This window comes from Pseudorca crassidens, chromosome 15 (assembly GCF_039906515.1).
Source record: "Pseudorca crassidens isolate mPseCra1 chromosome 15, mPseCra1.hap1, whole genome shotgun sequence".
NCBI lineage: Eukaryota > Metazoa > Chordata > Mammalia > Artiodactyla > Delphinidae > Pseudorca > Pseudorca crassidens.
Window position 1 is genome coordinate 76,915,195 of NC_090310.1, and position 112,044 is coordinate 77,027,238.

At 42.8% G+C, this 112,044-nt stretch overlaps 1 protein-coding gene and 1 non-coding gene across 2 annotated transcripts; both read left to right on the forward strand.

Annotated features, from left to right (window-relative positions):
* Positions 1–778: 778 nt before the first annotated feature.
* On the forward strand, positions 779–100,131 carry ARFGEF2 (ADP ribosylation factor guanine nucleotide exchange factor 2). Its single transcript, XM_067708380.1, has 39 exons — positions 779–1,061; positions 15,411–15,441; positions 16,104–16,227; positions 23,459–23,605; positions 24,546–24,725; positions 25,084–25,318; positions 36,779–36,847; positions 38,478–38,629; positions 42,291–42,421; positions 43,611–43,845; positions 44,475–44,574; positions 45,292–45,431; positions 46,712–46,820; positions 47,529–47,712; positions 49,452–49,563; positions 50,136–50,341; positions 52,733–52,817; positions 52,921–53,092; positions 54,067–54,218; positions 55,283–55,411; positions 56,429–56,587; positions 60,260–60,407; positions 61,545–61,644; positions 63,538–63,578; positions 63,681–63,850; positions 66,418–66,569; positions 74,613–74,785; positions 76,992–77,152; positions 79,062–79,192; positions 79,343–79,472; positions 82,555–82,690; positions 83,544–83,682; positions 83,791–83,845; positions 85,020–85,134; positions 88,026–88,156; positions 91,964–92,132; positions 93,748–93,886; positions 95,757–95,874; positions 96,430–100,131. The coding sequence occupies exons 1-39, from the start codon at positions 941–943 to the stop codon at positions 96,604–96,606; spliced, it is 5,358 nt and encodes a 1,785-aa protein (XP_067564481.1). The 5' UTR covers positions 779–940; the 3' UTR covers positions 96,607–100,131.
* On the forward strand, positions 92,984–93,056 carry TRNAR-UCU (transfer RNA arginine (anticodon UCU)). Its single transcript has one exon. It is a non-coding gene; the product is annotated as a tRNA-Arg (tRNA).
* Positions 100,132–112,044: the final 11,913 nt, after the last annotated feature.

Below are 112,044 nucleotides of genomic sequence, written 5' to 3' on the forward strand. Positions count from 1 at the left end.
TTCCTTGCCTTTCTCGCCTCCTCCCCCTTCACCTCCCTCCCGCACCATTTCTTTTTCCATTCTGCCTCCCTCTCCTCCTAATTCCCCCCTTTCCCTTTCTTTCCCTCCCTCTCCTCCTCTTTGTTCCCCCTCTCCTCTGCTCTGCTCCCCAACTCTCCTCTTCCTCCCTGCTCTCTCCCTATCTCCCCCTCCCTTTCCCCTCACTTCTCCTCTTACCTTCCCGCCTCCCCTCCTCTCACGCCCGCCCCCTCTCCAATCCTCTAGCTTCCTCTCTTTTCTCCTCACCTCCCCTGACTCCCTAATCACCTCTCTCTCACTCACCAACTTTCTTTCCATCTTCTCTCTCTCCTTCACCTCCTCTCTTTCCTCCTCTTACTCCTTTAGCATCTCTCACTCTCTTTTTTTCCAGTCCTCTTGTTCCCTTTCCTTTCTTCCTCTCCTCCGATCTCCTCCACCTCTATCTCTCCTTCTTCATCTCTTCTCTGACCCTGTCATCCCCACTCTCACGTTCCTCATGGCCTTTCTCCTCACCTTCTCTCCTCACACCCCCATCACCACCCCTCCTGCCTGCCACCACCTTTCTTCCGTCCTTCACATGCCCTCCAACCTCCACCCACTTCTACTCACCTCCCAACTTTGCCCCTTCCTTCCTCCACCCTCGCCCCTCCCCTCCTCGTCCACCTGGCCCCGCCCCGCCCCAAGCCTAGGCCACGCCCCCCAGGGTCACGGAGTCGACGGACGCCGTAGCGCTCCCTCCAGTCACGTGGTCACGTGACGCGCTCCAACATGGCGGCGCCGTGGGGCCGCGGCGTCGCTTCCTGACTGGGCGGCGCGGACGGACGCGGCTGGTGCCGGCGTGGACGCCGGGCCCTCAGCTTCGCTCGCCCGCCTGCTAGCGCCATTCGCCCGCGGGGCTTTTAGCCCCCGCTGGGCCGGGGCCATGCAGGAGAGCCAGACCAAGAGCATGTTCGTGTCCCGGGCCCTGGAGAAGATCCTAGCCGACAAGGAGGTGAAGCGGCCCCAGCACTCCCAGCTGCGCAGGGCCTGCCAGGTGGCGCTCGGTGGGTGAGCCGCCCCGGCCCGGCCCCGCGCCGGCCTCCCCACGCCTGCTGTTACCCCACGGGGCCTCAGCCCGGCCTCCTGGGCGCCACTTCCCCACGACCCCGAGTCCCACCCTCCCGCCCTCCTTATTATACCCCGGGAGAAACTGATGCCCTGCCAGCTTGGGACTGGCCCAAGGTCACCTAGCAAGTTGGTGACAGCCAGGGCTGGCTCTCCAGCCTCCCAGCCCAGGGCTCTTGCCACGGCCCCTTGCCGTCCTATTTCCTGGTTCCTTCTCTCGTCACCTTCAGAAGCAGCAGCCCTTGCTCTGAGTTTTTTCTTTACCTTCGTTCTGCTGGTTGGAGTTACCCCATGTGAGCAGAGCTGCCCAACTGGTTTAGGGAAACTCCTGAGGCCTGCTTTGGAAGTGCCCAACTGGTGTATGTTTTCCTTTCATTTGGGGATCGCCCATAACTCCCTCCAGGAGGGAACGTAGAGGGTTATCCTGCACCTTCAGATATTGTAGTGTTAAAGAGATCTGCTCTTTCCTTGCGGTCCACTCAAATAGAGGGTCTGTGAGGGCAGAGACACTTGTTTGTTTTATTCACCGCTGGATCCCCTGCATCTGCAACAGGGCCTAACACGCAGTAGATGCTGACTGAATGGACCCACAGATGATTGAAAGAGGGGAGAAGTCTGATTAATCTCTAGTTAAAACCTTGGTAGTTGATTCCATCATCAACATCCTATCTTTTAGTTTGTCACTCAACAAATATTTATCAAATGCCCACTGGGTGGCAGGCACTGAGGATACAATGGGGAATGAGACAGACAAGGTATTTGCCCTTACAGAGCTACTCTAATAGGGGAGGCAGGATAAGTAAATTTTAAAATGAATGAGACATTTTTTTGAATGCTAATAAATACTTTAGTAAAAGCAGTTTTAAAAAAATTATTTATTTTGTTTATTTATTTTTGGCTGTGTTGGGTTTTCCTTTCTGCGCACGGGCTTTCTCTAATTGCAGCGAGCGGGGGCTACTCTTTGTTGCGGTGCTCAGGCTTTTCATTGTGGTGACTTCTCGTTGTGGAGCACGGGCTCTAGGCTTGCAGGCTTCAGTAGTTGTGGCATGCGGGGTCAGTAGTTGTGGCTGGCGGGCTCTAGAGCGCAGGCTCAGTAGTTGTGACACACGGGCTTAGTTGCTCTGCGGCATGTGGGATCTTCCCAGACCAGGGCTCGAACCTGTGTCCCCTTCATTGGCAGGTGGATTCTTAACCACTGCGCCACCAGGGGAGCCCTAAAAGTAATTTTTTCATAATTACCTTACTTCTGTAAAATTTTTTGTAAAAGTAGATGTGATAAAAAGGGCCTGAGGACTGCTTTCCGTAGGGTGGTCAAGAAAGTAATCCTTTTTGAGGAGGTGACATTTGAGCCGAGTACTGAAAGGCAGGAAGTATTCACCATGTGGAATTTCAGGAGAAGAGAGTTCTAGGCCGTGAGGATCAATACATTTGACCAGAGTTGGCATCAAGTTAATTCATCACCCCAATGCCTTTGGTTTGGAATCTGTAAAAAGACCTGTTTTCCCTAACAAGTGACCACGTAAATGGAAAGTTTGCTTTTCTGTCACAGAGTTTGAGATTACCATCACCTTTCTCCTTTCATTTGGTTCAGGGTACTCTGGGAGTCTTCTCTTGGGGCCTAGGAATGGGTTTGTGAACTTTGCATTTATTTCTCTGGGAAGAAGGCAGTGCCTCTCATCAGCTTCTCAGAAGGGTCTGAGACTCCCTCAAGGATCAAGAACTATTGATACAAAGGTTGTTGTTGCTGAGAAAATCTGGAAACATACTAGTCCTGTGAAATTCAGGATCAATTAGAGGAATTTACTGAGATTTAGATTTGTAAAGCTTTTTTATTCAGGAAACCAAGGCTAACTGTTGGATATTGTTTTATCAGGAATGCAGGATAAGCACTACAAAGCAGTAGTTAGGCAAAAGCCTGGTACTTACAACTCTGCTTGGAAATCTGCCTGCATTCTATCCTCTCAGTGTTACTTTAAGTGAATTGTTGCAGAAGTTTCAAAATAGTTATTTGGCAGAGAAGTTTTCATTCCCCCTTCAGAACACTTAACATCAGATTTTCAGCAAATTGTATATCACTTTGTTGGAACCTACGTATAAAATCGTCACATGGATCATAGAGGGCCTTAACATTGAGAGCTTTTTATATATTTTTGGATCATGCCTTGTTGAGAAATTCAGATTTTTCCAACCCAAGTTGTGGAATGCACATTCAGTGTTTTGGTAGTGAATTGTAAGAAATAGCCTATACTGAAAATATAAATTCTCCGTTAAAAATATTTTTCATGTCAAACAATATAGACGAGTTAAATAAAATATTCCATATGATGTTATTTAAGAAAAAAAAGAAATAGCCTATAAAGGAAGTAATGTGACCACAGGTTAATTGAATAGCAAACTGTCATGGTGGCTCATCATCATCAAATTGAGTAATTATTACAAGGGAACCTATGTAAAGAGTTAGACTGGCCATCTTTTTTTTTTTTTTAAGACAGTACTTGTGTGTCATTGCTGTTAAATAAAAATGACTGCAGAAGAAAGCATATAGCAAAGTATCTGGTGATATTTCACTCTGCATCTCAAGGCCCAGTTTTGTGTCCAGTAAAAGTAGCTGAAACAAGCCTGTGTACGAAGCATTGCAATGTGGCGAGTATTTTAGAGATTGCCGTGTATAGATTATTACTCACTTTGATAAGAGGAGCTGTAAGTGACTGCTCGAAGTTGAAGTGTTTGAACGATAGGAGCACTTCCAGGAAACAGCTTCTGTGACCTTCCACCAGTTGTAGCATATTAGAGGGCGGGGATCACGGATGCAGGGGCTGTGTAGTGTAGGGATTTGGAGTGTGTTCTGTGGACTCAAGACTGCCCGGGTTCAGATCCCTTGCCTTCTACTTGCTATCTTTGTGACCTTGGACAGATCTTATAGCTTCCTGATGGGGTTATTATAAAGATAAAGTTAGGGGGCTTCCCTGGTGACGTGGTGGCTAAGAATCTGCCTGCCAATGCAGGGGACACGGGTTCGAGCCCTGGTCTGGGAAGATGCCACATGCCGCAGAGCAACTAAGCCCGTGAGCCACAGCTACTGAAGCCCGTGCGCCTAGAGCCTGTGCTCCGCAACAAGAGAAGCCACCGCAATGAGAAGCCCGCTCACCGCAATAAAGAGTAGCCCCTGCTCGCTGCAACTACAGAAAGCTTGCGCGCAGCAATGAATAAATAAATAAAACAAATAAATTTATTTTTAAAAAAAGATAGTTGGCGTGTGCAAAAAACTTGACATGTAGTAGGTGCTCTGTAAAGGCTTGCTCTGTTATTTATTATTTTAAGCTGTGAGAAACCACAAGACACTCTAAGCACCCTGGCTTGATGTTAACTTAGGTTGGTTCCTCGTTCAAGAATGACTTATTGCTCTATTTGGTTTGTAGATGCAATAAATAGGAATGTAATTACACAACTGAAAGGCTGTGTTTATTAGAGTGTTAACTTGCTAAGCTCAATGAAGACAAGGGTTGTTCCTTGTAAAAACAGTGATGATCAGGATGGAATAGGTTTGGAGTAATCTCCGGGATTCATCTTCACTAAATGCCAAATGCATAGGTAGTGTCTGCCCGATTAGAGGATCATGGCCTTCCAGCCTTTATTGAGAAATCAAAAGAGCCTGTGAAAGTATTCATCACCCCAAGGACATTGTTGCTCTTTACTTTCTTAATGAAGTTTTTATATATATTAATAGTCTTGAACCTTTCAGCCCTCCAGTTGGGGTACATAATTACATTTTTAAACCTCCCTTTCACAGCGGTTTTATTTAAGAGCCATTCTCTCACATGGTCTCTTTAAATTATATTTCTGTCCTTAAACTCTATCAAGTTTAGAGACTTGAGAAAATAAGCTGAGTGGTTTCGAATGGTGTGGAAAAATCTGGAAATCTCGAAAACTTTAACTGAATTGTTTTCACAGTAGTCTTCATATATGGTAGGAGATTCGGTATCTTATTTAATAATTTAATACCCACAAAGTGCCAAGTAGGGGCTGAGTGCTCTGTAATTGCCAGTTGTCATTAAACATACCTATGTTTTTCATATGAAATTGAGTGACTTTAATTTTTAGAGCAGTTTTAGGTTCACAGCAAAATTGCCTGGGAGGTGCAGAGACTTCCCATATTCCCCTCCCTGCCCACCCTCGTGCATGGTCTCCGCATTACCAACATCCCTCACCAGAGTGGGGCGATTATATAGTGACGAACCTAACTCTGACGCATCATTATCACCCAGTTGAGTGAGTGACTTTTTTTTTTATAAATTTATTTATTTTATTTATTTATCTTTGGCTGCATTGGGTCTTCGTTGCTGTGTGCGGGCTTTCTCTAGTTGTGGCGAGCAGGGGCTACTCTTCCTTGTGGTGCATGGGCTTTGCGTTGCAGCGGCTTCTCTTGTTGCAGAGCACGGGCTCCAGGCGTACAGGTTTCAGTAGTTGTGGCTCGTGGGCTCTAGAGCGTAGGCTCAGTAGTTGTGGCCCACGGGCATAGTTGCTCCGCGGCACGTGGGATCTTCCCGGACCAGGACTCGAACCTGTGTCCCCTGCATTAGCAGGTGGATTCTTAACCACTGCACCACCAGGGAAGCCCGAGTGAGTGACTTTTTTAAATCACATGTTATATAATAGCTATATGATATCAACCATGTACTAAGCACTTCTGTGTTTCAGGCACCGTGCCATACGCTTCACATGCAGTTTAGTTCTTACTATTATTATCCTCATCGAAGGCCTTAAGAACTTGGCTGACGTGACTTAACCAGAAGCAGTGGAGCCAGGCTGTGAACACTGGCGGTCTGGCTCCAGAGCCCAAGATCTTAACTATTACTACCATTGCTCCTCCATACAAAAGTTCTTATGTTGTATAAAATACTCATTGGAGTCTTAAACAATCATTATATTGGCAGTGAAGTTTCTATGCAGTGAACTTTTGGTGATGTTTCAGTAAGTAGAGCATTCAATAAGTAAAGAGACCGTATTTTTTGTAGTTGAATTTTGAGATGTAGTATTTGAAAGCCTCTAATCAAAAAGATCACAGCTTTTTCTCTGCAGCTTTTTACTGCTTATGTCTTTGGTTTAATTTACGGACTAACAGGAAGAAAGAAATGAAGTTAAAGAGCTGGTTTCCCATGAGTTTCATTTGAGGTATTATATCTTGCTGATTTATGACCTCTCTCTACATCAGCAGTAAACTCTTTTATTCATTCTGGAGTTGTGACGTGTGATTGATGTCCGTCTTTGGGTGCAGCAGGCAAAGGGAAACCAAAGCTCAGAGGGCAACTTGCCTACATCTGGACATCCAGGTGGGCAACAACTACAACGGGTAGCTGACATATAAATCATAAAATCCACCTTTAGATTTGCTACTCTGTTTAATATACGGGATTTAGAGACATGTGGGTCATTGGTGATCTTAGCTTGAGCTGTTTTGGTGGCACGCTGAAGGTGAAAACCAGTCTGGAGTGGGTTGAGGTGTGAGTGGGAGGTGAGGAAATAGACCGTGAGCGCACGCAACTCTTTCCCAAGGTTTGGCTATGCTGTGAAGGGGAGGAGGGAGATGTGGCTCATGGCGGTTCTTTGGTTTTTTCTTTTTCTTTTTTTAAAGGTAGAAAAGACTCAAACTTGTTTAAATGTCATTAGGATGAAGCCAATTAAGGGAGTATATTCATAAATTTTAGTTGCATGTTAATATACAAAAAGCATTCACATGTCCGTATAATATATGGTAAATGGCTTTTTCCTGCATACGGTGTTGTTGTTCTTCTAACTTTGATGTGTTTGAAATAACTGTTCTCATTATTAGGAGGAATGTAAGTGCAAAATTTGAAAAATACCAAAAATATCCCTAAATTGTCATAAAGTAAGGGTTTCAATTGAAACACAAAATAAAACCTTTAATGTTAGCAAAGTCGGGTGTTTTGATTAGACATCTTGTTTATATGTGCTGTAGATTATAAAAATTTTGAGAAATAATAGGACTTGGGACCCTGACATTACTTTTTGTTGAAAAGCTTTATAGTGATTCTGCAGGAGGAGGTTCTCTGTCTAGAAGCAGCACTAAAAATTGAATTTTGATTATTGAAAAGCATTTATTTGTTGGATTGGCAGAAAATTCATTGGGAGCTGTGTTTGAAACTTTGCTTATTGATTGGTCTTGTGATCCTGGACTAATCATTTAGCTTCTCGGAGCCTTGGTTTCCTGGGATGAGAAAGGTGATAATGCCTGTGTCACAGGATTGTTGTAAAGGTTATATGAACTAACGCAATAAATAACTGACACCGTATCTGGCACCTAACAAATGACCTACTAAAATTCAGAGGCATTGGTGTTACCATATTTAAAGGAGAAGGAACTGAATACTTGTTCTTCCTGCCTCCCTTATTGGTTGGTTTATGGACATCTTTGCTGGTCTCTGACATTTCGACACTGGTGAGGCAAGTGGTTGGAAAAATTTAGAGCTCTGTCCTGTACTTGTAAATCTCAGGGGAAACCGTAAGCAGTGCTGGGGAAAACAGTGAGACCATTCTTTATGGAAAAGAGCAAACTTGTGAAAACGTGTGCTTAATCAGCAAGTACATGGAGTCTCCTATATAAATAGCTCAGAACTGTATTGAGTTCTTTTTCACCAGGCTGAGGGGGCCTGCCTGGAAAATACTTGACTTTCTTTCCAGCAAGGTTATCTTAGAAAATCCTTAACTGTTTGCGAATTCATTCCTGGAGTCTTCCTATAAGAAGCTTCTTTGGGTTTACCGTCTTGGTTGTAAATGAGTCTTTTAGCTTTTTTATTAGGTATTTCATTAGGTTTTATAGACTTGTGGGGAGAACAGCCTTCTTGTGCTAGGACCTAGAATTCTTAAATTTTCCCTCTGTCCTAAGGAGTAGTCAGTGCATACTTGTTCTCTATATAGTCCTTCTGACTAAACCAGGGTGACATTCATTCAGAAGATATTTATTTGGGTGTCATACCAGGTGTCATGATGCAAGGAAAACAAAACAAACAAAGACCCTGTTCTCATGATGTTTGCAGTTAATGGGGAAGAAGGGGACTGTTCAGATGATCATGTCCTCTGAGTCATACTAATAACCTGACAACTCCTATGAAGGAGAGGAACCTGGTCCCACAAGGGGAGTGGACAAAGGGATGAAGGAAAGCTTCCCTGAGGAAGTCTTGAGAGCTGAATGATAAATAAAAATTAAATAGGTTAGGGTGAGAGGCATTATGGCAGCAGGAGGGGGAACAGCATATGCAAAGGCCCTGTGTCAGAGAGGAATATGACGGTTAAGGAAACTAAAAGATACAACAGCCTGTGAATCTGTAGTTACCTCAAAATTTTTAAAAAGCTTTAATAATAATTTTTTTAAAAGAAACTAAAAGAGGCCACTGTGTGGTTGCAGCATGGCAAATGAAGGGGGAGAGGTTTTGGGGATAAGGTGGGAGAGGTAGTCCAGGGTCCTACCATGCAAGACCTTGGAGGTTATGTTGAGGAGTTTGATTTTAGACCAAAAGCAGTGAGATAACACTGCAGAGTTCTAAACAGGGAAGAAGGTGATGGGATAAACAGGTTTGTATTTTGGAAAGATCACTTTAGCCATTATGTTCAGAACATCTTCGAGGAAAACCAGAGGGACTGCCCAGGGACCAGTGAGAAGGCAGTTACCATCATCCAAGGGAGAGATGCTGGTGGCCTGGACTTAAGTAGTGACAGTAGTAACAGAGTAAAGTGAATGTATCCCCACTTGTTTAGAAGGTAAAACTAAGAAAACCTGGTGATGGATTGGGTAAGAACACGAGAAAGTGGATCAGTAAAGCTGACTCTTAAGTTTCTGACTCACGCAACTGGATGGATAGTGGTGCGGTTCTTTTAGATGGGAGTGGGAAGACCATCTAGGGAGAGGTGGGTGGAGGAGCTTGATCTGAGTTGGGACTTGGATGTGTTGAGTTTCACCTGCCTTTGAGCATCCAGTTGGACAGGTGGAATAGGAAGTGGATGGATGTACGAGCCTTGTGTTCATAAGGCAGGCCGGCACCGGAAATCAAGATTTGGGGGTCATCCGAGCCCAGGTGGGAATTGAAGATGCAGTTGAGGCTGCGAAGGCCTGTGGGGGAGAGTGTACAGAAAAGGAGAGGCAGGAGAGCCTGGGCCCGAGGAACCCTGGCCTACCTGGCTGGGCAGAGGAGGCTGAGTCTACCAAGGAAATGGAGAAGAGATGGGACAAGAAGCAGAGGGCAGATGAAAACGGGTGCTTATGAAGCCGGAAGTCGAGAAAATTTCCGAGAAAATTTCAAGGAGGGGGAGGTCAGGTCAAATGCTGCAAGGAGGTCAGGTCAGATGGCAACTGGAAAATTGCCCATCAGATTTAGAGACATGCGGGTCATGGGTGACCTTAGCTTGAGCTGTTTTGCTGATGCAGTGAAGGTGAAAACCAGACTGGAATGGGTTGGGGCATGCATGGGAGGTGAGGAAACAGACACAGCTCTTTCCAGGGCTTTGCCTGGGGTGTGAAGGAGAGGATGGAGATGTGGATCGTGGGAGTTTTTGGTTTTATATTTTTCTTTGTTTAAAGGTAGAAGAGGCTTGAACTTGTTTAAATGTCATTGGGAAGGGAGCCAGTTAAAGGAGAGGTTAAATAATGCAAGAAAGAGAAAGGACAGTTTATTCATTCAGCAAATACTGAGTGCCTGCTCTGTGTCTAGGAATTCCTAGATAATGGGGATTCAGCAGTGAACAAAACAGACGGAAGTCTATGTTATCACAGAGTTTATATTCTACTGGGGAAGATGGAGAATAAGTGAACTGATACAAAGTATGTCAAGGGTGATAAATACTGTGATGAAAAACTAGGAAAAATCGGTGTAAAGTGAAAAAATAAAGCAGGTAAGGTGGTCCAGAATCACAAGGAGGGCAGTTTTAGGTGGAGAGGGAAGGCCTCTCTGAAGAGGTGACATTTGAACAGCCATCTGAAGGAAGGGAAGAGTGAGTCTTGTGGATATCTGGGGGAGGGAGGGCATTCCAGGTGGCAGGAAGAGCAAGTGCAAAGGCCCTGAACAGGACAGGCAACAAGTAAGCTGGGGGTGGGGTGGTAGGAGGTGAGATCAGAGGGATAGCAGGGGGCCAGATGTTTTAGAGGCTTGGAGGCCAAGTTCAAGATTGTGAGTTTTTACTCTGTGAGATGAGAAGCCATTTTGGCATTTTGTGCAAAGGAGCAGATGTTAATCAGATTTACGTTATGGTTAATCTATTTTGAGCAGATGTAATCTGATTTACATTTTAAGGGAATCCCTCTGGCTGCTGTGTAAACAAAGATGTGGGCCGGGAGGAAGGGTGAGAGCTGAAACTGTGAGACCAGTTAAGAAAGAGGCTCTTAGTCTAGGTGGGAGATGATGGTGGCTTGGTCTGGGGTAATGGGGGTGGTCCAGCATATGAGAAGTGATCAGATTCTAGGTAGTTCCTCAGGAGGCAGTAGGGATGGGAGACTGCGGAGTTGGAGGGGCTTGACACTGTTTTCTAGCAGGAGAGAGTGCAGGCTGGGTACAGAAGTAGGTGAGTTTGTAGATTGGCCAACAGGAAGTTGAGGGAGTCTCCTCGTGTTGGCTTCTAATTTCTGCATGAAATAGGCTGCTCCATCGGTTGTGAGTAAAGATGAATGGTGATGACTAGGAGGGAGAGAAGGGGTATTTGAAGAGAGTAGAGAAATGTGCAGTAGTCTTTGTGGAGAGTTGGAGGTGGTGAGCTTAACTGGCAGTATTTAGGGTTCCATTGTGGTTGGTGATTAGGGCCTTTATAGACCTACCAACTTGCCCTGTAGTCAGAGGTCTAGTCATTAGATGGAGACAGGTCAGGGGAGAGGGTCATATAATCTAAGTTTGGGATTTTGCCAGAAGTTAAGACTAAAAGTCAGAGAGAGTCAAGCCTATTGTTTGGCTGTCATTCAGATAACAATCCTGTAATGGGACCCATCCTGGAAAATGAAAAGAGGGGAAAGCTGACAAGTTCTTGGCCTTGTCAGGTCTGACAGGCCAAAGAAGGGTCCTACTGGGAGCAGTTAGTGGGTCATCTGGAAGGAAAGGAGGTTGTGGGCGGAGAACAGGCAGCAGCTAGAAGTAGCACAGTTCCAAACAGGGACAAGATTCAGAGTGTGGCCAGCCACGCCAGGCTGACTTGGGGTGGAGGAGGAACTGAGGGTAGTGTTGGTTTGCATAGTAGAGAGGGGTATGCAGATCAGATGTGTGAGGGGAGGTGAAGGTTCCACGGGATGTCGTGGGGCTTTGGAGGGTTGACCGGGGATGGCGTTGTTGAGCTTGGTCGTGGTCATTGTTGTACTTAGCTTGGGAGTGGAGCAGAGAATGTGAGCTGGTGCCAAAGTCATTGATGAATGGGGAGTTGTGACCCGAGGTTCCTAACTGACAGCGATGGCCAGGAAGGATTTCCCAGGAAGACAGCATGGCTTTTCAGGTGCAGCTGCCCCACCCGACTCAGGTCTGGCCCCTTTCCAGCCTGCTTATTTATTGCTGCTAATTGCCCAGTTGGCTGTTGGGAGAGCAGTGCATGTTAAAAGGCAGGGCAATACACTGGAGCAAGTGTGCCCACTCCTCCTCCCTCACCCATCCTCCTCCTCTTTGGCTCTGGAGCAGACAGCCTGGGTGTGAATCCTGTAGTGGCACTTCCTACTGTGACTGTGGGCAGGTGACTTCACCTCTCTGTGTCCAGATTCCTCACTGTATATGGTTAGGAGATGAGTCTCTTGTCTTCCTGAGTTGTAAGGAGGACCAAATGGGCACCTGCCCCTAGCGAATGTCAGCAGTTATTATGATGATTTATGTTCCACTGATTTTCTTCTTTCCCTTGGCTTTCCGTCGTTCCACCGATGGCGCTAAAGATTTTGTACTATTACTGACTCCTGTTTTAAGATAAGAGCAAGAGAACGGACATTTATTGACCACCTGTGTATGCCTGACACTGCCTTAGCCATCAATACTTCGGGTTTGTTAAAAGAATTACCTACACCCAACTGCCTAGTTACAGTCTCTGGAGCATATGGGGCTGCTTTTTATCATCCTCATTTTTTTTAGAGTAAGACATCAAGATTCAGGGAGGTTTAATAACCTACCTGGCATCATTCAGCTAATAGATGTCCATTTTCTTTCGGAACTTCCAACCCATTTCTTGTCTTTCACCACACCAGGCTATGTCAAGTGTTCTGTGGGACCCCATGCCACACACCTTTTCCCTGTTTGTTTTTTTTTTCCTTGCCTCTTTTTTTTTTTTTTTGGCCACGCTGCATGCAGCATGTGGGATATGGGATCATAATTCCCTAACCAGGGATCGAGCCTGTGCCCCCCGCAGTGGAAGCACGGAGTCTCAACCACTGGACCGCCAGGGAAGTCCCCTGCCTCTTTTCAATGGAAAAAAATATTGTATTATCCAAATATATCTAGAAGCCACCTGTTGGGTCAGACTATATGGAACTACTACCCTCAAGCCGTTTCCAGCTTTCCTGTGGCTCATGCTCATCCGTCTCTGCCCCCGCCCTGGCCCCAGCCCCCGCCCCCACTAATGCTTGCCTGGGCTATTAGCAGCAGCCTCTTGATTGGCTTCCCTGCTTCTGTGCTGTCCACCCTCCTCCTTATACTCAAAACTGCAGCCAGAGGGATCTGTCCAAACATAGGTCCGCTCAGGCCCCTCCTCCACTGCCCTCCAGGGGCTTCTCCTTATCTGGACCCCTACTGGGCCTTGTGGAGAGGATTTTTCAATTTTTTTTTCTTTAACAAAGAATGTTCTAGAGAGTGCAACAATTCCTCATACTTGTGGGAATACTTAAGTATAGATTAAGAAGACTAAAGGAAATCTGTGATCACGTGTTTTGTGAAGATCACAGTTTCTTGGTCTTCTGCAGTAGGTACTGCTCACTGTGGAGGGCTATGCCCTGCCCTGCTCAAGTCACACTGGCCCTTGTTCATTCCCATCGGAAAACCAGGGTGCACCTTCCTGTGGTCCTGTCCCATCAGGCCAGAAAAAGAGGTGGGGGGATTCCAGAGCCTGGGTTGTAAATAGGCTCCCCGAGGCTGGATGAGGGATGTTCGTACTACAGAGCAGTAGGAACATCACAGCATTCACGCTTTGAATTAATGATGCAAAACGAGTGTTTATATTGTTTCGCACTTATAGGTTACGGAGTAATTCGACATGCTTGTTTGAGAGCCAAGTTACCCAAGAGGTACGAACACAGGCTTGGGAGCCTAATTTTCTGGGTTCAAGTCACAGCTCCACCTCTCACTGACTTGTAACCTTTCTGGATCTTGTCTCTTCGTCTGTAAGATATAGCAGAGTTTGGCCTCGAACCCTGGTCCTCTGGCTCCTTAGTTGCTCTTTGTTCTTTGGCAACGTTTTGCTTGTATAAAACGGGGATGTTTTGTTTTCCTTGTGCTGGTCATAGTCCTTTATGCCCTGCAGTTAGTTTTCCGCTGCCAGTGAATTTCTTTCTCCTTGATTCTTCCCTCTCCCTTAAGACAAAGGTTGCAAACTGGTAGTGTAAGGTCAGGGCAGCCTGCAAACAAGTTTCATTTGAGCATAATTTTTTTTTTGGGGGCCATGCCTCGCGGCTTGCAGGATCTTAGTTCCCTGGCCAGGAATGGAACCAGCACCCCCTGCACTGGAAGTGTGGTGTCTTAACCACTGGATTGCCAGGGAAGTCCCTGAGCATAACTTTTTTAAGCAGTTGAAATTACTTCCAATTACAGTTGGAGTTTTCACTTAAAATCCAGATTTTGACTTCTGGAAAAATCAGAACAACGGGCATCTCTGGGCTCAATCAGCTGGGACTGAGACTCTGCTGCACTCCATGCCCTGTTGGGTGGGGAGGGGGTCCTCCCTGCCCCTGATGTCTTACACCCACCTGTGTCTCTCCAGGAGGTTTCCTGCCTGGCCTCCATAGGTCTTTGATTTGATTACCCTTAGTGCCTCAGTGAGTAAGTAGCAATCCTGGTGATTGATTTGTCAACTGGTGGGTTGACACCAGTGGCATTCTAGAACAGACTATTTTAGAGCTCAGAGGTCAGCACAGACTCTAACAAATGCCTAATTGCTTCAGATACACTTAACAGCTAAACTTAACTCTAATAAGGTAACCATGACTGGAAGGAACCCTTGCATTTGAGTTCCGGCATCAGTGCCCCTCTGACACGTCACACGGTGACAGACAATATTACCACCAAGCAGAGTCTTGACATGATTTCTGCAAGCTGAAAGCTTGGCCACCAGCCTCCTGGGCTGGATTTCCCGGGCCACTCCCACAGCCTGGGGCCTCAGCTAGAGGAGGCCAGAGCTACTTCCTGAGTGGATTCTTGTCCCAGAGGAGCAGGAACCATGCCACAGAGCTCTCTTTAGCAGAACCTGTGTGTCACAGGCCTTGTGGTCCATGAGCGAAATGTTTGATATTAGTCATCTGGTGTTCCTCTTCTGTTTTCTTATGTGTGTAGTAAGAGGACATTGAAAGAGTGGCTTGAAGGTTAAAATTGCCACCTCTAGTGAGTCCAGTTACTCGGTTTTCACTTCCTAAAGGTCAGTCTAGAATAGAGTTGTCCAGGAAAAGGAAACTTGTCACTTCCAGAACTGTGTTCTGGGGTTGCTAGGATAACTAATGCCATATCCAAACCACTGGCTCTCAAGAGATTGTGTGAAGAAGGCTGGCCTTTTGGAGGTTATCTGAATACATGGCATTCAGGTAGACATGTTTCACTGGCCTGCTTTGATAATACCGCGAGCCTGCCAAGCCTGACACGTAGGAATGCATTCGACTAAGTGGCTGTGGGGGAGTCCGGCGTGTTTAGATATAGGATGTTCTTGTCTCAATGGCACAAAATCTTGTTCTCCTGGAAATAAGATGATCTCTCTTTGAGACTGTGACTTCTGAGTGTTGGCACTATTCCATAACCGTAACCATGTAGTTGTTGTACCCTCCATGGTAAAGGTTTATAAATTAACTTTAATTCATAAAAATTATATATGACTTAGCACAATATAAATGTACTTAATGCCACCGAACTGTACACTTAAAAATAGTTAATGTGGTAAATTTTGTGTTACACATATTTACCACAATTTTTTTAAGTGCTAAAGAAAAAGTATGTATACTTACAGAAAATGTGGGAAAGAGAAAAAGATCATCATCCTCCTACTTAGATAGCTTTCAGTATTTTGTTATGTTTTTTTTAATATACATATTGCATGCTCCTAACATGCCTTTCTTTCTTTCCCACCAGATGAAATTAAAGCAGAAATAGAAAAGCAAAGGTAAGCCTGGGCATGTTCTCCTTGCTGAAGTGCAGTATGAAGGGAGTAGTAGGTGGTGGCCGTGGGAACCCCTTTCTCTGTATGTTTTCCCATATTTCTGATCCTCAGGTGGCACACACTCTCCTAGCACAGCGCTGGGCATGTGGCAAGACTTTGTATGTGTTTGAACTGATACCGAGTTAACAGGTTACTGGCTCAACAACTGCATATTTGGAGGAAAGGATAAGGAAGGTCAAGTTAATGCTGTTGTACCTTCTCTTGACAGAAGAGGCAAAGCCCTTGTCTCTTGTATGTCATGCTTCCTCAGGCGGGAGGGCAGCTTGTTCTGTTAAGGGGCTGCTCCTCATCTTCATAGTAATGAAGCCAGTGAGTCCCATTTCAGAAATACAGCTCTGACGTGGCAGGTGCCAGGATTCAGTCCAGGCCGCTGTCGATACAGCTTGCTCATCAGAGACCTTGTTCTCTGCCTGTGGCCCCTTGGTGTTTTTTCCTAATGCATGTGTTTAAACTTTTCATTGTCTAGCCCCACAGATGCAGTTTGCAGGCACTTTTAATTAAATGATTGCAAGTGGGATGGGAAGTTAGAGTGGGGGCTAGGAAAAGCAAGCTCTTTTTTTTTTTTTTCATTTCCCCTCTCCGGCCCTCTCCTGCTTTTTTCCTAGGCTTGGTGCTACCGCACCACCAAAGGCAAACTTCATTGAAGCTGACAAGTATTTCCTTCCATTTGAGCTGGCTTGCCAGTCCAAGTCCCCACGGGTGGTCAGCACATCCCTCGACTGCTTGCAGGTACCATGTTTCAACTTGGTTGTATAAAGGATGTTCTCTCAAGCCACAGGTAGTCCTTTGCACAGGAGCTGTGCCCGTAACCCCCTGGTACTCAGAATGCTTCCGGAGGTGATGGAGAAAGGAGCATTTCAGCTCATTCTTTTTTTTTTTTTTTTTTCCCGGTACGTGGGCCTCTCACTGTTGTGGCCTCTCCCGTCGCGGAGCACAGGCTCCAGACGTGCAGGCTCAGCGGCCATGGCTCACGGGCCCAGCCGCTCCACGGCATGTGGGATCTTCCCAGACTGGGGCACGAACCCGTGTCCCCTGCATCGGCAGGCAGACTCTCAACCACTGCACCACCAGGGAAGCCCTTCAGCTCATTCTTTATGGAGGTCTTGTGAGGGAGGGAAGAATGAGAGGTCTGACCTCTTTACCTAAAAAAGAATTCGTTTCTCTTGAAGTATTTTGTTGATCTCTCTTATGTATGTTTTCCTAAATGAAACCTTTAGCATTGATTGGAATATTTGTACATATGCGGGTACATAAGATATTTAATGCTACTTCTTTATTGATGGCATTAATATTCATAATGCCAAGTAGAGAAATAGATATCATCGACTCTCATTATTTGTGGTGATGGTCTATAAAGTTGCTGTGAACACGGAATTAGCAAACCCTGAAGCATTGTTCCTGGAGGGAATACAGGGCTAGGTTCCTGTGAGCCTCTCTGGTCACGTGTTCATCAGCTGATCAGTACATAACTTTATTCTTTGTGTGTTTCTGTTTAAAGACACCTTATTTAATATATATTGTTGATTTGTTAGCATTGAACTTATGGTCAACAGCACTATGACACATGCCTGAACAAAGCTGATCACACGTCATTTCTCTGTAGGGCGCATCCTACAGAGACAGCACTAGACAGCACGTAGCACTGTGCATGGGGGCCATTTTAAATGGCGAAAACACCAACGAAAAGGACACTTAGCACTGTGCATGGGGGCCATTTTAAATGGCGAAAACACCAACGGAAAGGACAAAAATGTGAAAACTATGGCAATAAATAGATCACAAGAAAGACACTGTTTACGGTATGAGAGGTGAAACAAGAAGGCAGAGCGTCTCCTTGTTTGACCTTAGCCAGGAACTTGTGCATCAAGTGATTCAAATTTTTCACTGCGCTGCAGGTGTCCGCAAGTGACCACAAAAGCGTCCCAAATATTGATTGGGGACTTACAAATTTTAGTGAGCGGGCAGTCACAAGTACAAACCTGTGAATAATGAGGATCGACTGTACTTAGGGCCATAAGTAACCTTGTTATAAGTTACTTTTTACTGGTGAAAAAGCAGCAGTGGAGAAATTAGGGTGACTTGTCCAATGACGTGCAGATAGTGAGGGACAGAAACAGGACTGCAACTTGGGCTTCTTAATTCCCAGTCCAGCATTCTTGTATTTTTCATAAGATCTACTCATGCAGCTTCTGGTTACCTCAGAAACATTTGTTTTTAACCCCAGTGGGCAACCTACAGCAATGAAAAGAGCTTGATAAATTTTTAAAAATACAGTGGAGAGAGCCACAATTTATCAGTACTTTCTAGAACAGGAATAGTGAATAGGTTCTATATTTTATTGCTTGGAAGCTGTGTTGAACAAATACCTGGAACCTCATCTGGGTTTCTTGAGAAAGTGCCATGATTGATTGGTCGCGTCTGCTGAGGAACAGGACCGCCAAGTGGCGGTGGGCATGCCACATCTTTGGCATCTCTAGTCTGATATTTACTCTATTAATTTCTCTTGTTTGATATATCTATACTTGAAAATTGGTGAGAGTTTCTTCACAGAAGCAGCTCTTCTAAATGAAAAGCCATTTTCTCATTCAGTATAATTCTGTACAGATTGTCCTATGTGGAACATGTAATGAGCCAAGCATTTTAAAGTGGCAGGCTCAGATCCTACTTCTATCCTGAAATATTTGTTGCCGTGAACATTTTCAGAGGAAATTTGGCATAATTAGCTGTTTTGTCCTCATGTTAAGGTTTAGTTTGGAAGCTGGTGCTGATAGTTAACATGATTGGTGTCCTAAACAATGCCAGTGTGTTAAGCACTCAGCCTGTGCTGGGCCCTGTGCTGGGCCCTGTGCTAAGTGCTTTATCCCCAGCATCATGTTTAATCTTCCCAACAACCACCTGAGGTTCCTACTCTCATCCTCATTTTAGAATCAATGAAACTGAGGCTTGGAGAATAAAATGACCAGCCCTGCCAAGTTCCCCTGGCCAGGCAGTGATGGGATTGGGTGGGTGTCTAGGACTTGTTTACCCCAAGCCTGTGTTTAATCAGGGGTCCTTAAACTATGCCATGAGCCAAATCTGGCCTGCAGCCTGCTTTGGTAAATAAAGTTTTATTGGAACATAGCTGCCTTAATCTCTTCAGACTGATATAGCAGAATACCACAGACTGGGTGGCTTAAACACGGGACATTTATTTCCTACAGTTCTGGAGGCTGGGGAGTCCAAGATAAAGTACCAGCTGATTAAGTTCCTGGTGAGCCGTCTTCCTGATTTGTAAATGGCCAAGTTCTCACTGTGTCCTCACATGGCAGACAGAGCAAGCTAGGTGTCTGGTCTCTTCTTATAGGGCATTAATCCCATCATGAGGACCCCACCCTCATGGCCTCATGTAAACTTAATCACCTCCCAAAGGCCCCACCTCCTAATACCATCATATTGAGGGTTAGGACTTCAACATAGGAATTGCGGAAACAGAAACATTCAGTCCATAACACCAGCCATGCCCTTTCGTTGATGTATTATCTATATGGCTGCTTTCCAGCTACTACAGCTGAGTTGAAGAGTTGGAACAGAGACCATGTGACTTCACAGCCTAAATATTTAGCATGTGGTCCTCTACAGAAAAAGGCTGCTGACCTCTGCTCTTAACTATTACCCTGTAGTCTGGCCTCTTTAATTAAAAATATGCTGTGTTTTCCTGGAAGTAGTCTGTTTCTGGAACTCTGTGTACGTGTGAGTATGGTTTCTGATGGAAACATCGACGTCCTGCTGTACTTCAGCGACTTGAGTGCAGTACCTGTCTTGAGGCTTTTGGCATGTGGTTCACTCTCTTTTTCAGAATGGAAGTTCTCTGTAATTTGATAGGTACACTAAGATTTCTTTGGTTAGTATACAAAATGCAAAATGTATCGTCCTTTTTATGACAGTAGAAAGTGGCTGGGTGCTCCCTGGAATACTGAATGAAAAAATTCATTTCCTCTTGGGGTTTGTCCTTGCAAACCTGTTTGACTGGCTTTTCCCAGTGTGGGTGATGTGACTTCTGCCTTGGAAATGGAGGGCCAGTGTCTAGAAGTAAAGATTGGTTTCGGCAGGGTTGAAGCCAGCTGCAGAGGCTGTGCCCTGGGCATTTTAAGGAGTCCCTTTTTGAGCATGGAGAGATGATGGGGTAGCAAAGGTGCTTCTGGGTTTGGTTTGCTGTGAGTACAGAGCTCAGCATTCCCTCCCCCACAGGGAGAAGCCCAGAGCCTTCCCTTCTCACTTCTCCCAAGTGACAAAGATTCTCCTTATTCCTTTTCTCCAGCACCTGGTCGCCACACGCTCCCCCAAGGCCAGGACTGGAGGAAGGAGGGTTAGTTCAGGCTTGCCTAAACTAGTGAGTGATCTTCAAGTTTTTCTGGGCACATACCAACCACAGAAATTATTTTTCAGAATATTCTCTCAGAATATTCGTATTTCTTCAATTATAAGACTATATACAGGTACTACTGTTATTAAATTATGTACATTATAAACAATACAAAAACAGACCTTTTGAAAGGGTAGGACAAAAAAGTAGATAGAAACAGACTTCTAATATTTTCTTTCTACGTAAGGCTGTAGGAAACCACTGGTCTGAGCCATCTGGTTCATACCACAAGCATTATCTTTTTTTTTTTTTAATAAATTTATTTATTTTTGGCTGTGTTGGGTCATCATTGCTGTGCACAGGCTTTCTCTAGTTGCGGTGAGCGGGGGCTACTCTTTGTTGCGGTGCGTGGGCTTCTCATTGCAGTGGCTTCTCTTGTTGCGGAGCATGGGCTGTAGCCCTGCAGGTTTCAGTAGTTGTGGCTCGCGGGCTCTAGAGCGCAGGCTCAGTAGTTGTGGTGCACGGGCTTAGTTGCTCCGCGGCCTATGGGATCTTCCCGGACCAGGGCTCGAACCCGTGTCCCCTGCATTGGCAGGCAGATTCTTAACCACTGCGCCACCAGGGAAGCCCACAAGCATTATCCTTTATCTCTTATTTCTAAAAGACTTTGGATTTTTTAATGCACATTTTAAAATCTATTGTAATAATATAAATTGTACCTGACTATATTCTCTGTTAGAAATTTCTTTTGGAACTTTACAGATTAAGGCTGAAGGCCCTTGGACTGCTAACCCCAAACCCAGTTGCCTATTTAGGTGTATAATTTTCTCTCTCTTTTCTTTTCTTTTCTTTTTTTCTTTTTCTTTCTTTCTTTTTTTTTAAACATAAGTGATATCATTTATGATATCATTTTTCTGTGGAGGACCACATGCTAAATATTTAGGCTTTGTAGGTCGTATGGTCTCCATTTCAGCTCTTCAACTCAGCTGTAGTAGCTGGAAATTATATCATATATCACTTATACTTGTACAGATTTTTCTGTGGCTTGCTTTTTACACCAGTGTTTTTAATGCCAGAACACTACATGCAAATTGAGGGCATTCCTGTGGACTGATAAATGATGTGTTATGCAACCATCTTACTTATCCCTCCCCGTCTAGAGGGGCATTGACAAGTAGCATCCCTGTGCAAGCAGCCTCCTTGGACACAAGTATCAGTGAACCAGCTGCCCAGAGGCCTCCCTCCTCTGCCCTTCTTCCCATCCCTGCTTCGCATCAGCAAAGAATAAGACAGGAACTTCTACTCTCCATCTCTGTCAGTCCCTCATGGTCCAAGCCACCAGCATCTCCCCCCTAGACAGCTGAGGTGGCCTCATCATGGGTGCCCAGCTTCCACTGCTGTTGCCCTCCAGCCTGTTCTGTACTCAGGAGCCGGGCGGAGCCTTTAGAAACGTATCCCATCATGTCCATCCTTTGCTTACACCTGCTAGTACTTTCTACCTCACTCACTGTGCAGAGCACCTTCCTCAAGTGAGCCTGCCAAGCACGCTTCTGCCCCTGTGAGAAAAAGGACTGTCTTATCACTGTTGTACCCCCAGTGCCAAAACAACATCCGGTACAAGGAAGGGTGAGAAGGCAGAACTAGGAAGACCCACAGGCTGCAGGAACTCTGCTTTCTTCCGGCCCTGCCTCACAAGGGAGTAAAATTATACTTAAAACCCTTTTCCATTGGAACGGTAACGTGCCCTTTAAGGAGGGCACAGAGGGGCGAATACTTCCAATCTTTTTTTATATTTGATTTAAACATCTGTAATTCACCTCCATCTTTGCTTTGCACCATCAGTGTTGGGTTCTGTGGGGCCTGCTTTTCAGCATTCACATTTTAGGAGCTCATAGACCATCCCACTCATAACCCAGTACTCAAAACGGACTTGAGTCCATTAGGAGTAAGGAGTCAGCAGTGTCCAAAAGCAGAGCTCATTTACCAGGTGGCCGGCACCAGAGCTTATTTACCAGGCGGCTGGCGCTGCCCTCACTGGAAGCCCGCATGGGGAGCAGTGATGAGAGCAGATGAGGTAAAAGGCATCTGGACTTGTTCTTCAAAAACACACTTGAGCACCTCCCCGCCTCCGTCTGGAGCTCTCTGGGGTTGGTCTTGAGCAGCAGAGTGTGTGCAGGCCTCTCTTTTGCTCACTCGGTCACTTGATCCAGCAATGTCGTATTTGTGCTCTCAGTCACTGTCTTTCCATCTGTTTTTCTTCCTGCTTATTGAATGGCGGCGCTTTCGAGGCTAATGATGGGGAAGAGCCATTGAGAAACGGCATCTGGCCTCCGCAGGGCGGCGCATCTTCCTGTTGCAGTGGTGGCGGCACTGTGGATCGCCTCAGGAGCTGTGTCTCTCTGGGCAGGTAGATCAAGAATGTGACACGCCAGAAACCAAAAAGATAAAGAACAGAACAGCATTTGTCAGAGTCTTTACTAAGTCACTGGAAGCACAGGGTGCCTTAGAATTCACAGATCCCAGAGGGCATGTAGCAGATGAGTGGTTCTTTTTATGTGGTCAGCCATCAGGATAACCTGGAAGACTTGGAGAAAAACCGATTCCTGGGCTCCACCCAACAAGTTCTGTTAGAGGAAGTTTGTGTTGAGGTCCAGGAATCTGTATTTGTAACGAGCTCCCTCAGGTGACCATGAATCTCAGCCAGGCTTTGAAACCATCCTGACCTTTGAGTTCCCTTCCAGCTCTCAGATTGTCCCTGACAAAATCCAGGTCAGGCGTGAGGTGGCCCAGGCAGGCAGGCGGCCCCTGTCCAAACTGATCTGTCACCTGACCGAGAGGGCACAGCTCAAGCAGCCTCATCTGAAGAGGCTGCCGCACGGGTGACATGCAGTTTGATAACGTAGGTGCAGAAGTCAGTTAGTTTTTTTACTTTAATTTTTGGAATAGAAAATACACCAACATGGTTTGATTCAACATTCAAAAAGAATGAAAGCCTGCTCTACAAAATGTGTTAGTCCCACCCCTGCCTACAGCTGCTTAGTTCTCCCTGCGCTCAAGCAAACCATGTTATCATTAGTTTTTTATGTATCTTACTGTTAGAAAAAAAAAAAAGTTTTTTAGCAGCTTGAGATATAATTCACATGCGTACAATTCACCCATCTGAGGTACACAGTTCAGTGACTTTCGTACATTGACAGAGTTGTGGAGCCCTCACCACAATCTAATTAGAGACCATCTTATCCTCAGAAAGAAGCCCCGTTTTTGCTCATCAGCAGTCCCTCCCTGTTTCCCTGGGATCCCCCCAGGTCTAGGCAGCCGCTGACTACTTTCTGTCTCTATTATGTATAGTTTTTAATCGCTCCATTTTTTACACAAGTGATTTTGCGCTGGGGGCTGTTCTACACGTGCTTTTCCACCATTGTGGGCTCTTCTGCCATCGGGAGTCAGGCTGGATGCTACGCTCTCAGGGTGGCTGTGCCTCCTGCGCCCAGGAGAGCAGAGAGATCTGTGTGGGAACCGGAAGTTAAAGGCTGAGCCCACTGCCTGCCTCTTACTGCTGTGGGCGGCGTCAGCCCTGGCCTGGCAGAAACTTCTCATGTCTATGATTTCTGTGTTTAGAAACTCATCGCATATGGGCACATCACCGGCAATGCCCCCGACAGTGGAGCCCCCGGGAAGCGGCTGATTGACAGGATTGTTGAAACCATTTGCAATTGTTTTCAAGGCCCTCAGACCGATGAAGGAGTTCAGTTACAAATAATTAAGGTATTTCTGTCTGTCTGCCTGGTCTGGATTTTACATGAGAAAGCTCATCGCCCTTGGGAATTTGGCTTTCTAATTTACCATGTGTTAGTTGTCTCAGGAGGTGCTGAGCTGGAACAGAAAAATGTAAGCATCACTTAGATCTTTTGTTAAGTGTCAGAACTGATTAGCATGGACTGAGACAAGAAGAGTGGAACCAGGTGTGTTTTCAAAGTAAACAGTTCCGCTGATAACTACATAAATTGCTTGTGAATTAAATTGACTTCAAATCCTCTGCTCTTTCCCCTCGAAATTCTGGATTCCCAGACTGCCATTTCTCAGCAGGTCCTCGTGTTGATACTTTTATCACCAATTTGCCCCTGTCCTCTTACCCTCCCTTTCCTTCGCCCTGTTCCATTTCTGCTGCCAGGAATGGTTTGGCATGGGGTGGTCCCTTCTGCTTGTCAGAGAACCGATCAGGATGGGTGCGGTCAGTGTTTCAAATCTTAAATCCTGGATGTATTAGCTTTGTGAGGGAGCTCCTTGTTAGCCACACCTTTCCTGAAGCTCCCTTGAAAACCCACCAGGGAACTCCGAAACTGACCCTCCCCCCCATCAAAACATGTATATTTTGTGATTGGCGTAGGTGAGATCAAGTTGGAGCACTTTCCCTCCTGAGACAAGTCTGTATTTTTGGCTTTTTAAAAAGTAAGCTGATAGAAAGCCCACTTCAGCGCTACTTACGTACTTTAAATGACTTGTATTCTATGGAGTTAATAATTGTGTTTAAACTCAAAGCAGTAGGGGGTTGGTTTTTGGTACTAATCATCCAGTTTAGTTTGCAGAGCCATCTTCTTAAACCAAACCAAATTTAAAACAAAGCCAAACCGTGTAGAAAAGTTTGGCTGTGAGGGGATGGGAGGTGGGTGCTTGTGAAGGTGAAGGTTGCGGATTTCTGTTTTAGGCTCTTCTGACTGCAGTGACGTCCCCGCACATTGAAATTCACGAGGGTACTATCCTGCAGACGGTCAGGACATGTTACAATATCTATTTGGCCAGCAAAAATCTCATCAATCAAACTACTGCCAAGGCTACTCTTACTCAGATGCTGAACGTCATTTTCACCCGCATGGAAAACCAAGTGGTGAGCGGTAGCAGTTATCAGCTGCTGGGGGGCGGGACACCATCCCATGCTGTGAACTGTTTCATGTGTGGCCTCGGTGCTTGGTGAAGATTCATAGCATTTTAAAATCAATCCCTTCCTCCTCTGAGTTCTCTGCACTCTGTTTTTATCCTTGCTTTAAAAAGCAGAGAGAGAATCTAGCATGGGTTTTGAAATTTGCATTCAGAATTTGCTTTGAGTTTGCTGCAGGAATTTATTTCCTTTTTAAAATTCTATCCTTCTGTTTGGAAATTTTTTATGCAACAGGCTGGCGTATTTTCTGTTCCTTATCAAAATGCTGGATCCACTTAGATTGAATCCCTTTTTCGTTGCCTTTCAGTTGCAGGAGGCCAGAGAATTGGAAAAACCAATCCATTCGAAACCCCAGTCCCCTGTGATCCAAGCTGCAGCAGTGTCCCCAAAGTTCAATCGTTTGAAACAGAGCCAGGCACACAGCAAACCAACAACTCCTGAGAAGACAGATTTAACCAATGGTGAACATGGCAGGAGTGGTTCTGGAAAAGTGAGCGCAGAGAATGGAGATGTGCCCAGAGAGAGAGACCCGTCGCTATCAGGTACGGCCCATGCGCTTCCCTGTCCATCCTGTATCCGAGGGGCAGGTGAAAGAGTTGTCTGGTGTCATCGCAGGAAACCTCTGATAGCAGCTCTTCTATTTCTGGGCCTCCCCCTTGACTTCCCTTTCGCTTTTCTCTTACGAAACACAGCCAGTGAGGCATGGTGTCTCAGATCACGTTGTCAGTTGTGCACTTTTCTTTGGATAGTTCCTGGAATGTATTGATATCTAGCCACTGCTACTTGATGTCAACTTCAGTGCCGTGAGTTCACTTTGGAGCATTTGTCTCCCAGGAGTTAATCGTTTGGGTAGTTGATCGTTCAGTGTCTGTTTTATCTCCCAGAGGAGGACAAGGACCTCCTCTGTCACGTATCCACAGGATCTCCGTGCTTTGCCCACTGCCGGACAGTTAGTTGCTATTTATGGACATCTGTGAAGGGAGCCAGAAGGTGGGTGGGTGGGTGGATTCATAGAGAAACAGATAAACAGGTAGCTTTGTTTTCTTCTTCTGAGACCAAGTACACTATTTGGTTGTGTTTGCTTTTTTAATTGAAAGAGATATTCCACACCTGGTGATAGTCTTAAAGTAAGTAAAACATTAGGCATGAAATTTTGGACTGGGTTGTCATATATTTCTGAATGTTTGCATCTCTCTCTGGGCAATTTGTACAAACCAGATCCTAAGTTCGTATATTTTTCAAGAATGTACCTTCTTGCCAAGTGATTCTGCCAAATAATTCTTCGCTCTAGCTGACGGCTCTACAGTGAAGTATCTGACCCATCTTTTTTTTTTTAATGTTTTTTTATTGTGGTAAAATTCACATAATATAAAACATACTATTTCAACCATATTTAACTGTACAATTCAGTGACACTAAGTACATTTCACATTGTTGTGCCACTCTCACCATCATCCATCTCCCGAAATTTTCACCTTCCTGAACTGAAACTCTGTCCCCATTAAACACTGACTCCCCATTCCCCCTCCTACCCCCTGGCCCCTGGCATCCATCAGTGTACTTTCTGACTATGAATTTGACTATTCTAGGTATTTCGTATAAGTGGAATCAAACAGTATTTTTCTGCACCTACTGTATATTGGAACGCATTTTTTTTTTTTTTTTTTTGCGGTACGTGGGCCTCTCACTGTTGCAGTCTCTCCCGTTGCAGAGCACAGGCTCCGGACGCGCAGGCTCAGCGGCCATGGCTCACGGGCCCAGCCGCTCCGCGGCATGTGGGATCCCCCCGGACCGGGGCACGAACCCGTGTCCCCTGCATCGGCAGGCGGACCCTCAACCACTGTGCCACCAGGGAAGCCCCTGGAACGCATTTTTAAGGTTAACTTAATATATGTCTACAAACAGATTGTGTTTTTTTTCTCCCCGTGCTATACAGTAGGTTCTCATTAGTTATCTGGTTTATACATGGTAGCGTATATATGTCTGACCTGCCTTTATAATTGGTCTCATATCTTTTTCTGCCCCATTATTGGTAATGACGTCTGTTGGTGGTATGTTCGCTACCAGAGAGACCATACTTGAGCAGTTTTTGTTCATCTGTAATTTACCAGTGCTTGGCACAGGTAGGAACAGACCAAGTGTTGTTGCTGGCATGTTGCTCTGTATCAGTTTACCCAAGGCAAGGATCAAAGAAAAAGTTGCCACAAAGAACTACATGTGTGTCTCGTGTGAACACTGTTGCAGGCTACTCAGTCCCACTGTCATGTGTCTTGGAAGGTGCTCAGGAAGTCCTGGCCCACCCTCTGTATGTGTCATCGTCTTTGCCTTATTAACTCTCAGGGCAAGGACCAGGCAGGTTTTTACTGTAACCTTTATCAGACTCTGCTCAATCAATCAATATTAATATTTAAACAGACTGTAGTAAGCATAGCTGTGCAGATGTAAAAGCAAGTCTCTCTGAGCTGTAAGAACGTCCTTCCACTACAGCCCATTTTCCATATGGCAGCCAAAGTGATCTCTTAAAAGCATGAATTAGATCACCACCACCCCTCTGCTTAAACCCCTCTGATAATTTCCCATCCCGTCCCATTCAGAGTGAAGTCTATGCCTGCCCCATCCCCACAGCTTCCAAGGCCCTGTGTGGCCTGGCCCCACCCACCTCCCTATACCCTTCTTTTACTTCCTTTCCCCTTGTTTGCGATAGTGGTTCTGGTTCTTGAAAGTGTGGTGCTTGCTCTTGGTGCCTTCGCACTTACTGTCCCTGCCTTGTCCCCCCCTTTGTCTTCAGGTCTCTCAGTTCTAACTGATCCGTCTCTCTGAAGCTCCCCATCACTCTGTCCCATCATCCTCTTTTATTTTCCTCATAGCATTTTTTTTTCATCCTTTGTAAGGTTGCTTTATTTTCCTTTTAGTCCAGCGGCAGATTTTTTAAATATATATAATTTTATTTATTTATTGGCTGCATTGGGTCTTTTTTTTTTTTAACATCTTTATTGGAGTATAATTGCTTTACAATGGTGTGTTAATTTCTGCTTTATAATAAGGTGAATCCGTTATACATATACATATGTCCCCATATCTCTTCCCTCTTGTGTCTCCCTCTATCCCACCCCTCTAGATGGTCACAAAGCACCGAGCTGATCTCCCTGTGCTATACGGCTGCTTCCCACTAGCTATCTATTTTACGTTTGGTAGTGTATATATGTCCATGCCACTCTCTCACTTTCTCCCAGCTTACCCTTCCCCCTCCCCGTATCCTCAAGTCCATTCTCTAGTAGGTCTGCGTCTTTATTACCATCTTGCCCCTAGGTTCTTCATGAACATTTTTTTTTTTTTTTAGATTCCATATATATGTGTTAGCATACGGTATTTGTCTTTCTCTTTCTGACTCACTTCACTCTGTATGACAGACTCTAAATCCATCCACCTCACTACAAATAACTCAATTTCATTTCTTTTTATGGCTGAGTAATATTCCATTGTATATATGTGCCACATCTTTATCCATGCATCTGTTGATGGACACTTCGGTTGCTTCCATGTCCTGGCTATTGTAAATAGAGCTGCAATGAACATTTTGGTACATGACTCTTTTCAAATTATGGTTTTCTCAAGGTATGTGCCCAGTAGTGGGATTGCTGGGTCGTATGGTAGTTCTATTTTTAGTTTTTTAAGGAACCTCCATACTGTTCTCCATAGTGGCTGTATCAATTTACATTCCCACCAACAGTGCAAGAGGGTTCCCTTTTCTCCACACCCTCTCCAGCATTTATTGTTTGTAGATTTTTTGATGATGGCCATTCTGACCGGTGTGAGATGATAGCTTGTAGTTTTGATTTGCATTTCTCTAATGATTAATGATGTTGAGCATCCTTTCATGTGTTTGTTGGCAATCTGTATATCTTCTTTGGAGAAATGCCTATTTAGGTCTTCTGCCCATTTTTGGATTGGGTTGTTTGTTTTTTTGATACTGAGCTGCATGAGCTGCTTGTAAATTTTGGAGATTAATCCTTTGTCAGTTGCTTCATTTGCAAATATTTTCTCCCATTCTGAGGGTTGTCTTTTCATCTTGTTTATGGTTTCCTTTGCTGTACTGCATTGGGTCTTTGTTGCTGTACGCGGGGAGGGCTACTCTTCATTGTGGTCCATGGGCTTCTCATTGTCGTGGCTTCTCTTGTTGCGGAGCACAGGCTCTAGGTGCGCAGGCTTCAGTAGTTGTGGCTCGTGGGCTCTAGAGCGCCGGCTCAGTAGTTGAGGCACACGGGCTTAGTTGCTCCACAGCATGTGGAATCTTCCTGGACCAGGGCTCGAACCCATGTCTTCTGTATTGACAGGTGGATTCTCAACCACTGCCCCACCAAGGAAGTCCCCCTCATAGCACTTATTACTACCCCAAATCACTGAAGAGTTTGTGTTCACTTGCTCCTGGTCTAAGACCTTGGCCACCCTGTTTACCACAATATTCCCAACACCTGGTCTGGTGCCCAGCACACATATTCAGTAAATACATTTTTTTAACTTAAAATTCTGTTCTAACAAAGTATGCTTTACACTTAGTATATTGCTGTGGATTTTGTTGCCAGTATGATATACCCTGTGAGGCTTCTCCCAAGAATGTGGGCATCAGATTGCCTGTAGAAATCAGACCCAAACCTGCCAATGGTAGGTCAGAATGGAGGTGCACCGTCACCCTTACAAAGAGTGACTGGCTTCCACTTCTCCAGATGTGGCTCTAAAGAAAGAACGATACATCCAGCTCTCCTGCAGGTTCCATCCTGTGGAATGGCCGTCACGTAGCCACCCCTGGCTAGGCAGTCACTGTGCCAGGAGTGGTGCTTGCTACCTGGGTGCTCCACATACGTTGTCCTGCTTTACTGGGAACCCTTCCTGGGCCTTCTTGGGATAATGTGCCTCCCAGTGAAATGTGTGTGGGTAACAATTCACCGACAGACCAGAGCATCTTTTTCCCCTCAGCAGTTTTTCATCCCAAGTTGATAAATCTACAATTTGTCAGTCTTGTCGGCCTGAGCAAGAAGTGGATCAGATAGCTCTTTGTGAATTCGCAAAATGAGATTTCTGAGCCTGTGACATGCTAGCTTATGTGAATTTTAGGGCATGGCCAGCAGCCTTCCCTTGGGACCTCACCCCATTTGTCCATTCACACCCCTCCGATGGCCCAGCTATTCTCGTCAATTTTTTGAAAAACAGCTTGATTGAAATACAATTCACATTCCATAAGTTCAACCGTTTAAAATGTACAGTTCAGTTCTTTTTAGTGTGGTCACAGAGTTTGCAACAGTCACCACAATCAGTTTTAGAGCATTTTTATCACACCCAGCCCTGTACCCACGAGCCGTCACTTCCCCTTTTCTTCTAAGTTTATTTTTAAGATTCTGACTATTTAACTCCCAGCATTAGACTTTAGCATTTTTACATGTATACAGCTAATATGTAGCTGTTGTAGGTACAGAGTTACCAGTGTGTTCACAGATTTCTTAGCTCACTTTTTTCATCTTGCAACCCATTCTTTAAGGGAAAAACAACCCAACTCTTAGGTACTACAAAATAGAGAAAATGTATCCTCCCTCAGCTAGTGTGGAGGTTCTGATCAGACAGCCTGGGTTCAGATCATAACTGACCACTTAGTAGCTCTGTGACCTTGAGCAAAATCTTTAACCTCTCTGAGCCTCAGTTTCCTCATCTTTAAAATGAGAATACAACTGGTACTTATAGGTTTGTGAGAATTAATGAGAACAGTGTCTGGCACTTAGGGCTCTATAAGTGTTTGTTGTTATTATCTCATATAAGTTTCAGCTTAAAAAATGAGTTAGTTTAGAGAAAAAAATTACAAATATTTCAAATGGTAATCAGATTTGAAGTTAATGGGAACAGTGCAGTAGGATAACGTGAGTCTGTTTTCCATGTTAATGATACCAGATCCTCTGCTTTAGGAATTTTATTATTTTTGTTGACCAGAATAAAAAAGGGTCTGGGGAATTCCCTGGCAGTCCAATGGTTATGACTCCACGCTTCCACTACAGGGGGCGTGGGTTCAATCCCTGGTCGGGGAACTAAGATCCCGCATGCTGCACAGTGCTGCCTGGCCAAAAAAAAAAAAAAAACTAAAATAGCTTTAAACAGACAAACAAAAGTTCTCAGGCTCTTTATCAAAACAACAAAATGTACCCACAGGTCCCCCTTCTTTCTGACTTGTTTTTGACACAGCCTGCTTTACAGGGAGGTTTTGCAGCTCATTGGTTTATAGCATTTTTATTAGCTGTGTAATGGACATTTATTTTGGGACAATAAGTTGTCCAATGTATTTCATACATTTGAGGAACCGTATTGGTGTGTGGCCAGAATGTGACAGCAAACAGCTTTATGCCTTGGTTTTTCCCTTTAGTTTTCTTACGCGTTACCAAATGCTTAGATGCTGGACATCACCAAAGCCTTGTTTCTAGGAAACAGGTGTATGTCATATTTCATTGTCACCACATGCACACACTTGCCCCTTCTAACTCCTGGTCTCCCTTCTCCCACTCTACTTTTTCCCTAGCATGTAGCAGAAAGTATAATTTACTTATTTATTATCCTAGCTAAGATGTAAGTACCATGAGAGTAAGGATCTTTGACTGACTAATTTTTATTTTTTTAATTGAAGTATAACTGACTTACCACCTGATATTAGTTTCAGGTGTACACCATAGTGATTTGATATTTTTAGAGGCGACAAACTGTACACAGTTATCACAATATTATTGACTGTGTATCCTGTGCTGTGCATTACATCCCTGTGACTTATTTATCATATAAATGGTAGTTTGTGCCTCTTAATCTCCTTCACCTATTTTACCCCATACCCCACCCCCCTCCCCTGTGGCAACCACTAGTCTGTTCTCTGTATCTGTAAGTCTATTTCTGTTTTGTTGTATTTGTCCATTTGTTTTGTTTTTTATATTCCACATATAAGTGAAAACATAGAGGATTTGTCTTTTTCTGACTTATTTCACTTAGCATAATACCCTCTAGGTCCATCCATGTTTTCACGAATGGCAAGATTTCCTTCTTTTTTATGGACTAAAGGACTCCTAGCCGAGTCACGCCCCTTCTAAGGAGCCTTCCTGGAAGCCTGTGCCATCCCCGTTACTTAGGCTTGCCCCTCATTGGCTAAAACTGGGTCACATGGCCACCCTTTCTACTAGGAAGGCCAGGAAATGTAGGCACAGCCCCTTCCGAAACAGAAATAGAGCTCTCTGAGGAAGAAGGATCTGAGTTAGGTAACTGGCAGTGCCTGCCTCAGGGGTTGTTGTCTAGCTGGCTAGGGAGGGGGTGGCAGCAAGGTTTTCTCCAGTCAGAACCTAGTCAAGGTGTCTATCTTATTTTACTTGGGGACAGAGTCTGTGAAACAGGTAGGGTCTGTTACCTAATCAGTAACGGCCAGGTGGTGGCCGCTGGACTTCTCCGCAAACCAGCAAAACCAGTGTTTTTTAAGTGTACTCAGAACTTTGCAAGGATTTGATTTGATTTGGTTGTCCCACATTTTCACAGCAGGCTTGAAACTTAAACCCAGCAGCCTTCTTGGTGGTCATTACACCATCCAGGAAAGCCTCTTTTGAGCCCTGCAGGCGGTCATGTCAGCAGGGGAAGCGGCCCAGGGTTCCTGTGTGGAGTCCTGCTGCTTCTGGGCCGCTAGTGGGATTCCTCAGCAACAGCGCCCTCTGCAGGAACCTTCCGCAGGAGTCTGGACTTCCTGACTCCCCACCCCTTCCTAGCCTGAGACTATTTTAATTTTGAATGGGTGCTGGTACGGATCCAGCCTGTCAAGGAAGATAGGTTAAACACTCTTATCCCTCAAAAAAATGGTGATCCTGATGCTGTTTAAATGGAAAAACAGCAGTGAAGGAAAGGGGAGATCCATGTTGAAATGGAAATTTTACTTTTCTCTGTAGGAGTGAAAGATAGTGAAGGCTTTAGCTAACTGAAAGTGCTTTCAACATGGCTAGTTGGGAAATTTCAATATGGACTTAGTCTCCAGGGCCAGGCAGATGGCAGAAACGAGAAAGCTTCTATCACCAGGGCATCGTGAATGTCTTAATGCAATTACGCTCTACACATAAAACACGCAGGCCTAAGAAAAATTAACGTTTGAGTGTTCTTCTTTTCAGGCATCATCTTAAACGCTTTATGTGTTTTATCTTATCCAGTTCTCACAAACCCTGTGAGGTAGGTGCTGTTGTAATCATCCTTGTTTACTGCTGAGGAAACCAAGGCTCGGGGCAGTTACTTAAGTTCCCACATTGGGAAGTGGTAGAGCGGGATCTGAACCAGGCATACTGGCTCCAGAGCCCTCACTCTCAATCACTGTGTTGAGGAACATTTTCTCTCTGAGGTTCTTAAAACACCCTACCCTGTCAGTCTTCCATTTTTACCACTCTTGTCAGAGACATGCTACTAGGCATGTGTTCCTTTCCTACTCTCTGTGCTTGACCTCAAGGAGGATAGACAGTTGGGAGCGGCATGGAATGAGGCAGCAGGACATCTGCAGAGTTCATGCCCTGGCTAAAGGGGACAGCTGCTCCTGGTTCTAGCCGGTTGGGGCCAGTGTTACCAGATATTCTTTTTTTTTCTTTAAATAGAAGCGAGATCTGGATTTTTATGACATGTCTCCCAGTTTTTAAATGTTCACAGCTAATTCAGAAGTTTTAGAAAGCAGTGCATAGGCACAGCAAAGGAAACAATCAACAGAGTGAAAATGCAACCTATGGATTGGGAGAAAATATTTGCAAACTATATATCTGATAAGGGGTTAACATCCAAAATGTCATACAAGAGTAAAAAACCACAAATAAGCCCACTGAGAAATGGGTAAAGGACCTGAATAGACATTTCTCAGAAGACATACAAACGGTCAGCAGACATTTAAAAAGGTGCTCAACTTCACTAATAACCAGGAAAACAGAAATCCAAAGCGCAGTGAGATACCACCTCATGTCTGCTAGAATGACTTTCATCACAAAGAGTTGGAGGCGATGTAGAGAAAAGGGAACCCTTGTACCCCGTTGGTAGGAATGTAAGTTGGTACAGCTGTTACAAAAAACAGTATGGAGGGAAAAAAGAACAGTATGGAGGTTCCTCAAAAAATTAAAAATAGAAATATTTTATGATCCAGCAATTCTGTTTCTGAGTATGTAGCCAAAGGAAATGAAATCAGGATCTTGAAGAGATAATCTACACTCCTATGTTCATTGCAGCATTATTCACGATAACCAAGATACGGAAACAACGTAAGTGCCCATCAACAGATGAATGGAAAAAGAAGATGTGGTTATATACATACAGTGAAATCTTATTCAGCCTTAAAAAAGGATATCCCACCAGTTGTAACAACATGGATGGACCTGGAGGGCATTATACTAAGTGAAAGAAGCCAGTCACAAAAAAGACAAATACTGCATGATTCCATTTATATGAGGTGTACCTAGAGTAGTCAGATTCATAGAGATAGTGTAGAAAGGTGGCTGGGGAAATGGGGAGATGTTTGTCAGGGGTACAAAGTTTCAGTTATGCAACATGGATAAGTTCTGGAGATCTAATGTACAACTGTGTGACCAGAGTTAACAGTACTGTGCTATACACTTGAAATTTGCTGAGTGTAGATCTTAAGTGTTTTCATCAGAAAAAAAAAAAAGGAAAAAAATAAGGTAACTATGTGAGGTGATGAATATGTTAATTGTCTTGTTTGTAGTGTTTATTTCACAGTGTATGCATATATCAAATCATCAAGTCATACACCTTAGATATATATAATTCTTGTCACTTATAGCTCACTAAAGTTTGGGGGCGGGGGGAAGCAGGGTATAGGGTAAACAGTGCGTATCTGCAGACCAGATGTACCCGGCAGCCACCACTTCCCAGCCTCTGATTTAACTCATCAAGCCTGCAGCTCCTCTGATGAAATGTATGCATCAGGCTGATATTTCTTGGGTGTTGAATGTGTACAAGGGACTAACAGATTAGAAACTGTCATCATAATTCTGTTAAATCATAGCATAAGAGAATGTTGGAACTAGAAAGGAACTTGGAAATATCTAGCCATTTGTTTACCAAATCATGGCGTAGATGAGATCTTAGACGGCTCATAGGTGAATGGTTTTTATTTTAATAGTTGTATGTTTATTTTAACACGCATTCAGAAAGTATGATTAGCATGTGAAGCCTGTGATTTTGTGAATGTTAGTTACTGTTTAAGGTGAGTTAAAGAGCACTGTTAAATATGTATGTATGTACCAAAATATCTACAAGTCCTTTCCTTAGTACCATTCCTTCAAATAAAGTAATTTGGTACCCCCCCCCAAAAAAAGTGCATGTAAATATGTGTGTAATAAATATAATAGTGTAAGTGGTGCACGAAAATGGCAAAAATTGTGAAGGCTGTGTGAGAATGACTGAAGTATGAGTAACACTGATGTAGACTAAATCATCTTATTTAGATGAAAAAACAGGTTTAGAAGATTTTGCCTGTGGCTGCGGACTTTTCTAACTTCCATTCAAGTTCTTTTTTGCCCTCTAAGAAAAGCATATAACATCAGTATTTTCCACATAAAGTTACTTACCCATTTAAATAATTATGATGGTTTTATTTGTCAATTAGCCCTCAGTAAAGCTGGGTGGTGGAGAATAAATAAATAGTTATGGTGAGTATCGACTGAAAAAAAATGCACAGTTGAGAATAAAAGTTGAGAATTATGTTTTATTGGTGGACAAACCTGAGGACTTAAGCCAGGACACAGCCTCTCTGCAGGCCTGCTCCGAAGAGGTCAGGGAGGAGCCAGGGTATAGAGGAGTTTTTGCCACAAAGACCAGGTAGTCGGAACTTCAAAATATTACTGTTAATTAAAGAAAACCAGATATCTCAAGTTAATGAATTGAGTACTTTTCTGTGTATGGGAAGATGCAAGAGTCTGGGCTCATTGAAGTCATTCCTTTGATGTGCACCTTAACTATCTGGGGCCAGTATACTGTGCTTTCCCATCCTGAGTCCCCTTAGGGTGCACCCTTTGGAGGTGGCTGCAGTGGCTGAGGGCGTGGTGTCATTTGTCTCCATCCTGAGTTCCCCCGGGGCTTACCGTAGGGGGCGACTCTGGTGGCTTGTTGGCTGCAACATCTTTTGTTTACTGATATGATATGTGGGGCAACATTCTTCTTTCACATGAGTTAAGTGCTCAATGAAAATACTTGGTGCTGCTTCTGCAGGATCTAGTGGACCAAGCACAGAACTCATAAAAATAGTGGCCTGATTGAAAATCCTCGTTAAGGAAGAATTTAAAGGGTTATTTTGGTTTTGTTTATTTAACATGATGGTCTTTTTGTCAGTGATGTTTTATAAATCAGTAATATTTGCTTCCAAAGGTCTAGTCAAGTGCTGTTTACTAGTTCTCCCAGAACTAGTTTTCTACAAAAACAACTGGTACCAAACCTCTTCCACTTAAACAGTTAACATTTTATAGAATAATTCAATTTAAAATTTAGTAAATTCTCAACTGTCACATTAGAAATCTCATGCTAAGTTCTGGGCTTACAGTGTGGGAAAACAAAGCAGCAGAAGGCACGTCATTTACCAGGGCTCTGTGGTACATGAGGTGAAGGGACAAGATGAAGCTGCTTCTTCTGTTCTGCCAGGAACTATAGCTGGATACAGTCCAGCTCCTGTCTCCAAGCCGGGGTGGTAGAGAGGGCCCTGGGCCAGCAGCTGTGAGTCAGGAAGGAAGAATGTATAAGACAGCGAGGTCTTAGTGTTCCACAGAGGGAAAACCGAGTCATAGCAGATGCTGCCTCTGAGTTTCCAGATTTCCTGGGACACAATCAGATTTGGCTTTGGAGAGGGCTTATTTGTACCCTTGCCTTCCGACTGCGACTCGTAATCTCCTTCTCCACCTTCCTTAGTTTTCCCTGGAAATGCCCACACGTATGTGTTTGCATTTGTGTATTTGGTGTATGTGTAGGGATCGAAGATGGAGCTCAGGAAGTGGTGAAGGAGATCTTAGAAGATGTGGTCACGTCTGCAGTTAAAGGTAAGAACCAAGACCCCAGCCTTTCCTCCTACTCGTTCCTTCATAGAAGTCCCCAGCCAGGTATTTTAGTGCCCACCCCCAGTAAACTCATGGAAACTGAGTCTGCCCCTGTCTGCCCACCTTTCATATGGAATTCAGAAATTACTTGTCGTTAGTGATTGGCGTTATTCTCACTCGGGTTGGGTTCAAGAAGCACAGTCTGACAATGTTAAGAGTTGGGTGCTCCACATGGAGATGCAGAGGGCCACTCCTGTATACAGCCAGGTTTTTCCAGAAGTGGACGGGGAGCCCTGAGGTGGTGAATTTTCCTGGCCAGCCATTGATGTATCCAGGGGACCATCCCCACGTCAGCAGGTATCAGATGCACAGGGAGGCTTTGTTCATTTTGTTAGACTTCATTCTTAACTCCCTCAGTTTTTGGTGTAGTTTCAGTGGAATTAACCTTGTATAGCTCGGAATGATTATCAGATGATTTTTCCTTTGTTTTTACCCGAAATTTCAGGTCAGTGGTTATGTGCTGAACACTCAGCTCCAGTGCCAATAAACCACTAATGGATTGAAAAGTCAATAAATTAGTGGGTTGCAATCAGCGTTTTCTAAATGGAAGAGAGTAAAATGAAAATAGATGCAAGCTGAATGTGACTCATATAGTAATGTTAAGCATTGTTTCATGAAACATGTTTCAGTGATTTATTTATGTGCACATGTGTATAACTGGGTCATGACTGTTAAAATGTATTTCTTAGTGAGGGTCATGGTCAAAGAAGTTTGACCCACTGCTCTAAGCCCTATCCTTTTATTAATTTAGGGTACCACCAAACTATATTCATAGATTTCATTATTTAACTTTTTATAGAAATGTCTTTAAAATAATACCTTTAGATTTTTTTTTTCCTGGGGCCAATGCAAGAAGTTCTCACATAATAAACACTTATCTGTCTTGTTCACTGCTATATCCCTCAGCCCCTAGCACAGAGCTGGGCACATAATAGGTGCCGGATAAATATTTGTTGAATGAATATATGCTTCAAAAACCATTATGGACAGTTACGCTTATTAAGTTGTTCAGTGTCCCTTAAATATATAATGATCCACATGGTAAATTCCTCATAGAGTTCAGATGTTCTGCTAATCATCAGATATGCTTTCTTTCATTAAATGATGGAATCTATTTAATTCTTTGTCTTTTCCTTTTCCACATGGCTGCCAGGAAGCTCAGGTCTACATTTCTTTTTTTCATGTGACTAAGGTTTTCTATCATAACTATCAAACTCTTTTCATTTACGTAACTCTTGTTCTCTAACCCCTTTATTAGTAGCCCTTTTTAAAAAAAAAAAATCGGTGCTTTTTATGTTTAGCTGGTTCTAATCTTCTTTGGAAGTAGGTAGGGGTGGGCAGGACTGCTGTATTGCACAATTCTGAAGGCACCACTGACCTGGGCCACAATATGAAGGAAGCCACCTGGGAGTGGGGCTGTGGGTAATAGACACATATAGCCAGAGCAGGGCAGTGGCTCAGGGAAAGGGAAAAAGCAGTAGCTGGAAAGTTATGTGAATAACTTCTTCTTGGTGTGAGGCCACCTTTTAGGGTAAGTACTAACTTGGTAATGACTTTTGCATTGTATTTTAAGAAGCAGCACAAAAGCACAGTCTGACGGAGCCTGAGAGGGTCCTGGGTGAACTGGAGTGCCAGGAACATGCCGCGTCCCCAGCAGCTGACGAAAACTCACAGACCAATGGGATAGCGGACGACAGACAGTCCTTGTCATCGGCAGATAATCTGGTACGTTGGTGATCTTCCTATCAGGCTTGTTTTGGTTTTTACTGTTTTAGAAGATGCAGAATTAAATCTCTATCAGAGGAAGCGAGTGAAAACCAACAAGCCCTGTTCAATTCTTTAGCCACACCATCCTGGCCTGATAGTCTTTGTGTTAACAGGTTCCATTCTTGGAACATGCTAATGTTGGTGGTATATAATAGGGTTGTTAAACTGTATTTATTCAGACTTTTAAAAACTTATATTTCCTGCCCTTTTTCTTTTCTCTCAAAATGGTGTATATTCATTATAGAAAAATAAGAAAATAGAGAGAAGGAAAATAAGGAAATAGAAGTTATCCATAATCTTCTAACCCAGAGATAACATTTGTTAACATTCTACTTATACTCTCGATTTTTCTCTCCCTCCCATGTTTTTTACCACTTAAATGTAGTAACACAACGTACATGCTGTTTTGTAACCTGCTTTTTAAATTTGAGGTATATTAACATCCTTTCAGGGCCCCCCTAAGTGTGTCTGCTACATTATTATTATTTTTTTAGGTAGCTTTGTTGTTCTCTTGAAAACAGTATATATAAACATTCAAAACAGGAAGAAATGATATTAACATCCCACCTGAACCCACTCTCTCGCTGTACCTTTTCACCAATGTTTCTCAACCTTTTAAATGATCTCTCTCTCACACACACACACGCACACACACACACACACACACACACACACACACGGGAGCCTTTTTATGTATTTTTCCCATTCATCACCCTGTTTCATGAAATTTTAAAGCTATTGGTAAACTAGATACCTGTTTATGTACTGTATGTATATCTGTGCTTTATACATATAAAGAATGATTTTTTCCCACACCCATTGCCCCCGCCCCCAACCAGTTTTTGCCCCTGTCTTAGTCTGTATAGGCTGCTGTAACAGAATACTATTTACTGGGTGACTTGTAAACAACAGAAATGTGTTTCTCACAGTTCTGGAAACTGGGAAGTCCAAGATCAAGGTACCAGCAGTTTCAGTGTCTGATGAGAGTCTGTTTCCTGGCTCACAGATAACTGTTTTCTTACTCTGTCCTTCTGGCAGAAGGGGCGAGGGAGCTCTCTTGGGCCTCTTTAATAAGGACACTAATCCCATCCATGAGAGCTCCACCCTCGTGACCTAATCACCTCTCAAAGGCCCCACCTCCAAATACTGTCACATTAGGATTAGGTTTCAACATGTGAATTTTGGGGTGGAGTAGGGGGCACAGACATCCAGTCTGTAGCAGTCCCCTTGGGGTTATGTCATCCCCATTAAGAATGCACTTATATAGGGATGTACTTAAATCCACACAAGGTATTTGTGTGTTATGTACTAGGTTGCAACTTTGTTCACTCAACACTGTTTTATGGGCATCTTTTTACATCAGTAGTACATATATGTCTAACTAATGTTTTTAATGGCCATGTGAAATTCTATCATGGATTACCATAATGTAACAGTTCCCTATTAGGTTTTTGGGTTATTTTCAGTTTAATCACAGGAGACAGTTCTACATTGAACATCCTTGTAGATAGATCTTATGCCCATCCTTAATTCTTTATGATAAATTCACACAAGTGGTATCGTTGGGTCAAGAGTTGGGAGCTTTAAGGCTTTTGTTCCTTAACATCAAATTAGGCGGCCAGGAGGGCAATGGTCGAATTTCTGCCCACTTGGAGGCTCTCAGCACTCATTTTCCCATTCCCTCATTAAAACTGAGCAGTAGCATTCATTCAAATCTTTGCTGGTCTGATGGAAGAAAGATCCTGCCTTAATAATTAGTAGTAAGGTTATTTTGGTTTATCTGTTATTTGCATTTCTTGGTAAATTGTTTACTCATGCTTTCTGCCTGTTTTTCATTTGGGAGTAGGGTTTCCATATTTCCTGAAAGAATTATGAGAACTTTTTGTATGTTGAGGATTTAATCCTTGTCATATATTGCAAATATTTATTTTAAAAAAATTTTAATGTAGCTTACTTTTTTATTTAAAGAAGTTTATTTTAAAACAAACACCTGTCATTTTTTCCCCCATTTATCCTGCAATAATATTCTTAGAAATACCTTTTTTACCCAAGCTAATATAAATAATTACCTATATTTGTTTTGGGATTTTTTATGGTTTAACCTTTGCTCGTTTATCATTTTAAACCACCCACACCCACTTTTTGAAGGACAAGGAACAATTTTTAGAATTGCTGTAATGACTCCCCCATAAGCTCCTGTTTTGACATATTGTTTCCTCCTCCACATCCCTCACTTCCCCATTGAATAAATACTGGGTGGGCGAAAAGGTTCGTTCAGTTTTTTCCATAAGATGGCTCTAGTAGCACTTAGTCGTCTTTAACTTCATTTGAAACAGGTTTGTTAAATTGTATGTGACAACTGTCATATCAGCAGACATTTAAAAATAAGAAATCAAAATTGGTGAATTTTTGTGTAGCCATTTTAATATTGAAGATGGAAGAAAAAAGCAACATTTTCATGCTTTATTATTTCAAGAAAGGTAAAAATGCAGCTGAAACGCATGAAAAGATTTGTGCAGTATATGGAGAAGGTGCTGTGACTGATCAAATGTGTCAAGTGGTTTGCAAAGTTTTGTGCTGGAGATTTCTCGCTGGACGATGCTCCCAGTTTGGGTAGACCAGTTGAAGTTGATAGTGATCAAATCGAAACAATAATTGACAACAATCAACGTTATACCACGCGAAGAGATAGCTGACATACTCAAAATATCCAAATCAAGCGTTGAAAATCATTTGCACCAGCTTGGTTATGTTCATTGCTTTGATGTTTGAGTTCCACATAAGGGAAAAAAAATGTTTTGACCTTATTTCCGCATGCGATTCTCTACTGAAACATAATGAAAACGTTCCTATTTTAAAACAAATTGTGATGGGCAATGAAAAGTGGATACTGTACAATAATGTGGAACAGAAGAGATTGTGGGGCAAACGAAATGAACCACCACCAACCACACCAAAGGCCGGTCTTCATCCAGAGAAGGTGATGTTGTGTATATGGTGGGATTGGAAGGGAGTCCTCTATTATGAGCTCCTTCCGGGAAACCAGATGATTAATTCCAACAAGTACTTCTCCCAATTAGACCAACTGAAAGCAGCTGTCAAGAAAAAGCATCCAGAATTAGTCAACAGAAAATGTAATCTTCCGTCAGGATAACCCAAGACCGCATGTTTCTCTGATGACCAGGCAAAACCTGTTACAGCTTGGCTGGGAAGTTCTGATTCATCCACCGTATTCACTAGACATTGCTCCTTTGGATTTCCATTTATTTCGGTCTTTACAAAATTCTCTTAGTGGAAAAAATTTCAATTCCCTGGAAGACTGTGAAAGGCACCTGGAACAGTTCTTTGCTCAAAAAGATAAAAAGTTTTGGGAAGATGGAATTATGAAGTTGCCTGAAAAATGGCAGAAGGTAGTGGAACAAAAGGGTGAATACGTTGTTCAATAAAGTTCTCGGTGAAAATAAAAAATGCGTCTTTTATTTTTACTTAAAAAAACTGAAGGCACTTTTTGGCCCACCCAATAATTTAAATTTTCATGAGATAATTACATTTATTATTTTTGAAGAGTTACCCTTTGGTTTGGACCCTTTGATTTTTCTCATCTTTGTTCTAATCTTAGGAATCAGATGCACAAGGACATCCAGTGGCCGCCAGGTTCTCGCACATTCTGCAGAAGGACGCCTTCCTGGTGTTTCGCTCCCTTTGCAAGCTGTCCATGAAACCCCTGGGCGAAGGTCCCCCAGATCCAAAGTGAGCAGACAGCAGTTCTTGGCCGTCTATAACCCAAATGACCCAGAAGGATCTTGGGGGCTCCAAGAAACCCCAGGGCCTTGTCCCCTGGTTGGTGTAAATTCAGGAATTTACGGGATGGTTTTACAACTTTTTCAGGCTCATGCAGGTCCCCTAGTCCTTTCATCATGAATTGTCTCTGTGTTCCCACCAACCATGATTATTGTGCCCAATTTTCCTTTCCTTGGTTTACGTGCTAAAAATAATCATTATATTGAACATTCATCTTCTTTTTACTGACTAATGAATTAATCTCCTGATCTGGGGGTCCACCATCAGGATGCATACAAACCTCAATTTCTTACCCTGATTGGAAACTTCTTCTTCGTGGATACAGATTTAAGCCCCAGATTCAACTCAGAGAAGCCAAACCTTTAGAGTCAAGGATGTACCACAAGGATGGTAGTGCTGTGGAGTGTCAAAGCAGAAGTTCTGGAGCCACAGGGAGCTGTGTTCAGCCCTGGCTTACTTGAGTCCAACTTCATGGCCGTATGAGCTACTAAACCTCATCTGAAAAATGGGAATACGGAAAATCACCTCACACGATCAATGATGTGAAATGATAGAGTGACATCCCAAGCATAGGGCCTAGTACTTGATGAGAGTTTTATAGTTACTATTATTATCATTATTATTAGTCATTAATAATAATCCTCACTCTTCTGTTAAGAATATGGTGACTGTTAGGGAAAAGACTCATGAAAGTTTCCCATTCTTTCCATCCCTTGTGGGCCGGGATGGGGAGCATGAGGCAGATGGATGAAGAGCACTGTTCTCCTTGTCTCTAAAGGTAGAGCGGGACAGACGTTTTCGTCTCACGTGCTGGATGTGAAGTAATTGGTTCTATTAGATTAGTTGCAGAACCAGCTTTCCAGAGTCAGTGTGCACTTATTTTGCTCCTGCTCGGTTCTGTGCTTTATGACAGAGAGTTGGCAGCTCTCGTTCTCCCAGGGCCTGCAGGTTCTGTGAGAACTCACCTCATGCCATCTGCCCTCATTCTCTTGACATTTAGGTGCTGTTACCAATTCTCAACTCCCTGGCTTCTCAGAAAATCCTGCTCCACTGGTAGAGGAGTGAGACCTTCTCAAGAAACATGCTTTCTAAAATTTCACCTTTCAGCTCTGTCCTTGTTTTCCACTTCCTTCGCCAGATCCCACGAGCTGCGCTCCAAGGTGGTTTCCCTGCAGCTCCTCCTCTCCGTGTTGCAGAACGCTGGCCCGGTCTTCAGGACTCACGAGATGTTCATCAATGCAATCAAGCAGTATCTCTGCGTGGCATTGTCCAAAAACGGCGTCTCCTCAGTGCCTGATGTCTTTGAGCTCTCTCTTGCCATTTTTCTTACTCTTCTTTCAAACTTTAAAATGCACTTGAAGATGCAGATAGAGGTAAGGACTCCAAATTGACTTTTCTTTTTTTTTAAGTTTGATGACACTTTTGCATAATGCGTTAACTGCTGGCCTCATAGTCACCAGGAACTAGAGTTACACAGTCTACTTGCTAGTACCCCAAAGAAGAATTTTTTGAGCAAGAGAACACCTTTTCATAAAAAGTTACTGCCCCAAAATCTTGTATACCTTTCATTTTAACCGAAGGTTTAAATCATATGGTCTGTGTGTTGGGCTCAGTTCCCAAACATGTGCCTATAAGTTGTTTGGGATAACTTGAATTAGTTTCCAAATTGAGAAATCACATTCTCCATGAACATCCAGATTTGTGATTTCTCTCAAAAAACCACAACCCCGGTCCTGCATTTCCACGTAGCAGCTCTTGGTGGTTTCTCGGGAGCAGCTGCTCTCTCTGATGGGGCCGTGTTCTCGGTTCACTGTGGTCCTACCCCATTAGCTCTTCCCACCCAGGGTTCCGGTGCTGGTCAGCAGTGTGTGTGCCTCACCTCTTCTCCTGCCCGGGCTGCTTCACTCATAGGCTCTGCCTGTTCTTCAAAGGCTTTGGGGGTTTTGAGCCCTAATTTAAATTATTAATTGGTATCCTCCTTTATCTTCTTCTTGTCGTATAGGTCTTTTTCAAAGAGATTTTCCTGAACATTTTAGAAACATCAACAAGTTCTTTTGAGCACAGGTGGATGGTCATTCAGACCCTGACAAGGATCTGTGCAGGTATTTTCACCCTGAGGGTGCTCATCTATTTGACTTGCCCAGAAACACTTCTGATGCTTTCATTCTCTAAAGTCCAGATTAAGACCTTTAACTCCTCCTTTTAGAGTTTTAATGAAGTGCTGAGGAAATCATTACCTTAAAGGCTACTGCTAGCCCAATGGCCAACTCAGACTGGTTTGCCCAGGACTTTGTGATTCTAGCATGGAAAGTCCCACGTCCTGGGAAACCCCGTAATCCTGGAAAACCAGGACACTTGTCACCCTACCTACAAGCTGAACGTGGTTTGTAAGTCACAGGGTCCTGGGTCTTGGTGCTGCCAACCCTTGATTGGATGCTAAGGTAAATGTGGATTTCCCTTACACTGTACAATTGTGTAGCTATAAACCGAGCATCTGTTTGTTATCTGGGTAACTGCATAAAAGTTACACAACTTTAAGAATTGGATCGGGCAGTTCTCCCTTTTTTTGATGAGAAAAGTGAGCTGTAGAGAGGTGGAAGCAGCTGCCTAAGATTTCAGTTAGTACCAGGGCAGGCCTAGAAAGAGGGCCTTCCTTGCTCCTGGTCCTTCCAGCATGCATTTCCAGAGTGAGGTGTGTCCAGCCTGAGTTAGTAATTCACTGGGAAAAGTTTTTGACCGAGGAATCTCATTTAATAAGATAACGTAACTGCTGTCTGTGTTCAGTCAGAATTTCTAATATCCATGTGTTATTTTCCAAGATGCCCAGTGTGTTGTAGATATTTATGTCAACTACGACTGTGATTTAAATGCTGCTAACATTTTTGAGCGCCTCGTAAACGATTTATCCAAAATCGCTCAGGGAAGAAGTGGACACGAGCTGGGAATGACACCTCTGCAGGTACAAACACTGAGAGCACTCGTTTATAATTTAAAGTTCATTCATTTCAGTAAACATTTTTCGAGAGTCACCGTGTGCCAGGCACTGTCCTTGGTGCTGGGGATACAGCAGTGAAAAAAAACACAAACATGCACATCCATGTGCACGATTGCTGTGGTCCCAGCACTTGAAAGCAAACAATGAAGAAGTAAGCCGCAGAGGAAAATAAAGCAGGGACGATAGAGAAGGGATGTTGGAGGTGAGGGTGGTGCCATTTCTAATGGGGCATCAGGGTGGCCTTCCTGAGAAGGTGACACTTGAGCTGAGACCTGTAGAAGCGAGTTCACTCTGTCACCTTTCCATAGATCACGTGAAAACAGGATCCCAGACTCCAGTAAAGGCAAAGGAGATTGCTTCTTATTAGATTCCCTCATTATTAGAGTGCCTACAAAGAGAATAGTATTCTTAACCTGAGGTCTCTGAAGAAACTGGTCAGAAGGTCTGTGAGCCACCTGGAATTATATATAGAATTTTGGTGTATGGGCATTTTTCCTAGATGAAGGTCCATAGTTGTCATTAAATTCACAGAGAGAGATCTGTACTATTTTAGATGCTGTTTTGAGTCTAAAATAATTTGCTTTTTTTTTTTTTTGGCTGTGTGTCTTGTGGGATGTTCCCCCGACCAGGAATTAAACCTGGGCCCTGGCAGTGAAAGCCCAGAGTCCTAACCACTAGACCACCAGGGAACTGCAGCATTTTTTAAGACATTTACAACTTGCATTCAACTTTTAAGAAATGCTCCTTAGAAGAAAAAAAAAACAGTATTTTTATTTACTTGCAGAATAAGCCTTAAAATGGAATGCTTTTGTGAGTGCTTAGGGGATAATGGTATGTCCACAATCATTCATCTGCTGGAAAAGATTCTTTTCTCTTTTTTCAGGGTCACTAGTTAAGACCCTCTTATTTATTTATTTTTTTAAATGCTATTTTTAAGTGTTTTGTTTAATTTAAACAAGCAATGAATGAGGACTTTCTTTTAAAAAATCCAGATAATACTCTGTTTTGGGAATGCACACATCCCATATTTTTGCTGCTGGGGAGTTTGTAATGAACACCTTTAAAGATGTTCATGCTTTTGCAGTGAGCCGTCAATATTTATGTCACCTGTTAGCTTTTCCTTGGGTTAATAGCACCGAATGTCAGTGCTTATCTCGTGTCGTCTCAGGATTCCCGGAGCCCTCTAGATGTCGGCACTTAATTTATCTGCTGAGTCTCTGTGTCGTGTCACTTTCGTCCTTTAGGAGCTCAGTCTGAGGAAGAAAGGCCTGGAGTGCCTCGTGTCCATCCTCAAGTGCATGGTGGAGTGGAGCAAAGACCTGTATGTGAATCCCAACCACCAGGCCAGCCTCGGTGAGAGACCCTTGCTGCAAACAACCTCCCCATCCAGCCCTCACCCCCACCACGCACAATAGGCTGCTCACGTCATCGGGGGAAGCTATCCTGATATAGGTGTCTTAGAGTTAGCAAAACACTTTCATTTGCAAACTAGGTGAAGTATTTTAAATGTTCTGTTTTCTCATCCATCTGGAATTTGGGGGGGAATAGTGTGAGTTGTGCTCGAACTCCATTTTTCCAAAAGGGGAGCCAGTTATTCCAACGTTTTTTTAGTACTCTCTCCTTCCCTCACTGATTTGAAGCACCACTGATTTGGTTTATGATATACCAAATTCTCCTGTGTGTGTAAGTCTGTTTCTGAATATTCTGTTCTATTTATTTGCCTGTTCTTGCACCAATACCACGCCTTTCAAATGCCTAGAGTTCTTAGTAGTGAGTTTTGATACCTGCTAGGACAGGTCTTCCTGTTCATCGTTCCTTAAGTGTCTTGACCGGTTTTGTACTTTTATTCTTTCATGTGAATTTTAGCATTAGCTTATCAAGTTCCACAAACAAGTAAGTTGTTAAGTAAAGTAACTGAGTGATATCAAGGTGCTCATGACCCTTACAGTACAAACTTTATTGTTACAGGTCTGGGAAAGCGAACTGCAGAGGCAGACCTCACTCAGCCGTGTCTCTGTCCCATCTGTTTATTTGGTTTCCTTCGCTTTTATGTCATCGCAGGTCAGGAGAGGTCCACGGATCAGGAAATGGGGGATGGGAAAGGCCTTGACATGGCGAGACGGAGCAGCGTGACATCCATGGAGTCCACGGTGTCCTCGGGGACTCAGACGGCCATCCAGGATGATCCGGAACAGTTTGAGGTCATCAAGCAACAAAAGGAGATGATTGAACACGGCATTGACCTGTGAGTGTGGCTGTCACTCTAGCTGAATCTCTTGGGAACCTGGCACTGACTCCTCAAGACAAAATGCCTGTTTCCAGAGACCAGTGCTGGCACCTGTGCCCAGGCCCAATCAGGCTGGGCTGAGAGTGAGAGAGAAATTTAATAGCTTTGTGTGGTTGATGCCTGGTCTTTTTTCCCCCCCTAATTAAAAAAGTCAAACCAGTTTAGAAAATACAGAAAAGCATAAAGCAAGGATGTTAAAATCAGTCATACAATTACTACCTAGAGGAAATCACCATTGGTAACACTTTTTTCTAACTGTGTATTGTGGAAAGTTCCAACATACAGAAAAATTAACTTTTGCCATATTAGTGTTATCTGTGTATTTTTTTCCTGAACCATTTGAAAGTACTTTGTAGCCATCATAATATTTCAGCTGTACATAGTTGAAAAATAAGGACATTCTCCCATGTAACCACATCATCATTATTACAATCACTGGTAAATCATAATGTTTCTTTTCAGTTTTTTATACCCAAAAGTACATATACACACAATCTCACATCCTGTCCAACTTTTGAATGATTAGTTTTGTAAACTCAATTTGTTTTAAAAGTTGATGTTATAATACTCATTTATTAATTAAAATGTTGATCTCCTCATTTCCACTCTCACCATCCCTGCATCCCCCCCCAGTCTGTTCTCCCACAGCAGCTAAAGGAATCTTTTAAAAACTTAAATCAGGTCTTGTCACTCCCTGCCTACAGTCATTGCAGGTTTCCCATTTCCTCCCCACAGCCCGATCCAGCCTCCAGCCTCCCTCACTGACCTCATCTCCGTTCAGTACTCCTGGGTCACAAGGGGCGTTTCAGTCCCTTGAACACCTCAAGCTTTTTGCACTATTGCACCTTCTGCTTAGAATATTCTTGGATATTTTTCATTCTTCGGGCTTGGCAAAGCATCTCTTCCTGAAAGAGGCCCCCTGTAACCACACTCTCTGAACAGTCCTGAGGTAGTCTCTGTCCCTGCACCATAGTCATAGCCTGTCCTCACAGTCCTTGCCACAGTTTGTGCTTATACATGAAGATCATTCCCCAATGCATGGCCTGGTAAGTAACAAGTTGAATTTATACGTCAGTTAAGTATGCCTGCCTTTAACAGAAAATCCAGAAGTAACAGTGCTTAAGCACCATTAAAGAAAATCCCAAAGGGGACAGGCTAGGACATTTGCAGTGGCTCTTATGGACGTCAGAGACCCAGGCTCCTTTTATCTTTCTGCTTCACCATCTTGAATACAGTTTTCATCTTCAGTGTTGCCTCGTGGTTTAAGAGGACTGCTGGAGCTCCAGTCATCACACATATATTCTGGGGAAGAAGGGGAAAGAGCAAAAAATGTGCACCTCCCTGCCAGGTCAGCTTTGTTTAAGGATCCTTCCTAGAAGTATCCACACCACTTCTGCTCACCTCTCACTGGCCAGAACTTTATCACACGGCGAGGCAGGGGAATGTAGTTCTTATCCCAGATAGTTGTGTGCCCAGCTAAACATCTAGGTTTTATTAGTGTTGGAGAAGAGGAGAATGGATATTGGGTGACAACCAGCAGATTCTGTTAAAGCTAGGTCAAAAATTAAAAGTGGAATTGAGAAAAACTACCAGGACACACACAGTTCGTGGTGTTACTGTAATTTGCCTCAAATGCTAGCTTTTTTCTATCCTCCAGAGTTTGAAATAAGCAACCTGTGTCCCATCTCTTGAAAAAGGTTCAACAAGAAACCCAAGAGAGGGATCCAGTATCTCCAGGAGCAGGGCATGCTGGGAACGTCAGTTGAAGACATTGCCCAATTCCTGCACCAGGAGGAGCGCCTCGATTCTGTAAGATTGGGGGCTGGGTACGTGCATGTGGGTTCTTTCGGGTGATTCTGAGACCTTTCTGGCTTTAGCCTAGAGACTGGCCGACCCTGAGTGCAGTGCTACTGTCCACACCCCTGCTTACAGCAGGGTTGGCCAGTGTTGCAAAAAGTTCTATTTATCCCTTTGGCCAGTGTTGCAAAAAGTTCTTTAAAGGGAATAAACCAGCCTCCTGACAGGTGGTTGTGTATCTGGTGGGACAGTGTCAGAGCTAAAAGTGTCACTTGGCTGCTAGAAATTGTTCTGGGTGCTCGTTGGCAGCTCACCTCCCTCCTGAGTGTGCACCATCATTCCTCCACTTTTCAGTCTCCTGTGCCTCCCCCTTTTCCTTCGTGGCGGGACGAAGGAACCTGGAATGGTTGGGTGGGTGGGCAGGCTCAGGGAGTTGCCTAACTTTTCTAGCAGTTCAGCCCATTCTGGGTGTTCAGAGCCAGGGCATTCGGGCCTCACCCCCACCCCCGCCTTTGACTGAAGTGTCTTTCACTGGGTGTTCATAATTGACAATTTGTAGGTATGAGTGAGTGTGTATGTTTCAGACCCAAGTAGGTGATTTTCTGGGAGAAAGCATGAAGTTCAACAAGGAGGTGATGTATGCCTATGTGGACCAACTTGACTTCTGTGAAAAGGAGTTTGTCTCAGCCCTGCGGACGTTTCTAGAAGGTTTCCGCCTACCTGGGGAAGCTCAGAAGATTGATCGGTTAATGGAGAAGTTTGCTGCAAGATACATAGAGTGCAACCAGGGGTGAGCACCATGTTTAAGTCCCTTCTGCGCCCTCTTTTTGCCTTCCTCAGAGCACCAGTCTTAGCGTGGTTGGGGTTTAATCTGCGCCAAGCTATTAAAGTTTCTGTTCACTGTGTCTCACGTTAGGACCTCACCTCGACCGTTCATGTCCCCTCTACAGGAGGTTGAGGACCAGAGAGGCTAAGTAACTTGCCCAAGACTACACAGCTAGAGCCCACGCTCTTAATTATGACAAAAGAGCAGTTCTGTGGGTTGAGAAGAGGCACTCAGGCATCTCTTTCCTAATCAGGGACAGCTCCCTGACTTAATATATGGGGTACATCTCAAGAATTTTAGTTTTTCTTTGATTACATACTGATGAGCAGGTTACTGAAATGGCTCCGTAACTAATAAAACCCCACCTAAGTACATGATTTCATCTTGGGGCCTTTTTTCTTAACTATTACTTTTTTTTTAATTTTTAAAAAATTTTTAAATTCTTTTATTTTTAAAATAGTTTATTTTCCCTACAGTTCAGTTTTTTAAATTATTACTTTATTTAATTTATTTTTGACTGCATTGGGTCTTCGTTGCTGCGCGCAGGCTTTCTCTAGTTGCGGCGAGCGGGGGCTACTCTTCGTTGTGGTGCGCGGGCTTCTCATTGCGGAGGCTTCTCTAGTTGCGGAGCACGCACTCTAGGTGCATGGGCTTCATTAGTTGTGGCATGTGGACTCACTAGTTGTGGCTCACAGGCTCTAGAGCACAGGCTCAGTAGTTGTGGTACACAGGCTTATTTGCTCCGTGGCATGTGGGATCTTTCCCAGACCAGGGCTTGAACCTGTGTCCCCTGCATTGGCAGCCGGATTCTTAACCACTGCACCACCAGGGAAGTCCCTTGGGACCTTTTTTGATTAGGTAGTTCATTTTTGCGTAGGAAATGGAAATTGAAAGGAGAGCTAACCTTTATTAAACACCTCCTGTGTGCCAGCCGTGCCGTGAGTTTTACATGCATTTCATCTTAATTAACGGTAAGCCTGGGAGGTAGTATCCCTGTTTTATAGGTGAGGAAACAGGCTCTGAGATAGCAACCTGTCCAAAAATTAATCAGCTAGAAAGTAGCAGAGATTGAATATGAATTTGTCTGACTCAAGAAAGCTCATGCTCTTTCCTCTGAACATGAAGTTAAGAATGTCTGAATATACTGTGAACATGAAGTGGAAAATTTTCAGTGGAAACATTTTGAGAACAGTTTTGCCTCTTAAGTCAGCTTGGTTTTCATGTTAATTGGTCCCAATCCTCCAGGCTGTCCCCATGAGATGACCTGGTCAGAAAAGGCAGCCTCTGGTCGTTTTAACCAAATAGGTATTAGAATTTTCTGTGAAGACACAATTAGGTGTTATTTACTTTAAACATATCTCTTATGTGGACCTAGAGACCTTGGTCTGTGTCCCCTAGTCGGTAAATATGTGACCCAATTAAATGTCACGTTAGAATGTAGACCTTTTACTGTGTTCTTCAGAACTTCTCCTTCTCCTGTTGGGGGCAGTTTGGATAGACAAGTTTTTCTTTAGCCTCACATGTTACAAGGCTGTGCATCCCCAAGTATTTGTCTTTCTTCTCTTGCCTAAGGCGAAAAAAGTCAGACTTCACCAGCATATTGTTTATTAAAGCAACATAAATATTTTTCTTCGTATTTCTGCTGTTAAATATTATAGTGCATAATGTAAGCCTTTTTTTTTTTTTTTTTTTGCGGTACGCGGGCCTCTCACTGTTGCGGCCTCTCCCGTTGCAGAGCACAGTCTCCGGATGCGCAGGCTCAGTGGCCATGGCTCACGGGCTCAGCCGCTCCACAGCATGTGGGATCTTCCCAGACCAGGGCACGAACCCGTGTCCCCTGCATCGGCAGGCGGACTCTCAACCACTGTGCCACCAGGGAAGCCCGCATAATGTAAACTTTAAATGGCTAATAACTGGACAGGAGTTTTAGTCACCTTTCCACCCAGTGCCTAGCACACAGTAGGTATTCTCAGGAACAGGACCAACGTGAGGCAAGCGAAGCACTAAAGGTGCAGACTGTAAAGGGCCTCGCTCAGAGTCATGTGCTGTCGGGTCGGCACCTGGGAGTAGGGGGCGCCTCGCTTGCCTCACCCTCGTCACTGGCCCTGGAGGCTCCTTAAGGATCTTTATAAAAAATCGACTTGAAACTGCTCTATTCAAAGAAGTCTAAATCTGACACGTATTCTTAACTAGCTTTTTCTGCACTCTGGATCGTTAGTTATCATTCAGTGATGATGAAAGCATCCTGAAGAGCAGTGGGCCTGCTCAGAGAAGCACATCTCCTTGAGCACTGTACCCTTCCAGCCTCGTCTCCGTGTATGTTCTCACATCTGGAATCGTTTTTTTTTTTTTCAGGCAGACTCTATTTGCTAGTGCTGACACTGCATATGTCCTAGCATATTCAATTATTATGCTAACTACAGACTTGCACAGCCCTCAGGTAAAATATTTTAATGATACATATACTATAGTGGCTAAATAAGGAGCTTTATTTGGGCCATTGGCTGTCTTCTAAATGGGTTCTTAACTTTTTTAAATTTCAGGTAAAAAATAAAATGACAAAAGAGCAGTATATTAAAATGAATCGGGGTATCAATGATAGTAAAGATCTGCCTGAAGAATATCTCTCAAGCATCTATGAAGAAATAGAAGGCAAGAAAATTGCGATGAAAGAAACAAAAGAACACACGATTGCAACCAAATCTACTAAGCAGAGTAAGGTCTAATGGCAAATTATTTCTATTAATTCCAATTTTCGAGTGTATCAGAATGCATGATTAAGTTCCCTGGTGATAGATTTAATTTGCATATCTAGCTATCTAAATAAGAAATATGATTAAATTAGTTATTATGATTATGTTGGCGCTTTCATAATGTCACTTATCTTCTTGCTAGATTTGTAATTAGTTACAAGAGGGAATTTAAAATAATCTGAGAGCTAAATCATTCCCCCAAAATGTTCCTTAAAACTCTGCTGTAATACCAGTGGTGATTGTGCCAACCTTGATTAGAATTCTCTGAGTTAACACCCCTGTGAAGCTACCAGTTTCTTTATTTGAGAGGCAGCAGTGTGTATGGTTTAGAGCAGGGGTCCCCAACCCTCGGGCCACAGACTGGTAGCAGTCCGCAGCCTGGCAGGAACTAGGCCGCACAGGAGAGGTGAATGGCAGGCGAGCGAGTGAAGCTCCATCTGCATTTACAGCTGCTCCCCATCGCTCGCACTACCGCCTGAGCTCCACCTCCTGTCAGCATTGTGGTGAGTTGTATAATTATTTCATTATATATTACAATATAATAATAATAAAGTGCACAATAAATGTAATGCGCTTGAGTCATCCCGAAATCATCCCCTCCCCCTAGGTCCGTGGAAAAATTGTCTTCCACGAAACCCGTCCCTGGTGCCAAAAAGGTTGGGGACCGCTGGTTTAGAGCACGGGCTGTAGAGCCATGCTGCCTGGATTCAAGTCCCAGCTTTACTGCTTATTAGTTGTGTGACCCTGAGCAAGTCATTTAATGTCTTTGTGCCTCATTTCCCACCAGTAAAATGGCGATAATACTTGTAACAGACTCATGTAGTGGTCCTCATGAGTGTTTGTGAGTTAATTGTTGTAAATCTTTTGAAACAGAGCCTGGCGCATAGCAAGCGCTTAGTGAATGTTAGCTGCTATTATTCTCTTATTTCTTTGTAGGTGTCGCTAGTGAAAAGCAGCGACGGCTACTATACAATTTGGAGATGGAGCAAATGGCTAAAACAGCCAAAGCCCTGATGGAGGCTGTGAGCCACGCCAAAGCCCCGTTTACGAGTGCCACTCACCTGGACCACGTCCGGCCAATGTTCAAAGTGAGTATCCTAAAAAGTTAGGACACAGCTAAGCCTGATTCTAGAGCTGACCAGCCAGAAGCTCACCAGCGAGTTTATAATGGTGAAGAGATTGGGGAGAGGAAAAGGCCAAGCCTGGGTGTGTCTTTCTGGACAGCAACTAGAGCAAGTCCTTCCTAGAAGCCCTGTGATGATGCTAGGGAGACGTCAGCATGGGCTGTGCCATCAGAACGTCTGGTTTAAACCCTGCTTTTGCCACTTTGTCGCTCTGTGACCATGGTGAGGTTTTTCAGCCTCTGTTCATCGTCTGTGAAATGGAGACAAATGCAGAGTGCTACAGGGCTGCCGGGGGATTGAATGAATTAATAATTATTCAGGCATAAGAGACAGTTTTATTGTGACATCTCATCTCAGTGGCCTCAGGGTTAGTTTATCAGATGAAATTACATAGAAGTAAAAGACAATATCCTAAGGTCTCTTTTTTAAATGCCTAGAAAAGGTACACTTTCTAAATACATAGCACTCATGTTTTTCTCTAAGATGTTTTTATAGTAACTGTTAATATCCTGTTAGTTGATCAATTCTAGATTTTTGTGAGCTTTTATTTTCAGGGAATTCACAAGAAACTTGGAGGAAAAGTAAAGTCTAAATAATTTGAATTAGGAACCTTTCAATAAACAAAGTTTATAGAACACAAGTTGCTTATAGATTTCACCTTGCATGCCGGCCTCTGATTAGTGATGGATGCCTGCTGCACTGTGTAAAGGATTCTCGAGCCCTGATTAGACTCAGCAGGGAGTGGGATCTCTGATTGATCAGTGATGTCTGCCATGAGCACAGATAGATATGGTGGGGGCACACTAGCCGCATGTTTGCCATCCTTCCTTTAGAACTGTACGTTTAGTAAATGGCATATCTGTAGTGACAGCTTTGACCACAGTTTAGGAAGAATTATTTTACTTTGTGAATGAATCAAAGTAGCAGTGAACTTGGCATCCTGGCTGTGTCATAACTAACAGTGTGGCCTCTAAGTGCTCTTCCACACTGAGATTCTAGACGTTATTGAAACCTTCCTTCCTTGGTAGCTGGTGTGGACGCCACTGTTGGCAGCCTACAGCATCGGACTGCAGAACTGTGACGACACTGAAGTGGCCTCTCTGTGTTTGGAAGGCATCCGATGTGCGATCCGGATTGCCTGCATCTTTGGAATGCAGGTGGGTATAAACACAGCTCCAGAGATACTGGTGGGCCATTTTCTTTCAGATTTGTAAAAATTTAGGAACTATCAGACATTTCCAATTAGCCAAAAACATCTCAGCAAACTCCATACTCATGCCCACCAAGAGGAAGCCCACAGATTTGTGCTGGCAACAGCCTCATTAGGGGAAAAAATTGGAGATTTGGATTAAAACCTTCTTTGAAGATAGGTGGGGTCCAAGCTACTTAATTGGATTTGACAAAACAGCCTTCCTATCCATCTGGCTAACTGCCTGCCCTGGTGCTTAAAATATTGTTTTTCCTTTTAAAATCAGCTTATTATTTTAATTTCCCTTATTTCCAGGTCTTCTCTGGGGGAAATAAATAGTTCAATGCACAATGAATATGTCTGTAAATCTTTTGAATCTTGAAAAACTCAAATAAGCAAAATACAGTCCTCAGAATGTTAGGAAATCAGGAAGTTGTCAGTCCCATGTATCATTTGCTAAATCACTAAGAATTGGCACCCATTTATGTTGAAAAACTCAGTCTTCTGTTCCCATTTATCTTACAGTTAGACATTTTCTTTTGTACCAAGACCCCGGGCTTTGGGTTTCAAACCTCAGCTCTGCTGCTTCTCTAGCATTGGTCTAGCTAACTTCTCCCTAAGACACCCTTTATTTCCTCATTTGTAAACTTGAGAAAATAGACCTACCTTGCAGGATTGTTGGAGAAATTAGCATTTATGTAACAATCTTAGCATTCAGCAGATTCCTCCCCTACTCCCTCCGAAGGGAATGGAACATGAACATCAGTTTGAGGTCGGCTGCAAAGGAGAGACTAGTTCTCAAACATGAGATGGGCTGTTCAGGTAGCGGGAGGATAGCAGTGTGGAGTAACTGGTGTGTTAATGTATGTAAAGCCTGTCGACGTGTGTACAGAAGGCGGCAGAGGATCCAGTGCTCAGTCCCTTCAGTGTGAAAACGGTGTTGCTCAGGGCAGGATCTCAGCGTTCCCTCTCGGTTCCCTTACAGCTGGAACGCGATGCCTACGTTCAGGCTCTTGCGCGCTTCTCCCTGCTGACGGCCAGCTCCAGCATCACAGAGATGAAGCAGAAGAACATCGACACCATAAAGACGCTCATCACGGTGGCTCACACGGACGGCAACTACCTCGGGAATTCCTGGCACGAGGTGTGTGTTTCTTTGAAAGCCTGGGGTTGCCTTTTCTTAGTGAGGATGAATCCCAGCTGTCCTTTGATTCAGAGCCAGTCTCTCTTTGGTCGATTCCATTTTTCTTGAAGTCAAGCCTAACTTTAACTGGGTTTTGTCTCATTCCTCAAATACATCATGTATCAGAAAAGTCAGACTCCCTGGGGCGTGGTGGGTGAAATGCCTCAGATGCACCACCTCACAAGGTGCTCCTGTCCCCGGTGGCCGGTGTCCACGCGGAGAGCACTTCTGGTGTGGCAGCTTCCTTCCCACTTTTCCCAAGTCCTTAGGTACCTCCTGAGAGCTCTTACCACCAGGGAGTAGATTTAAGACAAAGCCAAGGAGCCCGATTTCTCCTAAGTGTATGAGAAAAGAGATGGTCAGCATCTACAGTGAGCCATTAGGGAAATTGCCAGTGGTTTCACGTTTTTATTTAACTAAACCATATTCTAAGAGTTTCACGTAAGGATATAATTATCCATGTGCACAAACAGGTGTTTGAAAGGTTGTTCATCGAAATTTTAGTCGTTCAAGGGAAAAATTAAGTTAGAAACAGCCTAGGTGTCCCAACAATGAGAGATTGCTCTTTTTTAAAAAAAGTGTGCTGCACCACTCCTTAGAATGCTGTGTGGCCATTTAAAATAATGTTGCTGAGGGACTTCCACGGCGGCCCAGTGGTTAATACTGCGTCTTCCAATGCAGGGGGTGCAGGTTCGATCCCTGGTCAGGGAGCTAAGATCCCACATGCCTTGTGGCCAAAAATCCAGAACATAAAACAGAAGTAATATTGTAACAAATTCAATAAAGACTTTAAAAATGGTCCACATCAAAAAAAAAAATCTTAAAAAATAAATAAAATCAAACGAAACAAAATAAAATAACGTTGCTGAAGGGAGAGACAGCCGGACATGACATGCTCCGTGATGGAAGCACACAATACCTCCTAAGAAATGTTTTTGCCCAAAACTTCAACCTGAGTCAATTCAAGCCTCCACTGTCAGTTTAAAGGAAATGTAGGGGACAGAGGAACACAATAAATGGTATCATGAGAATGCAGCATGCAAACTCTAGGATATGACAGAGCCTCAGAGCCAGTGACCACGTTCTTCAACAAATACATTGCATGGAAAATAGTAGATGGTTGGGGGTGAGGCGGGGGCAGGCCTGTGGATTGAAAGAGACTTCAGAGAAAAAGGTAAAGATGTTATTAAGCACTGTCTAATACTGTGGGAAGGTGATCACAGTATATTAAATTGAGAAATCGTTATAAACGTTGTGAGGCTTCATCCTTCATGCCAGACGTACACAGAAAATGGATTTTAAAAGATAAACAGTAATGTTAACATCCTATCTGTGTGATAACATTATAGAGGCAATTTATTTTCTTTTTTTCCTGAAGTTTTCTAATTTCTCTACTGTCTGTACGTATTACTTTTTGTTTTAGAGAGAAAACTGTGAAAGAGTAGAGGTGAGGGCATGGAGAGTGGTGGGGACTGTGATGACCTAGAAAGAAAATTGCTGTCAGCCTTCTCTTGCCATGGGGATCATGCGGTTCAGGGGGAAGGCCTAGAGCCAGACGGCTGGCATCCAGTCTGGGTATCATCCTTTTCCTGCCTGTATGACATGGCAAGTTGCTTAGTCTTAGAGCCTCATCTTCCTCCTCTCTACAACCTTCATAGGGTTGTTCTGAGAAAAAAAGGGGGTTAACGTGGAAAAGGGCTTACAACTGCATTTGGCAAGTAGTAAGAACTCAGTAGATATTAGCTGTCATGGTCATCATCATCATGGCACATACCTCAGTCCCTTTTCACCGAATGTTTCCTTTCTCGGTCACCACTCTGGAATATTCCATATTAGAAAAGATGGGGGGGCGGGGCAGTGGTGGTGTTTTGAGTTGTGTGCTTTTTTAAGTAATAATTTCCTGTTTTCTGAGGAGTCATGATACCTAGTGAATCAATAAATAGCTGCTTTCTCTCCTAGAACTTTCTTTTTTCTTTAACCTGGGAGATATGGTGAAGGTGGGGTTTCTGCCAGTTGCCAAGTATATAGCAGCATCTGGAAATGTTAAAAATGAATCCACCACCTATTCGATATGCAGAAACCTTGAGAAATCAGGTTGGAATCAGTAAGTCCTCGGCCACAAGTGTTATTGACATACTTGAGATTCCAGCTTCTGGAAAAGGGAGGACACTAGCAGTTTACTAGTAATAATTTAACAGTATTATGCCATGTGGAACAGTCAGGGGTTGGCTCTCTCTGGCCGAATTAAGTACCTTTCTCAGTCAAGGGGAAGGCCGTTTATAAGTGAAAATGCTCAGCAGTGCTCAGTGGTATAATGGAGTCCCATACTCTGGGATTGGATTGTAAGGTTACCATGAAAAGCAAAACTCAGCTTTAGTCAGAAGTCCCCATGGAAATTCCTTAGGAAGGGTTTACCTAGAGGTCTATGTGCCATCGTCCCTCAGTAAGTTTTAAGCAGCCGGTTTTTGCTCCAGTAGAAGTTGAAACAAATCTCTGTTTCTTCGGGTAAGCTCCAGGTGAGAGACGGCCCGTGCGCAGGGACGCGTTGTCAAGCACCTGCACCACCCCGTAGGGCTGGGAGACCATTCCAGGGCACATTCTCATCTATTTGATTAACCAAATAATAATCACCAACTATTTTAAGCGCTGGGGATTCAGCAGTGAACAAGACAGAGTTAATGCCTTGTTGGCTCTTAAGACAGAGAACAAACAAATATCTGGCATAATGCCAAAAAGTAGTAAGTGCTAAGGAAAAAAAATATGGGTGGCCAGGGGAGGGTGTGTGATCTCAGGGCGGTCGAGGGAGGTCTGTCTGAGGAACACATGTCCGAGCTGGGAATCTAAGGGGTGAGCCATGGGGAGGAGTGTAAGGAACACGTTCAAGCATAAGGAACAGAGAGTGCAAAGGCTCTGGGGTAGGGCCAGACATGTCGAGGTAAAGGAGCAGCAGGGAGGCTGGGGAGGCTGGTGTGTTGTGTATCTGAGGGGTCGAGTGGAAGGGAGATGGGGGTTGGCTGAGTCAGACTAGATGGTGCACTTACTGAGTGGCATGGTGGATGGAATCCCCTGCTCCAATCAAATGCTTTTTCTTTCTTTATTGAGCACTTATTAAATTCGCATAACTAAACATCTGTGTTGCATAACTCTACTGTACCAGTTTTTCTTTTGCTTGTTTTCTCTTTCCCTATTTAATAGTTAAAAAAAGAAAAAAAGGGCTTCCCTGGTGGCACAGTGGTTGAGAGTCCGCCTGCCGATGCAGGGGACACGAGTTCGTGCCCCGGTCCGGGAAGATCCCACATGCCGCAGAGCGGCTAGGCCCGTGAGCCATGGCCGCTAGGCCTGCGCATCCGGAGCCTGTGCTCCGCAATGGGAGAGGCCACATCAGTGACAGGCCCACATACCGCAAAAAAAAAAAAAAAAGGAAAGAAAAAAAATAGTGAAGTCTGTCTTCCAGACCCACACTCAGAGGGTTGCCTAGCTGGAACTAGGGAAGCCAGTCTGAGACCCTCAGATTTTATTCTCACCTGAAAAGCTGCTTGTTTCAGAGAACTCTCTAATGGTTAATTTAAAATGATAGTGCCCTTTACAGCCAATGAAATGGGAACTCATCTTTTCACACCTTCTTTTCATCAGATCTTGAAATGCATCAGCCAGCTGGAGCTCGCTCAGCTGATAGGAACCGGTGTCAAGACGCGCTACCTGTCTGGGTCCGGGCGTGAAAGAGAAGGGAGCCTGAAGGGCCACACGTTGTCGGGAGAAGAGTTCATGGGCCTTGGCCTCGGTAAGATACCAGGCCCCCCAGCCAGCCATCACGGACTCACCAGTTAACCGGCACGAAACCCTTCTTGTCTCATCAGGACTGTCCCGTAGATCGTCTCTTCCTTATGTGCCCGCTGACAGTATGTTTGTTGATGGAAGCGGAAGTGCTGCCTCAGCTCTCTAAATTGTGATTAAACTGTCGAGTAAATGCCTATTTTATCAACATCAGCAGGGTGCATTATGTTTCTTTCTATACATATAAGTATGTTGGAGGGAAAGCCATCTGGTATTTGAGGAGTGGGTGTGTGTATCTCTAGATTTTCAAAGGTAGATTTAACCTCTCTTCCATGTTCATCTTTTGTTAACTGATGTTCTTATCAAAGTAGAATTATTTCTGGTGATACAGTGAACTGAGAGACTCTCTTGTCCGTGATATAACAATAATAATAGTAAAAAGGGTAAACAAACGTGCCAGGCTACATTCTAAGCACTTAGTTTATATATTTTAATTCTTTTAAACCTTGTAACAACTCAGTGAAATTGGGGCTGTTATCCCCATTTTGTAAATGAGGAAAGTGAGGTACAGAGGGTGAAGTGACTTGAACAAGGTGACATTATGAGGAAGTGGCAGAGGTAGGTTTCAAACCCAGGCCATTTGATGTGGAGAGCAAGCTTTCTAGGTCCCACATACAGTATAGTACAGTATAAAAGCACAGACTCTGAAAATGGGGGAGGGGTAATAGCACCTACTTCTTAGGGTGTATATGAGGGTGACTGGAGTGAAATCCTAGAGAGCTCTCCAGACCTTCTGCATGTGGAAACCATTACATGTTCTAGGAGCTCTAAGTTAGTACTGATCAATTTGAATTTGTTTTCATAAAAAGAGACATTTAATACTATAAAAATGTAAAAGACGCTTAAGAAAGGGAGATGAATGGTACAAGCCAGGGAGCCTCTAATAAGAATGTATTCTGAATGCCAAATGCCATAACCTGAGTTTAATTTTATTCTGTCGTCATTGGGGGGTTGGTTGTTTGTTTTGCCTGCAAACCATTCTCACTTATGTTTCTTGTCTGTGCATATTGGATATCACAGGATTCTTTGTTCTAAATACTTCACTGTTTTGGAAACACCGTTGATTTTGTGCATTGTGTTTCAGGTAATTTGGTGAGTGGTGGAGTGGACAAAAGACAGATGGCCAGCTTCCAGGAATCGGTCGGTGAGACCAGCTCACAGAGTGTGGTCGTAGCTGTAGACAGGTAATGATTTTCTTCTCCAGTGAAGCTGGACTACCCAGTGGCTTGGCATCTTCTGTATATTTACTGGGTATGAATGATCACTAATTTGTTTGACTGTCGTAAGTATTGTCAGATCTAGATTACTCAAACTAGGAGAGATTAAAAGTGGCACACATGATCCACAACTACTGATTACCTTCACATTCGTTTGGATTTTGATCTTGAGTTGTATCATAACCTTTTTTAAAATTATAACTGTGACCAAATTATGTCAAAAACAAGAGTTTTTCCTTGTGCTAGTGTTTTAAATCACCTTGTTTCCTTAGTGTAGAAATTACTTTTTAAAAACTTTCAAGAAGAGTTTAGGATTTAAAGCCTACCCATGAGTGAGAGTTGGCCAAGTTGACATTTCCATTTCTTTTTCCTCAAAACCTTCCCACTATTTCTGTTCACTTAAAACTTGACCTAAACATCCAGGAGAAATACAGGTATTCCCATTTGAAGATATTCATTATATATGAGGGCTTAAAATAGGAATTTTCTTAAAATCAACAAACCTCTGAAAATTACCATTGATTAATCATGTACATTAAATATAGATAATTCTGAAATGATAGCAATATAGAATTTATGACATAAGTTGTATTGCTCTCAGAACAATTTTCCTAGTATTTTAAACTCTTCATCAGCATATTTTGATCACCTTGCTCTTGTTGCTTTTCTGCTTCTCTCCAACAGGGATATTGTCTGTAATGTACTTTTGATGAGTTTTCCCTACTTTTCCCCTTAGGTTTAGGCTAATACAACAAAATGTTTGTTGTGCCATTAACCGCACATTTCTTTCCTGTTTTTCTGCCTTAGCCAGATAGTGCACAATAGTAACTTGCCTAGCACCTTTTTGTGTGCTGTTAAATTGTTTTAAGTTGAGATATAATTCGTACACCATAAGATTTACTCTTTTTAAAATGTACAATTCAGTGGGTTTTAGTATATTCAGAGTTGTGCAACCATTACCACTACCTAATTTCAGAGCATTTTCATCACCCCCATAACGAAGCCCTGCATTTATCACAGTCGCTCCCCATTTCCTCTCCCGCCGTTCCTGTAACCACTGATATACTTGATATACTTTCTGCTTGTGTAGGTTTGCCGATTCTGGACATTGTTGAATTGTCTATTTCTCCTGTTTAATTCTGTGTTTTTTGCCTCATGATTTTGGGGCTCTGTTGTTAGATGCATATATGTTTATAACAGTTAGGTTTTCTTGACAGATTAAACTTTTTATCATTATAAAATGTTCTTTGTCTTTACTACTGATTTTAGTCTTAAGTCTACATCGTCTGATATCAGTGCAGCTACTCTTGTTCTCTTTTGGTTATTGTTTGCATGCTGTGTCTTCTTTCATACTTTTACTTTCAACCTATTTGTGTCTTTGAATCTAAAGTGAGATTGGCAGGATGAATTAAAATAAACATGATCCAATTCTGTGCTGTCTAAAGATTCAGCCATTTTTCTTGAAGGAACATTTTTACAAGCCTTTGGTAGTTTCCAGAGTTCAGGTCTGAAAAAGTTGATTTTGTTAAATTTTTGCCAGTTGTTTTGGTTGCTCTTATGGAGGAGCAGCTTCTTAAAGGTCCTCAGTCTGCCATTCCCACTGCCGTGACATTCCATGCTATCATATCTTGACTCTCCCCCATCCTTTTGTTGTGTCACTTTCTCTTCCTATCAGTATAAGCATTTCAGCTCTCAGCTCAGCTCACTGACCAGTTCTGTTCCTCTGATGCCTCATTGTTTATGTTAGTGGAAGTGCCACACCTGAAATGTTTCCTTTCTGTCTTTCCTGGGTGTTTGAAATTGAAGCTGCAGCTTCCAAGTCTAATTTTTATTTTATTATGTCTGGAATTTTCTTCCTAGAATTTTTACTGGCTCTACCAGACTGGATGGAAATGCAATAGGTATGTATTTGACTCACCTGTGACAACTACAGAAGCCTCCTATCATAACTGTCTGACCATTACTAACGATGCCTCGCGTGTGTTGTCGGGTCTGGCCTGTAGTTGACTTTGTCCGCTGGCTGTGTGCCGTGTCCATGGATGAGCTGGCTTCCCCCCATCACCCCCGCATGTTCAGCTTGCAGAAGATTGTGGAGATATCTTACTACAACATGAATCGGATCCGACTACAGTGGTCCCGAATATGGCATGTGATTGGAGATCACTTCAATAAGGTAACTCTTCAAATTCAAAAACCCCACTCCATCAATGTCCAAATAAAAGGCAGGCAACTAACTTCAAAACAGAAATGACTGAGTGTGTAGGTGCGTATAATTCACATTCCCTGTGGAGTGGAGAACAGCTCGTAGCCTACCTACGTATTGATAGAGCTCGTGGAGAATGAATTAAAAATCCATTCGTATCTAAAATACTTTAATATCCCATATTTAGGAGGTAGGCTCACACCACAAAAATCATTATAGTCACTGGACAGACATTGGTGTTTGAAAGCATTGTGAAATCCTGAAGCACCTTCTGAATGACCAAAGATTAAGTTATGTTCTTTATATCAGTAGTTTCACTCTAAATGTCACTACTTCTTGTATTCTGGCTTCCTTTGCCACCACTCTTCTAAAACCTTTGTTGAGGAAACTAACATTTATTTAAATCAGAAACAAGCCAGAGACTTCTGTGTTCTAAAACTGAAAACTATGGCGAGAAAACCAGATTTTTCTCCGCTCGAGGTTTCGTTGTATACACATAGGCACATGCACATGTAAATTGAACAAATGAAATTATGTGTATATGAATGTCTGTATCTGTAATGTCATTTGCTTTTTAGGGGAAAACTAACAGCTTAACAACACTGTTTGCTACCAAAACACATTTCATGATTTCAAAAAAATTTTCTCAGGCCTGGAGATAAAGAATTGTAATAGAGATGCTTAAAAATAGTGTTAATAAAAGACAGTTTATCCAAAAGAGAATTGCCCTCTCTACACTGAATAGGAGAAAATCATAAGAAGAAGTAATCTGTCGTTGGGATATAGAACAAGCAGTAGACCGCTGGTAAATGATTTGTAGCGTCTGCTGATTTCTGTGGTGTGAACACCACCCCATGATCGATGGAAGGTTAGCAGTGTGATGTCACTAAATGGGAACTGGGAAGAGTTGGGTACTGTTGGCTTTTCTGGGCAGCTGGGGAACCCCACTGAAATGAGGCATTGTCACATGTAGTCTTGCTTCTAACTTGGTCCATCAGCTAATCAGAGTTCTTTGTTTACTTTGCTTTCTTATCAGCTCTAAGTAAGGTACCTCTCAGCACACCATCTGTTTAACAAACTGTCCGAGTGCCTTGTACCAGGTAGTAGACAGATGGGCTCCCTGCCCTCCTGGAGCTCACTTGGATTTTATGATGAAATAACTGATGGTAAAGGGTCAGGCAGTGCAGTGTGTCAGGCCTCTCCGGAGGTGACCTTTCTGAACCCTCGGTGAGGAGGTGGCCATGAGAGCCTGCAGATGCCCCAGAGCAACTGTTTGTTGAGTTAGTGGTAACACTGTCGTCTAAAGTAATCAGTCATCTCAGCAACCATCTTTCCCACTATTGTGGGTAAATAAATTCTTAGTGGACATCACTGATATGAACTTGTTTGAGAGAAAAAATGTGAACCATTACCGTGACTGCACCTTGTATTCTTGTCCAAGCCTATGACAAGCTTCGGATCTAGGCTGGCGGGTAGTAATTAGACACGTCGTGGTTGTCAACCCCATTACAAATGTCCACTCCATCTCATCAGTGCTGTTAAGCACAAAGTTGTGGAAAACTCAGTTGCTCACTCTGGGACTCATCATTCTTTCCACCACCTCAGGAGGATGTTCCGCTTCCCCCTGGGAGCCAGAGGACATGAAAATCCCGTGGGTTTGAAGAAGTAAATGGCCGAGTAGAGCTCTCAGGATTCTAGGACAGTCATTGGGACAGTCACATGTTTCTCTTCTTCTAAACTAGGGCACAAATATGTCCTGGGGTGTACAAAGCTGCATGGTAAGCGTGGTGTGTATTCCTGAAGCAGCCAGGGATTTTGAGCCAGGGAATAATATTCTTATTAGTCTCTAATTACATCAACATTACACGAACACTTAAAAAAAATTACAGCTAAAAGCACCTTTGACCATCAGCACCCCTCAACCAGACCCTCCCCAAAGCTAATTATTTTTTATCCATTCAGTATACAGGCCAACCTCAGAGATATGGCGGCTTCAGTTCCAGACCAAAGCAATAAAGCAAATATTGCAGTAAAGCAAGTCTCACGATTTTTTTGGTTTCCCAGTGCATAAAAAAGTTATGTTTACACCATACTGTAGTCTATTAAGTGTGCAACAACCAAAAAAAGATGTACACACCTTAATTTTAAAATAGTTTATTGCTAAAAAACGTGAACCATCACCTGAGCTTTCAGTAGGTTGTAATCTTTTTGCAAATAGTAACATCAAAGAGCACTGATCACAGATCACCATAGCAGATATAATAATAATGAAAAAGTTTGAAATATCGCAAGAATTATCAAAATGTGACACAGAGACACAAAGTGAGCATATTTTGAAAGCATGTTTAATTAAATGTGTTTCATCATTAACCTTAAAACTGTCCAGCTCATGCCAAGAAATACCTTTTCTTCCTCCTGAGGTGTGTTTTCCCAGAGCATTTGTTTTGAAGGCAGGCTGTCCTTGTTTGAGGTTCAGAACCCCATATCCACAGTTGTTCCACTGTGCCTATTTCACCTCACCTCGCGTTCCTGCTCAGGTTGGCTGTAACCCCAATGAGGATGTGGCTATCTTTGCTGTTGACTCGTTAAGGCAGCTCTCCATGAAGTTTCTTGAGAAGGGAGAATTAGCCAACTTCCGTTTCCAGAAGGATTTTCTGAGGCCCTTTGAGCATATCATGAAGAAAAACAGGTATGTACATTATTCTGGAAGACCCTTAGTCAGATCTCTGCTGGGGGTCTAAAAAGGTCTCTTAACACTAACCACACGATTCGTTTTTTCTTCTCTTGTTTGGCGGAAGCAAATAAAATGAGCGGACTTTGATTCACACCTATTATCTCTAAGTAAATCACACTAAGATCTGTGTGTAACCTTTCCCAGAAGGGCAGATCATACAACTGCAGCTAGTAGAAGTACGTCATGCATCCTTACCGGGGGTCTGGGTGCTGAGGGAGTTCAGAGAAAGAGCCACTGCCAAAGCAGCCTCACACAGGGTCAAGAACTGTGACCTAGATTGGTTCAAGGTGGCGGAGTAGAAGGACATGCTCTCACTCCCTCTTCCGAGAGCACCGGAATCACAGCTAACTGCTAAACAGTCATCAACAGGAAGACACTGGAACTCACCAAAAAAGATACCCCACATCCAAAGACAAAGGAGAAGCCACAGTGAGACAGTATAAGGGGCGCTATCACAATAAAAGCAAATCCCATAACTGCTGGAGGGGTGACTCACAAACTGGAGAACACTTACACCACAGAAGTCCACCCACTGGAATGAAGGTTCTGAGCCCCACGTCAGGCTTCCCAACCTGGGGGTCTGGCAGCAGGAGGCGGAATTCCTAGAGAATCAGACTTTGAAGCCTAGCGGGATTTGATTGCAGGACTTCAACAGGACTGGGGGAAACAGAGACTCCACTCTTGGAGGGCACACACAAAGTAGTGTGCGCATCAGGACCCAGGGGAAGGAGCAGTGACCCCGTAAGAGACTGAACCAGACCTGCCGGTTGGTGTTGGAGGGTCTCCTGCAGAGGCAGGAGGTGGCTGTGTCTCACCATGAGGACAAGGACACTGGCAGCAGAAGTTCTGGGAAGTAATCCTTGGCGTGAGCCATCCCAGAGTCCACTATCAGCCCCACCAAAGAGCCCTGGTAGGCTCCAGTGTTGGGTCGCCTCAGGCCAAACAACCAACAGGGAGGGGACCCAGCCCCACCCATCAGCAGACAAGCGGATTAAAGTTTTACTGAGCTCTGCCCACAAGAGCAACAGCCAGCTCTACCCACCACAAGTCCCTCCCATCAGGAAACTTGCACAAGCCTCTTAGATAGCCTCATCCACCAGAGGGCAGACAGCAGAAGCAAGAACTACAATCCTGCAGCCTGTGGAACAAAAAACCACATTCACAGAAAGACAGACAAGATGAAAAGGCAGAGGGCTATGTACCAGATGAAGGAACAAGATAAAACCACAGAAAAACAACCAAACGAAGTGGAAATAGGCAACCTTCCAGAAAAAGAATGCAAAATAATGATAGTGAAGATGATCCAGGGCCTCGGAAAAAGAATGGAGGCAAAGATCGAGAAGATGCAAGAAATGTTTAACAAAGACCTAGAAGAATTAAAGAACAAACAAACAGAGATGAACAATACAATAACTGAAATGAAAAATACACTAGAAGGAATCAATGGCAGAATAACTGAGGCAGGAGAACAGATAAGTGACCCAGAAGACAGAATGGTGGAATTCACTGCTGTGGAACAGAATAAAGAAAAAAGGATGAAAAGAAATGAAGACAGCCTAAGAGACCTCTGGGACAACATTAAGTGCAACAACATTCACATTATAGGGGTCCCAGAAGGAGAAGAGAGAGAAAGGACCCGAGAAAATATTTGAAGAGATTATAGTTGAAAACTTCCCTAACATGGGAAAGGAAATAGCTACCCAAGTCCAGGAAGCGCAGAGAGTCCCATACAGGAGAAACCCAAGGAGAAACACACCGAGACACGCAGAAATCAAAATGGCAAAAATTAAAGACAAAAATTATTGAAAGCAGCAAGGGAAAAATGACAAATAACATACAAGGGAGCTCCCATAAGGTTAACAGCTGATTTCTCAGCAGAAACTCTACAAGCCAGAAGGGAGTGGCATGACATATTTAAAGTGATGAAAGGAAAGAACCTGCAACCAAGATTACTCTACCTGGCAAGGATCTCATTCAGATTTGATGGAGAAATCAAAAGCTTTACAGACAAGCAAAAGCTAGGAGAATTCAGCACCACCAAACCAGCTCTACAACAAATGCTAAAGGAACTTCTCTAAATGGGAAACACAAGAGGAGAAAAGAACCTACAAAAACAAACCCAAAAACAATTAAGAAAATGGTCATAGGAACATACATATTGATAATTATCTTAAACGTGAATGGATTAAATGCTCCAACCGAAAGACACAGGCTTGCTGAGTGGATACAAAAACAAGACCCATATATATGCTGTCTACAAGAGACCCACTTCAGACCTAGGGACACATACAGACTCACAGTGAGGGGATGGAAAAAGATATCCCATGCAAATGGAAATCAGAAGAAAGCTGGAGTAGCAATACTCATATCAGATAAAATAGACTTTAAAATAAAGAATGTTACAAGAGACAAGGAAGGACACTACATAATGATCAAGGGATCAATCCAAGAAGAAGATATAGCAATTATATATGCACCCAACCTAGGATCACCTCAATACATAAGGCAACGGCTAGTAGCTATAAAAGAGGAAATCGACAGTAACACAATAATAGTGGGGGACTTTTAACACCTCACACCAATGGACAGGTCATCCAAACAGAAAATTAATAAGGAAACAGAAGGTTTAAATGACACAATAGACTAGATAGATTTAATTGATATTTATAGGACATTTCATCCAAAAACAGCAGGTTACACATTCTTCTCAAGTGCTCACGGAACATTCTCCAGGATAGATCACATCTTGGGTCACAAATCAAGCCTCAGGAAATTTAAGAAAATTGAAATCACATCAAGCATCTTTTCTGACCACAACGCTATGAGATTAGAAGTCAGTTACAGGGAAAGAAACGTAAAGAACACAAACACATGGAGGCTAAACAATACGTTACTAAATAACCAAGAGATCACTGAAGAAATCAAAGAGGAAATCAAAAAGTACCTAGAGACAAATGACAGCAAAAACACAACAATCCAAAACCTATGGGATGCAGCAAAAGCAGTTCTAAGAGGGAAGTTTGTAGCTATACAAGCCTACCTCCAGAAACAAGAAAAATCTCAAACAATCTAACCTCACACCTAAAGGAATTAGAGAAAGAAGAACAAACAAAATCCAAAGTTAGTAGAAGGAAAGAAATCATAAAGATCAGAGCAGAAATAAATAGAAACAAAGAAAACAATAGCAAAGATCAATAAAACTAAAAGCTGGTTCTTTGAGAAGATAAACAAAATTGATAAACCATTAGCCAGACTCATCAAGAAAAAGAGAGAGAGGACTCAAATCAGTAAAATTAGAAATGAAAAAGGAGAAGTTACAACAGACACTGCAGAAATACAAAGCATCCTAAGAGACTACTACAAGCAACTCTATGCCAATAAAATGGACAACCTGGAAGAAATGGACAAATTCTTAGAAAGGTATAACCTTCCAAGACTGAACCAGGAAGAAATAGAAAATATGAACAGACCAATCACAAGTAATGAAATTGAAACTGTGATTAGAAGTCTTCCAGCAAACAAAAGTCCAGGACCGGATGGCTTCACAGGTGAATTCTATCAAACATTTAGAGAAGAGCTAACACCCATCCTTCTCAAACTCTGCCAAAAAATTAGCAGAGGAAGGAACACTCCCAAACTCATTCTGTGAGGCTACCATCACCCTGATACCAAAACCAGACAAAGATACTTCAAAAAAAAGAAAATTACAGACCAATATCACTAATGAATATAGATGCAAAAATCCTCAACAAAATACTAGCAAACAGAATCCAACAACACATTAAAAGGATCATACACCATGATCAGTGGGATTTATCCCAGGGATGCAAGGATTCTTCAATGTACGCAAATCAATCAATGTGATACACCATGTTAACAAACTGAAGAAGAAAAACCGTATGATCATCTCAATAGATTCAGAAAAAGCTTTGGACAAAATTCAACACCCATTTATGGTAAAAACTCTCCAGAAAGTAGGCACAGAGGGAACCTACCTCAACATAATAAAGGCTGTATATGACAAACCCACAGCAAACATCATTCTCAATGGTGAAAAACTGGAAGTATTTCCTCTAACATCAGGAGCAAGACAAGGATGTCCACTCTTGCCACTATTATTCAACATAGTTTTGGAAGTCCTAGCCACGGCAATCCGAGAAGAAAAAGAAAGAAAAAGAATACAGATTGGAAAAGTATAAGTAAAACTGTCACTATTTGAGATGATATGATACTATACATAGAGAATCATAAAGATGCCACCAGAAAACTACTAGAGCTAATCAATGAATTTGGTAAAGTAGCAGGATACAAAATTAATGCACAGAAATCTCTTGCATTCCTATACACTAATGATGAAAAATCTGAAAGAGAAATTAGGGAAACGCTCCCATTTACCATTGCAACAAAAAGAATAAAACACCTAGGAATAAACCTACCTAGGGAGACAAAAGACCTGTATGAAGAAAACTATAAGACACTGATGAAAGAAATTAAAAATGATACTAACAGATGGAGAGATATACCATGCCCTTGGATTGGAAGAATCAATTTTGTGAAGATGACTATACTACCCAAAGCAATCTAAAGATTCAATGCAATCCCTATCAAGTTACCAATGGCATTTTTTACAGAACTATAACAAAAGATCTTAAAGTTTGTATGGAGACACAAAAGGTCCCAAATCGCCAAAGCAGTCTTGAGGGAGAAAAAGGAAGCTGGAGGAAACAGACTCCCTGACTTCAGACTATACTACAAAGCTACAGCAATCAAGACAATATGGTACTGGCACAAAAACAGAAATATAGATCAATGGAACAGGATAGAAAGCCCAGAGATAAACCCACACACCTATGGTCAACTAATCTATGATGCAGGAAGAAAGGATATACAATGGAGAAAAGACAGTCTCTTCAATAAGTGGTGCTGGGAAAACTGGACAGCTACATGTAAAAGAATGAAATTAGAACACTCCTTAGCACCATACACAAAAATAAACTCAAAATGGATTAGAGACCTAAATGTAAGACCGGACACTATAAAACTCTTAGAGGAAAACATAGGAAGAACACTCTTTGACATAAATCACAGCAAGGTCTTTTTTGATCCACCTCCTAGAGTAATGGAAATGAAAAGTGAACAAGTTGGACCTAACGAAACTTAAAAGGTTTTGCAAAGCAAAGGAAACTACAAGCAAGACGAAAAGACAGACCTCAGAATGGGAGAAGAGATTTGCAAATGAATTAACGGACAAAGGATTAATCTCCAAAATATATAAACAGCTCATGCAGGTCAATATTAAAAAACAAACAACCCAATCCAGAAATGGACAGAAGACCTAAATAGACATTTCTCCAAAGAAGACATACAGATGGCCAAGAAGCACATGAAAAGCTGCTCAACATCGCTAATTATTAGAGAAGTGCAAATCAAAAACTACAATGAGGTATCACCTCACACCAGTTAGAATGGGCATCTTCAGAAAATCTGCAAACAACAAATGCCAGAGAGGGTGTGGAGAAAAGGGAACCCTCTTGCACTGTTGGTGGGAATATAAATTGATACACTATGGAGAACAGTATGGAGATTCCTTAAAAAACTAAAAATAGAATTACCATATGATCCAGCAATCCCACTGTTGGGCAATATACCCAGAGAAAACCATAATTCAAAAAGACACATGCACCCCAGTGTTCATTGCAGCACTATTTACAATAGCCAGGTCATGGAAGCAACCTCAATGCCCATTGACAGACGAATGGATAAAGATGTGGTACATATATACAATGGAATATTACTCAGCCATAAAAAGGAATGAAATTGGGTCATTCGTAGAGATGTGGATGGATCTAGAGACTGTCAGACAGAGTGAAGTAAGTCAGAAAGAGAAAAATATCGTATATTAACACATATATGTGGAACCTAGAAAAATGGTACAGATGAACTGGTTTGCAGGGCAGAAATAGAGACACAGATGTAGAGAACAAACGTATGGACACCAAGGGGGTAAAGTGGTGGTGGTGGTGGGATGAATTGGGAGATTGGGATTGACATATATACACTAATATGTATAAAATGGATAACTAATAAGAACCTGCTGTATAAAAAAATAAATAAAATTATAAAATTCAGTTAAAAAAAAGAAAGTTTATAACATGAGAAATGCTTAGTCGCTTAGTGAAAAGAGCAGGTTATAGAATTGGGCAGTCATTGTAATAATAAAGGTTGTGATATAGTATATCTCTCCATATGAAATGCCATAGCATCATATAAAAGAATCTTTTTCTTTATGTTTTTCCCTACATTTTCTAGAACATTTATTGTCATCATTTATTACTTTTAACAGTCAGGCAAAAAATATTTTAATAAATATGTATAGTTCTTGCCAACAAGTTGCTTTTTTTTCCCAGGAGAGAAAACTGTGAATTCATTGGTATTATGTGTTAAAGTCACCTAGGTATGTAGTCAGTCCTCCATTATCTGCAGGTGGCAAATTTTCTTTGTGGACTTTCAGCTAATTTTTAACTTTCTCCTTGCCTTCTCTAAGCAACCTTTCCTATTATCAGTTAGTATAGGTCCAGCAGACAAGCATGAATGTTATCCTAAGCCAGGTGAAATTTGCAAGCCAAGTCTCTCCTAAAACCTCTCTAATGACTTTCAAAGCTAGTATGATAGAAGCATTAGGTTTGTGTTGCTTGCTTCTTGCTATTTGTGAGATAATAGTGTTCACCCCATAATCATATATGTCTGAAAGACATATGTGCTAATCTGTTGTAAATATCCAGGTCACACCGTGTTGAACCTTGCATCTGCTTCAGAAAATGGACCATTTTTTCTGTCTTCATGTTTTATTTTGCAATAATTAAATTTATTCATCTTAAGTTATGTATGTATGCTCCCATCCAAGTGTATGTGTTTGCCATCCACAAATATCTCTGCCCAAAAACCTAAGAGGATATGCATTAAGAATTTAGGAATCGTTATCTCTGGGTGGCAAAATTATGAGTCTATTAGTCTAAATGTTTGGGGCCAGAAAAATTGACCAACAGTGGCTTAAACCACAAGTCTATGTATTGTTTACTTAACAAGTCAGAAGCAGGCAGTCCCAACTTTGGTTCCATAGCCCAAATTGTAACCAAGGACCCAGGTTCTTTCTGTCCCTTTGTTTGGCCATAAACAGGGTGCTTTTCTTCCTTGAGCTTACTGTTTCATGATTGCTGGACAGAAACTTTAGCTCCAGGCATCATGCCGTGTTCACAGTGGGAGTGATTAAAAGAGGCAGAGCCCACCAACAGAATGGGAACAAGAGGAAAAGGGGCAGAGCCTACCAAGTGTGTTCCTTTTTTTTTTTTTTTTTTTTTTTTGCAGTACGCAGGCCTCTCACTGTCATGGCCTCTCCCGTTGCGGAGCACAGGCTCCAGACGCGCAGGCTCAGTGGCCATGGCTCACATGCCCAGCCGCTCCACAGCATGTGGGATCTTCCCGGACCGGGGCACGAACCCGGTGGATTCTCAACCACTGCGCCACCAGAGAAGCCCCCAAGTGTATTCCTTTTAAGACAAAAGCAGAACCTTGCTAGAAATCCCTCCCCTCCCATACCCATAGATTTTCTCTTACATCTGATTAGTTAGAACAGGTCATGTAGCTCCCCTAGCTGCAAGGGAGGCTGGGAGATTGAGGTCCTGGCACATAAGACAAGATTGTCATATTGTCTTATATTATTTATGATCAGTTCCCTGAGGTCGGGCATGTTGCTGCCCAGATGAAATCAGACTTATTAAGGAGGTGGGAAGATGACTGCTGGGTAGGCAACTAACTGACATGTTGACTGTCTTACTATTTTTTCTTTTTGTTGTCTCTAATTTTTTTTTAATGAATGTAGATTATGACATGCTTTAAAAAATGTTTTTTTAAGTGCTGCTTCTAAACAATGAGCTGTATTCGTTTATCTTCCCACTGTCCAAAGTACAGATGACATGGGCTACCCCATTCTTTCCTCAGGTCTCCAACCATCCGGGACATGGTGATCCGCTGCATCACCCAGATGGTGAACTCCCAGGCGGCCAACATCCGCTCAGGCTGGAAGAACATCTTTGCCGTGTTCCACCAGGCCGCCTCGGATCACGACGGGAACATCGTGGAGCTGGCCTTCCAGACCACAGGCCACATCGTCAGTAAGTGTATCTGTTCCCTCCTGACTAATGTCCCACATGCAAGTCTAGAAGGGTGATCATTTCTTTCCCATCTGTTTTACTCCCAAGAGGGGCTTGCTTGTTTAGCTACACTGTGATGTGCTAACGTGCTAGGTGGTGTGCTGGGCTCTTGACATGTGCCCAACAACCCTAGGAAGGGAACACAGTCGACGCTCATTATTTGTAGGTTCCACATTTGTGAGTTCACCTACTTGCTAAAATTTATACGTAATCCCAAAACCAACATTCCTGGCCCTTTTGTGGTCATTTGCTGACATGTGCACGCACAGAGCAGCAAAATGCTTGTCACCCAAGGCACGCATTCCCAGCTGAGGTTGAACAAGGCCTTCGTGTTTCAGATCTCTTACTGTAAATAAACAGGTAGCCCTTCTGTGGTAAAAACTTACTGCCACGTTTTTGGCATCTTTGTCTTAGTTAAACTTTGCCATTTAAACCAGTCCATAGCCCAGTGCTGAAGTGCTGGCCAGTGTTCCTAAGAGAGACTGTGGTGTACTTTATGGAGAAAAATAACATGTTTTAGGTTAACTCCGTTCAGGCATGAGTTATAGAGCTGTTGGCCATGAGTGTAATGTTAATGAATCAACAAAATATATTAAATAAGTTAAACAGAAACACACGTAAAACAAGGTTGTGTGTTAATAGGTTGATGAAAGTATTGTAACCAGAGCCTCGCAGGAACCTAACCCCCTTTTCCCCTAGGAGATGGTTCAGTATTTGCTAATTCATTGTTCACAGCGACTTTGTAGAACACAAGTACCATGAGTAACAAGAACTGACTACAGTCATCCCTTCATATCTGTGAGAGACTGGTTCCAGGACACACCTCGGGTACCAAAATCCACAGATGCTCAAGTCCCTAAGATGAAATGGATATAATCTACACACATCCTCCTGTATACTTTAAATCACGTCTAGATTACTCATAAACACAACGTAAGGCTATGTAAATAGTTGCCGGTGCACAGCAAATTCAAGCTTTGCTTTTTGGAACTTGCTGCAGTTTTTTTTCCCCGAATATTTTCGATCTGGGGTTGGTTGAACCCACTGATGTGGATACCATTATTTCCCCCTATTTTACTGAAGAGGAAAACAGGCACAGAAAAGTAAAGTAGGACAACTTGTCTGAGGCCATGCAGCTGGGAGGTGGTGGAAGATTGACACCTGGCAGTCCAGCCTGGAGCTGGTGCAGTGTCCCTCCACTGTGCACTGACCACAGGTCCCCGGTCCTGCCTGTCATCACGTCACAAGATGTTTACTTGTCTTGGTTTTTGTGGAAATTGTAAAGCAGTGGGTCAGCTTTGATTTTTTGAGGTCGTTTAACTTTTTGTATTCTTCTCTTAGGTGGTATTTGTAGGGTTTTGAAAACCTTCAGTTTCTAAATTGCTTGTCACCTTTAGCTCACTGACTTTCTTTATCTCACTTTGTCTTCATAAGGCTCTAGTGAGGTAGCATGAGGTGTGGTCTTAGGGTGGAAACAGCTGGGGAATTAAGGGACATGCTCAGAATCCCAGAACTGGGGCCAGAGCTTTGCTCAGTGCTCAGCTTCTGTCAGGCAGACCCTCTGGGCCAACCCCACACATATCCACGTTTATATCTTATGTGGTTATGCAAGCTCCATCCTAAAACGGACACCTTGGCATCCTGGTGAAACTTGGTTTTCTCTTGGCTGTCCTCTCACTTCCTTAGGGCTGCTTCTCAGAAAGGACCTCTTTACAGAGTCCCCCTTCCCTCACCACCAGCCTTTTCTATCTTCTGTCCCCTTACTCAGCACTTACCCCAGCTGAGATGATTTTACATACCTACAGATTTAGGTGATTATTGTCCATCTTGCCCATTGGAGCAAAGGCAGGAAATTTGGTTACCTCTGTGTACCCAGGGCCCACAACCACGCTTTGCATGTAGTCAGCACTCAGCAAATGTTTGTTGAATCAGTGACTGTTTAGGCCTTTACATCATTGCGTGAGCTCAGGAACCAGTGTAGTTTAGCCCAAGCTGTACTCAATGCATTCATTCCTGAATAATTTAATAAGAAACCCTGTCTTCCAGAGACACTGACATGCTTTCCTTAGATTTTCACAAAAGTAATCATCTCTGGTATATGTGTGTGTGTGTTTAATCCCCATTTCTGAATCCCGGGCTTATAAAAAATGTGCCTTTGTTTCCCCAGCAACCATTTTCCAGCATCATTTCCCTGCAGCCATCGATTCCTTTCAGGATGCTGTGAAGTGCTTATCAGAGTTTGCCTGCAATGCTGCTTTCCCTGACACTAGCATGGAAGCCATCCGGCTCATCCGCTTCTGTGGGAAATATGTCTCCGAGAGGCCTCGGGTACGGTTTTCCTCTCTTCACTCATTTGGCCTGTGAGGGGGGAAAGGAGTTGTAGGCAAAAACCCCTTGCTCCTGGCAAAGACCTTTCCAGCTACTCTTTTAGAAACGCATGTTTCCCCTAAACTAGGTGTTTATTTCAGAATGCTGCCATCACAGGGGTTATATCTTTTATGTTATTTTGTACGTATGAAGTTATTTTATTCACACTGAACTTTTATATGGTATTCTACAGATTGTTTTAGTAGATGATAATAGTAGTTTAGCTATGAATTTTGGCAAAGCTGAAGAAGCAAGACATTTCTATTTGAAAGAAAACAAACCTCTCTTTTAGGAAATGACATCATACCACTGTGATGTGGTTGAGAAATCACATTTAAAGATGACCTTTTGGGCTTCCCTGGTGGCGCAGTGGTTGAGAGTCCGCCTGCCGATGCAGGGGACATGGGTTCGTGCCCCAGTTCGGGAAGATCCCACATGCCGCGGAGCGGCTGGGCCCGTGAGCCAGGGCTACTGAGCCTGCACGTCTGGAGCCTGTGCTCTGAAACGGGAGAGGCCGCAGCAGTGAGAGGCCCGTGTACCACAAAAACAAAAACAAAAACAAGATGACCTTTTGTTTACTTCCGAAAATGTTTAGGGTTTTTCTGTTACATCTCACCTTTCTGAAGAGGCCTGCTTGGGACTTCCCTGGCGGTCCAGTGGTTGACACTTCACCTTCTAGTACAGGGTGTGCAGGTTCAGTCCCTGGTTGGGGAGCTAAGATCCCACATGCCTTGCGGTCAAAAATCCAAAACATAAAACGGAAGCAATATTGTAACAAATTCAATAAAGACTTTAAAAATGGTCCACATCAAAAAAAAAAAAACCTTTAAAAAATAAAGAGTCCTGTTTGGTTCAGCTGACTGTCTCAAAACACTGAAATTGGGTGGAAATGAACACAACTAAACTGATGGCCTGTACAGATCTCTTCTTAAGCATTCTTTACAGAAGTGTAAACCCCTAAGATGATATGTCTGGTCCCTACAATGGTTCAGTAAGATGTGATGGTAATGAGAGCTGCTGTTGCTTGAGTACTCACTACATGTCAGGCAACATTCTAGGCATTTTGTGTGTGTAGATTTGTTTAATCCCACATCAGACCTACGAGATGGGTAATTATATCCCTGTTGTACAGGGGAGTTAACCAAAGCAGAGAGAGAAATTGCCTAATGTTAAATAACCAGGGTAGGTTAAAGAAATTCCATTACCACAGACAATACTACTTCAAGAGTGGTTAAGGAACAGAGGGCTCAAGATCCCAGAGATAGGGCAGAAAGTAGGGCTTCCTACTCAGACTGTGGAAAGATTGCCAGCTGCCAGCTGCATGACCTTGGGCGGCTTACTTAATCTCTTAGTGCCTCAGTTAACTCATCTGTATAATGGGACCATTATTTCTACCTGCTTCATGGAATTGTTGTGAGAATTGTTAATCCATGTAATGCACCGTCACAGTTCCTGACCCACAGCAAGCATTTAGTAAATAGTAGCTGCTGCCGCTATTATTTTAAGTAATACGTGTTACACTAACATCCCAGAAAGACCTAAGATATGAATCATCCTGGACATTTTGCTATCACCATTTGACCTTTATTGCTTTTCTTAATGTACCACCTCCTGCCCCCAGGACTCTTGTGGTCAGTCCCACTCAACTTATTCTAAAGCCCACTAAATTCCAAAGATTCATAGGGGAAAACTGCTCATGTGCCCTTGGAACAGGCTTGTCTCTGTCTCCTCAGGATTTCCCATCAGACCCTTGCTGAATGGGTATTTTCAGGAGAGGAAAATGTGCAGGGCTTTAATCTTCATGTAGTTCTGTTTCAGTTCTTTCCTTTCACTTGCTTAGTCTGTCTCTGAGAGGTGATTCTCACTGTAGGTGCTGCAAGAATACACAAGCGACGACATGAATGTGGCTACTGGCGACAGAGTCTGGGTCCGAGGCTGGTTCCCCATCCTCTTCGAGCTCTCCTGCATCATTAACAGATGCAAGCTAGATGTACGGACAAGGTAACCGTGACCTAGGGTGGTGCCCCTTCCTTCCGTCACTGAATGAGCCTCCAGCCCCTGCTCCCCCGGCCCCAGGCTCTCCCACTGTCTTCTCTGCTGTCCTCTTCCCCCCACCCGTTCCCTCTTCCATGCTGGCTTTCTTTCCTCCAGAGGGCTCACGGTCATGTTCGAGATCATGAAGAGCTATGGCCATACCTTTGAAAAGCACTGGTGGCAGGACCTGTTCAGAATCGTGTTCAGGATTTTTGACAATATGAAACTCCCCGAGCAGCAGTCGGAGGTGGGTGATGACTAAAGCGCTGCCCTGGGGAGATGGGAGAAGAGCCCCTCCAGCCTTTGTCTGCGTCTGGTGTTGCTTCATCATCCACAGCACACGGAAGTCTTAAATACTGAGCCATTTCGGGTCTGTTTTGAAAATGGAAACATCCTTCCTGGCCTTCTTCTACCAGTATCGAGTAGTGCTAAGAAACTCTCCGCATCCGGGGAAGAGTGAGGGGAAATAAGTCACCACCGTCTGCCTACTTGGCCCTCAGGCATTGGACACGCAGGCACCCCACTGGTCCTCTTACTTATTTTATTTGCTTCATATCAACTTCTGAACAGTTGGTAAAATGTGGAACATCTCTCGTCCCTTTAAAAATCCATTAAAAGGATTTTTAGTGAGGTTACAGCTGGAGATAATGTTGGCAAATATTAGGCCTTTTTTTAAAAGAATGTTTGATACATCTAGGAGTCTTTGTCTAGGGACAAGGGGGTTAGGAAAGGATGTTCTATCCCAAGATTTTTAGATGGGAATGCAACATTTTTACCTTCTTTTAGGAACAATGTTTCCTCCCTCCCCCTGGTATGAAAGTACCATATGCTTAATAAAGAATATTAGGAATATACAGAAAATTCATAATTTTACCATTCCGAAATTAGACTTAATGCTGTGGCAAACTTCCCTCAGTCTTCTACATGGTTCAGATGTGGTTGAGGTTATAGTATACATACAGTTTTCTAATCTTACTTTAAAGTAAAGTTTTCTTCCTTATAAAACAGGAAAACAAAGAAAAAAATTTAAACACCCACAGTTTCAGTCTTCCACTGGTAACCACTGTTACCCCGTCAGATAGTTCTTGTGTGTTTGTATATCTCATACCTTTTTTCTTTTGACAAAAATGGAATCCCACCTCACATACTCTTTAACTTAATACATAAGTATTTTTTCCACAGCTGTAACTTTTCTTCTACCATGTTTTTAAGGACTGCAAAACATTCCTAGTTGTGGATGTTCCATAGTCCATGGAAAATTCTTTGCCGTTTTTCCGTCTTTAAATGGCACTAAAATGAATATTTTTTCCAGCTACATTTGTACTTATTTCTTTATTTGTTTAGGGCAAGTGGCTGACTGTCAGGTTTGGGGCATGCATGTTACTGAGGCTTTTGATACATACTTCTGAGTTGACCAAATACATATGTAGTCGTTTACACTGCTGTCAGCAATGCAGGAGAGTTCGTGTTACTCCACACCCACTCCAGCTCTTCATATTTTAGTTTATTTAATCATCAATGTGATAGACCAAGAGTAAAACATTTAAAAGTTTTTTAACTGCTAGCGAGGTTCTGTTTTCCTTCACGTCACTGATCGTTACATTTCTTCTTTCACAAATTGCCTTTTCATATCCTTAGCCCATCTATTGACTTATTCTCTTTTTTTCCTATTGATTTATGAGTTTTTTAGTATAAAAATAATATAGCATATCCTTACATAAATTGCAGATGATTTTGCCCACTTGGTTTTCTTTTTTGTTTTGGAAAATTTTAGCTTTTAAGTAACCCAATCTATTAGTTTTTTACTTTATAGTTTCCACTTTAGAAATCATGCTTAGCAACCTTTCCCTTTTCCTTAATTTATAAATATCTCTATATATTTCCTTTGGTAATTTCATGACATTTTTATTTTTTTTATTTTCAGCTTTCTGAGATATAATTGGCATAAAGCACTGTATAAGTTTGAGGGGTACAGCAAAATGACTCAGTTTACATGTATTGTGAAATGATTACCACAGTCAGTTGAGTTAACATCCATTATCCCATGTAGATAGAAAGGAAAAGAGAAAAAAACTTTTCTTTTTCCTTGTGATAAGAACGTTTAGGATCTACTCTCCTAGCAACTCTCAGGTATACCAACACTCAGGCAGTGTTAACTATAGTCATCGTGTTATACATTACATCCCCGGGGCTTATTTATCTTATTACTGGAAGTTGGACCTTTTAACCGCCTTCATCCAGTTCCCCTATCCCCATCCCGAACCACAAATCTGATCTTTTTTTCTGAGTTTGGTTTTGGGTGTTTTTTGTTTTTTGTTCTTTGGGTTTTGGGGCTTATTTTTAGATTCCACATATAAGTGAGATCATACAGTCTTTGTCTTTGACTTATTTCACTTAGTGTAATGCCCTCAAGTTCCATCCATGTTATTGCAAATGGCAGGACTTTCTTTTTTATGGCTGAATAGTATTCCATTATGTGTATATCTATCACGTTTTCTATGTCCGTTCATCTGTCGATGGACACTTAGGTTGTTGCCATGTCTCAGCTATTGTAAATAATGATGCTGTGAACAGGGGGTTGCATATATTTCTTCAACATAGTGTTTTTGTTTCCTTTAGGCATATACCCAGAAGTAGAATTTGCTGGATCATATGGTAGTTCTATTTTTAATTTTTTGAGGGACCTCCATATTGTTTTCCACAGTGGCTGCACCAATTTACATTCCCACCAACAGTGCACAAGGGTTCCCTTTTCTCCACATTCTCCCCAGCATTTGTTATCTCTTGTCTTTTTGATGATGACCATTCTAATAGGCATGAGGTGATATCTCACTGTGGTTTTGATTTGCATTTCTCTGATAATTAGTGATTTTGAGCACCTTGTCTGTTGGCCATTTGTATGTCTTCTTTGGAAAAATGCCTATCTAACATCATTTTTAGTATTTAAATTTTTGGTGTAAGGTGTGAATATTTAGCATAATAAAAATTTTTTGGAAGTATCACTGAATGACTTAATATTCTGTCATACGGATGTACTCAATTTAATTGCCACATTACTGAGCATTAGTTTATGTCTGTGTTTACAGTATATAAATACCAGTGTTGGTAAACATCTTTATTCATAAACCTTCAGCCACAGATCTTTGATTATTTCTTCAGGGTCCATTACTGGAAGTAATGTTATCGCATCAGTGGATGTGAACATTTTAAGACAGTTGCTACCTAGTGCTGAATTGCTTTTCAGAACATTTTGCCAATGATATGTGAGAATGCCCATCTCACCGCAGGGAGAGTGGCTTTTAAACATTATCTTTTAATTGTTTTTCCAGAAATCTGAGTGGATGACAACAACTTGCAATCATGCACTTTATGCGATTTGTGACGTATTTACCCAGTTCTATGAAGCTTTGAATGAAGTTCTTCTCTCTGATGTATTTGCACAGTTGCAGTGGTGTGTAAAACAAGGTACTCTTTATGTGGTTAGGCATCATTTTTCTTGACGTAGTCCTTAACGAGAGATTAATTTTTTCAGTATATAAAAGCATGGATATAATGCCAAGGAGTACAATGTATAATTTAATTGGTGAAAATGTGTATTTTTAAAATTTAATTAGAAAATAAAAACAGTCTCTCCACCAAGTCAGTTTATAAAGCATTTCTTTTAAGGTGGGATATAGTAAATTTTAAATCTCAGAAGATGTACCTTTGTATATTACTATTCTTTCTACTTTTGTGTATGTTTGAACTTTTCTAAAATAAAATGTTTTTTAAATGTACTGTGAGAATCAAGATCAACAGCTTCATCAATGGACGTTTTTGGTTTTGAGTACTTACGTGTTTATTTTAGTATGTATTACGAAAAATACCCGCGTAGCACATTAGACCTGGATCCCAGAGATAAATGTGGCTTAGGACAAGGCGTAATTTAGCTAAGTTTTTCCAAGAGTACTCAGTTTTCAAGTAACTGATAAAATAGTTAATAAACAGCAAAAATTGGAAATGTAATGTTTGAGTGACTACGTTTTCAGAAACACTGGTCTAATATTTTCTGTCTTACTTTACCATTTCTCAAACAAGGAGCCAGTTAGTTAAGTAGCAAAATGTTCACCTTCTTCCATCCCTAGCAATATAGCATGATAAATAATTCTGCCTCTTTATAGCCTCCTTAAAATTTTACTGTCCGTACCAATGCTTCATTAATTAGAAGCCAACCAGCCCAAACAGTTGCATTGTCTCTACCTCACGATAGGAAGTATCAGCAATCAGGTTGGAATCAAAACAGCATTTGAAGTTCAATGATAGATGTTTTATTTTGCAGATAATGAGCAATTGGCTCGATCAGGTACAAATTGCTTAGAAAATTTAGTAATATCCAATGGAGAGAAATTCAGTTCTGACGTCTGGGACAAAACATGCAATTGTATGTTGGATATTTTCAAAACAACCATCCCACATGTGTAAGTGTTAATGTGATTACTGCTGTTTATTTCTACTTTCAGTGGTTATTTTAAAGCTCTGGGTTGCCCTTCACATTGATTGATTTCCTTCTCTTGCATTCTCTTTAGTTTGCTGACATGGAGACCTGTAGGAATGGAGGAAGATCCATCAGAAAAACATTTGGTAGGATTTTTTTTTCAGTTGTCTTTTCTCTGATCACATATTATAGTAAAAAATTAAGCAGCCCAAAGGGTTTGTGCTTTTCTGATGGGAAGTGAGTAGAAAAGGTTATAAGAGCTAAACACTATGTTCATTAAAATATTTTTTAGAAAGTACAGAAAAGTATTAAGGAAATAAGTCACTTCACTCAATAAAAACCACAAAACACTTCTAGTTTTCTTATTTATGTGACTGAGCACACACAACCCACATGCTTGCAATTTGGGCTCACTTCGTACATAATGTGTTACTTAACACCACTGTGGGCATTTTTCCATGTTCCTTTTTTGGGGGGCCCTGTGCGTGGCATGTGGGAGCTTAGTTCCCTGACCAGGGTTTGAACCCACGCCCACTGCATTGGAAGTGTGGTATCTTTACCACTGGACCCCCAGAGAAGTCCCTCCATATTCTTAAATATTCTCTGAGAACAGCTTCTTCAGTGGCTGCACATTATTGTAATTTATTTAACGAATTTTCCCTTGTTGGACACTCTCGTCAGTTCTGGTGTTTCACTGTTACAAAGATTGCTTTGGTGTCATTATCCTTATTTATTGCCCTCCTACGTAAGGAGCACTTTCCTCTCCACCAATGAAATAGTAGTTTTTATTTTTTGTGTAAGGCCCCATAAAAGAGTTCTAATTCAAGTGTCACTTTAAAATACTTTGGTTTACAAGGGGGTTTGTCTAATTAGCTTCTATTTCCAAGTACCTATAAAGCCATTAGATTTTAAAAGGCATTTGGGATATAGCAACTTAAAAATGAAGCACATTATATAAACATTCTCTGTTTTTTAACTTTCTACTGTCAACTTAAAAAAAAAAAAGCCTAGCTACCGTGCTCATTTATTTTTGAACTTGAGCTCATTAAAAATTTGTCACACTCATCATGAACTCATAGTACGTAGGGAAATGCCGTCTAAGTTGGAATCAGAAAGTGTGAAATTTTAATGGGAGGGAGAAGTAATTGAAATTGGTAATCTTTCCTATGCAACCTCTGAGAAGTGCTACTTCTATACTTCAAGCTGAGCAAGACACAGATTCAGGTTGGGCCAGCAGTGTTAAAACAGGCTCATCTCTGCCCAGGTACTGAATTGTGGACCGAGAAATGAACGTTGTGTTTCTCTCCGGTTTACTTCTAGGATGTGGATCTGGACCGCCAGTCTTTAAGCAGCATAGATAAAAATGCCTCTGAGAGAGGCCAGAGCCAACTCTCTAACCCGACCGATGACAGCTGGAAAGCTAGACCGTATGCAAGTAAGGCCACTTTCTTTATTGTTTTTGTATTTATTTATTTATTTTAAATAGGTAACATGTTTACATGATTCAAATATTCAGAAGGTGCAGAAAGGTAAACAGGATATAAGCCTTTCTTCACCCCTGGGCCTCAGTCTGCCCTTCCCTCATGGCAGCCAATGTCACCAGTTTCTTATATACCTTTCTAGAAACATTTTGCTCATGTGCAAGCAAATGCATATTCACATGCACAAGCATACAATATGTACCTATGTTTATATATGAATTCTCCACTCCTTTTTATACAAATTATAGAATACTGTGCATTATTCTTTTTTCACTTAATATAGCTTATAGATCATTCAAAATCAGTACCTAAAGTGCTTTCACGTGCTTTTGTACTATTGTGTACATTGCCCCAGGTTGTAGATGTGCTATTATTTGCTTAATTCGGTTCCTACCTGGACGTTTCTGTTATTCCCAGTCTTTTCTGTTATAAACAGTACTGCATTGAATCACCTAATACATGTGTTATTTGTGAGTTTATCTGTATGGTAAATTCCCAGAAAAAAGGATTGCTAGGTTAAAAGAGAAAGTGCATTTGCTATTTTGATAGATAATTCCACACTGCTGCCTATTAAGGTTGTACTTATTTACGTGATCTCTGGGAATACGTAGGTGATATTTGGTATCTTTTGAGTAGTTTTAATTTGCAGTTTTCTAATTATGAGTGAAATTGAGCAGTTTTTCATGTGTTTAAGAACAATTTCTATGAGCTATGTATTCATAATCTTTGTTCATTTTGTATTGATTGTTGTCTTTTTATTGGTTTGGGTGGGAGGGCTCTTTATGTCTTAGATATCCCTTTTCTGGATATGAGTTTCAAATTACTTTTACTAATTTCTCTCTTAATGTTGCTTATGGTGTGTTTCCCTGTCTGTCATTTAAACAAATAGGTTTCACAGTTTTGCTCTCAGCCAGGCACAGCACTGTGTGTCCCATGTGTGTGCTCTCACGTGATCCTTATGCTTGCCCTTTGAGGCGGTACTGTTTTACATTTGAGTGAACTGGGCCTTAGATGACATGACTTGCCAATATGTAGTAGAGTTGGGATTCAGACCCTTTTGGCTGACTGAGAAATTGGAACTTCTCAGGTGTTAGTCTGGTCTTCTTAAAGTTGTGGTCCCCATTATTTTTCTTCATAGCAGTTTCAGCCTCTTCTCAACGTGCCAGTTTGTAGGTGTTCACACTGACATTAAACTTCTGAAGCAGCACATTAGACAAAGCCCGGTGTGGTCACTGTTATCTTTTGAAGGCACAAAAAATATGGAATCCATTCAGGAGGTGCCATGTTGGAGACTGACGGGCTGCTCCTCTGTGTCTGCAGCATAGCCAGTGTCTCTCCAGTGTCCAGGGAGAGAAGCTGTTTCCTCATCAGCCCCAGATAAAGGGGTTGGCTTGTGTGGGAGGGGCAAGTGGACATTTCTTTAAATGGAACCACTGAGTGCAGCAAGATGTTTATGCTCTAAGAGATGCCTGGGGCTTGAGACCCCTGCCATTCCTCCAAGGAACAGTGCTTTGTTTCTCCCAGGCTCCCATCTCAGCCTCCCTTCTGGGCATGAGCTCAGTGAATAGAGCAGCAGGCAGAATCTCTTACACCACTTGTATTGTTTTTTTTCTTTTTCTTTTTGGTCCAAGATGGTGTCATTGAATTGGCATATGTTAAATGTAAATCTGTTGCAATTCCACTCTATACTTTTTCAATTAAAACTAATTCTGGGGACTTCCTGGTGGTCCAATGGTTAAGACTCTAACTGTCCACTGCAGGGGCCCTGGGTTCAGCCCCTGGTCGGGGAACTAAGATCCCACATGCCCTACGGTGTGGCCAAAAAAAAAAAAACTAATTCTGCATGGAGAATTTTTATATGCATATATATAATTTCACAGTCGCTTTCAAAAGCTTGAAGATGACCCAACTCCTTGTTTTTATTTAATGTTTATTTAATATTTTCAACATTCTGATTCTTTAACAAGTTGAAAAGGAAGCTCTACTTTTACTGTAGTCAAATCAGCCAACTTTGTAAGTGCCAGACATGGGCTGTCCCTGAGCCCAGGGATTGAGAAGATGAGACATTAGTCAGAGTCTAATCAGTAGGCAGAAACCACACTGATAATTTGAACAGGGAAAATTCTACATAAAGAATTGTTTTAAAAAAATGAAAATAAAAAAATAAATTTTAAAAAAAAAAAGAAGAATTGTTAACTAGTCAAAGAGGGCTAACCACTGAAAGAAGTAGGAGAAGACTGAGGGATATGGAAGCAGAAAATGTGGGAAGCGGCTACTACTTCCAGGGCAGACAGAAAGTGATCCAGGAACTAAGAGCTTAAATAAGCCACACCCTCCTCCCCCTCCCCCCCACCCCGCTCCTCAAGACTGAGATTCAGCCCTTTGGAGAGTCGGCTCCCGGCTACCACAGGAACCTGTAGCCTCCTGTGGATAGAACACAGTCCAGAGCTGGTCTGTAGGAGTGACCCTTCAGGCAGCAGAAAAACGTGCCAGAAGACATGGGACCTGCATCGCTGACTCCCTCCCCGTCTTCAGGTCTTTGCTCAGGGAGCTCATTTTCAGAGAGAACCTTTCCTGACCAGCTTGTTTAAACTTGCATCCCCACCTTGACACCATCCCTACCATATCCCCATCCCTGCCTGATGTCCTCGTTGTTTAACGTACTACATCTTAACTTAAGTAGCTTGTTTACTGTCTGTCTCTGCCACGGGAACAGGGATTTTTGTCCAGCTTATTCACTGTTTATGCCACAGCATCAAGAACCATGCCTGGCACATAGTCAGAGCTCAGTGAATTCAGTACTGGCTGAATCATTATTAGGGTTAATCTTTATCATCTAATATAGATCAGAAACTGTTTGCCAGCCTCCTCATCAAGTGCGTGGTCCAGTTGGAATTGATACAGACCATTGACAACATTGTGTTCTACCCTGCAACGAGCAAAAAGGAAGATGCAGAGCACATGGTTGCTGCCCAGGTGAGAGTGGCCTGAAGAAGGGCATCTGACGGGAGGTTGTTCAGATGCAGTGGTGTGCTGGAGCCTGGTGAGACTGGCTTGCAAGAGCCCAGCATGCTCATTCCTCCCAGGCCCACATTCAGTGACAGGGTACTAGTAACTTAAAATTGGCCACGATGGGAGTATTTACACCACTGAAATCACCGAATGCTAAAAATCAGGCATTGTCTCCCCCCACCCTCACCGAGAGCCAGTTTACCAGCATACTACTACTCAGACTCCACCCCCCACCTTGGTGCTTCGAAAAAAATGTGTTATTAATCACAGGGACTATTCCTTATAATTGATATACAGTTTAACCATGAATCACTGGGAGGGAAAATATGTGGATAAAGGTACCAATTTTTCCTTCAGGAAGTGCACTTTTTTGTTTTCTATGTGCAACCTTTTATATATACGGTTTGCTTGGAAACAGAATTTGGTGTCCAAAAGTTGGACAGTAACCTTACACCATGGGTTGCAAACTTAAGTGCTTCAGGGGCTGGGAGATGCTGTGAGTGCGAGCGGCAGGCTGGGTGGAACAATGGGAACCACCGAGCTTGAGGCCCGCCAGAGCCCAGCCACCTCCAGCTCCAGGGGCAAGTTGCTGTCAGGTGGCTCAATCTGGGATGGTCTTCCAGTTTTTCAAGAGGAGTCAGAAATCAAGATTTTTCTCATATAGGGCATCTCTTGTTTATTAAATACTATAATTATTGATCAACAAAAATACATCTGTTGGCCAGATCCAGCACAAAGGCTGTCCTTATTTGGTTTTTGGTTTTATTTTTTAAGTATACAACTCAGTGGTTTTAGTATATTCACAGAGTTGTGCAAATATCCCCACTGTCTAATTCCAGAATATTTTTTTAACATGTTTATTAGAGTATAATTGCTTTACATTGTTGTGTCAGTTGCTGCTGTATAACAAAATGAATCAGCTGTACGTATACATATATACGTATATCCCCATATCCCCTCCCTCTTGCGTCTCCCTCCCACCCTCCCTATCCCACCCCTCTAGGTGGTCAGAAAGCACTGAGCTGATCTTCCTTTGCTATGCGGCTGATTCCCACTAGCTATCTATTTTACATTTGGTAGTGTATATATGTCCATGCCACTCTCTCACTTCGTCTCAGCTTACCCTTCCCCCTCCCCATGTCCTCAAGTCCATTCTCTATGTCTGCACCAGAATATTTTTACCACTGCAAAAGGGAACGCCCTAACCATCAGTGTCACTCCCCACTCCCTCACTGCCCCAGCCCTAGCAACCATTAATCTATTTTCTGTCTCTATGGATTTGTCTGATTCCGGATATTTCATATTACTGGAATCATATAATATGTGAGCTTTTGTGCCTGGCCTCTTAGCATAATGTTTTCCAGGTTGATCCGTATTGTGGCATGTATCAGTACTTCATTTTTATATATGGCTGAATAATATTCCATTGTATGGCTGTACCACATTTTGTTTATCCATTCATCAGTTGATGGACATTTAGGTTGTGTCCATTGTCTGGCTATTATGAATAACGCTGCAGTGAACATTTTTATACAAATTTTAATGTGCATATAAGTTTTTAATTCTCTTGAGTATATACCTAGGAGTGGAATTGCTGGGTCATATGGTAACTCAGTGTTTACCTTTTTTGAGGAATTGCCAGACTGTTTTCGAGAGCAGCTAGACTATTTTACGTTCCCATCAGCAATGTATGAAGGTTCCAATTTCTTCACATCCTCACCAGTGGTTGTTATTGTCTTTTTTTTTTTTAATTATTATAACCATCCCAGTGTGTGTGAAGTAATATCTCTTTGTGGTTTTGATTTCCATTTCCCTAATGACTAATGATGTAGAGCATCTTTTGTGCTTGTTGGCCATTTGTATATCTTTGGAGAAATGTCTATTCAAATCCTTTGCCCAGTTTTAAGTTGGGTTCTTTCTATCTTTCTATCATTGAATTGTAAGAGTTGTTTTTTTTTTTGTGGTACGCGGGCCCCTCACTCCCGTGGCCTCTCCCGTTGCAGAGCACAGGCTCCGGACGCACAGGCTCAGCGGCCATGGCTCATGGGCCCAGCCGCTCCGCGGCATGTGGGATCCTCCCGGACCGGGGCACGAACCTGTGTCCCCAGCATCGGCAGGCGGACTCTCAACCACTGCGCCACCAGGGAAGCCCAAGAGTTTTTATATATTCTAGTTATTAGTCTCTTATCAGATAGATGTATGATTTGACCTATTTTCTCCCATTTTGTACATTGTCTTTTCAATTTCTTGATGGTGTCCTTTGAAGCACAAAAGTTTTTAATTTTGATAAAGTCCAAGTTACTATTTTTTCTTTAGTTGCTTGTACTTTTAAAGTTATTTCTAAGAAAGCATTGCCTAATTCAAGGTCACAAAGATTTAGGCCTACATTTTCTTTTAAGAGTTTCATAATTTTAGCTCTTATTATTTAGGTCTTTGATCCATTTTTGAGTTTATTTATGTATATGATGGGAGATAGGGGGTCTCCCTTCATTCTTCTGCATGTAGATGTTTAATTATCCCAGCACCATTTGATGTAAAGATGTTTTTTCCCCACTGAATTGTTCTGATAGCCATGTTGGAAATCTCTTGACCATAAATATGAGGATTTATTTCTGGATGCTCAGTACTGTTCCACTGATCTATATGTCTCTCTTTATGCCAGTACCACACTGTCTTGATTACTGTAGTTTTGTAGTAAGTTTTGAAATAGGGAAGTATGAGTCTTCCAACTTTGTGCTTCTTTTTTCAAGACTATTTTGGCTATTCCATGTCATTTACATCTCCATATGAATTTTAGGATCAGCTTGTCAATTCCTGCAAAGATGTCAGTTGGAATTTTGATAAGGATTACATTGAATTTATAGATCAATTCGGGGAGTATTGCAAACTCTGCCCTTTTGTAACCTCTGGCTTCTAGGGAGGGTTGTGGTCTATTCCTAGAGGGCTCAACAAATATAAAATCCTTAATTATGGGGGCTTCCCTGGTGGCGCAGTGGTTGAGAGTCCGCCTGCCGTTGCAGGGGACGCGGGTTCGTGCCCTGGTCCGGGAGGATCCCACATGCCGCGGAGCGGCTGGGCCCGTGAGCCGTGGCCACTGAGCCTGCGCGTCCGGAGCCTGTGCTCCGCAACGGGAGAGGCCACAACAGTGAGAGGCCCGCGTACCGCAAAAAAAAAAAAAAAAAAAAAAATCCTTAATTATATCTAATAATCCCTAATTATTTTAGAGAACATGTTCAATAAAAATTTCTAGCATTCCATACCTATTTCTATGGTTTTTCCCTTCACATTTGAAAACACAGTTGTCAATCTTATTAAAGTTCATTAATCACGTGATGAGGCTAAAGATGCCACTTGGGCTTTGCTTAACAATTTCTTTCTTTCAGTGAGTATGTTTTGAGACTCACACCTTCTATCACGTGCACTACAGTTTGATTTTCTCATTTTCCAATTTCTTTATAAAATAAAAAGAGGACAGTGCAATCCTGTAGTGAAATAATTGGAGAAGTACACACTCCTGTTCATGCAATGAAGGCAGTACTGACAAATCTGAAACTCTGGCCAGCAAAGCCTGCCGTCATGCAAGAGCTCAGCATATTCTTTCACCAGCCAGTGAGCAGAGTCTAAATGGAAAACATTTCCGGGTATTGAGGAATGAAGTGTACCTTATAGAGAGGAGGACTTCTGGAGAGTTATGATGATCTCTGTCTGATACCACAGTGTCCAAAACCATTCCATCTTCTTTACTTAGCTCTCTTATCCTCCCCTCTCTAGCAAGACACGCTGGATGCAGATATCCATATAGAGACAGAGGACCAGGGCATGTATAAGTGCATGTCTTCCCAGCACCTCTTCAAGCTCTTAGACTGCTTGCAGGAGTCCCATTCATTCTCAAAGGCCTTCAACTCCAATTACGAGCAACGGACTGTCCTATGGCGAGCAGGTAAGGGAGGAAGCACAGCAGATGAGACAGGTGGTCACACTGGTCACTGTCCTAAAACATTAAAGCCTTTGGAAAATTCCTGGCATGGTACACACAGCTGGAATAACTTACCAGATATTTCATGCTTGAGGGAGAGAGAAGGGAAATTTCATCCTAGTACCAGGAATATTGTCTGGCACACGGGAGACTCTCAGTAAGTATTTGATGGAAAAATGAATTGGGAGAGTTTAATTGATCTAGCAAGGGCAAGAAATTTTACATTAGGTTAAGATTGTACAGTTAGGGACTTCCCTGGTGGTCCAGTGGCTAAGCCTCCGCACTCCCAATGCAGGGGGCCCGGGTTCAATCCCTGGTTGGGGAACTAGATCCCACATGCATACCGCAACTAAGAGTCTGCATGCCACAACTAAGAAGCCCGCATGCCACAACTAAAAGATTCCACATGCCTCAACTAAGACCCGGCGCAGCCTAAATAAATGTATGTAAAATTAAGTATGATGATGTAAAAAGTGTGGTCATCTAGGAGCAACAAAAGCATTCATACATTTTTTTGAGGCTTTTAGGGGTTTTCTCTCCCACCTGTACAAATAAATATGTAAGTCCTGGAAGTGAGTGATATGTGTGTGCGTGTAGACACACATGTATGTGCAGGGGTGATGGTAGGAGTCTCATTTTGTGAACTGTGTACAAAAGTGATACTGTATATAATTCTTGTATTGTTACCAATTACTTGAATTTTCCACCCAAATGCCTGTTTTAATCCATAATTTTAAAATGTCATTTTTCTCTATATCTTTAAACTATCTAGGTATTTTATGTCTTTGCCTATAATAAGATTTTGCTTAGGGACTTCCCTGGTGGTCCAGTGGTTAGGACTCTGCACTTCTGCTGCAGGGGGCACAGGCTCGATCCCTGGTCAGGGAACTAAGATCCCACATGCTGCATGGCACGGCCAAAAAAAAAAGATTTTGCTTATAAGAGTGGTTTACACATCTCTGTGGCAGATTGGTATTGCTTTGTTTAAGAAAACTGTTCTTCAGGGATGAGATACAGAGGAAAGGATACTTATGGAAGATTGTTCTGGCTGATGTGTGTGGGATGGATTGGCAGAGGGAGAAGAGATGACAGAGACGCACTGAGGAGCTATTTCAGGAGCTGCTGTGCAGTTTTCATCTAGGGCAGTGGTCCTTATTTTCAAATGATAAAATGCTCTAATGGAGGGTCTAATTTGGAAGGCTAGAAAAATAAAATAATTATCATGTTGGTTCTCAAAACAAAAACAAAACGTGTTCTTATATGTGGTTTGTGAAAAAAATCTAGCAAGTCAGAGACATTCTAGAATTCTTAAAAGCTGTTACACTTGAGAAGATGAAATGAATGGCTTCACCAGCCAGTGAGCAGAGTCTAAATGGAGAACAACTCAGGGTGTTGAGCACAGTGTGTCTTGTGGGGAGGATGAGATGTCAGGGCTGCCTCGTCTGGTATCACAATTGAGCCGTATTAAAAATGTGAGATCTTTCAGTATTTCCTAAAGTAACTCAATTAGTTTCCCACGTGATTTCTCAGCATTACCCTGGAAGTGTGCACTATTTATACGACTATATCTGATCTCCAGGTTTTAAGGGCAAGTCTAAACCCAACCTTCTAAAACAAGAAACCAGCAGCCTGGCCTGTTGTTTGAGGATCCTGTTTCGAATGTATGTCGATGAGAACCGCAGGGATTCCTGGGAAGAAATACAGCAGCGACTTTTAACGTAAGAATGATTTCTGATTAAATTTCTTACCTGTAATACACAGATGCTTCATAACAATACTGTGATTTGAAAAGAGTAGGAGAAAAATACCTATATGCTGACACCCTCACCAACTGTTTTCCTTTTTGTTTTTTCATCCTATCTGGTTCTTCTATTTCACTTTTCTTAATGCCCTGAAGAGGGCAGGGCCTCATTTCTTCCATTCAACGTTGTTTAAAGCACAGAAACATAGGCAGGGAAAAGTGCTCTGAGCTCAGAGTCATCCAGCCTGGATTGAAGTCCTGACTGGGTCCTCTTTAGAGCACTGTCAGCTCTAACATCCCACCATTCCTTCTTCCCCAGAGGAACATATTAGAATCGTGTGGGTACCAGGATGTACTTACTTTGTGTGGAAATGCAGCAGTGGGCCGGCAGTGGATGGCATTGAGAGAGCCCCCTGCAAAGAACTAGATCTTTGCCACCCAGTGTCTTGGGCAACTGTGAGCAAGATGCTGTGTCTAAGCCCCCTTTCGCTCCTTTAAGATTTGAAAACATTAACATGCAGTGCTGGCAAACACGAGATAAAGACACTCACTCTCCAATTTCTGGAAATCAGGGGGCATTTTATATATATCAAGAGCCTTAAAGGGTTCAGTCTCTTTCTTTGACTCAGTAATCCACTGTTAGGGAATCAGCATTCCCACACAGAACATTCATTGCAGACTTACTTATAAAGAGAAAACACTTAAAGCAGCTCAGCTGTGGAATGGATAACTGCATTGTGGTATATCCTATGATAGAATATTATGCAGCCTTTAAAAATGAAGTTTTGGGGAGTTGCCTGGTGGCCTAGTGGTTAGGATTCCGGGCTTTCACTGCCGTGGCCCAGGTTCAATCCCTGGTCAGGGAACTGAGTTCCCACAAGCTGCACAGCGTGGCCCCCCAAAAATAAAACTTTTTTTAAAATGAAGTCTTTTAAAAATAATTTTCCTTGATGTGGGAACATGCTCATAATACAAGTTTCACCACAAAAAAGCAGGATGTAAAACCATATATACTTGTGGTTTTTCAGTAATGTTTTTTAAAAATCACAGACAAAAAAACTGGAATATTTCCTATTCCAGAATATTGTTATGTGTCTCTTAGGATGACGGAATTATGGGAATTTTTTTCTCTTCTATAATTTTTTGCACTTTTCAGTCGTCTTGCAATGAGAATATATGACAAGTCATAAACTGAAAAATGAATTAATTAAAGAGGACATCAGCAGCTCATTTCAATTTACATCAAGCCCAAAAGAGAACTACCTACATAGTCTCATAAAGTTTCTCTAAAGGAGATACATAAATGTTTTTAGCACAACATGTTTTAAAAATAGCCGTTGTGTGCGATGTGGGAAAAGAAAGACAGTTCATGGTTAACTGTGGGTAACAGGCTCTTGTGCTGATTGTGCTGCAAACCCTGATTGAGCCACGTGCCAGGCCTGCACTGGACTAACGTTTAATGTACTTGCTTCATTTCATCTTCACAGCAGCCCCTTGAGTTTGGTACAGTTATTTATTCCCATTTTACAGCTGAGCAAACTGAGGCTCAGGATTTGTTCAAGATGGCACAGCCAGAGCAGGTGTTCACTAAATACTCATTGCAAGAATGAAGAGTGCTTGGGACTTCCCTGACGGTCCAGTGGTTAAGACTCCATGCTTCCAGCATGGGCCATGGGATCAGTCCCTGGTTGGGGAACTAAGATCCCACATGCTGCACAGCGCCGCCAAAAGATTTTTAAAAAATAAATGAATAATAAAAGAATAAAGAGTTCTTCACTCTAGTGAAATGTGAGATGTTCCTCTTTTATTTGACATCGCCCCCCGCAACCCCCCTCTGATTCTTCTAGTGTGTGCAGCGAGGCGCTGGCCTATTTCATCACGGTGAACTCTGAAAGCCATCGGGAGGCGTGGACAAGTCTCCTGTTGTTACTTCTAACAAAAACCCTCAAAATAAACGATGAAAAGGTATAAACAAGTAATGTCTTCACAGGGATTTGGGTTGGCTTTTCATTGAGACTTTGAAGTAACTACTTTCCTCATTCTTCCAAGGATGGTTACGTAACTAGCACCATTCTAGATGCATCAGAGAGAAGTTAATTAATTACAAACAATGGGCGCCTGGGGTTATTGGGGCTTTTTCTCTCAAAGAGCCTCAGCGGAGAAAGGCTGAAGTTGAAGCCAGGCAGGTTGCTGTTAAACAGCTACCGTGATTTTCAGTGTGGCTTTGTTGGAAGGGAGGGTTGAGATTGTGAAACACTGGTTTAGAACTGGAGACTTGATTTACTAAAATGAAAGTTGACTTTGGTAGCAAGGTTGTCCCCAAATAGTTTGTGTTAGGAGTTAAATATAATTAAAAGAAGTTTTAATTTACAAACTTTTTGCACTTACTTTCTAATAACCAGAAAAAACACCAATATTATTTGCAAGAAGTTCCAGGGTGAGATGAATACTTTTGAAAAACTAGTGCCAAAAAATAGTTCCATGTCTAATTTTCTCTCTCTCTGTTTCTCCCACCTCAAGTTTAAAGCACATGCTTCAATGTACTACCCCTACTTGTGTGAAATTATGCAGTTTGACCTGATTCCTGAGCTCCGAGCAGTTCTGCGGAAGTTCTTCCTAAGGATAGGTGTTGTGTATAAGATATGGATTCCAGAAGAGCCATCCCAGGTACCAGGGACCCCATCACCAGTATGGTAGCCCTGGCCCCTCCGGGCCACTGCTGCAGCTCTGCAGCACTGTCACCTCGCCGCCTCTGCCTGGCACATCTCGGGAAGGGTCAGACCGTAGAAAGTCGGCATCCTGGAGCTCAGCGTGGCCTGGATAAAGATGGTTCCATCAGAGTCCCCGACTGAGGCGTTGTGGTGTTTCCCTAAACAGTTGCGCACCCAGTTAACACAGTAGGTGGGGAGTCTGTCTCATCTCTGTCATTCCACTTTACCAGTTGAACTGCCTGTCACATCTGTCATTGCACTTGCCGTCATTCTCAAGCAAAGTCCCACGATTGGCTGTAGATGTTCTGTCAGAGGAAGTCGCTCTCCTTGAAGATACTGAGCATAGCTGTATAGGTTCGTGATTATTAGAGAGTATGTTAATAAAATTTCTTGTAACGGCTAAGTGCCACCTAAAATATGCTGGGATGTTTTGTTGTTTGAGTGTGCTAGAGAAGTTTGAGTGTTTTTGTCAGTTGTGAGTCAACTGTAGTTATATTAGTTTGGGGAAAGGTAGGGGGAAAAGGGTTGGGTTTTTTGGTTTTTTCTGTTTCGTTTGTTAACGTCTGGGTGATTTTTAAAGCATTTGACAAAAAAGATATTACTGAGGATTTGATTGAAGGCAGAGTTTAGTAATTAAGTTAGAATTAAGAGCTTGCAAGTTTTAAAAAACAAATGTAGTGCCTCCTGGCTCTCCCTGTTTTAGTAACTGGGGGAGAAAAAGTCTATAGGAAAAAGTCAACAATTGAATGAAGATGATTAGTCTTCAATGAAGTAAGTATTTGTGGAGGGGTATTAAAATTTCCAGAATACATTGTCCATCTAATATATGAAGCAGTAACAAAGTGAAGTAGTAATTTAAGAGAATTAATTTATACCTGAGTAACCCTTTCCTTTGTACCTCGGGATAGTGAGTGTACCAGGGACTAGTGTCCCTGCTTGGGCACAGTCCCCACGCAAGGTCCCTCCAGAGAGAGGGGCTGGGGGCTCTGCGTGAGAAGGGTGGCTCCTGTGAGCCTCCCCCAGCCACGTGTCATGGGTTGAACCCAAGCAGACCTGTGCTGTTGTGGGCCAGCGCAGCTGACCATGACCTTGGCAGGAGATGGCCTGTGTTCAGTGCTTCCATTAATTTGAACCAAGGAGCTGAATTCTTTGGAAGGGTTAGATTCTGGGGTCCCTATCACGTTAATGACGGTGCAATACTCCCAGCTGCAGGAGAACTGAATTCTGGTGCAGCTTGTGTAAAAGCTGGCGGTCTAGGAATACCGCCCGAAGCCTGCAAGCAGTAGATTTGGGAGCTGAATTTTATTCTGAGTCAGTGAGAAAGAACACAGGCTTCATCTCTGGCCTCTCATCCCCTGCTCACCGAGAGCAGCACTCAGCGTTAGAAGCGTTGCCGAGTTATTAACGCGTGGAGACTGCTCCCTACGCCCTGTAGTCCTGTAAATTGGGTTGTATTGATGTCAACTCTGGTGCCTTAGAAGTTAGTAAGTTGGGAACCTATCTAAACAATCGGATAGTTTTTCTTTAGAGAGAAGGATTTCTGGTGCTTTTGTTTACTAAGAGACCGATTTCTTACATTTTTTGTGTTCTAACGGCCTTGAGCGATGTTTGGTTTTGGCCAACTGTAGTACTCTGTCTACTTTCTTCTTTCCTCAAAAGTGTTTTAATTTCTCTACCAAAGAAAAAAAAGAGCAGGTTTAGGTTTTTACATTATTTACATACATGAGAGAAGAGGGGCTACGGAATTTAGCAGGAAAGGACCTGCTAAATATTTTACTGTGAATGGAAAAGGTTAGCACGTTTGACATCCTGGTCCTGGAATCCGTTACATCTTTACCCTGAAGCATGGACCCCACACGCTGAGACGTCCTCGCTGGTACTGTGGTGGTCACAGCCTCCGCAAGTCAGCCGTCTCCATTGACATTTGCACTAAAGGTATAAATGTGGAGCATGCGGGTTTGTTCATACTTACATTTTCTGTCCAGCTGCGTCCCTAGGTGGAGATTTTTCCTTTCCTTTTGAGGTTCTCATGTGACGTTTTCTTCACCGAATGTGACTGCAAGACTTCGCCCGTGTGTTCCTGCCTTCTCTTTCATTTTTGCCCCCTCTCGCAGAGTAGGAAATGTGTAAGCACGTTTTGTCACTTCCCGAAACATTCAGGTTTGAACTTCTTTTCAGCTGTGTTTTTTAAAAGATTCTATATTCTGAATAAGGCATTTGAATTGTACCAGCATAGACCTTTTAGAGACTGGATGTAAAACCATTTAGGGTGATTTTTCTTGTCGGTACAGAGGAAATCCCTTACTTCAGTAGTAAGTCATTCAACCTAAGTTCTCTTTTGTGATGAATCTATTCTAGCTCACGGTGAACGTGGCTTGTGCCACTCACACGCCAGTGAAAGGGGTGTGGTGACCCTGCAGCACTGGGCCAGGGGCCATTCATTCACAGGGTTATGGAGAAGAGCGACACATTTCCAAGGCCTTATTTCTTTCTCAGCATGCTTTAAGTGTTGATTTTTTGTGCTGAGTCTCTGGAGAAGTTTTCGTTTGTTACAGCACTGCTGCTTTGAGCAGTTTTGTTTTTCTTTGTTGTCCTTTAGGGAGATCACCAGCTTTGGCATCTTAACAACAAACGGTGGATGGGAAATTTTATTTCTAATATGCATCTTTACACCTCAAATACACCTTTTCCCTGTTACTCCTCACATACAAGCAAAGAACACACATAGTGGAAATTGTATAATAATATCTGGAAACAACATTTTCCTCTGAGAGGTGACTTTTGTACAAAATGCAAAAAAAAAAAAAAAAAACCCTAAACTTTCTCGTCAGTCTTTTGTGATTATGGCTATACATTTAGTAGTCTTTATAGTTATTAAAGGAACCTGCTGACAAATGCAAGTATGGCCATCTCATTCAGACGTTTGTTGTTATGATGCAAATGGGTATTGGTTTAAATAGAAGCTGGATCCTTAATACTGCATTTTCTGAATTCTGTTTTAGTATTTGTGTTAAAGTAGATATAGCTTGAACTCATATGAAATCTTGGAATTTTGCTATTGGCAGCTTTGTAGTTTGGGAAACAAAGAAACCAAAGCTGAATATTTAAAAGAATGACTATATATGGAAATCCTTGCTCTCAAAAAAAGACACTCATCAAAAGTGTAGTTTTTCTCAGTGTTCTAATTTTTAAAAAATTTTATCTGCATATTTGCATCAAATATTTCTTTATGTGCAAATGTATGTTTTACCTCCTTAAAAATGCCTAAAAGTTAGTTAATAGCTTCTTTTGTTTAATCTATACACGATGATTAAGTGCATTTAATATTGGTAATTTAATGAAAAGCATTCCTTGCCCAATGGATGTATACATTTTTGAAAGAATAAGCAGAATTATATAATACGAAATGCTATGTAAAGTTTTCTATGTAAAAATATTATGTATAATACTGTTAAAATAAATATCCCATGCTTTAATCAGGTGGTAAATCAATAAAGTTTTAAAAAGTAAAGCTGCTTTTAATGTAGTAATTAATGTATATCAAGCCATTATTTATATCAAACTTAATAATGTATATCAAGTTTTGGGTTAGTTTGTTCTTGTGGCAGGTATTGGTGGTCAAATTTGGTCTTTATGTTTAACTATTATAATTATTAATGGGAGAATATTAATTGTGCGTTTTAATTTTTTTAAGTAAAATTCCCTTCATTCACTGTCCTCCCCCCTGTGAAAGGGAAGAATATCCAGTTATGAGGTCATGAGAAGACTCTTATTTATGTCATTAATTAGTTTGACCAGTGGGTTAGTTCCCAAGAAAGACAGACATCTCCTTCCGCTGGCACTGAAGGCGAGATCGCAGAGGAAGACTCACAGGTAAGCCAAGTGGGCACTGAGCCGGACACGATTCTGAGGTTCACACGGGGAGCTGGCCTAGGAAGACAGTGAGCTCTAACCTTGCCTTTCCTGCCTCCAAGCGCAGAATCCACTCCTTCTGAAATATGTAAAGTTGTAAATCATGATTATATTTAAAATAATCCACTGCTGGGAATTCCCTGGCGATCCAGTGTTTAGGACTCCACGCTTCCACTGCAGGGGGCATGCGTTCGATCCCTAGTAGGGGAACTAAGATCCCATGTGCCACGCGGCACGGCCAGAAAAAAAAAAAAAAAATCCACTGGTGAAATTGACTAATACATGGTTGTCTTTATTAATTCACTGGTATAAAACATCTCTCTCTGGTGCCACATTTCAGGTGCTTCCAGGGAAGAACAAAGGGACAGTGCTTTCTTTTGGAAAAGTTTTCTGAAGTGTCTTTATCTCTTCAGAGCAGATAGTGCCTGAGTTTTATCTAGAGCAGTGGTTTTCAACCTGCTGCCAACCAGTGGTTTTCAGTTCTGCCCCCAGGGAACACGGGGGACACTTGGCAAGGTCTGAAGACATGTTTGGTTGTCACAATGGGGTGGGAGTGGCTGTGCTACTGGCATCTAGTGAGTAGAGGCTAACAAACAGCCCGACCCCCCGCCCCACAAGGAATAACCCAGCCCCAATGTCAGTAGTGCCAAGGTTGAAACACCCTGAACTAAAGTGACTTCTTTCTTCTGAGTAACAGGGCTCCTTCAGCATGTGTTACAGGACCTAAAAGTCCCTTTGTGGCAGATACTTTCAGCTTTCTTTGGCCTTCCTGTTAAAAAAAAAAGTCTCCTCTGCTCGACCCTACGGAGGGCATGCTGAGGTCACTGGTTAGGGAAGGGCCAGCTCCACCTTACTTCAAGTGCTACTTATTTAAGCTTTTTTTTAAATTAATTTTTATTGGAGTATAGTTGCTTTACAATGTTCTGTTAGTTTCTACCGTACAGCAAAGTGAATCGGTCATATGTACACATATATCCACTCTTTTTTAGATTTCCTTCCCATTTAGGTTACCACAGAGCATTGAGTAGAATTTCCTGTGCTATACAGTAGGTTCTCATTAGTTATCTGTTTTATGCATAGTAGTAGTGTATGTGTGTCAGTCCCAATCTCCCAATTCATCCCACCCCCCCTAAGCATTTTGAAAGGTAATTTTAGCATTATTCTGCATTTGTACCCTGCCAACAGACTGGAACACATTTTAGGCAAAAGTACGTTTCCTTTTTCAGAGGACCAGAGTGGTTCCCCGGAATTTTTGCAAACCTGTGTAACATGCCTGTTGTCCTGTTTAAGAAATCTAAGTTGTCCTTGGGTTAGTGATTTGTATCACATCTTAGGAGCGTCCAGCTCAGTAGATGCAGCTGCATGCCCACAGCGAGAGGAGGAGGGACAGGGACGGGAACTCCCCAAGGCTTCCGGCAAAAATGATTTCAGTATTTTTTAAAATGCCTATTTCTAGACACAAGCCAACCTTATCTGGTACTCAACTGACGATTGAGCCTCGGAGGATAATTTTATATAATAGTCAATTTTCATCTTTCCCAGAGACTCCCAGTCTTTACATGAAGCTTGTATAGCCTTGTCTCCTTTAACCTAGTTCAGATTTGCCTTAAGAATTTATCTTGATTTATGTCCAAGAAATACCCATATGTTCTAATAAACTCCTTAACTTGAGTGAATTTGAGCTTAAATAATGGCATATTGATTTCCTTCTCCAGAGTGCATGGGTTTCTGAGAAGAGCCAAGCACCATGCTGTAGGAGAGGCCAGTGGTCAGATCATGGAAGCTGGAAGGAAGAATTCTTTTGTTCTGTTTTTTTCATATCTTTTTTTTTTTTTTTGGAGTATAGTTGCTTCACAATATTATGTTTATACTGTACAGCAAAGTGAATCAGCTATACCTACAATCCCACTACTGGGCATATACCCAGAGAAAACCATAATTCAAAAAGACACATGCACCCCAGTGTTCATTGCAGCAGCTATTTACAGTAGCCAGGATGTGGAAGCAACCTAAATGCCCATCGACAGAGGAATGGATAAAGAAGATGTGGTACATATATACAATAGAATATTACTCAGCCATAAAAAGGAACGAAATTGGGTCATTTGTAGAGACATGGATGGACCTAGAGACTGTCATATACAGAATGAAGTAAGTCAGAAAGAGAAAAACAAATATCGTATATTAATGCATATATGTGGAATCTGAAAAAATTGGCATAGACAATCTTATTTACAAAGCAGAAATAGAGACACAGATGTAGAGAACAAACATATGGATACCGAGGGGGAAAGTGGGGTGGTGGGATGAACTGGGAGATTGGAATTTACATATATACACTATTGATACTATATATAAAATAGATAACTAATGAGAACCTATTGTATAGCACAGGAACTCTACTCAGTGCTCTGTGGGGACCTAAATGAGAAGGAAATCCAAAAAGGAAGAACTCTTTGTGTAGAAGGATTTGTGCTAACTTTCTGCCCTTTCGGGGTATTAGCACTGAGCAGGCTATCAATGTCATTCATTCATTAACATTAATGATGTTAATTAACATCATTTTTTAATTTATTTACTTATTTTTGGCTGCGTTGGGTCGTTGGGTCTCTGTTGCTGCGCGCGGGCTTTCTCTAGTTGCGGCGAGCGGGGGCTACTCTTCGTTGCGGTGCACAGGCTTCTCATTGCAGTGATTTCTCTTGTTGCGGAGCATGGGCTCTAGGTACACAGGCTTCAGTAGCTGTGGCACGCAGGTTCAGTAGTTGTGGCTCACGGGCTCTAGAGCGCAGGCTCAGTAGCTGTGGCGCACGGGCTTAGTTGCTCCGCGGCATGTGGGATCTTCCTGGACCAGGGCTCGAACCCGTGTCCCCTGCATTGGCGGGTGGATTCTTAACCACTGCGCCACCAGGGAAATCCCAACATCATTAACATTTATTGATGTTTACAGCACTCCAGACACCTTACTAAGTGCTTTGCCTACAGGAAGTCCTTTAAACCTCACCACAACCATATGATGAAGGTCGCGGCATTAGATGAAGACACTGAGGCCCAAGTGGCCCACCGAGGCGGGGAATCACACCGTTGGGAAGTGGCAGAGCTGGGATTCTGACCCAGACTCTGTCTTCAGAGTACACACAGACCAACCACACTGCATCTCACTGCGCCGGTTGATGTGGTGGATGAGATGGGAAACCCAGCAGGGCGTCCAGCAGAACACAGTCCTGGTCTCTGAGGAGCTGATGTTCCAAGGCCTCCGTTTGTAAGTTTAACTGCTTGGATATTACAAACACCTGAGTTAGAAACAATCATTATCAGATTTCTTACACTACCTTGGTAGGGCTATACCCTCAGAGCCTTTCCAGACTAGCACAGACATTCAGAAGTCGAGGAAAGGAACGGTGACTGGCAGAGAAGATGTAAGAGGAAGCGAGCAGATGCCGAGGTTGGGCCAGTAAGCGCTTGTGGTTTGTGCCTTCATTTTTCCACTTTAATACACACCTTAAACGTCACCAATTTGTAAATGCTGAAGAGGGTGTGGAGAAAAGGGAACCCTCTTATGTTGTTGGTAGGAATGTAAATTGGTGCAGCCACTATGGAGAACAGTATGGGGGTTCCTTAAAAAACTTAAGACAGAGTTACCATGTGATCCAGCAATCCCACTCCTGGGCATATATCCAGAAAAGACAAAACCTCTAATTCAAAAAGATACATGCACCCCCAATGTTCACAGCAGCCCTATTTACAATAGCCAAGACATGAAAGCAACCTAAGTGTCTATCAACAGATGAATGGATAAAGAAGACGGGTGTGTGTGTGTGTGTGTGTGTGTGTGTGTGTATATATATATATATATATATATATATAGGAATATTAGCCATAAAAAGGAATGAAATAATGCCATTTGCAGCAACATGGATGAACCTAGAGATTATCATACCAAGTGAAGTAAGTCACACAGAAAAAGGCAAATATCATATAATATCGCTTATATGTGGAATCTAAAAAAAATTATACAAATGAACTTATTTACAATAGAGAAATAGACTCACAGACATAGAAAACAAACTTACAGTTATCAAAGGGGAAAGGTGGGGAGGGAGGGATAATTTAGGAGTTTGGGATTAACAGATATACACTACTATATGTAAAACAGATAAACAATAAGGACCTACTGTATAACACAGGGGACTACATTCAAGATCTTGTAATAACCGATAATGGAAAAGAACGTGAAAAAGATATTTATATAGATATAGATATTTATAGATATAGATATCTGAATCACTTTGCTGTACACCTGAAACTAACAACATTGTAAATCAACTATACTCCAATTTTTTTAAAAAAGGCACGAATTCGTGACTTCTTTAGAGTCCCACACTTGCTCCTGCCTCAGGGCCTTTGCCCCTGCTGTTCCTCTGCCTGGAAGGCGCTTTCTCTAGATTGCTTCATGGCTAGTTCCTCCTCCTGGGTTCAACCGAAACACTAACTCCTTGTGCCTTCTTGGTGTCCTCCTCAGAGCTCACCACCATCTGTAATGATCTGTTTGATATGTCTCCCTCCACTGAAATGGGGGAATGGAGTGGGGACAGGAACCAGGGTTGTTTTGTTTATGACGGTCTCACCAACCAGAACACAGTACCAGGTATAAAATTCAGTGAATTTTTGGTGAAAGAATGTAGGGATTTTCAAAATGTTTTTTTAGTTCTTTTATTTATTTTTAATTTAATTTATTTATTTTTGGCTGTGTTGGGTCTTCATTGCTGCGCGCGGGCTTTCTCTAGTTGCGGTGAGTGGGGGCTACTCTTCGTTGTGGTGCGTGGGCTTCTCATTGCAGTGGCTTGTTGCGGGGCATGGGCTCTAGGTGCACAGGCTTCAGTAGTTGTGGCACACGGGCTCAGTAGTTGTGGCTCACGGGCTCTAGAGTGCAGGCTCAGTAGATGTGGCGCACGGGCTTAGTGGCTCCACGGCATGTGGGATCTTCCCAGACCAGGGCTTGAACCCGTGTCCCCTGCATTGGTAGGCAGATTAACCACTGCACCACCAGGGAAGCCCCGGGATTTTTTTTTTTTAAGTGGAAATTCTAGGGTGATCATGGGACAGTTCACAAACCCAGAGGAATTTGGTAATTTCCTGTGCTTTCTTGAGTTGCTGGCAATTCCACTCTCCATTTGCCTTGCTCAGCTTGAAGAGGAAGCTGCCACCCAAAGACCCCACTTGCCCTCTATACCTGCCATGGTGGAAATTAGCACTAGGTACCTGCTTCCCCTGAGAGCATTCAGGAAGATGCTCAGTCCTCAACTCCAAAGGTGCCCAAAGGGCTCTGGTTTGAAACTCCACACTCCCTGGATTCTTGCCGGCCTCACTTCCCCCTTCCTCTCCACCAAAGGAGGTGAGAAAGAGAACTTCATTTCTTCTGTTAGTCTTCCCTGTTGATCATTTGATATGCTCTTTGCCATTTCAGCCATTGTTCAGCCTTTTTTTTTTTTCCATTTCTGTGATAGCACCAGAGCAGTGATCATTTACTGGATTTTTAATGTGCGAGGCATTTGTTCTGCATATATTATCCCCTTTAATCCTCACAACCACAACCACTCCATAAGGACATAAGATAGCTACCATCATCACACCCCCTTTTTTTTTTTTTTTTGGCTATGCAGCTTGTGGGATCTTAGTTCCCCAACCAGGGATCAAACCACTGGGCCGCCAGGGAATTCCCATCACACCCCATTTTTTAACATGGGGCTCAGAGAGTTCAAGGAACTTGCCTAAGGCCACACAGCTAGATTTGACGCCCTGCAGTCTGGCTCTAGAGCCTGCCTCTTAACCACTGCTGCACACCACTTATCAGTGCTTGTGAGAGCCGTCACCTCCTGTCCGCATGCCTCTCCTCCACTACACCTTTTTTTGGGGAGGTGGCGGGGGGCCATGTGGCTTGCGGGATCCTAGTTCCCTGACCAGAGATCAAACCCCGGGCCCTTGGCAGTGAAAGCTCAGAGTCCTATCTACTGGACTCCCAGGGAATTCCCTCCACTGCATCATTGATGCTCCCTTCAGTCCCTCCCTAAGGAGGGATCTCACACAAGGGAAGGGCTATTTAATGTGCTGGAGAGCAGACGGATGGACGTATTGATAGATCATTGTGGCACTGGCTCCAGAGGGCAGAGAGCACAGCCCACTACTGACATCTGCTGGCTGTGGGGCAGAAATACAACCGTGGGCTCATGCAGTTAAGTCTACATATTTCAAAGTTATATGTCAAGCTATAAGCTTTCGAATAAAACAGACCCTAACCTCCTTCCTTGATAAATACCTTTGTAATACCTGCAAGTCCAGGTTCAAAAGTTGAATTCTCAGGCTCCCCAGAGTTCCCCATGCCAGAACAGAGCAGTGGGGGGAGAATTGGCCTTTGTCCTGCACCCTTTCTCCTCCCGCCTCAAGCCTCAACTTGCACCACAGGGCTTTGAATGTGTGTGTGGATATCCAGCTCTGTCCAAACCCGCTGCAGGGGCTTCCCTGGTGGCACAGTGGTTAAGAATCCTCCTGCCAGTGCAGGGGACACAGGTTCGAGCCCTGGTCCGGGAAGATCCTACATGCCGCGGAGCAGCTAGGCCCGTGCGCCTAGAGCCCGTGCTCCGCAAGGAGGAGTAGCCCCCGCTCGCCGCAACTAGAGAAAGCCCGTGTGCAGTAACGAAGACCCAACGCAACCAAAAATAAATAAATTTATTTTTTTAAAAAAACAGCTGCGAACACGCTGCCTCCCAGTCACACTTCCAGCTTAGAGGCGCTCACGCCAGATGTGTATTTGCTCTCAGAAGTAACCCAGGCAAGAGATTTCCAGAGACCCTGGAAGAGAGCTCAGGGCCTGAGGGTGGGGACTTCCCGGGTCCTGCACGACTGGAATGTGGTCTGAAAGGGGGTGGCACAGGTTCGGGTGAGCACGGAAGGGAACCCACTTGGCCTGTGGACCCCTGGCCTGTGGGCAGGGAGTGGCTGGAGGAGGGCCAGCGTGGAGTCCTCTAAGGCACAGTGGCCAAGGTCCAAAGGCTTGCCCAGCTCTAAAGTAGCGCACCTGGGAAAACAGAGGACTGGGGACAATGGGAGGGCGCCAAGAACACACTCCCACCGGCCACGGCCAAGGGTCATAACGGCTAACACTGTTGGGCGCTGCTTCCCCGGTGCCCTTCTGTGGGCTTCATGTATATTGGCTCTTTGATCCTCACTACCACCCTGAGGCAAAATAACATTATTACCCGGATGTTAGAGATTAGGCAACCAAGTTATAAGTAACTTGCCCAGTGTCACACAGATGGCATTGGGGTCTTAACCTCGGTAGTCTGGCTCAAATCCATGTACTTAACTAGCATGATACAAAAGGATGAAAGAATTCTGGCAATAAAGGGATGCTGAAAGATATGTCAGTTGTATCTCAAGGACTTCCCTGGTGGCGCAGTGGTTAAGAATCCGCCTGCTAATGCAGGGGACACGGGTTTGAGCCCTGGTCCAGGAAGACCCGCATGCCACGGAGCAACTAAGCCCGTGCGCCACAACTGCTGAGGCTGCACTCTAGAGCCCGCGAGCCACAACTACTGAGCCCGCATGCCTAGAGCCTGTGCTCCGCAACAAGAGAAGCCACAGCAATGAGAAGCCTGCGCACCGCAAGGAAGAGTAGCCCCCGCTCGCCGCAACTAGAGAAAGCCCGCGCGCAGCAACGAAGACCCAACACAGCCAAAAATAAATGAATGAATACATTTATTTTAAAAAATTATATCTCAATAAAATGGGGAGGGGAAGAGCCAGGAAATTGTTAACAGAAAGAAAGTAGGTCCAACCGTACTGATACCAGACAAGAATTGGAAGAGGAAAGCTTTGAAAGGGCCAAAGAGGAATATTTCACATTATCAAATGGTAGGCTTCATCAGGAAGAAAGGGCAGGAACCCTTTATCCACCTAACAGCTTCAAACTATAAATCAAAAGCTGACTGAAGTACCCTTTAACAATGACAAAGCCAGAACCAGATGGGAGACTCACACGCCTCTCAGAGAACATCAGATAAAGAACATTTAAAAAATAATAACATAAAGGGCTTAAATATTCAATATATTATCTACAGCTAATGTCCTGATTAGTGAAAGACCAAAAGCTGTTTGTACCATGTGAATTTTCTACCATGTGCACAAGAAAGAAAGGTGCCTCCGTTTAAAAAAAGGTAAGAAACAGCAATCTGACACGTCTCAATTTTAGCTGTCAACACTTTTCTGCATCTCAGCTGGGCTTTAAAAGTGAGATAGAACCAAAAGAAGACTTCTTCTTTCCAAGCACAGCCAGATGTGTCCATGGCCTTCTGAATCCAAATAAAATGTAAGAGTATCTTCCTTTTTTCAGAAAATCTTTCCATACAGTATATGCATTGTTTTATCAGGGTTTGGAAAGAAAGAAAACTACATGCATACTCAGTTCCAGCTCCTGAAAATGGCTGAATTATTTTCCTTGGTTTCCAGCACAGCAGCAGTTGTGGGAAACCTAAGAGTGTGTGTACGTGGCAGGAGGGAGGATGGGGATACCCAGGGAATCTTCATGGATCCCCCACGCCCCACAGAGGATGGAGAGAGAGGACCCACAAGCCTTTCTGTGGCCCTCACCCCTGTAGTTCTTGAGGCTGCTACGGGTGAGGGGAGAGCGCCCCGCTGGAGCCACGTCCACAGACATGATAACCCGGGCACATCTTGAGGGCTTCCTACAGAAACGGGCAGTGATGCTAGGCAGACACAAGATGCCAGCCAGCTTCCTTCCTGATTGGCTCTCGGAGATGAAAAACTGTTAAGTCATCAGGGTTGCTCTCCCCAGGACTAGAGGAAGATGTCCAGGAAAGCAGACTAGTATGATCAAGATGATTGCTTATACTGTTGCTGCGATGATGAAAATATATCTTTTCCACCAGTGTCCTAATAATGTACACCTTTCTCAATGGACTTCACCTATTTATATAGGGCATTTAATTCAACACTCAACAAATATTTATTGAACAGCTACGCTGTGCTAGGTGCTGGGAGTATAGCTGTAAATAAGAGAAAGTCCTTGTTTTAATAGCGTCCTTAGGCAGGTGTGGGAGGGACAGTTGAAAAAGACAATTGGGGACTTCCCGGCAGTCCAGTGGTTAAGACTCTGGCCTCTTAACGCAAGGGCCACAGGTTCGGTCCCTGGTTGGGGAACTAAGATCCCACATGCTTCACAGCGCGGCCAAAAAAAAAAAAAAAAAAAAAAAAGGAGACAATTGCAGGGAGTGATAAATGCTGTGAAGAAGATGATATAATGGAGGTAGGGCTGTCAGATAAAATACAGGACACTTGATTCAATGTGAATTTCAGATAAACACTATGATTTTTTTAGTGTAACTACGTCCCATGCGATATTTATACTAAAATATCATGCATTGCTTTTCTGAAATTCACATTGCACCAGGTGTCCTGTATTTCGTTTGCTAAATCTGGCAACCCTAAATGTCTTGTTATTGGGTGGTGAGGAGTGGGTAATTTCATTTGGAAAAGAGTGGAAGGCCTCTTTGAGGAGGTGACATTTGAGCTGGAATCTGAAGGTGCAGAAAAGCCAGTCTTTCAAGGATCTAGAAGAGCCTTCCAGACAAAGAGGGAAGAGCATGTAGGAATGAGGTAGGAATAAGCTTGGAGCTTGGAAGAACAGAAAGGAAGGTAGGGTGGCTGAGCTGAGTGAGGGTGGAGGGAAGCAGAACGGAAGGTGATGAGTCAAACGGGTTGGCAGGAGTCAGATCTTGTGGGGTTTGTGGACTATGATGAGAGCGGTTGAGTAACTTTACCAAAAACTTATAACTACAACCCTTCTACTCAAACAGAGCAACTTTTTACATTTTATACATAGGAGTTGCTTTTACATGTCTGTAGCCAGGGTGCAGTCAAAGATAAACACAGCCAGACATTGTTAAAGTGGTAAAAACAGATTTTGTTCTGTAATTACTGGTGGGGAAAGAGCTGAGCTCATTCTGGACTTGTGCGGAGGTGATTGGATGTTTTAAAAGGAGAATGAGGGAGTAAGGAAAGAACAGGGGCTCAAGTGAAAAGTTAGAGAGTTGGTCAGTGTAAATGTGATGAGGCCAGCAGTGTCTGCTAGCTGGGAATTACCAAAGTTAGGCTTCTAGCCTCCCACAGAGACTGGGAGACAGAGACCCTACCTTCCTGATGATTACATTTCAAAGGAAGGGCTTTCAGGTCCTTAAGAAAGACATTGCTGAAGTGTAGGAGATACGTATACCTCTCAAAAGGACAGAGGAAGGAGTTCACAATTGTAAGCCCTTTTCAGTAAATGCTTTAAGAAAGGGAGGTTGGAGCCCATCCTCAGATCTTGGTTAGAAAAAAACAGTAAATTCTCCTGGTGGCACTGAGTTTTCTCAGGCAGTCTTGAGGGGGTGGGGACACTGGGGTCACCCTAGGGACACAGCCTTGTGTTGCTAGAAGCCATGTTCGAGATTGGTCAGCGCTTAGTGTAGAAGTTTGGACGGAGTCACCACGGGCTGAGAGCTCTGCTGTCCTCAGTGCCTATATCCTTTTGTTCCTATATTTGTTTCCTCGAATGATGACCAAATAGCATGACATTCAGTCCCAGAAGTAGCAAGCTAGCAATTCCAAGGGATGGGCTCTGAGGGGAGACAGCTGAGCCTGTTGAGGCAGGCAGACGAGGTGGCCAAAACTGAGGGTTGGGATTTCCATAAGTCACCATTGGTTCCTCTTTCCCACACTCAGTGTGACATAAGATCCTATGGGCTCTACCTCTAAAATATATCCTGAAGCTGTCCACTTCTCTCCACGTGCACTGCTATTCACCCTAGTCCAGGCCTAACGTCTCTTTCCTGGATGCCTCCAGCAGCTTCCTCACTGGTCTCCCTGCTTCAAGGTCTTTCCCCCATACAGTCCAAGCAGCAACTGGTGGACCTTTTAAAATATAAATTTGGTGGTCATCCTGTAATGGGTGCACTTAAGACATAACACTGGCTTAAGAGGCCTGCATCATCTGGCCCCTGCCGACCTAACTTCATCTCCTGCCATGCTCCACTTTATTTTTTAAGCCCCAGCCTAGCCCAGTCCTGCCTCAGAGCCTTTGCTATTAGCATCCCCTCCTCCTGGAACGGTCTGCAGGCTGATCCACAGCTGTCTCCTTGTTGAAATTCAAGTCAATTGTCACTTGTTTAGGGGTCTCCTCTGGCCATCCCATTGACATTCTACGTCACTGCTGCCACATCATTCTGTTTTTAAATCCTATGAGAAGACTCATAGCACTTATCAAATTTGAAATTATCTTGTTTATTCCGTTCCTCCCTCTAAAACATAAGCTCCATGAGGGGCAGGCAGTTCTCTTCGATTGGAGACGCTTTGGACATGACTTTGGGCAGTTCGTTCAACAGTTATATAAGACCTACTAGGTGCCTGACATCAAAATAGGCCACAATGCAGCGGCCACTCGCCAAATCTGTGCTCGTCTCAG

Excerpts from the sequence above, each read along its gene's own strand:
- ARFGEF2 (XM_067708380.1), top strand. The coding sequence starts at position 941 with ATGCAGGAGAGCCAGACCAAGAGCATGTTCGTGTCCCGGGCCCTGGAG. Across the intron at positions 38,630-42,290 it reads TGTCATCGGCAGATAATCTG|GAATCAGATGCACAAGGACA; the intron begins GTACGTTGGTGA and ends TTCTAATCTTAG. Across the intron at positions 88,157-91,963 it reads AGCACATGGTTGCTGCCCAG|CAAGACACGCTGGATGCAGA; the intron begins GTGAGAGTGGCC and ends TCCCCTCTCTAG.